The sequence below is a fragment of the Amia ocellicauda genome, chromosome 3 (genome assembly GCF_036373705.1).
Source record: "Amia ocellicauda isolate fAmiCal2 chromosome 3, fAmiCal2.hap1, whole genome shotgun sequence".
In the NCBI taxonomy this organism is placed as follows: domain Eukaryota; kingdom Metazoa; phylum Chordata; class Actinopteri; order Amiiformes; family Amiidae; genus Amia; species Amia ocellicauda.
In genome coordinates this window covers 23,012,137-23,154,254 of record NC_089852.1, presented here as the reverse complement: position 1 = coordinate 23,154,254, position 142,118 = coordinate 23,012,137, and the positions used below count along the sequence as shown (strand labels likewise).

General features: G+C 40.7%; 3 protein-coding genes across 4 annotated transcripts; all 3 read left to right on the top strand.

The window, feature by feature from the left end:
- Positions 1-15,596: 15,596 nt before the first annotated feature.
- On the top strand, positions 15,597-27,703 carry LOC136741774 (zinc finger protein 281). Its single transcript, XM_066698543.1, has 7 exons — positions 15,597-15,733; positions 19,676-20,077; positions 21,340-21,453; positions 21,782-21,905; positions 22,325-22,408; positions 22,773-22,891; positions 23,443-27,703. The coding sequence occupies exons 2-7, from the start codon at positions 19,721-19,723 to the stop codon at positions 25,081-25,083; spliced, it is 2,439 nt and encodes an 812-aa protein (XP_066554640.1). The 5' UTR covers positions 15,597-15,733; positions 19,676-19,720; the 3' UTR covers positions 25,084-27,703.
- Positions 27,704-48,462: 20,759 nt separating this feature from the next.
- LOC136741756 (mucin-13) lies at positions 48,463-74,987 on the top strand. 2 transcript variants are annotated; one of them, XM_066698542.1, is made up of 14 exons: positions 48,463-48,740; positions 65,401-65,793; positions 66,825-67,034; positions 67,664-67,846; positions 67,937-68,050; positions 68,553-68,662; positions 68,966-69,024; positions 69,603-69,745; positions 69,964-70,092; positions 71,224-71,266; positions 71,864-71,901; positions 72,684-72,771; positions 73,053-73,233; positions 73,778-74,987. In XM_066698542.1, exons 1-14 carry the CDS (start codon positions 48,662-48,664, stop codon positions 73,910-73,912), a joined length of 1,905 nt encoding a protein of 634 aa, XP_066554639.1. In that variant the 5' UTR covers positions 48,463-48,661; the 3' UTR covers positions 73,913-74,987. The 2 variants fall into 2 exon arrangements, with proteins under 2 accessions (XP_066554639.1, XP_066554638.1); XM_066698541.1 differs by having other exon boundaries at positions 48,464-48,740; positions 67,637-67,846.
- A 3,857-nt stretch (positions 74,988-78,844) lies between these two features.
- On the top strand, positions 78,845-137,414 carry lrp2b (low density lipoprotein receptor-related protein 2b). Its single transcript, XM_066698540.1, has 78 exons — positions 78,845-79,048; positions 81,137-81,247; positions 81,641-81,763; positions 84,757-84,873; positions 85,686-85,796; positions 85,915-86,028; positions 86,411-86,527; positions 86,669-86,812; positions 87,290-87,406; positions 88,038-88,166; positions 88,705-88,874; positions 89,037-89,260; positions 89,371-89,577; positions 90,099-90,301; positions 91,336-91,476; positions 92,097-92,300; positions 92,677-92,869; positions 93,370-93,495; positions 95,299-95,429; positions 95,715-95,852; positions 95,977-96,255; positions 96,506-96,745; positions 96,859-96,978; positions 97,294-97,410; positions 97,942-98,319; positions 99,995-100,243; positions 100,330-100,541; positions 101,536-101,720; positions 101,931-102,159; positions 102,355-102,532; positions 102,650-102,778; positions 102,886-103,052; positions 103,241-103,384; positions 103,818-103,927; positions 104,432-104,609; positions 104,869-105,082; positions 105,465-105,701; positions 105,908-106,099; positions 106,218-107,138; positions 107,435-107,600; positions 107,862-108,020; positions 108,195-108,484; positions 108,847-109,050; positions 109,354-109,596; positions 110,290-110,415; positions 110,854-110,973; positions 111,532-111,663; positions 112,221-112,422; positions 112,934-113,229; positions 113,740-114,256; positions 114,462-114,614; positions 114,786-114,956; positions 115,715-115,938; positions 116,527-116,704; positions 117,450-117,646; positions 118,281-118,526; positions 119,000-119,128; positions 119,262-119,381; positions 119,845-119,961; positions 121,036-121,152; positions 122,305-122,442; positions 122,956-123,078; positions 123,758-123,886; positions 124,312-124,443; positions 124,597-124,722; positions 125,250-125,393; positions 125,784-125,949; positions 126,178-126,306; positions 126,603-126,823; positions 127,317-127,496; positions 129,364-129,483; positions 131,142-131,229; positions 131,871-131,935; positions 132,561-132,684; positions 133,259-133,322; positions 135,681-135,797; positions 136,210-136,272; positions 137,014-137,414. The coding sequence occupies exons 1-78, from the start codon at positions 78,982-78,984 to the stop codon at positions 137,047-137,049; spliced, it is 13,638 nt and encodes a 4,545-aa protein (XP_066554637.1). The 5' UTR covers positions 78,845-78,981; the 3' UTR covers positions 137,050-137,414.
- Positions 137,415-142,118: the final 4,704 nt, after the last annotated feature.

Genomic DNA, 142,118 nt, shown 5'->3' with positions numbered 1-142,118 from the left:
CTGGCGAGGGTGTGTGATGTGAAGCAACCATCGCTAGGCGTGTTTTGGGGACTGGGGATTTATAATTTATTGTCTAGGAGTGAGTGTCCAGAATCGGGGTGGTCTGCTCCCAAAATGTCATACATTTCAATAATCCAGTTTCTAATGTCCCTCCAGCTTTGCAGTTATGTGTAAAATCATATTAATCTGAACCACATAAAGTGACAAAGTGGAAAGACAAATAGCAAACATAAAATAACTGTATAATACAACGGTGTTCTGTAAAATACAATATCAAATAATGTTAAATTAGGTGGACTAAGTGAGTAAATAAATAAATAAACAAACGATAAAGGGAGATTTGCTGCCATCTGCCGTCCGTAGGTGTAATTGAGGCATTAGGTTTATGCAAAACATCGGAATTGTATTTTGTTCATTCGATCCAGTGAAACATCATTGAAATGAGTGGTGATTGGGCTGTATGAAACTTGAATTCTGCGTAAATCTTATGTTGCACGAAGATGATATTTTCGAATTTCTTGAAAGACTATTATATAGTGTATTGTGTATATCAATCTGTTGTGTAGATGTGCCGAGGTAAGCATGAATAAAGCCAACGTTATTGACTGACGGCGCTGTAGAGATCAATTGTTTCGCAAGGCGTTGGAGCGCCAGAATTTCATTACCTTCAGCAGAACGACGTTGAGCTTCCACTGATGAACACGGAGCGGACTGGCCCGTAAAAAGTATTTACGATCAAGTTGATGGTCCAATTTATTTATTGAATCATGCATAGTTACATTGATGCAATTCAAATAAAATAACTGGAATGCAATTGCTTGGATCCCACACAGTGCATCTCTAATGCAATGTCTTTTTCCAAGGTACCAATTACTTACTGTTAAATAGATATTCCTTTGGGGTCTGTTCTCTTTCCATCAGCCTCTGCACTCAAGTTGTGAACTAATCAATACATATGGGGAAGGCAAGAGGATCAAAAAAGACCCACAGTATGGCACTTTACTACTACTACTCAACATAAAATAAGCACAAATGCATGAACTGTGCCTTAGGCTGTCATTATCATAACAGATCTTGATACTTTTCTCCCTTTGATTTTACATTAAATAAATACATAGGCCTATACACAATCTGATGCTGGGAAAGTGTTTGTCAATATAACATTTTGCACATTTTGCAGCAATTGTTCCTTCTAACTTGAACTTTGAGTAGTATCATAACTCCACTACAAATGGATTGGCTTCTTTTAATTCCTGTGGAATATACAGGCTATCATCACCTTCACCATCAGCCTATATCGATCCACTGCAGGATGAAGGCCTCCCCAAAATGTTTCCACTTGCTTCTCTTTTCCATGTTATGCCATGTGGTCTTTTTAATCTTTTGGTATCCATTCAATAGATTCCTTAGTCCATCTTTTTTGCTCATCTTTATCAAGGGTGACAATAATTTTGGAGGTGACTGTGTGTGTGTGTGTATATATACACTCACCTAAAGGATTATTAGGAACACCTGTTCAATTTCTCATTAATGCAATTATCTAACCAACCAATCACATGGCAGTTGCTTCAGTGCATTTAGGGGTGTGGTCCTGGTCAAGACAATCTCCTGAACTCCAAACTGAATGTCTGAATGGGAAAGAAAGGTGATTTAAGCAATTTTGAGCGTGGCATGGTTGTTGGTGCCAGACGGGCTGGTCTGAGTATTTCACAATCTGCTCAGTTACTGGGATTTTCACGCACAACCATTTCTAGGGTTTACAAAGAATGGTGTGAAAAGGGAAAAACATCCAGTATGCGGCAGTCCTGTGGGCGAAAATGCCTTGTTGATGCTAGAGGTCAGAGGAGAATGGGCTGACTGATTCAAGCTGATAGAAGAGCAACTTTGACTGAAATAACCACTCGTTACAACCGAGGTATGCAGCAAAGCATTTGTGAAGCCAGAACACGTACAACCTTGAGGCGGATGGGCTACAACAGCAGAAGACCCCACCGGGTAACACTCATCTCCACTACAAATAGGAAAAAGAGGCTACAATTTGCACAAGCTCACCAAAATTGGACAGTTGAAGACTGGAAAAATGTTGCCTGGTCTGATGAGTCTCGATTTCTGTTGAGACATTCAGATGGTAGAGTCAGAATTTGGCGTAAACAGAATGAGAACATGGATCCATCATGCCTTGTTACCACTGTGCAGGCTGGTGGTGGTGGTGTAATGGTGTGGGGGATGTTTTCTTGGCACACTTTAGGCCCCTTAGTGCCAATTGGGCATCGTTTAAATGCCACGGCCTACCTGAGCATTGTTTCTGACCATGTCCATCCCTTTATAACCACCATGTACCCATCCTCTGATGGCTACTTCCAGCAGGATAATGCACCATGTCACAAAGGTCGAATCATTTCAAATTGGTTTCTTGAACATGACAATGAGTTCACTGTACTAAACTGGCCCCCACAGTCACCAGATCTCAACCCAATAGAGCATCTTTGGGATGTGGTGGAACGGGAGCTTCGTGCCCTGGATGTGCATCCCACAAATCTCCATCAACTGCAAGATGCTATCCTATCAATATGGGCCAACATTTCTAAAGAATGCTTTCAGCACCTTGTTGAATCAATGCCACGTAGAATTAAGGCAGTTCTGAAGGCGAAAGGGGGTCAAACACAGTATTAGTATGGTGTTCCTAATAATCCTTTAGGTGAGTGTGTATATATATATATATATATATATAGTATAAGTTTACAAATGAGAGGAGGCCATTTGCCCCATCGTGCTCGTTTAGTGTCATTTAATAACTAAGTGATCCAAGGATACTATCCGGTCTATTTTTAAATGTTCCCAAATTTTCAGCTTCAACCACATCCGTGGGGAGTTTGTTCCAGATTATGATGACTCTCTGTGTGAAGAAGTGTCTCCTGTTTTCCATCATGAATGCCTTTGAAGCCCAATGTCCCCGGGTGCGTGTCCCCTTACTGATCTGGAAAAGCTCCTCTGGTTTAATGTGATCAATGCCTTTCATGATTTTGAAGACTTGGATCAAGTCCCCACGTAGTCTCCTCTGTTCCAGGGTGAAAAGGTTCAGTTCCTCAGTCTCTCAGTAGGACTTTCCCTTCAGACCTGGAATAAGTCTGGTTGCTCTCCTCTGAACTGCCTGTAGAGCAGAGATATCTTTCTTGAAGTGTGGAGCCCAGAACTGTCCACAGTATCCAGATGAGCTCTAACTAGCACATTGTACAGTCTGAACATTACTTCCCCTGTTTTAAATTCTACACTTTTGACAATATACCCTAGCATTTTGTTTGAAATTTATTATTGCTTCCCCACATTGTTTGGCTGGAGAAAGTGAAGAGTCCACATAGACTCCTAGATCTTTCTCATGTGTTACTCCTATTCCTCCCATAGTGTAATTATAGTGGACATTTTTGTTACCTGTATGTAATACCATGTAATTTGCCAGGTATCAGCCCACAACTGAATATTATCTAAGTCTCATTGAATAGTCTGTACTGCCAAGATTGTATCTGCTGAGTCACCTATTTTAGTATCATCTGCAAAGTTGACAAGTTTGCTAATAATCCCAGAGTCCAGATCATTAATATAGATTAGAAAAAGCAAAGGCCCTAATACTGATCCCTGTGGAACTCCACTAACAACCTCACTCCAGTTAGAAGCAACTCCTCTAATCAACACCCTCTGTTTCCTATACATCAACCAGTTCATAATCCATCTACTTACATTACCCTGAATGCCTACAGCTTCCCATTTGAGGATCAGTCTTTGGATCAGAATTTTGAAAATGTAAGTATATCATATCACATGCTTTCACGTGATCTACAGCTGCAGTTGCATGTTCAAAAAATTGTAATAAATTATTAAGACATGATCTGCTTCGTCTATACCCATGTTGACTATCTCCAAGAATATGGTTTTCATTAAGATGCTCCTATATTTTTTGTCTAATAATTTTTTCCAACATTTTACAGGTGAAGCAGGTGAGACTGATTGGTCTATAATTTCCTGGCTCAGTTTTGTCCCCTTTCTTGTGGATTGGTATGACATTTGCCATCTTCCAGTCAGTTGGCATCATCCCCTGTTCTAAGTGCCATTTGGAATATTTGAGCGGCCTATAAATAAATAAATAAATAAATAAAGTACTGTTGGAAATATTCCACCTGGCCCAGGTGAGTTTGTTTTGAATTCTGCTAATCCCTGTAGTACCTCTTCCTCATTTATCCTGATCTCTCTTAGGATTTGACTGAACCTGTGGCATGTTATCTGATTTTTCTTTTGTAAAAACCTTTGTGAAATACTCATTTAGAACATTTGCCACATGTTGTTAATTTTCTAAGATACTTCAATTTTTGCTCTTTATCTGTTTCACTTCCTCCTTTATTGACCTCTTTCTGTTGTAGTATTGAAAAAACTCTTTGCATTAGTTTTAGCTCCAAGAGCTATGTTTTTTGGATTTCCCTCTGTGCTTTCCTGATCCCTTTTTTAAGATCTCTTTGCAGTTCAACATATTCTTTGTATTTTGTTTAGTCTCTATCCCTTTTGAATGTGCTATACAACATTTTCTTTCTCTTAATATTTTCTCTTGGTACAAATTTCTCCTGAGCCTCAAGTAGTGTATTCTTAAAACATAACCATTCATTTTCAACTGAATCTGTATCCAGTGTGCTCCAGTCTAACTCTTCCAAGGGCCACTTCATATCTTCAAGGTTTGCTTTTCTAAAATTGTAGACCATTGTTTTAGACTTAGTCCTTGTTTTTTGAAAGTATGCCTCAAAACTAACCATATTGTGATCACAGTTTGCCATTGGTTCTCTAACTAGTGTCCCTCTGACTTGATCTTGGTCATTTGAAAAGATCAAGTCAATGCATGTGCTTTCCCTGGTTGGTTCCCTGACAAATTGAGTTAGAAAGCAGTCATTTACCATCTCAACCATTTCTATTTCTGCATCTGTAGTCCCAACTGGGCTTTTCCAGTCTATGTTTGGGAAATTGAACCCCCCCATTATAACAGCCACATCCTTGCTACATGCAGTCCTGCTTACACTGTACAAAGCAACATCTTTCTGAATATCTGTGCTTGTGGTCTGTAACACACTCCTACCATTAATCCTGCAGATCTTTTTTTCAAATATTTAACGCATAAAGATTCTGTTTCGTTCCTGGGATCTAATTTGAATTCTTCTGCCTCAATGTCATTTCTGACATACAATGCTACCCCACCTTTTCGATTTTGCCTGTGTCTCCTAAACTGTGTGTATCCTTTCAACTTGTATTCATCCCCATCATTTTCTGTAAGCCATGTTTCTGTCACTCCTACAACATCATAGTCACACGCCAGCACTGTGGCTTCTAGGTCTAACATCTTGTTCCTTATACTCCTGGCATTGAGGTACAAACATTTCAGGATTTTCCTCCTAGAAGTTTCCCTTGGATTTCTTTCCTTAGTGGAATGTGTCCCATTGTCAGAGCTCCCTGCCTCCCTGGTCCCTAGTTTAGAACATAGAAATATGGCAGAGGGAGCTTCCATTTAAATTGACGCTGAAACACTTTGATCTAATGGATAATGACTTCAGTGATCTGCAGGGAAAGGGTACGTTAAGTACATAAAGGATCAATTAGTTGAATTAAGTATTGGTATTACAAAGGTAGATCCTAGGCTGCTAATACATCAGTCATGTTTTATATATTGTAAGTCAATGGCTACACTGAAGCCAATAATAGGTTCAAATTCAGAATTAGTTAGAATGAAAATTGTGCATCTCTACAGGACAAGGATTGGAGACCCTTGCTAAATGTAATGTTACCTAACAGGGAAAATTGGTTATAATGACCAAAGGACAAAGTAATGTTATGTTAGAATTTTAAACAGTATCTACGTCTATTTCTAAATCAAAATCCAGATGAACCCCATTTATTATCTGCTTCACTGACCCTATTTATTTAATTTCTGTGGGAGTCTAAATGATCAGAGATGAGAAGCATTAGGCACTGCAGTAATTGTGCTTCGTGGCAAATCCGGACCTGTTATGCTAATTATCTGGACAGAATTGCTTTTGCCCACTTGCCAAACATAATGCAATTGTATGTGTATATACCCACGCGTACTTATTATATTTTTTTCTCACCCACTGTGATTATGGCATAAATTAAGTGCACATGGGAAAAAAAACTTTTAAAACAGGTTTAATTGCTTTTTGGTCAAATAATGATACATCTCTCTGTAAGCCTTTCAATCCAGAATGGCAATGTTTGGCACTAGAAACTTTTCTCAATCTGTTTATTGTTCACTAAGAAGGCATAAAATGTGTGACAAGCACTGAGTCTTCACATGGATCCTTTCTAGTGGTGGAGATTGTGAAGACTCAGTGCTTGTCACCTCTCCTTTGGAAAGGCTATAAAACAACAATTTTAAGATGATTTGAAAGTCTTAATTCAGCTGTCAGAGAAAAGACGACTGCACCCATATTATTCTATTAAGCAATCAACCATCCAGTCAAGGAGAGCAATCAATCAGCCCCAGTACAGACATAACCTCGCACACCTCAACATCTTTCATCCTGCAAACTACGCCACTCCCCTTTAAGTCAAGCTATGCTTTGACTTAGATCAGGAGGTTTTCTGAGGCTACAGAATTAAAGCACAAGCTTGCAGGCTTGCAGTAATCCATATTACAGCACTTAAGGTGATATCCTTTCCTGTGCCGACAAGACAAAGGTCAAAGATAAACTTTGTAATAGTTCCAGAGAATCCAATAAGAGAGCGGCAATAGCCGTTACTGTTTAAGAGACTATTGCGATTTCATGGTCTTGTGACTTTGCCAGTGTATTCATGGATTGTGTTTTCATGGATTGATTTATTCACTGGTATATATATGTATGTATGTATATATATTATATATATATATATATATGAGGTCTTGGGCAATCAAGCACACGTGTTGTCTGCAAGAGCTGTACAGGTCTCTTGTTTGTGTTCCTCTCCAAGGGTTTAGGGTTTAAAGGAAATAATTGATCTGAATGTTTGCTTTATTATTCCATTCAATGCATCAAGCTTCTGCCCATTTCATGGTATGTAAAGAGATCCAATGTAATGAGATCCAAAACAGGGGCTCCTAAAATCCTGACTTCATCATTTTTATAAAACGGCAGACACACACACACAAACACACACAACCCTTATATTTAATGTTTTGTTAAATCCATTCTGAGTGATTCTCTGTGTGGATGCAATACTTATTTGCCTCTACTACTACTTTACTACCACTACTACTCTGACCAATAATAATAATAATAATAATAATAATAATAATAATAATAATAATAATGGTATATAATCAAGCTTTTGCGACAGGTAGAATCTTTGGTCACGGTAGAATACAATTTTCATTCTCAACAAGAGCGTGATTGCTGAGAATATGTTTCAGTGTGCAGAACAACTTGTAAAAATTGGGCTTCACACAGTGCATTATCATATGCAATCTTGGAAGCTTCAGTCGGACCCAATGGCTTATTTAAAATAATGATCATCATAATGACAATCTACAGAGAGATTCCCATTTCCGTCACTAGCATCTGGGGAAGAGTTGAAATCTCCTGACTTTGCCCCATAATGACACAGCCTTCACGTCCATTAAGCGAGCCCATCTTAGCAGTTTGTAATGTAAGTAAGTAAGTTATCTGTTCATTTTGCTTCCAATAATAAACAATGTTTAAAATATTTAAAAATCCAATTTTGTATGAGCATTACTATTGGGAAGAGGACCACCTGTGCTGTGTGTTCTAATAAACACCATGGTGCTTAATTATTGAGGCAGAGGGCAGAGAGAGTTTTTTTTTTTATGTATATTAATAAAAATCCATCCAGAGTCCTGTGCCAGAGATGGAGTGCTTAAAATAATTTTATTAAGTGGGTGTTGTTGTTGTCATTGTTGTTTTTCAGTATCTGAAAACAAGAACATCTGCTGAGACTAGCTTTCCTGAATTCCTCTTTCTGACACGATTACGATTCATTAGACTTTCTAAATGATGCCACACTTCTCCCTGCATGATTTTAACCCATGTTTCTCAACTTGGATAACAACCATAGAAATATACATTTATATAGCCCTGTCACATTAAAAATGAGGCCCCAAAATAGAGGACTGCCACACCTACAGCATAATTATCAAGAGTAATTTTTAAAGTCTTAACTTTGCAGGGAAATGACTGCATTTATATTTGCTAAGATGCAGAAAGTGGACACATGATAACTTTATGCTAACCCATTGAAAGAAGTTCAGAAAGTCACCTGGGTTAGGTTTTAATTTAGATATTACTTGGAAAACAATTTATTTCACATTTACACTGCTAGTGCTTCCAAGCCTAGTAATACTAGACTTCTGTGAGACTGTCCTCATAATATTCATCTTACCCACACATTCAGTATAATATATCATCATCTAAAGAGCACTTTTTAATACATATGTTTAATTAAAGTATACTTATTTATATGGGGTGTCTTTGCTTAGTTATGGATTGGCAGTAAAAAGTGTCTTAACTCGGTTCAATCAACTGAAATCTTCACACTCTGAAAAGATGATCAATAGGTGTTTCAACACGAACTGCATCATGGAATTAAATTGAAGGGTATGAACATTTTCTACTTCAGCTGAATACAGTAAATTATGTAGTAAGGCAATCATGTTGGAACACAAATGGAGAAGCACTTTAACTTTCTAAATATATAGGCCTATTTTTTAACAAGTATCCGTTTCTGTTTGTAGTACTGTGTGTTGTTTTGCTCGTTCATGCTATACACATTTGTTGGAAAGGTAACCTGTAAGGTAAGGTAACCTGTATTTATTTTTTAAGATTGAAAAGGACTTCAGATATCTAGCCAAGAGCAAACTCAGGAGACACCACAACCTCATCTGTTCCCATGTGTTTGCTGACATCCACCCAAAGATAGCTATGTCAGTTTTCCATTTCACTCAAGTAATCAAGTTGTCATCACAATGAGTAGAAACTGAGCAGAATAAAACTGGAGGAGGCTTCTATCACATAAAATGGGCATTCATCTCTTGAAGTATACTTGAGTAACATTTCAGCTCTACTAACTACAATAAACATTTTTGTTTCTTGTTCCTGTGTGCATAAGTGGAAAAATGGACCGCAAATTTACCAAGACTGGACTTCACTTATAGTCACCCGAGATACTAATTAATATGAAAATATTGTAACATGCTGTTCCCCAAGAGGGGGTTGTATGGAAGCTGGGAATTCTTTGTGGTCTCTCTCTTGAGTTGTAATTGGAGAATGTGCCTGGTAGGCGGGGAAAAGAGGGTCAAGGGAGGAGGGGTTCGGAGACTGGAAGGGAGGGTTTGTAAATGGTACGTTGTTAGAACGGGCCAGTGAGTGTAATTAATAGGACAATAAAACAACATTTACGGAAATATTCTCTTTCGAGTCATTCCTCCCTACCAACCGGGGACTCGCAACACTGATGTTAGAAGTGGGATCAATGCGGGCGAGATTCCGCCCAGCCCACATATCGGAGAAGGTGCTTCCCCAGTGATCCGAGCGTGTCCCAGGCTGAGCACTTCGGGAGGCCAGAGCAGGGAGAGATGCAGCAGTCGGTCACCATTGTGCACCAGCCGCCGAAAATTCCCGAGTATAAGGGTGAGTGCCCCTGGGAGATTTTTGAGATTCAGTTTGAGATAATCACTGAAGCAAACGGTTGGACTAACGAGAAGAAAGTGGCCCAGCTAGAATCGGCATTAGCAGGAAAAACTCGTGAGGTCCTAGGCAGACTGACCCCTGCACAACGAAAAGATTATCCACAGCTGAAGGAAGCCTTAGCATTCCATTATGACAAATCACAAAAGAAAGAAATAGCGAAACTGCAGCTGGAAGGCAAAGTCCAATTTGAAGGAGAGTCTATTATTAAGCTAGCGGACGACATAGAGGAACTAGTTAAAATAGCTTATGCCGATTTCCCAATGAGCACGCAGGATGATTGCAAAGGATAAATTCATAAAAGCACTCAATGAAAATCAGCTCAGGATGCAAGTTAAATTGACCAATCCCAGACGTTGAAGCGAGCAGTAGAATGCGCAATTCGAGTGTATACACTCTTTCAGAGTGATGCGGAGAGAACAAAAATTAATGCCATATTCGGCGCCACAAGGAAACCGCATGAAAGGATGGCCTGTTCCAGAAGTGAGGTTGCGGCCACCACCTTTGAGAGTGGCAGTGCTCACATCACCGACCAGCTTCGATCACAGTCCGGCGCCATCTTTGAAAAGGGAAAACGGTAAAACAGCTGAATACACTGCAAAATTCAGTTACTGTGCCATTTAACCCCATAACTGCTGACAGCGCTGCAATGCAAGGTAACCAGCAGATGCCTTCATTCCGATTACTGCAGAATAATCCACAAACATGTGGGGAGAATCTTGTTTACCCTGGTGTAATAAATATTAACCCCCCCATATGTTGGCCACTAGGAAGTGCATAACACCCAGCAGATGGCTCCCCTTCCCTCATCACCCAGTGTGCAGAAGGATTTGTGGGGGAATACAATCACTGGTCCTAATGCCATGATTCCACAGTTCAGCCCTGCCGTGAGGGTCATGTCTAACACCAGTGGTCCTGATGTGGGAAGCTCCTCATGGAAGAGTCAGACCGTAGCCAACCTGGACAGTATTGCCGACGCATTGAGGAATGCGCAGCAGTCTCGTGCTTCCCAGCTCCGGGCCACACCTTCCTGTTGGACCTGTGGACGCCCAGGACATCTAACTCACAACTGCCGAAAAAAGTGTGCTGGACCCAAAGGTGCGCAGTGGAGAAACTGAAACGGGCCAGGTTGGAGGGGCAGCACCTAGCTCAGAAGAAACAACAAGCCCCAGGAACAGCAAACCAAGTCAGATGGCAGATGGAGGAGGCTAGGACAAAGACAGAGGTCAAGAGGGACAGCTTCAGGGTTACAGATGGCTGACCAGGAGCCTATTTTGGTTTGGCTAGCCGGACATGGCCATTTGCATGTGGGCTGCTTGGTAGAGGGCATCTACTGCACAGGGCTCATTGACACCAGTTCCTCAGTAACCATTGTCCACCCCGATATTCTGGACTGCACAGGCAGTCACTGGAGAAATAAATTAAACCCAGTACAAGATCAGCTGAGAACAGCCACCGGTGAGCCTGCCCCGGTTAAGGGAAAAGCAGTACTGCAGATCCAAGTAGGGAAAGTTACAACACAGCAGGACACATGGGTGGCCACGATACATGACGAGCTTATCCTGGGCCTTGATTTCCTTCGCGTTAACGATGGCATGTCCACAAACAAACTGACCCTAGGGAGTGCAGGACAGCAGTACTATGTAGGCTTAATGCACCTCAGCAAGAAGCACACAACAGAAAGGGAGGAGCTGCTGCAGGATGCTCTGAAGAGGAAAGGGGAAGTACCCATCTGACAGCCAACCAGTGTGGGGCACTGCAACAGCTCATCCGGCAGTATCGTGATTACCTGGATCAGAAAAATAATGGCCACACCAATCTAGTGCAACACTGCATTGATACAGGAGATGCCCGGCCAATTTGCCTGACACCACGCCGTCTGCCTATAGCTCGTCAGGAGGTGGCAGAGAGAGAGATCCAGGAAATGAGAGCAGCTGGAGTGATCGAGCCTTCTTATAGCCCATGGGCTTCACGGGCAGTGCTCGTGACATAGAAGGATGACTCCACTTGGTTTTGTGTGGGCTACAGGCAGCTCAATGTCACCTGCAAAGATTCATACCCACTTCCCCAGATTGATGATGCATTGGACACGCTGGCAGGGTACCAGTGGTTCTCATCCTTGGACCAGAAGAGTGGGTACTGGCAGGTTGAGCTGGCCCCTGAAGCTTGCCCCAAAACCGCTTTTTCCATAGGGCATGGTCTGTGGCAATTCACTGTAATGCTATTTGGCCTCTGCAATGCGCAAGTGACCTTTGAGAGGTTAATGGAGCGTGTGCTGGATGGCCTGCCACCATCTGCCTACCTGGTGTATCTGGATGATGTCCTAGTCCATGCACCTACTTTTGAGGAGGAAATAGCCATTCTGGGAGCAGTACTGGAGCGACTACGCAGGTCTAACCTAAAGCTAAATCCAGAGAAGTGCCAACTTTTTTAGCGCAGAACACCTTTCCTTGGCCACATAGTGAGTGCGGAGGGGATTTCTACAGGCCCCGAAAAAGTGAAAGCGTTCGAGGAGTGGCCTGTCCCTGAAAATGTTCGTCAGCTTCTCAGTTTTCTTGGCCTATTACAGCCAGGCTCCCAGCTCAGCTGAGCGCAACTATTGTGCAACTTGGCGGGAATTATTAGCAATTGTGAAGGCTGTGGCCCATTTTCACCCGTATCTCTTTGGGTAGCCTTTCCTTGTGCGGACAGACCATGCAGCCCTTCAGTGGTTGCTGAGCTTTAAGTATCCAGAGGGCCAGACTGCTCGCTGGTTGGAAAAGCTTAATCAGTATGATTTTCAGGTGCAGCACCGCCCAGGCCAAAATCATGGAAACGCTGATGCTCTTTTTCCTGTTGTCCCTGTCTGCAAGACAATTGCCAACACTGCCAACGGAGAAAGGAGAAAGAAAATGAAGTGTACGTAACAAGAGCTATTCGTGTGTGGGGAGTGGTCGGTGGAGCAGATTCAGAGCATGCAGGAAGCAGACTGCAACATTGCCCCTCTTCTGCGTTGGAAGGCTGGTCAGCGGCCATCATGGGAAGAAGTTGTGTCATATGGGGAGCAGGTGAAGGCATTGTGGGCTCAGTGGGACTGCTTTGAGCTGAGTGAGGGGTTTCTGTACCGCAGATGGAAGGTGCCTACAGGAGATCGAGATGTATTCCAATTAGTAGTCCCTGCTGGTATGATTGCGTCAGTCCTCCAGGCAGTTCACAACTTGCCCTCATCTGGTCATTTTGGAGTTACCAGAACACTGGCTCGCGTAAGTCAGCGCTTCTACTGGGTTCGGTGTTGAGAAGATGTGGACAGGTGGTGCCATTGCTGTGACGCCTGTACAGCACGAAAAGGGCCCCGGCAACAAGGATGCACAAAGATGCACCAATATATAACGCTGGCGTTCCTATGGAGAGGGTGGCTATTGATGTGTTAGGGCCCCTGCCAAAATCAGAGAGTGGTAACTGCTACATTTTAATCGCCATGGATTACTTCTCCAAGTGGTCGGAGGCATACGCCCTACCCAACCAGGAAGCGACTACGGTCGCTGCCCTGGTTAACAACTTCTTCTCATGGTTTGGTGTGCCTGGGGAATTGCATAGTGATCAGGGCCGAAATTCTGAGTCTGCGGTGTTTCTGGTAGTTTGTAAGCTGCTGCTCATCCAGAAGACACGGACCACCCCCCTGCACCCTCAGAGTAATAGAATGGTTGAGCGTTATAACAGGACTCTGGAAGTGCAGTTGTCCATCTTTGTGGCAGATCATCACAGAGACTGGGATGCCCACATGCCACTCCTTCTGATGGTGTACAGAACCAGCGTCCACCAGACAATGGGGTGCACGTTGGCTGCCATTATGTTTGGGAGAGAACTCCGGACACGTACTGAGCCGGGACCAGGGTATGTTTATCGTCTGCGGGATCGCTTGGACAGCATCCATTCATTTGCACGTCATCACATAAAGGGGTAGTCAGACAGGCAGAAGCGGCTATATGACGTCCGATCGCGGGAGACACACTATGAACCTGGGGACAAGGTCTGGGTTTATGCGCCCAGGCGGAAGCGGGGCAGGAGCCCCAAGGTATCTAGCGCATGGGAAGGCCCATATCTGGTACTGGAGAGGTTGTCGGATGTTGTTTACTGGGTGCGACGGGAAGGGCAGAGGAAGCGGATGATTCTCCATCAGGATCGCCTGGTACCATATCAACCAAAGGAGATCCGGGAAGATGGCCCACTGCAACCTCAGCCTTGGCAACCAGAGAGTGAGAGGAGCTCCTCTGTCCTTGACTTGCGTGATCTATTCGAACCCTCTGCTCAGCAAGCTTTAGGCAACGATGACTTGTCGGATGGAGACTTGCAACACCCACTTGTCAATCCCGAAACCACGGGGGAGGATGCCATGGAACCTCTGCAGCCCAGAAGGGGTGCCCCACGAAATTGTGGCCGTCCGAAACGCTGCCCCTGCTGTCAGGTGCTCAGGCCTGCTCAAATCTGTCACTGATGTAGATTTACTCATGTTTGTATATAGTTGCGTGAGACATGTTATAATTACAATGCTCAGGGGGTTACAGGGTGGTTTATGTTGGGGATCTGTATTCTTTAATAACATTGTTGTGAAACATTCGGGGATGAATGTATCTCAGAGGGGGGCAGTAACCCCCTGACAATAACCATTTTTGTTTCTTGTTCCTGTGTGCATAAGTGGAAAAACGGACCGCAAATTTACCAAGACTGGACTTCACTTATAGTCACCCGAGATACGAATTAATATGAAACTATTGTAACGTGCTGTTCCCCAAGAGGGGGTTGTATGGAAGCTGGGAATTCTTTGCGGTCTCACTCTTGAGCTGTAATTGGAGAATGTGCCTGGTAGGCGGGGGAAAAGAGGGTCGAGGGAGGAGGGATTCGGAGAGCGAGTGGAAGGGAGGGTTTGTAACTGGTACATTGTTAGAACAGGACAGTGAGTGTAATTAATAGGACAATAAAACAACATTTATTTTTACGTAAATGTTCTCTTTCGAGTCTTTCCTCCCTACCAACCGGGGACTCGCAACACTATTTCAGGCATTTTGTTGTTAATTTTGGCACAGTTATAGCAGAGCAAACTGAGACCTAAATGAATATTTACATAACACAAACGTGTCCTATTTATACATTAAAAGACTCCAAGGGAACAGTATACTGCTGCATCAAAGGAGAACAGATCATTGGTTGTTGAGTTGCTATAATGACAGGAAATTAGAGGTCATTTGAAAGGAATCTTGTTTCCTATAAACATCTAAATACATAACTAATGTATTGCCAAATGATAACTGTTTAAACTATATTGCTTTTGGATCACAAAAGTTAATTTTTTATGCATTGGAAATGCAAAGCTTCAAAAACGTGTATAGTTACCAAGCATATTAAAATATTAAAAACACTGAAATAAACTGGTACTGAGATGTATGTTCCTAAGATTCCAAAAGAAATAATAGATCAAGAACAATAGCCCATAAAATAGTAGGCTATGTCAATTCTCCCCAAAAGTATATAAATACAAACAAACAAATGTCTATAAATACAGATGAAATAGCACTAATGCAGAGAACGACAGATGAATAGATAAGTAGACCGCTGTAACGGATTGGACTAAACACTATTAACATCAAAAAGTCAAAAGGGCCCGCCCTCTTCATCATAAGTTTATTTAAAATTAATATCGCGCTATACAGTTGGTATAAGTAAACGAAAGTACAGTACTCCGAGCAGGAGCAGGGAACAGTAAAACACTACATTATTTTACTGCAACTGCTGGACCTGCTGTCCCTCCTGGGCTTTGCAGAGTTCATTCCCGTCCACTGGCCTATTGCCCCTCGGACTCCAGCCTCTTGTCTGTCTCCTCTCAGGACCCGTCCGCCAGACCCACAATCCCCCGCGCCGAGACAAGATGGAGGAGAGCAGCAGCTGCAGGAGAACAATGTTTGGGCTTTAAAGACTCAAAGGAACGAGTGAGAAAAAATACACCGTAGAGAGCCAGCGGCGGCCATGCACAGGTAAGAGGGCGAGGAAACCGAGCCGCGATCCCGGGGAAGCCGAAAGAGCCGGGCCGAGGCGGAGGAACGATAAACGGAGGGGTCTAGCTGACGGGAGGGATGCACACAGCCGAGCATCAATTGTTTCGGTTGTGTTGCATGGGCCATTTATTATGGGGTTACTGCTTCAGCGTACACCATTACGGTTATTTATCATCCCTCGGTTTTTTTCTTCTAATCCTGACTTTGAAAAACCATTATTTTTGTTGCCAAATAAGCATTGGCGTATTTTATGTTGTTCCTTTCCGATAACTGCGATATAAATCAAATTTAAAAAATATGTGCGCCTTTTTACGCCCGTGTTGTGGTTTATTTATGTAGGCCCTTTGTAATACAACAAGGCGATGTATTTCATATGAAGACCATAACGGTTTGTAGTGCACTAAACGCTTTATTAACAGATATTCTCCAGTTGTTTTTATCGAAGAGTATATATTATATTTTGTATCGATTTTATATTAATAAAACGATCATATACCCTGCATTTTAATTGGTAGCATACTCATTCTGTTGCAACCCCCCGACATCGTTATGGCACGATCAGAAAACAAAGGCCTCCATGTGTTTTAATATCGTCCATGTGTTTTAATATCTCCGAGGGATCAAATCCGTCAGATTTGTGTTTTTGTGTGTTAAATGCGTCCAAATATGCAGCACAAAAGCACATCCGCTTCCCTCGTTGAAATCACTACCGGACTCCAAACAAATGGTGGCCAGACAATAAACTTGTTTATGAGGTGAGATCGGTGCTTGTGGAGAACTGACGGGGTCACACCAGCTGTCCAGTTGTTTATGGGGAGAAAAATAATAATCCGACATATTGTATTTTTGTTGCATACAAGATGCATCTACCCATTTCCCAAGTTGATATCTCCCCATTTACATTGTTCGACCTTCAGTTTTTTTCAAATCGTGCTACCCCTTATCAATAGTACGTCTTCGTGTATTGATTTCTATGTATTTTCCAGTTTATTTTAATTTTTTTAAAGTTAAGATTGTATTCCCAACCTCGATGCCTTTTATCTAAGCCATATAGTACTAAAAGTAAAAATTATGACTTTTACCTTCATTTTTGACACTGAACAATGCATAAGATTTAATGGCAGTGGTTTTCATCGTGTAATCGTGTGTGATTGTGGACGCATGTTGAAACGCATGTTCATAGGTAGGTATAATTCCCTGAAGGCATTTAGGTAGACAGGAGAGTTCCAGTTATGGATTTTTTTTTCTTCGCACAATTTGTGTGTGTGTGTGTGTGTATATATATATCTATATATATCTATATATATATAATATAATATAGTGTGTGTATTAGTATGCACCTCAAATAAGAGTAAGAACGTCATTTTAAATACGAGTAAAATGTGGGTGAATTCTCCATTTTGATGTTATGCATCAGTTTCCTGCTGGTCGTGACATTGCTCTAGGAATGTACAATATATTCTGAAAACAATTAAAATAGGCATCATTTAGCCATTTGATTTGTAATGTCTGCTTGTGACAGCTTTTACCTTCGCATTTCACTTTGAAACATACCCACCGTGCCAAGTACAGCTGATACAGCACGTCCAGATGTAAGTTAGTCCACCTCGACATATTTTTGGATGAAGGTCTTCCCATTCAAAGATAAAGTTACTAATTAACACGTTTTGTTAACTGACAAAGCGAGAAGCAGCAGTGATCGTTTTGCATTTAACGGGGGGGGGGTTATTCATTCGAAAACAAATTGATACATAAGGATTTAAGATGATATCGGTTATTCCTGCATTTTTAATGAACTTTTATGTAACATAGCTATGCACTAGTGTTCGTAACCTTCACAAAAGTCACATGGCTGGTTCGTCTCAGATACCTCGTAGACTTATGTAAAACTCGTGGCTTTGGAAATTCTAAAGAAAGTCAATCTGCACCGTCCGAAAAAATGGCTTCCTGAGAAGTGCATAACACTCACAATTTCATAATTAACTTAAAAAGCTGGGGCTATTCAGCTGAACAAGCAAAGCATCAGTTGTTTAAAGAAAATGTTGAATCTTTATTTGCTTTCCACTATTGATTATCTTTTTAGTATGTCTTCTAAAAGTTGTCATCTCAGCTAATTTGTGTCCGGAAAAATTTTCCCCCACTAACACTTGTCCTGCCATTCTTCGGCTGCTGCTACTGCAGTCCAACAACTTTTTAAATATACAGAATATTTTAGTTTGTTTACTTACAAGCACATTTGGATGAACTTATACAAGAGGCCTGCCAGCTAAGAGCCTTATAGTCTAACTGGCTTAATTAGGCTTTGATCTTTGCAGGTGACCTAGTAAGATAAAACTGAAACAATGCCAGTTTAGTCCTATGATCTTTCTTGTGCACTATTGGCCTTTAAAATTTCTGCAATTCATTTCTGCTCTGTATCAGTTTCAATTTATTTTTGCAAAAATGATTGATTAATTGCATCCTAATTTTACAGGGTGAATGTCTAAAAGAAAGTATTTATTATAACCTATTGTTTTTAAGGTTTAGTTTTATGAGCCCTTACAGTTTTTTGTGTGCTATATAAATTCCACACATTACATCTATATTCCACTTAGTCTATGTTTCAAAGAAAATGCCTGAAGACACATAATGTTGTATTTATATAGACTTAATATTATAAAGCTCAATGTAAATACTCTTTGGTGACCTGTAAACCTTTATTTAATGCAGACTGATACATTTTAATGGACTGTTTTACAGATGTATATAGCTGTATAATGTCACTTGAATTAATGAACTAATCTGCAGCAGTGTTTCCAAATGTGACATGTTAAATGGTGACTGGCTTTACAAAGTCTTCCTCAGTGTTGTAATGACAACATATTGAGTCTGCTTTTGTGGTTGTGTTTGTGAGTGAGAGAGAACATCAAATCACTCATTCTTTTTGAATTTTGAATAAAATAAGCTTTCCAACATAAATAGCTTTTACTCATTTATGTGATTACAGCCAACAATAGCGAACACGTATATCTTACACATTTAATAAGTGAAGACTACAGTGCGAATCCGGAGTAGAAACTTCTGAACTCTACGAATGCCCTTTTTGGGAAATTAAGCATGAAGACAATGGGGGTTTAGCTTATCTGTGTTCAGAGGTTGAAATTACAATTGGAAGACACTGCTGTTAACAATGAGTTTTACACAAAGCCTTCCTGAGCAAAGCCCGTGTGGGATCTGGGAATGCTGACTGCAGCTTTGATTTCTCTCTCCTAGGTCTTTATGTTGCAGTTAAGTTGAGCTTAGTTTGGTGTCGTCTGGGTGACCAATCCCCAGTTTGGTCTGAAAAGCAGGCTGTGAATAATATTTTTCAGATTTTGTCGTGGGCTGGTAAACCAAAAGTGAATAGTGGGATTTGAGGATTTAATTTTTAAATGGTTCAAATTTCACATAGAAAAGTCTGTGTGCACAAATGTGCAAGTTCACCACATTGGAGTTTGTTTTCAATTCTTCAAAGATGGTTTGGTTTCTAAACCGAAGTTAAAAATAAAGTGGAACCAGCACACTGTCGTCTATGCTCCAGATTATTTCATACTATGTGTAATAGATTTATTTTTTGTATTAGTTGTTTATAGATGTACAAACAAAAATGTGACCGTCTTGTATAGGATATTACGTTAAACTGTCAAGCTTTTTGTGGTTAAATCCAAGTATGATAAATAAAAATGGAATCTCCTGTATCAGAAATAATACACAACAGCTGCATAATTCTATTTTTGTTGTGTGATAGCCGTGATACTACTATGGTTGTGCTAGTAGTTGTAAGATATAAATACACCAAGGCATATTGCAAGGATCTTCTCCGGCTTTGTAAGCAGGTACTGAATTCAAGATTGTGTGTGTGATATATGCTTCCCATTTAACCCTTTTTTGTTGTCATTTTAGGATATTTACTGTTGGTTCCAGTTAGTTTCTTGCCCCACAATCACCATGAGTATTATTCAAGACAAGCTTGGCAACGAGTTCCTGCGGAACGGCGGCATGGAGCCCAACTTCCCGCCGGGCATGATCATGTTCAGCCACCTCCCACCAGTGACCAGCTTCACCCGCATCGCAGCCCAGTCCGTCATGCAGGACATACCTCAGGAGATGATCCTCAAGAAAGAGCGGGACTCCCCGGACCGGACGGCGGACTTCATTCACACCATGGGCATTAAGCAGGAGAAGATGACCGAGCACGACTACAGACTGCCCCTCTATGGGAGCTCGGGGAAGAACGCCGACCTCCTTGAAGTGTCCCTGGGAAACCAAAACTTACTAGTGCACGACCTGAGCCTGAACAGAGATGTAAGTGGTCCTTTCACTACTTGGTCTTTTTTTTTTTGCAGCAGCAACAGCATCTTGTTTGTATGTATGATAAGTGTTGTCTTACGTTTAATTTGCTAGTATGATGGCAGAGGGAATGTTAATGTTTATGAGTTAGTACAGGAAACATCTGATGCTGAACTAGGCCCACATCCCCATCAACCAAATGTGATTGTGCTCTTGTTCATCAGATGTGCTCAGTTGGTGGTGTTGGATCTCTTTTGTTGACACCTTCAAAGATGATGTACATAGTTTAAAAATGAATAAAAATGGATAGATCGGATAGTTGGGCCTTTAATACTCTGAGCACTTGCTTAAACTTCTTTGCAACTGACTGCTCATAAACCAGCCTTTGTCTAACAATAGCCAGTTTACCATAAGTGGATCTTGGCAGGCATGTAAAGCATTTAATAAAGTTTATTCTCCTCCCACTGCCTTAAACTGTTTATGTTGGGAGACCTGCACATGGCCTTTGAAATAAGGTCTGTGTACGTGAATACTGTCCTGTTTAGTGTGGTACACCTTCTTGAGTTTTATTTTTTTAAACAAAACTTGCATCAGCTCTCTATATATGTATGTATGTATGTGTGTGTGTGATATATCCACACACTCAGACTAATTTTAGTAAATGCCTATGTTAGATGCCATTCTTTAACATTTGTAAGTGTAAAATGTGTAATCGGCAGTTCTTGCAGCAGGGCTTTTGTTCCCTGATTTACAGCTTGTCATGATGCTCTTTTGGCTCTCTATTTGAGCTGTACGTTGGAAATTGTGTATAGATCAGTTTGTGGTCCAGTAATGTATGCAATTTTATTAGAATGTTCTGCATTCAGTCAGTTTTAATCTAGAATCCTATTTTTGAAAAGCCACCAGAACTGCAGTAAGACATTTGGGAACCGATATGGAAGTCCTGTTTGTTTTGCATTGGGTAGTAATTTGACCTTTTTAAGATGGCATGTGATCAGTTGTAGTATCCAGCAAACTAAAGTTTCTGCATAATAAAGGCAATTGAAAAATTACTTTTTGTAGGAATATTTAAAATAGGTGAATTTTTATTGTTCTATTGATTTATTTCTGCTGTGCATTTCTGGTCAGGTTATGCAACCAAATTAAGTAAAATTTAGCAGGTGTGAACTGTACTGCAGTTTGCGTATTTAAGCTTAACTGACTCCATCTCTTTGTAGTTTAATTCGTGTATGTATTTAAATATATAAAATATGAAAATTGTTTCCATCTCCAAACAGCTATCGGGTAGATTAATGAAAGATTCAAAAGAGTCTTCGGGAAGAAAGGGGAGAAGATCTAACGGAGATGGTCAAGATGCAAAACCCAGGAGGAAACGTGGAGACTCTTCCAAGGTACAGCTTCACCTTCTGGCTTGGAGCATTTACCCCAAGAACTGTCTTAGCACTGGGTTAGGGACTTGAACCTTGTAGACAGAGTATGGCTTAGTCTACTGGAATAATCTTAAAGATCCTCTGATGAAGAAAACTTAGTGTAAGACCTATTCTAAACTCCCTTTTATTCCTTAAAAGGGAAATGTTTTTCATACATAAAAGAAGAGGTCACAGTGCATGAGAAGATATGGCGTGCAATTTAATCTTTACTGTATAAAAACCATACTGTACATGGCATTTTTTTTTGGTTAGTCTTCAGTCCCCATGATGGTTTATTTTGTTCTTGCAGTCTATGATGCTGGATGGAGATGGAGGCAGTCTCTCTCCCAACTCAAAGCCTCATATCTGTGAGCATTGCAATGCTGCGTTCAGAAGCTCCTACCACTTGCGAAGACATGTGCTTATCCATACAGGTAAGAGACATTTGTTTTTAATACTGCTCGTTTGTTACGGCATGTAAAGAGCTGTTTGTAGTCATGTGTATTTCTGCATACTTGTAATTATAACATGGATGCAACTAGAAAGAATGTTAAAAAAAGTGGCTTTTTTTCTCCTTTGTTTATGTTTTTGTCTAATGCACAATTTTACTGTATAACATAGGAGGGCTACTGATATTGGCCTGTCCATGCATTTAGCACAGGAGAACAATGTTTTTAACAGTTGTCTTGGCTGAAATCCTTTACTTTAAACAGATTTTAGTACGGATTTTAGTGTCATACAATAGTGTACATTTTGAATGTGTGGTAGAAGGGCAGGACTGGCCCATCACTGTGATTTATGCCACTGAGGACACTGTTTTTATTGGGCGGCTGTCCTCTCACATTTGGTTTAGGAGAGCGGCCTTTCAGATGCAGCCAGTGTAACATGAGCTTCATCCAGAAGTATCTTCTGCAGCGGCATGAAAAGATTCATAGCGGTAAGCATTTAATTATTTTCTTTCTTTTGAAGGTTGTGGAAAATATGAATCAATCCCCGTCTACCAATGATTACAATTCTCGCTTGTGTGTTGCGCATTTGTAACCACAGTCGACTTTTTAAAAACCATCGTATCTGTTGGGAAACAGAGTGACGATATAATGTGAAAAGCTTCTCTGCATAGTAAGCTTTATTGGTACATTTCCTGAAAATATGATTCATATTGTGTACTGGAATTATAAAACAAAAATACATATCTCAGGTCCCTCTGCTTTTCTAAAGTCTTTTTTGGGGGGGTGGGGGAAATACATAAAAACATGTCATTTTGTTTTGTCTATAATATGCAATGTTTCTCATCTTTCTAGGAGAGAAGCCCTTCAGTTGTGATCAGTGTAATATGAGGTTCATTCAGAAGTATCACATGGAGCGGCACAAGAGGACACACAGCGGGGAAAAGCCATATAAATGTGACACCTGTCAGCAGGTAATGGAGCAGACATTTATACTGGGCACAAGACCAGGGTTAGAACATCTTAGTTCTGTCACCCACATTCAAAAATGAAGTATGTTCTCAGACAGTGATTTTATATAATTGTTTATTTCACTTAAATGGTCCCTTTGTCCATCAGAACTCTGCTAAACTTATAATTTTCCTCTCTGAAGTCAATAGATGCAATATTGATGGCCTTTTCCAGCAGATACTTTTTACATTACAGCACCATTTGCTCCAAAGCTCTCTTAAATTAATAAATTTGTTATATTTTTGGAAGCAGTAGAATGAAACCACTGAAGAGAAGTTGAACCTTGGTATGATTAAGTACATTTTGTACAGCGCTGTTAACCATTATTGATTAGGCTGAGGAATATAAACATTGATTTCTACACTTGCAAAATTTACAACTATTAAGAGTGCAGTGCAGAAAGCCAACAATAGGCAGCCTTACTCTAGACAGTTATATTAATTTTTTGTTTGTTTATAGTGCACGTTGTGATTATGAAATACACCTGTACCACCCCTCCCCTCTGCATCCCCAGTACTTTTCCAGGACGGATCGATTACTAAAGCACAAAAGAACCTGTGGAGAAGCCATAAAGAAAGGAATGGAGCCTGGAACGTCTGACCAAGGGGGTGGAGAGCTGGGACAAGGCAGCTACGTACTCACTCAGGGAAACACAAGTGCTTCCGGACGCAAGAAGGGCAAATCCAAAAACTCTTCAGGCGAGGCCAGTGAGCGGAAGAAGAAGAAAGCGAGCGACACGCAGATGCCAAGTAACCTTAACCTGCAGGACTATGCGGTGGAAATTCCCATTGTGTCTTCGAGTAACAATCTGCCGGGCACCAGTATGCACAGCCAGCATACCCGAGCACCTAAGCTGGTCTTCAAGAAGGTGAACCGGAAAGGCCTGGATAAGAATGAGCTATCTATGGCAGATTCCTCGGCTGACCTGGTGAGTCAGAAGCTGCTGTCAGATAAAGCAGGGTCATTGGACCTGGCTGGCGGCTCGGCGATGGATGGCATGGGACTTCTGCAAGGCTCGGGCTCCAAGCAGGGCCCGAGCAACAGCAGCAACTATGACGACGCCATGCAGTTCTTGAAGAAACGGCGCTACTTGCAGGCGGCCAACAATGGCACAGAATACGGTGTGAGTGTTGGCCACATGTCCTCTCAGCAGACTGTGATTCAGGGCGTAGTGACTGGGGTCATGGACAGTGATGCCCCGCTCAACCTGCTCGACTCCTCTCCCATGAACGTGGACATCAAGCACGACAAGTCCGGCATCCCTGACGAGGTCCTGCAGAGCCTCCTGGACCACTACTCCCAAAAACCCGACGGCCCCCACCATGAGGTGCCCTTCGATATCACTGACCAGCATGTGGACATCCACCCTCCAGGGGACAACTCTGACATTGGCCCCGAGGACGCCGTCTGCTCGAACTCGCCTTCCTCCTCTGGGGACAAGGCTGTCATCATGCATGAGTACTCTAAGTTCCTCCTGCAAGCTCTGGAGAGGACCAGCCACAACAGCAGCTTCCCCCTAGGCCCCGGTGGCCCATTTGCCAGCCTCTCGTCCAGCACGCATCCCAGCAACACCCTGTTCTCCGACAAGCACGTCTACACTACGCCCACCCTGGAGTGCGGCTTCAGCCAGTCCGTTACCTCAGTGTTGCCTGCCACCTTGCCAAAGTCCCATTTCGGGATGTTGGTCGGCTCCTCGCAGCCCAGCTTCCACTTGAGCAGCCTGGAGGCCGCCCATCAGCAGCTCACCCCGTCTCAGGAGCTCACTGACCAGATCGAGCAGCAGCAGAAGAATCTCGAGCACTCCCCCACCTACCAGATCACACCTCAGGAGCTGGGCGGCCCAAAAGATCAGGCCAAAAACCCTCCATCCAGCTACCAGCTGACCCCCCAGGACCTGGCCTCTCAGATCGACCACTCCAAAGGGGTGGATCTCCGAGCGACATACCAGATCGAGAACTTCGCCCAGGCGTTCGGGTCTCAGTTTAAGTCAGGTAGCAGAGTGCCACTGGCTTTCAGCACTAACTCTAGTGGAGAAGTCGACCACAGAATAAGGACTCCGGTGTCAGAATTCTCAGGGTATACTAGTTTGTTGGCTGATGTTAATGAGCCAGTTAGTACAGGAGCAAAGACCCCAACAAGCCAAAGTTACAGGTAAGGTCTTGTGTGTGACTTAGTTGGAGGTTTGTGTTTTGTTTTGTTTTTTAGTTTTGTTTTTTTCTTCCTGTTTTTTTTCCAAGTAAGGTTATATTTTAATTACACTGCCATTAGAATGTTTATACAGGAGTGGTTCATGTGACATCCTTCCAATGCAATTTTTATTTTTATTTTTTTTAATTGTCTTCTGTCAGTTTTATTCATATTAGTGTAATAATGTTAGGTCAGATCGTATAAAGAATTTTAAGCAAAAATAGGGTAGCTAAGGACTGGCTTAATTATTTTTCCATGAACCTATGAGTTTTAGCAATCAACTTTACAATTGTTAAAAAAAAAAAAAAAAAAAAAAAAAAAAAAAATTAAAAATGATAATGGCAGGGAATAGCCCAGATTTGAAATAGCAAAAAAAAAAAAAAAAAAAATCAAAAAAAGATATCGTCTGTTACAAGGATTATTAAGTATTACTCAGGAAAAAAAACAAGTGTAATAAGGAGAATTTTATGATGAAATGCAGCATGCACTCTTTTAGAGTTGTACAATTTGCAACCACAGAGAAGCTTTGTTTTTTTATTTCTTTTGAAACGAGTGCAAGAATAATAAAACCTGCTGCCTATTTGGTTACACTGATAACACTTTCCAGTTAGCTATATAGAGATTACGGTACTTTTTTTTTTTTTTTTTTTCCTCAATGTGAAAAACCCAATTTCTTTCAATAAGGGCCATATATATTTATATATACATATATATAAATCAGATTAATTGTTTAGAGGCACTGCAAGGCGCAAGACAGAAATGGAGATGGACCCTAGTCTTTAGAAACAGGTCTTGTGAACTGTTGCGAATGGACTGTAGTGTACAATGGTTATTGGTGTGCTGTTACAAACTGCGCAGGGGTGTTTGGACAATGCAAAGTTACTCCCACACATTCTCCAGTTGCAGTTGAACCCCAAGGCCTGTGTAGTGTAGAAAGTGTCCTAGGATTACTGTAGCAGTAGTATAGGGGTGTGTGAGTCAGCTCGGAGCCGCTCACAAAACGCGTTCGATATCGGCATCGAAAGGTGGTCCTTAAGAAGAGTGGCATGCACTGATGGCCAGCTTTTTTTTCCTTCTCCTCCCTTTTTGTCTTTCTGTAGGAATCTGAGCACTTTTTACTTTTTCATAAAATAAAGAAACACACGAGTCAGATTTCCGATATATAAACAAACCAAGAATAACAAAAAAAACCTGACTTGCTTTAAAAGAGAGGCAGATTTTTTTTGTATTGACTGAACATCCTGTATTAAATAAGGTTGGAGTTAGGGTGGTGCGGGGTTGAGGGGGCAGCATTATGACATAGTTTGGGAAGGGCTATAGGAGGGCTGGAGGGTGGGGTTTAGTTTATCGCCATGAGAGATCTGGACTTTATCAAACTGCAGGAGAGTTGGAAAAAAGAAGGGGGGGGGGTAAGTTTATGAAACTGAAGACCTCTTTGTAAAGTATTTAAGACAAATAATGGAACAGGGAAAAGCATTTTGTGGCCATTTGCTCCAGGCTTATTTCAGTGGTATCCAATTTTTGTATTGCATTTTATTTCCTTTCTTTTAGTTTTTTGTTTAATCCTACCTCTGTAACACACACCACCATTCAAGAAACACATCCAGCTCCTGGAGTTTCCCACAGGTACAAAGAAGTTCACGTTCGATGATATCATTCAACACATCAAGGAGATGGCCTTCAGATGCAAAAATCACTGGACCTAAACCTGTGCTTACCAAAAAAAACAACAACGAAAGAAACCACCACAAAAAAACAAACAAAACTCTTGCCTGAAACAGAAGTGTTATTTCTACAACTGAATTTTTTGCAAAAATTGATTGCTTTGTCTTCCATTGCTATTTATTACCTGTCCTGGAATGGCAGAGGTTATTTTCTTTGTGGAACCCCTATCTGATCGAGCCCTTTAAACATAGCTGAAAGACTGCAAGGCTGAAATATCATAGGGAACAAAAACTGACCACTCGAATAAAGCGCTATGGTTTAAATTTAGAATTGACCTTTATATACCTCATATCACTGTTTTAACGTAACCAGGGACACATGTATTCATGTATGTAGCGGAGATGCTATAGTATTGTATTAACCATATTGTATAACCATATGACATCTTTTTATGTAAACAGTGTTTACAGATGTGGAAAGAAAGTGATACATTAAAAAAAAGATGTTTTTGTTTTGTATTGCTCTGTTAAGCATTAATGCCAAGCAGTGTGCAGTCTTTGTAAGTACCACATTGAGTTTGTTACCATGATTTTTTTTAATTTTATTTTCTTGCCATATTGTGTTTTAATACGATTTAGACAGGTATTGTTTACAAATATGTATAAAAACACTAAATGCATTTGTTTTTCTAATTATTATTATTCAGATCCGCATGACATGAAAGATTTTTTATACAGTTTTTTCCAGTTATCACCATACCAAATTTGTAGCAGATTTTTTTTTTTGCTTTTTTTTTTTTCACTGTCATCTCCTATTTTTTCTTTTTTTTTCTTTCAGAAGCTTGTGACATGATTTGCAGGGCTGTACCTGTTAAATGAATTTATAAATGATTAGAAAAAACAATAAAATTTCTGTTATCAACACCTTTCGTATACATTTGAATTGAAACGCTTCCTATTAGTTTGTGCTCCCCCCCCGCCACCACCCATAAAGTTCATAAATTAAATTGTTTTTCGTTTTCCTTGGTATATTTTCCAGTCTGTTTTTATTTTCTACCAAACCACCTATACTTTTTCAAATGTGTGTGAATACCAACTACAACCTAAGAAGTATTCATTAAGTTACTCACATTGTGTTGTGAAAATGGCTTTGAATGTGATTTAACCCTTTAAGCTGAAGATATGCAAGTTTCTATTGCTTAATCAGCACTTCGGTGGTAGTAGAGAGTTTTCTGCAGGTTTCGTTTGGTGATCCTAATCAAATGCAAAACTTTTTTTTATGATTTATTCAAATTTGTGATTGTATAATTGTACAAACCACTAATACGCAGGGTAGTCTATCCATAAGTGATCCCAAAATTAATTTGGAGCTTGAAATGATTGAATGTAGCTCCAGTTGCTCTGTTGTGCAATTCACAAGTGTATTGCACAAGGAAGCCTGTCTTGTTTTGTCCCAGCAGCTCTTGCCTTCATCACTGTCAGTCATGTTTTGTGAAGACTGCAAACACAGAGAAGAAACAGCTTTGGTGTGACCCAAATACTTGTATAACAACATTCTTCTCATGCAGGAATCTTAAGAGACAGGATGGAGATTTTTTCCTCCCTTGAAATGTTTTTTTTGTCTTTCACTTCAACTTGGAGGTCCTCAGTTATAGAATAGTATTTGTACAGAAGTTTATATGTATTTTGTTTCATGAAAAAATTGTCAGATCTTAATACTTTTTAAGGTTTATTTGTTGTCGATTAATGGCTTTATTAGGATGCACGTAAAGACATTAGAATATTCCTATACAACGTTTTTAGTGGGGTTTAAGAACGAGTTGAATCACAACAGGGAATCGTATAGAGAGTTTTGAGAGTTCTCCAGTTGTTTTGTTTCCTGCTAGTGGCCATTGTCACCTATTTCAGAAAAAAAACGCTTAAGTGTAACTTTATTTACAGCAACAGTGAGCAAGGGAACATCTTGCATCTTCCACTGAACTTTCACTGTGCCCTGCTGTATGGGAAGTAATGGTATCGCCTTCAATTGGTATGTAAATGTAGCGTAAGAACTTGTTAGTTTTCCATTATTGCTTCTCCAGAGAAGATATGAGACTACACATTCATTTTGAAAGGAGAGGCAGTTGGCGGGGGTGACATCAGCTCCTGACCTGGAATACAGGTTTACATAATTAAGTTCAATGGTAACCTGGTCTTTTAGATGATGCTCTAAGGGAAATTAGAGGTTTAATTGATCATACACTGTGGGGCCATCTTGTGGTGTGTTGTGGTCCTGCTGGGATATTTTCTTTTTCACATAGCACACTACATTTTCTCTTCACAGTTCTTCACACATGGAATTCATAGTCTGTTTTTTTTTTTTTTTTTTATCTCTGGCTACTAATTAATCTCTCTACTCTAAACTATTGAGATTGCACTCTGAAAGATTTACTTTTTGGAGATGGGAAACTTTCCTCACTTCAACAGTGAGTTTGAAAAGCACCACCTTCCTCCAATGGTAGAGCAAGTTTTACATTCTGTACAGGCTTGTTCATTTTTATACATTTATTTTTTAAAGATTATTATGGACAATAGTTGGGTGTACCAGGGTCCCACGGTTTTCTGCCAATTTTGAGCTGATGGCACTGCTGGACATCTTTTGATTGTGAAGGGAATAAGCATGATGTGTTTCATCTGCTGCAGTAAGTTTCCTTGGCCGACCACTGCGTCTATGGTCCTCAGCGTTGCCCGTTTCTTTGTGCTTCTTCAAAAGAGCTTGGACAGCACATCTGAAAACCCCTGTCTGCTTTGAAATGTCTGCCTGAGAGAGACCTTGCTGATGCAGTATAACTACCTTGTGTCTGGTTGCTGTGCTCAGTCTTGCTATGGTGTATAACTTTTGACAGTAAACTGTCTTCAGCAACCTCACCTTGTTAGCTGAGTTGGGCTGTTCCTCACCCAGTTTTATTCCTCCTACACAGCTGTTTCTGTTTCAGTTAATGATTGTGTTTCAACCTACATATTGAACTGATGATCATTAGCACCTGTTTGGTATAATTGTTTAATCAGACACCTGACTATATGTCTACAAAATTCCTGACTGTGTGCAAGTGTACCTAGAAGAATTGATGCTGTTTTGAAGGCAAAGGGTGGTCACACCAAATATGAATTTGATGTCGATTTTTCTTCTGTTCATTCAATTTGCATTTAGTTAATTGATTAATATAATTTATTAACATGACTATTTTTTAGAGCATTATTGCTTTACAGCATTATTTCACACCTGCCTAAAACCTTTGCACGGTACTGTATATCACAATTTAAAAGTAAAAGATAGTGCTAATATTGTGGGAACTTGTGAAGATCAACATTGTAAATTAATATTCTCGTGTGTTTAGAACTGCCCAGTTTTACTGCTAAGAGTAAAAGATCAATAAATGTCAAACTATCTTTGTCTTCTAATGCTTTTTAATATGGGAGTCGTGTGGCCCCATAACCTTGTGTGATATTTTAAATTAAAGTCTATTAAATTAAAGTCATATGTAATATCTCGGTCAAGGCTGCTCATGTTGTACTAATCTCTCTATTAATTTCTGCATATCCATTCTGAAATACAGATTATTATAATACATTTCTTGGACCAATGTACAGAAATTGTAGAAACTGCATTTTTGGCAAACATTTAGAAATTCTTGATCTGAAAAACGGTATTCTAGCAGTACAAAATTGTCATCCTTGCCTATGTACTTCCTTACCGATTTTTTTTTTTTTTTTTTTTTTTTTTTTTTCTCCACTTGAACCTCTAGGTGGTGCTGTTGGTTGTCCCTCTCCAAGCACAAGTCAGTGAAGTTTGCTGATCTGATTGACATTCCAGGTAAAATGGGTGCAATGAAATGTGCTAATTAGGCTGGATATTTAGGAATGTCAGAATGATCCCAATTACATAACCTGAAATACATGACTATACCGTATCGAGAGACCTATAATCCTGCCGTGGCTGTCGAGTCTAATTGTGAAGGAAGCAACTGGGATTATGTCACTTTGTGGTGGTTTGTGGTTGATCTATGACTGTAACGTCATGACCAGCAGGGGGCCCTGGTGGCAGACTAGATGTTAGGCCTCCACTGCAGAGTAAATCGGTGACCTACAGGTTAGAAAAAAATATATTCTTCAGACACTTAAAATGATTGTGAGACAGCTGTACACTTGGGTGTTTCCTACTCTTTACCCTTTTGCTGCACTAGAAACATGACAAGGACTGGTACCATTTTCCTAAAGGTGGTGTCCCTTCTTGGACTGCAGCTGGAATTTGTTACATTATAAATCACATTACATTATCAGGGGTTTTCTTATGTTGTCTGTTTTCTCCCAAACATTTATCACACAGTGTATGCCACAGTAATCTGTGTGTGTGTGTGTCTGAGGTACAGAAGCTCATGGAGAGAGAATCCTCTAGCTGCTTTCTCTGCCAGACACACCTCTTCCCTCTTGACTGAAGAAAAGAGTAATCTCCTGTTTACAGGCACGGTGTGCACCTGGGAGGCCTTCAGAGGGAGTGGCATTTACTCATAAATCAACATCAGGGTTTTGTGTGTGTGTGTACACGAGAGAGCTTTATTCTTGTTAAGGTTGTAAAAAGCTTCCAAAACAAGTTATGTAACAAAGTAAAATAAAGAGAAATAGGAGGCAATAAAAAATAGGTCAAGATGAGGTCACTTTTAATCAATCACACCTACACCCTGAAATCAGCTGTTAAAGGCACCAGAGTAAAAGCTAGTTAGGTGTCAAACGACACTTCAAGGTGAATAAAGGGCCCTCTGAATTTTTTATTTTCTTTTTTTCCACAGAATAATGTCAACATGGATCTAGCTTTCTTGATTTCTTTGGAAATGTTCATATTAATTTCTTCCTAATGAAGGCCTGTTACGAGGGGCTTGAACATTAGATTCAACTTTGCACTGCCACTTAATGGAAATCGGTACTCGAAACTTAAGATATGACCTGATCGAATTCTGTGCCCTCCCTCTTACAGTGTCTCTGTGTTTTAAGTACTTAAGTACCATTCTGTGTTGTCTACTTTCCACAAAGAAAGCCTTTGAGCAACTTTTGAAGTGTTATGCAGCATTTGAGCAATATTGAATATGGGAAAAGCTCATATAAGTATATCCCAATTAAGTATTAGCCTGTACTTAGGCAGTGTAGGCTTGAATAAAAACATAATATTTCTGGTAACATTTATCACCTACAGCTTGACATTCCCCGACCGTTAGACTTTGCTTTTACTTCAGTGTTTAATCTAATTTAAACACCCTATGTATTTAAGTGCTCATTCATGACAGGTAGCTTAAATGTGAGCAGTATTTCATGATAGATGAGTGTAACTTTTTATATGTATTTATTTTTAACTAAACTTTTTAGATTTATTTTACTATGCTTTTTTCTACAATAATTGAGCTTTATTTTTGGAGAAAAAAAAAAACATTTACGAAATAAATCGGCCACAGCTAAAATTTAATTAAAAATAACTCAATTAGATTTTTGTTCATTTGATAATCTAGTCTTAGGCAGTTTTAAAAGGTTTTAAATATGTCTCCTACTTTTGATCAATTAATTAATTAGCTGTTAAGCCCTAGAGAACCCAGGGTGGGACAAATATCAGGACCACGTAACGTCGGTGCATCAGAAGTGCATTGTTTTATGGTGTAAATGTGCTTAAAATGTCTGCAACAAGCACACTCTGAATTATACCTTTCAATATGGATTGGTTGCTGAAAAAATATCAACAGGAAGTTTGTGCATTTTAAACTTCTGTGTTTTAGACAAATGATCATGACGCATCATCTTTCGATCATGTTCTCTTCTGGTAGCTGACCTCTGAGCTGGTAGTGCTGTGAGTCAGACTCTAACATCAGGATTTGCTTGGGGGGGCTCTGGGGTTCACAGTATGAGGTCTCAATAACTCACTATAACTGAGCAGCTATAGCTGTCTAGCTACTGCATAAAATAGCCAGCAGCATGAATAATGAACAGGAATGCAATCCTGTAAAATAAACATTGCAAACACAAATATATTGTACAGTAACTGATCCTTTTGTTTTCAAGACAGCCATAGTGCAAGAATACATAGGTCAGCTACAGTGTTAATCTACAGTTTTTGAGTAGTTGTAGTCTTAGTCAGGTCGACTAAAATGTCTATGAGATATAGTCACAAATTAGTCATGCACTTTTCTATATTTTTAGTCTATTGAAAATTTACTAAAATCTTTGTAAACTTATTAAGCTAAAATTACATTAGTTTTTGTCACATTTGTCATGCTATTTCATTTTGTCATATTTACCTAAAACCATTTCATATATTTAATTTAGTTTTAGTATTTTTATATATTAAATAAATTACATACATTTTCCTTTTTTAACTTTAGAATTAAGAAAATTCTAATTTGTTGGCATTTAAATCCATACAATAATTGTGTGGCAACTTATAACTTACCAAAACAATTTAAGCAATGAACAAATTAAAGAACAGATAAGGAATCTTAACTAACTTACATTAAAAATAATTATTTTACCTTCAAAGCAAGGGTTCCCAAAGTGTGGCCCTTGAGGATGTTTCGTGCGGCACCCCAAAGCCAACCTTTAACCACCCCTTTTCTGAACCTTTACTATATTTTTACACTTTCTGAACATTTTCTGTTACAAATTGCACATGTAATTTAGGGGAAATAATAAAATAACAACTACAGTTTATAAATGTTTCCAAACATAAATGCATAGGAAATAAAAAGGTATGATTTGGGACATATTTAGTTTTCATCGGTGGTTCATTTTCTACTGCAACCCCCATCACATGCAACCTCTGGAAAATTGCCCTCCATCACCAGACATTGGGAACCCCTGCTCCAGAGCCTTCCGATGTTTGTCTAAGAAATAAATAAACAAAAAAAATCTTACAAATGGAATTTGATTTATTTCACTTTTCAGATGTTGCTTCAAATTCATTGTATTTTTTCCAGTCATATTGTTACCACATTTGGTTTCGTTTCCTGCGTTTTCCTCTTTGTTAACTAAAATGAAAAAGTTTGTGAAAGATGAAACACCTGTAACATAAGCCAATTTGTAGATTTACATTCCTTGATGACATTTAAATCTGCAGAGAGAGGTGTGAGAAAAATAATTACTTCTCTCTCCCCCAGATAGCAGTGTAGGTCTGAGCCACGCTGAACCAATACGTCTCACCTGTGTGCACTATGGTTCTCGCTATAAATACACTGCCTTATATAACCCAGGAAGGTCACCAGGAAGCAGTGGTTTCATGAGCAGGTTTTCAGCTGTGCCAGGCATTAATGGGCATAAGTTCACCTTTTTATGCCTTCGCTTTACCTTCAAACCTATGACTTCTAATGCATTTTATTTATTTACAGAGTCCACAGTCTCCCATCACTCTCCCCTCCTATGTTTGATTTGTGGAGGAACAAATTGTGATAAGAGACCACATGGCCAGAACAAGCTCAGGTACACCTATCGCTCCTGCTGTTCCCTCTGTTTGATATGGGAGATGTCACCTTGACCAAACAAGGCAAGGTGCCAGTCTCTCTCCTGATGATTAAATGGTTCGTTGTCCCAGCAATTCTCTGGATTCTGAGCAGAGTTTTTGTTAGTGTGTCACAAGAATGGCCATCAAAGAACCATTTCCATTGTTCGTGTTGTTGGTCAGACATCTTTGTTAATTTGCTAATAATTCATTTGTGTTAGTAGCCCTGTATTCTTAAAAAAAAATAATAATAATAATCTCAATACACATAATGCAATATGCCAGGAAAATGATGTAAACCTACGAAGTACAATACGACTGTAAAAACACAAAAGACTGGGATGTTTGTGGTTGGCAATTGAATATAGTTTAGTCCTTGGTTTTTTTTTCCTTTTACGTATTCTAATATCCCAGCTGAAAGAGATCTTCTATTATTTGTATTATATATACATTTCTTTTCTTGTAGAAGGCCCCTGCAGGTGCTCTGTTGGAAATATCAGGTCTTTAGACTTCCAAAGCCAATTTGGTAACTAATGTAGGAGTTCAGTACCAGCCTTTACAGAACAGGCTGTGGAGGTTGTGTCAACAAGTGCAATAGAGTCACTTGCAATAGGAGTTAACCTCCGTGAGTTCTAGTGCAATGCAATTAGTTAGGGACAGACCTGGAGAAGGAACTAGCAAGGACTTGGCAACAAAAAACCCTCCCTCTGTACTGTCCAATCTAGCAGCAGTAAACCTGGCTAATTATTTTATTCATGGGGATGGTATGTTTGAGATTTGTTCAGTGCATGATCTTTAACTGGTAGGCCACATTCCCCGAAAAACAGCTGAGTGAATAGAGTCTGTAGATTAACTTTCTATAACGAAAGCATCCACTCGTTCTCAATTACTGTTATGCTGACAGTAAACATTGTATTGTACTTCAAGATATCATCCAACATCACTGTGGCTACTAAAACATTCAAATAATGTCATCTTAATGCTCTTTCTATCCCACTTCCTGGTTCATGTTGTGCATTCTGTCTTTTTCATTTATAATTTCAAATAAGTCACTTCCACCTTTGCATGGTTTCCAATGGATACCTGGTTGGTTTCAATAAGCACATTGTGTTGAAAAGATTAGTATTGCTAGGGCTGGCGACTAGGGACACAAGTTTTTGTCTGGAGGGGCAGAAAAAAGACAGTCATGATGTTATGATCACATTTGGGTTTATAGCTGTTAAAATCCTGATCATTATAAACTGCCCACAAAGCACTTAAAGCTCAAATAGCAATCTATGTAGAAAGAGTTGACATCCTAGAAGAAAGAACACCAGGCAACAAGTACGAAGGGACAACTGCAAAATGTTTGTTGTGAACTTCTTTCATTTGAGATTGTTTAAGGGTAACTAAGCGTTGTTGAGTTCGCAATGTAATCGAGGCATTCAGACCAGCTTCCTACAAAAAAGATGGTCATTAACAGTTGTTTTTAGAGAAGCACAGAAGATGATATTTAATAAAAAAAGGTTATTTTATAAAGGAAATAGGTACAGTGAGGGAAAAAAGTATTTGATCCCCTGCTGATTTTGTACATTTGCCCACTGACAAAGAATTGATCAGTCTATAATTTTAATGGTAGGTGTATTTTAACAGTGAGAGACAGAATAACAACGAAAAAATCCAGAAAAACGCATTTCAAAAAAGTTATACATTGATTTGCATGATAATAAGGGAAATAAGTATTTGACCCCTTCGACTTAGTACTTGGTGGCAAAACCCTTGTTGGCAATCACAGAGGTCAGACGTTTCTTGTAGTTGGCCACCAGGTTTGCACACATCCCAGGAGGGATTTTGTCCCACTCCTTTTTGCAGATCCTCTCCAAGTCATTAAGGTTTCAAGGTTGACGTTTGGCAACTCAAACCTTCAGCTCCCTCCACAGATTTTCTATGGGATTAAGGTGTGGAGACTGGCTAGGCCACTCCAGGACGTTAATGTGCTTCTTCTTGACCCACTCCTTTGTTGCCTTGGCTGTGTGTTTTGGGTCATTGTCATGCTGGAATACCCATCCACGACCCATTTTCAATGCCCTGGCTGAGGGAAGGAGGTTCTCACCCAAGATTTGATGGTACATGGCCCCGTCCATCGTCCCTTTGATGCGGTGCAGTTGTCCTGTCCCCAAAGCATAATGTTTCCACCTCCATGTTTGACGGTGGGGATGGTGTTCTTGGGGTCATTCCTCCTCCTCCAAACACGGCGAGTTGAGTTGATGCCAAAGAGCTTGATTTTGGTCTCATCTGACCACAACACTTTCACCCAGTTCTCCTCCGAATCATTCAGATGTTCATTGGCAAACTTCAGACGGGCCTGTACATGTGCTTTCTTGAGCAGGGGGACCTTGCAGGCACTGCAGGATTTCAGTCCTTCACGGCGTAGTGTGTTACCAATTGTTTTCTTGGTGACTATGGTCCCAGCTGCCTTGAGATCATTAACAAGATCCTCCCGTGTAGTTCTGGGCTGTTTCCTCACCGTTCTCATGATCATTGAAACTCCACGAGGTGAGACCTTGCATGGAGCCCCAGACCGAGGGAGACTGACAGTTATTTTGTGTTTCTTCTGTTGTCACCTTCTCACCAAGCTGCTTGGCGATGGTCTTGTAGCCCATTCCAGCCTTGTGTAGGTCTACAATCTTGTCCCTGACATCCTTGGACAGCTCTTTGTTCTTGGCCATGGTGGAGAGTTTGGAATCTGATTGATTGATTGCTTCTGTGGACAGGTGTCTTTTATACAGGTAACGAGCTGAGATTAGGAGCACTCCCTTTAAGAGAGTGCTCCTAATCTCAGCTCGTTACCTGTATAAAAGACACCTGGGAGCCAGAAATCTTGCTGATTGATAGGGGATCAAATACTTATTTCACTCATTAACATGCAAATCAATTTATAACTTTTTTGAAATGCCTTTTTCTGGATTTTTTTGTTGTTATTCTGTCTCTCACTGTTAAAATACACCTACCATTAAAATTATAGACTGATCATTTATTTGTCTGTTGGCAAACATACAAAATCAGCAGGGGATCAAATACTTTTTTCCCTCACTGTAGGTCAATGTAATGTTGTGGAAAATATCAATTTCAGTTCTCCAAGAGGTCAGGGGTTTTTATTCTGTGTCAGATTGCATGTTTTGTTTTATGTGTGTGTTGAGGAGGAAGGCTGGTCTTCCTGGCAGGCCATTTCAGTGTTTGAAGAGTCCTACTTTTGTCAGTGGCTGTGTACAAATCCTGAGGCCATTTTGTATGTTTTGTTACATCCCAGTGATTTAAAAAAAATAATGAAATAAATCAATCAATCTAGACATCCTACTATTGGAAATGGGAATCTATATGTTAAAGCTAATCATCTACAAATATGCATAAGAAAAAGATGCAGGGAACAATGAGCTTTAACCCACACTGTGTATTAATAGTGTTTCCTCTTTGACTTTCAAATGTGGCTACTCTAGGACTATTCGGCTTCCTTATCTGTGTTTGCTGGACAAAGACGTATGTTACTTCTCTTTATATGTTTGCCTTTCTCATCATAGTCCACTGTCTTACTGCTGGGAAAATATTGTAAATCATCCTGGTGGTGTTGAGTACATGCAAAGTCTGCGATCACTGAATAACTTGATTCCAAGATCAGGTTTATGGCCCGAGTGAGTTGCATCACTTTGAGCTTCTGCCTTTTCTAACAGCTGTGAGGAGAACAGGAGTGGAGGGGCCCTGGTGCTGTGGGGGCCACACTCTCATCTGACTTTTGTTCCGATTGCCTGATTGAGCCATAGAAGCAGAACCAATTGAACTTTGTTGACAGGTCGTGAGTGGGATGGATTAAAGCCATGACTCTTGATGTGGTCCAAAAGTGATCTAATGGTATGCCCACACTTAATAACACAAAAACACTCTTATAATGATGACATGTAGAGTTCAACCTAAAACACCCCAGGCTTGCTCAACAGTGATGTGAGGAGTGTGACAATGGGGAAAGGGAGCCATAAGTAATGATCTGCAATCCATCAGAGCTTGAGGAAATTAAAGTCGCTGGATATAGTTCCCAGAGATGCAGATAGCATTTATTACATTTTAAAGCCATCACTGCCTTTCCTTGTCATTGTTTGCTGAACAAAGAGCACTGACTGGAACAAGAGCTGTTGTCCTGCGTTGCAGCTGGTCCACTGCAGGTAGGCAGGGTTAGAGCTCAAAGTAGGTGCGTTCTGTGTCAATCAATGCTCCCACTGCCAAACTCAAAACCCCAAAAAGGAAGAAAGAAGAAGAAAAAATAAGGAGTGGGGGGTGGCATTCTCTATGTTCATTCTCAAGTGTAACAACTAAGATGCAACGCCTTCATGATACAGAGACACACCTAATAATTGTACTTTCCCAATAATCTTGGAAACTGTCCAGTGTAAAGCATTGCCCAATTGTCTAGGGAGATGCCGTCACAGCCCTGTATTGAACCTTGTCAGTTACCTCTTCCTCATTAGCTATATAAACGTCATCGCATTTGTTTGCTCCTCCCTGGATCTCTCTCTCCTCTAAGGCTATTTTTAAGTCTCTGATGGAATGTTCTGCAGAAAACAGGGATTGTCTGTTGGAGTTTCGGTGGGATCTGTGGGACTGTTGCTCATTCCACAGAAATAAGTAAGCATCTGAAGCATTCTGTAGACAGCCTTAGCCGAGTCTGATTAGCAGTAGCTGTCGAACCAGTAATCTCCGAAAAGAGTCTCCCATAGTAATGGTTGTCAGCCTCCAACAGCTTTTGTTTGATCTTAACTGTCGGTTGACTTATGCCCATCTTTACCAAATGTATACAAATTCCAATCAGTGATCTATTGTATCCTTTACTTCTTCCCGGTTCCAGTACATTGACCCTGGCTGTATCACTAGAGCAAAAAAGAAACAGTCCAAGGTTTAAATTCTCAAAGCTTCCTCCTTCCTGTAATCATGGAAATCAGCCTCTGTTTACTTGAACAATTCAATCCATGAAAACCTATTCATGCTGACACCCATTCATTTCTACAGTTGTTTCAGCCTCCTCTTTTATTGGCGTATTCAAAATAAAAATAAAAACTGAAGCGCAATATCTGTGTTTACAAACGAGAGGAGGCCATCTCTATGTGAAGACATGTCTCCAGTTTTCCATCTTGAATGCCTTGATGCCCAATTTCCATTTGTGTCTCCGGGTGCGTGTGTCCCTGCAGATCTGGAAAAGCTCCTCTGGTTTGATGTGGTCGATGCCTTTCATGATTTTGAAGACTTGAATCAAGTCCCCACGTAGTCTCCTCTGTTCCTCTGTTAAATTCTACACTTTTGACAATATACCCTAGCATTTTGTTTGCATTTATTATTGCTTCCCCACATTGTTTGGATGGAGAAGATGAGGAGTCCACATAGACTCATTGGTCTTTCTCATGCTTTACTTCTTCTAGTCTTCGGGGATTGCTAAGCCTTTACTGCTCAGGCTAGCCTGCTTAATTCACATTGTAGGGCTCTTCTGACAGGACTGGGTAAGGGACTTTGCCTCAGGGCTGTGCTTTGACTGACACTTCAGTGTGTAAGAATACAGTAGGGAATATACACTCACCTAAAGGATTATTAGGAACACCATACTAATACTGTGTTTGACCCCCTTTCGCCTTCAGAACTGCCTTAATTCTACGTGGCATTGATTCAACAAGGTGCTGAAAGCATTCTTTAGAAATGTTGGCCCATATTGATAGGATAGCATCTTGCAGTTGATGGAGATTTGTGGGATGCACATCCAGGGCACGAAGCTCCCGTTCCACCACATCCCAAAGATGCTCTATTGGGTTGAGATCTGGTGACTGTGGGGGGCCAGTTTAGTACAGTGAACTCATTGTCATGTTCAAGAAACCAATTTGAAATGATTCGACCTTTGTGACATGGTGCATTATCCTGCTGGAAGTAGCCATCAGAGGATGGGTACATGGTGGTCATAAAGGGATGGACATGGTCAGAAACAATGCTCAGGTAGGCCGTGGCATTTAAACGATGCCCAATTGGCACTAAGGGGCCTAAAGTGTGCCAAGAAAACATCCCCCACACCATTACACCACCACCACCAGCCTGCACACCTGGTAACAAGGCATGATGGATCCGTGTTCTCATTCTGTTTACGCCAAATTCTGACTCTACCATCTGAATGTCTCAACAGAAATCGAGACTCATCAGACCAGGCAACATTTTTCCAGTCTTCAACTGTCCAATTTTGGTGAGCTTGTGCAAATTGTAGCCTCTTTTTCCTATTTGTAGTGGAGATGAGTGGTACCCGGTGGGGTCTTCTGCTGTTGTAGCCCATCTGCCTCAAGGTTGTACGTGTTGTGGCTTCACAAATGCTTTGCTGCATACCTCGTTTGTAACGAGTGGTTATTTCAGTCAAAGTTGCTCTTCTATCAGCTTGAATCAGTCGGCCCATTCTCCTCTGACCTCTAGCATCAACAAGGCATTTTCGCCCACAGGACTGCCGCATACTGGATGTTTTTCCCTTTTCACACCATTCTTTGTAAACCCTAGAAATGGTTGTGCGTGAAAATCCCAGTAACTGAGCAGATTGTGAAATACTCAGACCGGCCCGTCTGGCACCAACAACCATGCCACGCTCAAAATTGCTTAAATCACCTTTCTTTCCCATTCAGACATTCAGTTTGGAGTTCAGGAGATTGTCTTGACCAGGACCACACCCCTAAATGCACTGAAGCAACTGCCATGTGATTGGTTGGTTAGATAATTGCATTAATGAGAAATTTAACAGGTGTTCCTAATAATCCTGTGTAAGTGTATATTCATATGAGCTCAGAAAAATATAAGAATATGCAGGGAATATAAGTGGTTTGTGCTGTTTTTTCCCCCCAAAGCTTTGTTGAGTGATTGTTTTTAGTGATGCTATTTAAGACAGCCCCAAATGCATTTTCTTGAGCTTGGGTTGTGACTTATTTCAGGGCAATGTTGATTAATTATCATTTCAGACCAGAAATGATAGCCAGCTACGCAAATCAGCCCGTGTCAATCCTTAGCAATCCAGTGTGTGTGTGTGTATGTGTATGTGTGTATGTGTGCATGATCGTACATGTGTGCATGTGCTTATGAAGGTCAGATAGATTAACTTGTGACACCATTAGCATTGTACTTTGCCATGAGTCCTCTAGCCATTGCTTTTCCGAATCAAAGCACAACCCCACCCCCCCACCACCACCACACACACACACACACACACACACACACACACACACACATGGTATTTGTTTTAAGGCGTGAGGTACAAAAGTAATTCAGTGGTATCAAACAGTAGATGGTACTTAACATATGAGCTTAGAAAAATATTTCTTAACGACAGCATGTAAAATGTTTGTATCGATCTGCATGAGTTCTTCCACGGTATCTCTCATACTTATATCTAATTTATCTGACAGCAAAGTAAAGGATGTATAGGAACACAAAATCATAAAACAACATGTTCTCATCATTGTTTTGGTAGCCCTGGAAAGTGTCAAAAGCCATAGCTTTTACAGCACTAAAGACACCGTACTTTAAATATGTCATACTTTGACAGCAAATTGGCAATCAGGTGTAGCCCATGAAGAGCCTGGCTGGTATTCTAAACCTTTCAGATACTCTTTATTCTTCCCAGAGGGATGGTACAACACAAAACAGGTTTGTTGTGGAAATGTGTAGCTGGGGTGGGAAACAGGAACCAAGCAAGCTTCAGCTTCCCAAGGTTTTAGAACTGGAGACCAACATTTGAAAAGCAAATCACGATACAAAAGTGAGCCAAAATAAGACGCTTTTGCCTGGAACAATACAATTTCTTTCTATTCCATTGCTGGGGAAACATCCAGATCCAGGTTAAAAGTTTATGTGGTTTTTTTTTTAATTATTACTGTTATGAATACTGGTCTTTCCACTTTAACAGGTTACAGGTGTAACTGCTGTTTTATGACTTCATTCTACATGTCACATCATGCCCAAATGCTATCAGGCACCTTTACTGGTGTCATAAGTAACACTCTGCAGTTACAGGGAAAAGCTTTCAATATTTTTTTATCATGATTACAGCAGTTAGTTCAATTTCAAAATGGCTTATGGTCACATTGCAGGTAATTTCATAATCACCTTTGAAGATTGTTTAATGTTTTAAAAAAGCTTTTGAATACCTTAATGGAAAGCCTAAGACTGTGTTGCTCCATTATGACATACTTTGGTGCTGTACATTTCAATCTGTGCATAAGCTGTCTTTTTTATCCAAATTATATCAGTCAAATAAATAATATTTACATATGCATATCTTTGCAAAGAGTTAAAGTTTGAATATATATAAAACAAATAAAACTTCCTAAATCCTTGCGCAAATATGCGCCGGGTGTTGTTTATCCTATTTGTATTTTCACCCTGCCAAAAAGCACCTGTTGTAATAACTGATTTCCATATATGCACTGCTGCTGATGGCGTACAATACACTAACACAATTGCGTTATGCACTTTATGCCAGTATAGGTTTTAAAATAAAGTACTTGATACCCTTTGGATAAAACACACACACACATACACAAGAAACCCATGCGAAGAGCCTAGGATGGGTAGTGTAAACATTGTTTTTAGCCATTGTGAGTTGTAGATAAGATTAAGGATGTATTTTTTATTGTATTGTCCAATTAACAGATGATAAACTGTTATCATATAATACTACGACTTTGGCTATCTTGGAAGTGATGTTTGAGTCACATTGGTCTCCACTTTGATCTACAGCTTTTTCTTCTGTTGTATTGAGCTGAGCTAGTGGAGGTGATGTATAGATCACCTCCCATGCAGGTGAGAGGTTGTTAATGGGATTCTGTTGGAATATCTCATTGTCTTTTAACAACTAGGAGGCCCTCTTTGTATGAGCAGTTCAACCATTGCCCTGAAAGAAAGGCAATAAATATGTATTCTTATCTACCATAGCCCTCCATCCCCATAAAGTTTGCAATTCCAGGCCATAAATAAAATACCTCCTGTCAACTGCTTGTTACACATTTTTATGACTTGAAATTACATTCCAATCTGTGTTACCTTGAAGTTTCTGTGGTTAGTTATGCTTGTATTAGTGTATGTCCCCAAACCTATACTTGTTCCCCTGGTATGTGTAACTGTAAAAATGTCAATAAAAAAGGGCAATATGGATTAGCATTTAAACCAATCTGCATCAGCAGTTAATTTCATAGTATATACCCAAACTTTGACAATAGTGAGGTATTAGGCCTTGATTTTCCAGATTATGTATGATTAAGGTATGATTAGTTTCCCCTCCCCAGTTTTCTTCTATGTATAACTTTGATTAGATTTTGATTTGAGGCACTTTCATGGTTAAAATGTTAGAGAAGGCCACTAATTACATTATGGTGGTGTTTTACTTATACTATATAGTCAAACAGATCTTATGTAGGCTGTGTCACCTCTTCTTGCTTTAATAAATGTTGGATTGAGAGAGATAGCTGGCCTAATGATAGTTGATTACAGCTTCAAAGACAGATGGGCTGTCAAGAAAATAAACATCGAGTATATGACAGGATGAGGCAGTACAAACTTCTGACTGATGTATGGCTTTCATTTAACATTCTCTACCAGATGTGCAACTTCCATGTTCCTGTATGATGTAAATGCCCCACAACTCTAACTGCCTGAATGAATGACATGATAAGCTCACAGCCCAGGTCGCCATCCACCCTTGTAGGTGCACAGGTTCACTGAATTCGTTGAATACTGGATTTAAAACTAATTAATAAAAAACTTCAGATTGTCAATGTTTTCATACATTTATTTGATTTCATTATGATCTTTCATGATTTCCTTCCCTGTCCCCTCTTGTAAACAGTCACTTATGAACACTTATTAAACAAAAATTCCACTAAAATATATTCACAACAAAGGGAATGTAATGACTTCACTAAGTTTACAAGGAAGTCATACACTTCCTTGTTCGCCTGTGAAACATTAATTAGGGAACAGAAGGTGCACAATTCCACATCTCTTTAAATAGTTATATAGTCTCCATCTATGTATTTTTCAACTTGATACCACAGTTCTGATGTGTAAATGGAAACTGGTCAGCTGTGATTCATTTTTTTTTAATCAAAGATTAATGACAGCTCATGCATGGAAACTTGATCAAATTGTTGCAATAACAAGCGGAAAAATGACTGTATTGGGTGGAAAACCTAATTTGAGATATTGAAAATGAGCATAATGACATTGTTTTACTGTCACTAAGTTGGTGGATTTCTATAAACATTAAACCAAGAGGATAGACTTGTATTTTTCCACTTTGTAAAACTAAGAAACATTTAATACATTTAGAGGGCTTTGGCAGTTAATTAAAAGGATTTGTTATTTAAGCTGCTGGCTCAAATCCTACTTCTGCTATTGAGTGTAGCCCTGAGCAAGTGACCAAACCTCTGAATTGTAGATAAAATTCCTTAGTCAATGTCAAGTTGTCCTGGCATTCCAAATAATCATAATACCAATTTGGATGTTACCTAATTTCAAGCACAGAAGGGAGCATACACCAACACAGCAGTATGTGGCTGCTAGGTATGATACACCTCTGGCAGAAGCTGTAGAGTATTATTGTTTTGGCATTGGAAGAACTGTAATGCCTATGCCTAACTTTCTTTGTCAAATTAAAGTAATCTTCCATTACCCATATAAGCTGGTTAGTTTGCCACGGGAAACACCTTCAGATTCTTCTTTTGGTTTGTATTGATACAAAATGGTATTTGATATCTGTAACATATTATAGAATGGGGTGGGACAGGCATGCCTTTGAAACTTTTTGTCTCCCTATTTGTTTTTTTATTACGGTATAGATTTCCACAGTAAATAGAGAAACAAGGAAGAGAGAGAGTGTTAACAGTACATTGTGGTTTTACTACTGATAACTAACTTATCAATATATAAACCCAGACATCTAAGAAAGAAAAGGAAATGTATCAAATTAAAACAAAGCTGCGGTTTCCTCTTCAAAATGTAAATGACGGAAACTCTGAGAGTTTCTGAGAGTTCATTAAATGCAGCATGCAGACCCTCATTGTCAAGGTATTCATCAAGGTAGCTATACTGAGTGTATGTCTACACAGATTTTCATAGCATTTGATATGATTAAATATTATGTAAATTGGTAAACAATGTAATTCTATTGGTGCCGTGGTCACACTTTATAATAAGGTGTTGTGATTCCTCATTAATTAATATATGAATACCACAGGATAAACACATGAATATATTATGCACTTAATTCTGAGTTATGATGTTAATCACATGGATAACAGGGTTAGGGTTAGGTTTCTAACACTTTAGGGTTAGAGTTCATGTGCTCAACATCAGAACTCAGATGATGTTCATGAGGTCTTTAATCCTGTGCCATGCAAATAGTTAGGTCCATAAATATTTGGACAGTGACACAATGGCCATCATTTGGATTCTGTAAGCCACCACAATGGATTTCAAAGGAAACAAGATGTGCTTTAAGTGTAGACTTTCATCTTTAATTTGAGGGTAGTTAAATCCAAATTGGGTGTACAGTTTAGGAATTACACCCATTTGTATATGTGGTCCCCCCAATTATAGGGGCTCAGAAGTAATTAGACAAGCTAACATAATTATGAATTAAATTGTGAGTTTCAATACTTGGTTGCAAATCCTTTGCAGTCAATGACTGCCTGAAGTCTGGAACCCATAGACATCACCAGATGCTGGGTTTCTTCCCTGGTGATGCTCTGCCAGGCCTGTACTGCAGCTGTCTTTAGTTCCTGCTTGTTCTTGGGGCGTTTTGCCTTCAGATTTGCCTTCATCATGTGAAATGCATGCTCAATTGAATTCAGGTCAGGTGACTGACTTGGCCATTGCAGAACATTTGACTTAACCGTAAAAAATTATTGGGTTGCTTTCGCAGTATGCTTCTGGTCATTGTCCATCTGTACTGTGAAGCGCCGTCCAATGAGTTTTTAAGCATTTGGCTGAATCTGATCAGATAATATAGCCCTAAACACTTCAGAATTAATCCTGCTGCTTTTGTCAGCAGTCACATCATCAATAAATACAAGGGACATTCAGATGGTAGAGTCAGAATTTGGCGTAAACAGAATGAGAACATGGATCCATCATGCCTTGTTACCACTGTGCAGGCTGCTGGTGGTGGTGTAATGGTGTGGGGGATGTTTTCTTGGCACACTTTAGGCCCCTTAGTGCCAATTGGGCATCGTTTAAATGCCACGGCCTACCTGAGCATTGTTTCTGACCATGTCCATCCCTTTATGACCACCATGTACCCATCCTCTGATGGCTACTTCCAGCAGGATAATGCACCATGTCACAAAGGTCGAATCATTTCAAATTGGTTTCTTGAACATGACAATGAGTTCACTGTACTAAACTGGCCCCCACAGTCACCAGATCTCAACCCAATAGAGCATCTTTGGGATGTGGTGGAACGGGAGCTTCGTGCCCTGGATGTGCATCCCACAAATCTCCATCAACTGCAAGATGCTATCCTATCAATATGGGCCAACATTTCTAAAGAATGCTTTCAGCACCTTGTTGAATCAATGCCACGTAGAATTAAGGCAGTTCTGAAGGCGAAAGGGGGTCAAACACAGTATTAGTATGGTGTTCCTAATAATCCTTTAGGTGAGTGTATATGCTAAATTTTGGTGTCCTGTGGTAAAATATGGTATAGTGTAGTATTGTGTACCATAGTATGGTACAGTAAAGTTTAGTTTGGTGTACTGTGGTGGGAACTATTGTAACATATGATGTATGTGGTATTGGTGTATTTTGGTGTGTGTGGCAAAAACACAGTGACATGAAGCTTGTGGTAAATACAAGATAAAAATGCAATGCAGTGCACTGTGGTAAAAATACTCAAATTCCTTTACAACCCAATAACATTTCTAACTTGATGACCACTGGAATCCATGAATTCTCTACATTTTCTGTTGGTCTGCTTCCCTGAAAAAAAATAATGCTCCATCACTGCTGCCAACAGTAAATATACATGTATGCATCGCATCTCTTTCAAAGACGCATGCTGATAGAAGAAAAATATATAGTCGACATGTCTGGAGTATCTGATGTCAGGTGAACATTTCCACATAGTTAATTTTCCCTCTCCTATCATGTGCAGATGTTCATTCCACATTACAATCTGTTGAACTCAACAGACAGGAACTGTGATAAGATTGTATGGTAACCCCAAATGCAGTGTTCACATCATATGGTTTAGCTGGCACGGTTCAAGTCTTATCTGTCTATCAGTGTGTACAGGCCTACACCAAGTGGCCATTTAATCAAGCCTGACTGCATGCTTTGATGCACCACTCCAATTAAAAGCTTCGGAAATTATTATTGACGTTCCTATGTTGAGCGGGTAAACCATGCCATATTTGACTGGTTTGAAAGCTTTGAGATACACAAATTCATGCTGGTGAAATGTGGCCGTTCATGGCTGATTAAATTATCCCACATGCATTGAAGTTCAGTTCTTTCCGATAATAGTTTTAATGTTTAATATATTTATAGATAGTTTGCATTTGTGTTTTCATTGCAATATTCATTTTTATGTAATGGATGCTTATGTACATTTTTAAGGGAAATATGACCTTTTTTCAATCTCAGTTTTGTTCAAGTTTACTGGAAAATAATATAATTACCCAAGTGTTAATTGGCCCTAACTTCCTTCATGTTGAAGGTCCAGGCGTTGTTGTGGTATCAAATGTCAACTTTTTTAACCCCCTATTTGAATGTCAGCAGTCATTGGTGACATTTAAGAATCGTCACATACCACTGAATGTTCACATGTACGTAGATTCATATATGACAGCAAGCTAAAACCAACATAAATAACATCAGTCATAGCAGGACTCTGGAAATGTGCTGTTGATCATTCATTCAACGGTTAGTGCACAGAAGCACAGAAAGTGCAAAGTCATTCTAATGCCATCCTAACTCACGCTTGAAAGAGTTTAAATCGATGGGCTACTACTGCCTCTGTATACCGAAACAGCCGTGTCTCTTCCTTGGGATCCTCTAGTCGATGCGCTGTGTGAGCAAGCATGGCCGCAGAGCCCGCCCCGGCGAGGTGTGGCCACTCTTTAAAACGCCGCGGAGACGCACAAGCCGGGCACACAGCAGCACCTGGCCGCGGTGCCAGCCTCCGAGAAGTGCGCGATATCGCATGTGAAGCACCAGCGCTCTTCTAGAAACGCAGCGGAGATTTGGTTGGCATTGAATCCACTGCAGCGGCACTGGTCTCGTTTGCTTTCTCGTCTCATTCTATTTTAGTGTTCTATGTTTTGTATCGGGCTTTGAAGATGATCGTACTGAAATGTTCTTTCGTGTGCTGGCTAGCAATATCCACCTTTGCTGGAGTGGCATCTGGAAACAGTGCAGGTAAGGATGCATCGATCGGGTATTTGGTTTTGAACTAGAAAGCGCTAGAGCCACAGGTGAAAGTGTCATATGAAACGGACAGCTAAACAATGACTCCTCTGGACTGAGTCTACTAATATCACTTACAAGATGTATGCATCTGATTTATAACAGTGCTGCTTTCAGAACTGATTCTTCAATATGCACACAATTGGCATGCAAACGATGAAGCTATTGCCTGTGGGTAAACGACAACATGAAGTGAGACGTCTCTGTTGAGTAATAAGACGCAACAAAAGCTCATTAAACCAATTATAAGGTCTTACAATGCCGTGGGAACGAAATGTCCTTTTAGACGCGCAGTGCTCATCTTCGGGCTGTGCAGTAATGTGCGTCCCGTGTATTGATACAGTCACTGCAGTTTTCATAGCAACAGCAACACTTGTCACCGATTCATCTCAACACCAAAGAAAAGTTTGCTTTCTTTCTCTCTTTTATCCGCCAGGCTTTTCCTTTGCGCTTAAACGCACCGGGGGCATTTGGTCAGCGGTAGCCTCGTAAATTCACGGTGTTATTCGTGTGTTTGAGCTCGCTTTAAAGCAAAAGAAAAATGAAAAAAAGCTGGATCAGGCGGGCAAGGCTAACATTTCTCGGAAACTTGCCTGGGTCTGATGCATTGTACAGCGGCAAAAGTAGTGCCACCCACGATAACGTGGTTTTCCACTGAGCCTGCCGTTCACTACTGCCTCCATTGAAAGCAGGGACCGTTTTCTTTAAAAGCTAAACCCGTCTCAACCTACATCCTGGAATAGAAAGCGGCTCACAATCTAAGCTACAGCCGCGTAAGACGCTCTAGGCGTGGGGGCAGCATGGGCAAAGCGTTTGGTGATGTTGGTGTGTTGTAAATATTATAATCATAAAAACATACTAGCTTTAACACGTTACTCCGATTTAATTACATTACAACCTTAAAACCACACTGTTTGCATGCATTAGGTTAACTAGATCTGGGCGCATTGTCTGCGGTTTACATTTCCATACCGCACTATTCCAAAGGCAACGACGATGGGTTGATACAGTGTAACTAAGCAAGGCCAAGAGGTCAAATGGATGTGAATCATAGCGGAAACGAAAACGACTGTTAATGACTCGCAACAAAGGCTGCGGGCATGAGGAGATGAGGCATACAGAGTTAGCGAGTCATTGTGAGGGGCAGGCTGAAGGTGAAATATACATGTGTCGAAGTTGGGGCAGAACAGGATCTTACAACAAGACGAGAGCAGGAGAAAACATTAACGTGGACAAAGTTGCTAACAGTGTTTGTGTCTGCTCCGTTTTGAGCTTGGTGTTGTGTTGTGCATATATAAATATATACATGAAAGTGTTGCAATGTGTATCACCATGTCTGGGAAAGGTGTTAGTGTATGCTTATCACAATAGCCGCCCACTACGATCTCTACACACTACAGCTTGTAATGGATCCTGTTTGAAACCTTGCAGTTTTAGTTTGGAGTCGATCTTCTGTCAAGAAGTTCAAATGTTCACTTGTTGTAACTCGTCGAGAGAAATCATAAGGCTGGTATTTGTTTTCGGAAATATTTATTTGTATAGTTTCATTGGTTAGTATGCCATCCAATTAATAGGTGATATGAATGCAGTATTTATGGACGTGGTTAATGAGTACAGTCATCTTTTCTCCTGGGATTTGAGAGAAGCAAACAAATTATTAACTAGAGAGTTAGGCTGCATGAAATTTAGGCAGCAATTTGCAGTGGGCTCATGATTTGCCAAGAGAGCAGAAAACACGTTTCAAGAAATTCATGTTATGTAGCAAAAAAAAAAAAAATTATATTAGTAGTATTAAAGATTCATTATTAGTCATTCATTTCTGCTGTGTTTTATTTAATTTAAATACCTTCTCAGGCATTTTTAAAGATTCCAGCTGCTAATAAAGGTTTATGAAGGAAAACCTTTTGTGATGTTTCATTTTTATTTTATTTTTTATAAAGGAGAATTGGCCCTTTGACAGGTGGTATATAGAAACGGTACATCTGATTACTTGATAACAGTAAATGTGGTCTAATATCGCTTGCAATAGTTGACATTCAAGCTAAATCTATGTACACTACAGGAAATTGTATATTGCTTTGTATTTTTCCATTTCCCCCCTTCCCTTTGCAAGCGTCATGTGAAATGTAAAACGGGAAATTTCATATAAGGCCTTTGACATGATTGCTGTGCCTCGTAGGAATTGGCGCCTTTTGATTTCTGAAGGTAACATCATTTACCTGAAAACTGAAACATCCTTCAGGGCGTTATGATGCAGTACTAAATTATGCCCAAACACAAGTGAATAACAAGCAAACAAAAAATTACATCTGTTTTTAGATCCCTTTCACTGCGCTTGAATACAAATTTACTGTCTCTTTTCATTCTCTGTGGCAAAAAGCTTGGAAAAATCACACTCCTAGGAAATTTGATATTTGATACTAGACAGTGGACGGAAACACCACACCTAAGACTTGTTTTTTTTCTTGTGTGTTTTAGTCCATTGGGGAAAATACGAGTAGAGAGGGTGAAAAGGGATCAGAGCTGATACTGACCTTTTAAATGTATTAACCATTTTCCATTATGAAGACCTAATGCTGTTCTTTCCTTTGAAAATATCAATACCATTCTGTAATTTAAATTTAAAATCAGTGCTTCCTGGCTCTGATACAAAAGCTTGATACTATTAACAGTTGTTTTAGTGTGATTTAGAGTGGCACGCAACTGAAACTAAGACGTGTCTGGAGAGCCCTGGAAAGGAGTGTGAGAGACAGCCACACAATTCTCTGAATTGCAGGTAAAGTTTAAACCCCAGCTAGTTATGGTCATTTAGTGTGTGGAGCTGGGGATACACAGGCATGAGGGGGACCTCGGATAAGTTTTACTTCTGTGTTGTCTAAGTGCATGTTCTCATCCCTTCTCTTAACACTCGAAGCCTGTTGTTTGAATAACAGAAGCCCCGTGCTGAGCTAGCAGTCTTCTCCTGCACACAGCAGGATTAATATGGGCCTTAGGAGGGGTAATCTCAATACTGTAATTGGGAGCCATATGCTAGTGAATGGAAGGTTTAATAGGATATTACTCAGTCGGCCCCGGCATACTGTAGCTTTCAGCAGGTGCCATCTGTCACCTGACACTAAAGCCCTGTTTAAATAAACTCTGTGCCGAGATTAGTGGGGTTTTGGTTTGCTTGTATCAAAGTGAAACGGCCCCACATTCCAAAAAGTCCAAATGTGTTATCGCACTGGTACCCAACCCTAATCCTGTGGAGCCACAATCCTCTAGGTCTTATAGGTCAATCTGTCATCAATCACTAAAGACCTGAAACCCATCAGGCCTGGTAAGATTGAGTAGACATGAACAGAGTTCCCTGTGGAAACTTCCTTATCTCTGTCTGCGCAGTACAAACAGGCCAAGGATTTTTTTTGTAACTTTTATGTTGTTATTTGCGTCATGTGCAAATGTGGAATCCATTGTTGGCTCCTCAGAAAACTGCAGGGTGTGATTGGTTGTTTAAATGCATGTATCAGGACACACTGTAGATTTAGCTTGTCATGATGACGTCACAAAGTGTGTACAAATACTCCATATGGGAACTAAAGCTTCAGTATTTTTCGATGCTTGTGCTAAGTGTATTGGGAACAATGGTGGTGTGATATTCTTGTACTACACGTAGTATATGTCAAGAAGTAAATAAAACTTCAAAATGTAGGAACCTCTACAAGTTTCTTCCTCTTCTGCGTGACACTGCAGAAACAGCAGAGGAGAAGTCACCTCTGAGTTTCTATTTAAGCCTTCAACTGCACATAGCGAGCTGATTCAATAAAATGCATGCGATTGCCAGGAAGAAATGGTGCTGTTGAAAGGAGTGTGACACTTCACTTTATCCAAGTGACAAAGGAAGCCAGAGCAATTTAATTAAGTTTGCTTGTGGACTTGACATCAGCGGGTCTGCTTTGATGTCTCGGCTGTATCACTAAAAAGCTACCACCAGGTGTTCTTGGAAATAGAGGAAACCGAGCTGCTGCCTATCTACATCCTGATAAAGTGTTCATGAAGGCAGCCAAAATTAACATGGGCCTTTATTTAGCTAACAACGATTTATGATGGCCCATAAATATAATTTCTGACAAATTTGCTGATCCAGTATCCTCATAAAGACTGATAGTTGTAGTACAGTTTGGATGTTTGTATCCCACAAAGGGGGAATAAACACTCAAATATACCCTGGATTGAGAGATGTGCGATGCGTGTCCCGCATTTAAGCATGGAATTTGGAACGCAAAACAAAGACTGTCTGTTTTTCAAGCAGTTAGTGGCACAAGGACTAAATACTTCATTAGCACAAGGTGTAGGCGATTTTTAGTGAAGTTCCTATTAACAGGTTAATGTTTAACCAGGCAAAGAGGTGTAAATGGCCCTGTTTTCCTGTTTCTCCAAATTTTGTAGTTATTGCATTATAAGTCTCTATTCATGCTATTCTTTAAGCGTTCATCTCAACTTGTGTGCTATGCTCCGTTCCAATCCCATCCAAAGGACATTCATACAGTGTGATCAGATTGTTATTATTTTTACTTGTGTAGGACACAGAACTTCTTTAGTTACTTCATGTCTGACACCAATAGCTTAGTAATGATCTGCAACCTGCACCAAACTCTAGTCATGCAACAGGCTAGGTATTGAGTCTCTTTCACCTGCCATACCAGTGAGGAATTCTACTTTGTTTCTGTTCTTCCACCTCCACTAAATCAACCAAACCCTTGAATGCTATGAAGAATGAAAAAAGGAAGACCTGAAGGGGCCATTCAGTCAGTGGCGGCCAAAATATTGGGGTGTTCAAACCTCAGATGTTGGGGACGGGGGCAGGGGGGTTCTGTCAGGGTGGTGATTGAAAATAATTATCTAATATTTTTAAAAAACTGCAACAAATTACAGTAAAAAAGAGCTAATACGGATCAACCTGACTTCAACTTGCTTACAGCACATGTACAAAATGTTAAACGTGGATAAAATTCTCAAGATCAGGGGTGCCCAAACTTTTTTATCATGAGAGCTACTTTTTGTAATGATCCCCTCTGACAATCTCCGGTGCCATGAGGTGGAGATGACAGTCCTCAGTCCCGTGGGTGTTGACGCTAATTTGGGTTCGGTGGTGGGGGGTTGGGGGGTTGGGGGGGTGGGGTGCTGACGACACTTTAACCTCGATCCGGGGGACAGAGGCGGGTGGGCTTGACGGAACATTATTCTATTTCCAAAAATCGACGTGTTTGGCACCCCTGCCCAAGATATACCACATCAAAACAAAAAACAGTTTAGTTTTCATGTGCTGCAATACATGTTAATAAAGCTTGTTTACTTGTGGGCATCCTGAGGTTTTACACTGGGGGAAATTAACCTGTAAACTGTCCATAGAGTTTATATCTCTGTCAGCTGCTAATGGTGTGTGACAAACTATTCCAGGAATGTTCTCTAATCCTTCTGTGTAACCAGGGATGTTTCCTTGGCAACGCAAGACCCCTGCTCAGGCCTTTACCGAACCTGGAGCTCCTCAATTAAACTCTTCTCAAGGCCCTTTTCCTCACTATTACAGGCTAATTTGAGAAGGCTTGCTTTTGTTTCTGGTTTTTGTCTATGTCTGTAAGCTCCAAGAAAGCATGTTGCTAATAGATTTGCTCCCTTGTTTTAAAAATGTAATTTCAGTAATATGCATTTACTGACTTAAACTGATATAGCTTGTGCCATTGTTTGCGTTGTCATTATCAGTTTTCCGTTTTTGGAGAAGTATTCGAGAAATTTGAGTCTTTGAAAGAAATCGTTAAAACCACTGGGGTGTCCATTTAAACGGTTATTGTTTATTCCACTGTGCTTTAACGGAATGGCTACTCATTTGAGATTTCCTTAAATGCTCTTAACAGCTTTTTTGACCTTCCAGTCCTCCTTTGGGATGTAGCTTGTTTGAAGGACATTGGAGTGTGCAGAGGACGATTGATTTATTTTGTGATTGAATTGTACCAACTGTGCTGCTGCTTTGCTTCATTTATATATATATATATATATATATATATATATATATATATATATATATATATATATATGACGGCACCAACACACTCCCACGGTGACAACCTTGATGTCACCAGAGGAGAATGGAATACATTGTTCCCCTCTCTAGGTTTTGCCCACAAATTGCACTGCTCTCCGGACAATAAGTCTTCTTCGTAGCAGAATTCGGTTTCAGTGGTGGGGCGGGGTGATGGGATAAAGTGTGAGTCACCGGTATCTGTCTTGTCTTAAGCCCTGGCAGGCTGCTGTGGTAGTTTAGACCGGTTTAGCCTCAAGTGACCAGCAGTGTCCCCCAGTGCCTAAGCAGCATAGTAGAAAGCCCATAGAAAAACCAACGTGCACACCCTGAAACCATTTTTTCTAAGAATGTTGTAAGCATATGTGGCAGGAGATGAGAGATTTGTTTTTGACCCAGGTACAATACCCAGTTCCCCTATTTTATATATAATTTAATAAGATACGTTTTTGACCGCATTTAATTTTGATTTAAGTGCAATCCGAGTGGATGACCTGCCTCTCTCTCCTTGTCTATTTTGAAGAGCTTAACATTTAATATCCCAGTTCTACTGAGCATGCATAGGCTTGTTAAAGTTGATGCTATTTAATCAGCTGAGAACAATCTTTTCAAGAAGTTTAGAGATGAGGCATTGTAAATTAAAACCACACTGTATCCTCATAAAAGTACTGTTTTAGATTTACTGCACTTCCTCACAGATCTGTTATAGTCTATATTGTTTGTCTGGTGGCACTGAAAATAAATGGTTGCTGAGAGACATGTCATAATGCACTCTTTTGCTTGAGTGGGTATATATGATTTAAATTATAGTAATCAATCAGAAACTGCTGTACCATGTTTGAAATGCATTTTGTTTTTCCTCTTAAAAGGAGAAAACAGTGAAAACTGGCAGTGAAAATAATAAGGAAATCCTTTCTTTTTACCAAATAATAATGTAACTAAGTAACCTATGTCTTATCACAGGGCAGTGAAAATCAGCAGAATTGTGAAGTAAATCTTTAGAAAGTGCAAAAAGGTTATAAAAACCTAAGCAGGCCACAGTTCCTGTTCCGGACTGCGTTTCCAAGGTGGCTGATAACGATTTCCAACAAGAATTTGTTACAGACTTGTTTTTTCGATCTTAAAAATACAAAAACAAAATGGAGGGCTTTGTACTGTTCTAGTTTACCACTACTTTTGCGTACTGGACAAAACTGTGCACTGTACATTTGTTTTCATAAATGCATCCTTCTATATTATATGCTGAAGAAAAAAAACACAGCTATTTCTCCATTTAAATACCTGTTTGTGGTGTGGTTTTTAAAGTTTAATTTAAACCATAAGAAAGCAGAGGGATGTACTACTATAGTAATGTAATGACCTTCTCCTTCATCGCTTGCTGAGACACAGAGGGCAATAACACACGGTGATGTCTTTTTCTGGAATCCTACCACTTACCCTAATGCCTAAAGCTTGTCAGTTATGCAGAAGGAAAAAAAAAGGTTACATTATAATGCTTGCACGACGACTTAGAAATTGATCTTAACTTGAAGGTTTTATTGGTAATCTATGGCAGAAGGTAAACTAGGTTTTAACCTAACTGAGGTTTCTTAATACTGCAGGCTTTCTGGAGTCAGGAATCAGAAGTTCTTTTTTCACCAAATCCATTGGAGAGCCAGGGAGCACACATTGGCCTGTCCTCTAGTGTGGTTCTCTGCATTTGACTAAAGAAGATGGCTCATCAAAGCTTTTGTTTTCAGAATTTGGGCCAAGCAATGGAACAGCTCAGCCCAAATTGTTTATGTTGTACTGAAGATGACTGATCTATGGGGAGTACTTCCTAGCCTTGAGAGGAAGTCCGTTACTGCATAATGTTGGCTATAGTGGAACTGGCTGTGGTTCATTTCTCACATACACAAATGCAAACGCAAAATAATCATCATCAAATTCGTTTTTTGAGTTAGCATCTCAAGTCAAAGCTTGTGTAGGCATGTGCTTTACAGCCAAGGCACAGCAGATACATTGTAGGAGAGCATCCACTTGTCATTAATGGTTTGTGTGATTAACCCTGAGGGGTGAGGAGCTTTAAGAAGTGAACAACAACATCAACGAAAAACTAAAACAAAGACTCAGTAATAAATGGTTGCCTCCTGTTTACTGCTCCATTGAGTTGAAGCTGATTAAAGCTGTTTGCTAAGAGCAGGCTGGAGTGGATACTGTATCCGTGTGTGCAAGGGTCTGTGTACAAGAAGGGGAGGTTTTCTCCCCTAGTAACTGTTTCTAGGCATTATTTGGTATTCACTTTGTTTGGAAGGGGCTGCGTCACAATTCCAGTTCCAAGGCATATCTTTAGATTTGTTTTTGGAGTAGCTTTTCCTAGTTTTCTATATCCAAATACATTCCAGCTAATTACCCTAAAATACATATGGGGGAATGTATTTATCATTAATCCTTTTCCATGCATGCATTGTCTCTTGTTGGATTTCCACCTTTTAAATATTTACAACAGTCAACATAAAATAACAAGAGAGCGGTTAGATCTTAATATTTATGTCATATAATTAATTTGCACTTCTCTCGGTCACTGTGAATGCTTCCATATATAAAGCTTTTGTTTTCCTACAAGAAGTATCTGGTGTAATCTGAGAGGACTTCTTTTTAATCTTTGAAATGAAACGGAATGAGCAGAAAAGTAGCCATGGGAGCAAGGCCATTCTTTAATGGAGCACGAAATGATAGCTGTGGAGATTTTCAGCAGTAGGGACACAGTGTTCGTCTGTCTGTCCTGCGGGTTAATCCTCCTCTTTTGCTGTCCTCCCTCCTGTTTTACCTTCCCAATTATGTGTGCTTTGTTGAATTAAAGATACATCAAACTGGAACATGAAACACGTGGGGCTTCTGAACCAAATGAAGATGCCTAGTGCAAACCTGCGACGAATATTTGTTTTGTTTCATTTTCTTTGACTTGTTCTTTCCATTTTGTTGATCTTGAAGGTGACAGTTAAAGCTGAAGTTTTTTGTGTGAAACTCCTGAAGAAGAGAGAGTCCTCAGTTGTGGCCACAGTTGTGGGACACAGTATTGTGAGACATTTTATGCATTTGAAGTTTAGAAACAATCGAGTATTTGCAAGGCAAACATCACCTATGTCTTGGTCTTTGTCCATGGTACAGAAACAAGCGATCAGTATTAGTAAAGCTAGCATGTGCTGCAGAAATGTGATAGTGTGTTATTATCTGTACATTATTATGATGATGGTTATTATAATTATTGTAATTACTAGTAGTAGCAGTATGATTATTACATTTTATGTTTATGTAAAAAGAGAGTCCTGACACAGTGCATAACACCTTACAAACAGCCAGATGACCTGCTGTCTCTGTGGATATCACCCCCACACTGTTATCTCATCCATCCACCAGATAGCGTCTCCCCGTGGAATGTGGAATTTTGTTTTTGCCCTCAGCAGTGTCTGTTGACATTTTGATATCACATCATTCCCCCTCAAAAGAAGAGGGTCTTGCAGATGGTGACCTGTTGACCTGTGACAAATTTCAGGTAATCTCTTATAGTTGCTGGATGTCCTTTACAATCCACACATGGTTCCTGTATGTCTCCAGAGTCCTATCATGAACCTAAGCGTATTCTGAACCCCAAATTCTAGTGTAAATTTCGAATGAGCCTATAGGCAAATGTAAAACCCTTCCTATCTGTCTGGATTCCTAAATATAAACCACAACTCTGCATCTTTTCAATACCAAAATTGAACCGTATCAATTAAACTATCTGGTTTGTTGAAACCATTTAGACTAATTTCAGCCCAAACCCACCCATAATCCCTGCTGAGATCTGGCACATGAGCTGTGAAATCCATCGATGTTATAAGTCTAAAGAAAAGTAATTTGCAGTTACTGGGGGGGGGCAGAGATTGGAGATAGAGTTCAGTTTCTGGAATGCTAACCCGACTCCTGTCGAGGCCAGGGGTTTGCTGCCGTCTTTCTCCCTGCACACAATGGGACCATGGATCACAGCTCAGTGAGGGGAAAGAATCGCAGAGCGAAGGGGAGACTGGGTGAGGGTTTTTTCACCGTGATATGAGCTGCAGTGCTTTTGAATAGGGGTCTTTCAGGTAAGTCTGTGATCCAGCCCTGTCAACAACTAGGTATTTGTTATAGTGGAGTTTGAGTACATTTTCGGTGTTGACACTGTTTTGGTCAAATAAGGCTGCAAAAATGCCACCTATCTGAATACAAACAGGGAAACAGATGTATTGGAATTATTCTTTTTCTTTCTTTTCACAATGTATCCTTTTATTAAACTGTCTTTCCATGGGGATCAAGGGTAGGCTATTTTCCAAACAATGAGGAAAACAAGAAAAGAATGACCTCAACTGAGTCGCAGCTTGAGCCTTTAAGCTTTGAGATGGCTTGGCATTTCAAACCATGGGTGGCAATGCAATATATATCTATATGTATTTGTTTTGTGTGTGTTTTGGTCAACAAAACAAATATCAACAGCAAATGCTGGGTGTGTGTTTGCGTAGGATGCTTTGAAAGCTCAGGACTGGACCACAGACATTTGCTGTAGGGCTACAGCGGTAAATCAGCAGGCAGGAATAACAGTGAGTCACAGAGATTGTGTATTAGTGGGATTTTCAGATATCTGACTAAGTCTGTGCCTTATAATTCAAATTCTCCAGTAGGATTGAAATGCTTTTAATTGCCTTCATTTTGTAATGAAAGTGCAAATAAATAAATTATTAAATCAGTTGGGTAAATTCCATGCAGAGCTAGGCCACTGTTTTGAAATGTGTGGGTTTTGTTTTGCATTATATTATATATCAAATGAAGGCTCTTAAGTCAATAATAAAACATTCTTTCACCTCTTGAAGGTCATGGGCACATTTTATCTGCATTACAAATAGGAATTAAACTGTTACACTGAAGCATATTTATGTGCAGTCAGATTCCTCTAAAATAACAGACAAATGCTTTGCCCTAGAGTTCTGATTAAGCAAAATCTCCCAGGCAGCCTCTCCTGTCTCTTCTGATTCTTCTAAAAACAACAACGTGGTGGTCTCTCTCTGGGTTGTGACTCCCAAAGCTGATAAAATGGGAAAATATACCAATTAGTTCATGTTAGGAATGCAATTACACTAGTATGAGAGACATGAGGAAAGGGTTGGTATTTGCATGCAGTTCTCTTGCAGATGCCCTGTGATCTTCACATCCTAGGATGTGAAGATGTAGTCATTTTAAGATGATCCCCCTCAAACAAAGTGGAACTGTGTAACACCTGCTCTGTTTTGTGCTTGGTGTTCTGTTACACAGGCTGCTCATTGTCATGTGGCTAGTGTATGGATTCATTGGTCTCAGTCAAGTCAGTCTGTTTCCATGTACCCAATTCATTTTCACATTTGTTTTATATATAAGATAAAATAATTACATATATATTTGTTAACATCGTGGCTGAGAACTGTATTCAGGAACTGATGACGGCTGTAGAGAATGTAACAGGAACTGAACAAGCAGAATGCTTGTTGAAAGGTCAATATGTAAACTTCCTCTTAATTTTTTTTCATTGTACCCAAAAACTGATCTGATAAAGACCCATAAATTACAGATCAACTTCAGTAGTGCACTCCAGTCAAACCAGTCTCTAGCAACTGCAGCGTTGGCCAAAATCTAAATTTCCAAGACTGGTGTGTGTTGGTTTTCTTTTGGGGTCCTGGAAATCCGCCTTTCCCAACTCTTAACCTTAAACGACGGCCAAGCATTGCTGCTTGCCTTTCAACATCACGTTGGCCCTTTACCTAATGTGTTTTAATGTGCTCTGGGGGTTTAGAGGCCTCTATGGCTGGGGGGTATAACAGCTACTTTATGCGTCATTGGGGAGTGGATGAGAAAATGGGGAATGTACAATAAAAGGGGGCTGAGTCATCTTGAAGTTTAACACTTTGAGATGCCTTGAAATGAATGAAACTCCGCCCTTTAAACTCTGCTGTATGTTACAGAAAATAATTGCAGTTTCATATAATTGCAGTCAGACATTTGCAGATACTTTGGAAAGGGACAGATATAAGTTAGGTGCTCCTGGTCACAGTTTAGTTAGCTATTCTAGCAGGGGGGAATTAAAAGAAAAATCTTATTAAGGATAATTTTGTCGCAAAGCTGAATAGAGGGGATAAGCAAGATCCAAGCCTTGGCAGTTGTTTAAACTCTTTTGGCAGCTCTACTGTACTTTGCTCTTGATAAAAGCAAATCATGTTTTTTGTCTTTGGCACAAAAAAGCAACAACTGTTAAACACTGTGTAGCAGTAGCTGAATCCAATTGCATTTGCCTTGCACAAAGTGACTGTCTGGTACTAATACAAAGACACAAAAGTAATGCAGATTTGGGTTGGTTTGGTGGCCTTGGTTTGGATTGTCCTAAAAGACCCAAGTGCTGAGGCCTTTATTGAAAACTGTGGCGCTACGCTCTTTGAACGCTTGAGTGTTGGACCAGCCTCTTTGCAGATACCAGTTCCACATCATCTTCTCGTTGTTTCCATTAGGGGAGTGGAACGCTGTGGATAGTGTTCTTTGTCAGTTGGTTTAGGTTCTGATAACTGCTTTGTGTTTCGTTTAGGAGATAAACTAACCTCCACCACTCCCACTCCCCCCATCTGGCAAAAGGCCCAGCCCTCCCACAGCATGCCCCTGCTCTTTCATCTTCCTCCACTGCTAAATAACTAAACACTGTCAGGTCAGATACTGTACATGGCTGACCTCCTTTATCGTAGATAAAGACTGGCTACAGTACTTGTCTACAAAGCCATGGATAGATGTAAAATCAACAACTTGCTCGGGTTTGAGGTTCTGCTTGTTTGCCTACTCGCTTGCAATTTTAGTTTTTTTTCTTACCTCATACATCTCAAAGCTTGTACTCAGTGAGGTAAGAAAGGTCTGAGCTTTTTTTTGTAGCTGGGAGTCTTAAGGGAGAAACATTAAAATATTGTTTTTTCCTGAGAAGAAAAAGAAAACTTTTTTTTTTACAGCTCTCCTGACACACTTTGATAGTGATGGTGCTCTTGACGCTTGGGCTAGTGGAGAGCTCTCGACAACTGTGGCACAATAGCTCTGTAGGCACAACCTCTCATTTGCAGTGAATGAGTCTGCTGATATAATTGTATCTTGTAATATGTATGTGTAATCCGTTTCAATATGTAATGTTGCTTGTTACACTGACCCAGTTAACAAAAGGACAACACCCTCATATCCATCACAGATATGTATATATAGGCTATATTTCAAAATATGCCGTGATTTAAGGTATCAGTCTCTTCATATGTACATCTCATGAATTTAAAATCAATGTGTGTTGGACAAATATAGTGGATGCATTTGTTTGTTGTTCATATAGTTATTATTGATCGACTGTACGAAATTACCAGCTCTTTTTATAGATTTGATGCCCCCGTTTCTGTGGTGGGGCCTGTAGTCGGGGCCGATGTGAGGCCTGAAGGCATCCACTATATTTGTCAAATCTTGTGTATTTAAACTGCAATAATGTGTGCTGCTTGGGAAACAGACCGCTCGATTACAACGAAACTAGGATGTGTAGGAGTAGCCGTGGTTTTAATCGAGTAAGGTGCTGTTCATCTGACACCAAGTTATTATTCTTGGTAGACTATTTTAAGCATAAAGGCAGCTTTGTGTCTGTTTTACCTTGTTAGTGTAACATTTCCCTGTTTGCCACATCTCAAGGCTTATAGGCTGAGCATAATGTGAATAATGTGTTCAAACGTACATGCTTGCTCTTGTTGCGTCTGTTGTAATTTTGCTTGGATTCTAGGTAGCCAGCTCTGTCCAAAAATATTGGAAAAACACAGAACTCAAACATTTCCCAGGATGATGTTAATATATAAACCAACTGTCAATCCATTCCTTAATATTTAATTTATGTACAGACTATAAAACAGTTTTTTCTGTGATGGGTATTTTGTTAAATAATAGGTCATTCTCAGACTGTTTAAACAGTTAAAGGTTACTTTTAAACATCACATTTCTTCGTTTTTTTATCTACATAAATCAAGTTTAGTTCCGTTTAATCAATGACATTCTTAACTTAAATAAAAAAAATAATCTGAAATTGACTTTAAACCTTTTCAGCTGTTTCAACCGTGACATATCAAAAGTTAAAATGTATTTTATTTTGCCTTTTGTAATCTACGGAAAAAATTAAGCATGGCCAGAATCACTATTCGCTAACTGGATTTAACCTGCCATTGTTCAGTATGTATGTACCATAGAAACACATGCTTCTTTAAGTATACACGGAAAACATGATCTAAGATTTCCTGCCAGTATCAAACCTGTTTTCTGCCTAGAACACGCCCTGCTGAAAGCATTCTCTCTGTTGGTCCTCAATATAGGTAGCGGTGGGAAGGGATCAGAGCAGTGTTTGGCCATTGTTAGATCGAGTTACCCAATGATAAGACTGTGAAACCTACAGCACACCCCTTAGATTGCATTTGTGCTTTTGGCATTCACAATGTTCGGAGGCCCAGTTTGCATGTGAGTAAGAAGGATTGGAATCGGCTGGACTGTCTGGCTGCTGTATGTGTGTCAATGGTCTGTTCTGCAGTGAATCCAATGGTGATGGAAGAAGCAGTGACATGTGAAAAGCAGAGCGACGAATGAGAAACTGTTGCCTGCCATGTCACCCTTCTTGAATATCCCACAACTATTAAAGCCTTACGCAGAATTTTCTGTTTATTTCAGAGAGGTTGAAACACTCACCTGTTTAATACACATAAACCCAGGTTGATAACTTAACTTGATCTTTCGTGTGGGCATCTGTAAAACTAGGCCCAAAGAGAGAGAGAGAGAGAGAGAGTTCACTTTTTTTTTCTCCCAGCACTTAAGTTAATCTACACAACAAGGAAGGGGAATGCAGTAATAAACTAGATCTGAGATTAACCTTCAGCCAAGACCTTTACAGTTTGTAAGTTATTTCTTTACTTTTTTATAGACTATTTTTTTAAAATAGCAAAGACATACTTGTCCAGTTGTCTATCTGTGACTGTCCAGGGTGATTTAAAAAGAAAAAGTATTTAATGGGTGGGGGTTATCGTAATCTAATCTTGTTACTGGGAGAGAGAGAGAGGAGAGACACCCTTTGTTTTCTTTGTTAAAGTGTTGTGGGATCTGTAGCAGCTGTCTCGTTGATTAGAGATTCGTGGAGTAAAACCTATGAAAAGAGCTCTGTACTTTTGGAGTAGCCTGAAGGAGTGGGTATATGGAATACAACCAGATTTTTCCATTTTTGTATTTTATGGCCCCCAAAGCTGTTTTAGGAGCTTTAAAAGCGCTGATTTCAAACTGGATTTGGTTCCCAGGATTGGATTACATCACTACAGTTTTGTTAGATTAATACTAATTATCTTCTACCAAAGGGTCCTGATTAAAAATATTAAGATCTGAACAGAAAGCAGGATAAACAGTTGGTAACAAGCCCCTTTAAGACCTACACAAACTATTTTATTAAGTTAGTTTAGTTTATTTGTATCAATATTACTATTGTTTTTTTTTTTTTTTTTACTGATAATGTAGGTTTGGAAAGGGCTGGTAGATCAACAGATAAATTAGATTAGATAGATATCTATGAATGCTGATAGGCATAATTTTTACCTAGACTAATATTTATATAGTATATTATAATAATTCAATAATATAACTGAACAAACGTCCGATTGTTACTCTTTTTGAATTATTGTTTTGACTGAAGACACCACTGACTCTCGGGCAACAACCATGCCTTCAGCCACCACAGAGACTCTCACTTCTACACCTACTGCTCAACCCCAAACCAGCGCCAACCAGGCTGACATTACAACCATTACAGGGGCTGATCAGAGCACTGTTAAGCCTTCAGGCCTCACATCAGCCCTGACTACAGGCCCCACCACAGAAACGGGGGCATCAAATCAAGGAACATCAACAATTGTCCCAAACTTCTCTAGCACATCCAGTGAAACAGGGTATCTTACCGATCTTGTGACGACCGATGCTCACAGATCAGAGAGCGGCACAATGTCACCCACACCAGGTGCCAATGGGACCACAGCAGTCCCAGGAAACAGTGCAGGAACTGGAACCCCACTGACTACTGGGACTCGGATTCCCCCCTCAACCGCACACAGCACAGTCACATCTGTCCAGTCTACTGACCACACTGTGGAACCAGGCATTATCCACACCACTGTCCACCCCACACAGCCCCCCAGCACGTTTCTCCCAGGTACATCCCTGTCTGTCCTTTTCTTGCAAATCGTGCTAACTCTCAGATCTGCTGTTATGTGATGAGGTCAATTTTTTAATGTGATCTCTGCTTCCTTGCTCTGGTGGTGCACCTTGCTGTTAAAGAACTTTCCTTAGTTTGGTAATTAGGTGATTTTATTATTATTATTATTAGTAGTAGTAGTAGTAGTAGTAGTAGTAGTGGTAGTGGTAGAAGTAGTAATATAATCCTGATGATATTTCTATGACTGAGCAAACTCTGACTTGTTCTCTTTTTGAATGAAACCATGCCTTCAGCCACCACAGAGACTTTCACTTCTACACCTACTGCTCAACCCCAAACCAGCGCCAACCAGGCTGACGTTACAACCATTACAGGGGCCGATCAGAGCACTGTAAAGCCTTCAGGCCTCACATCGGCCATGACTACAGGCCCCACCACAGAAACGGTGGCATCGGATCAAGGAACATCAACACCAGGTGCCAATGGGATTTCTACAGCCACGAATAACAGTACAGGAACAGATAACACAGCCATTACCATGACCCAGACTTCCCACACAACCCCATCCAGCACAGTTACTCAATCTCTGAGCGCCTCCATTCCTGTCCTGCCTACCAACCAAACTGAGAGCCCAGACACTACCTACACCACTGTCCAGCCCACTTCCCACAGCTCGTCTCACCCAGGTACGTCCCTGTGTGTCCTTTTGTTGCAGGTTGTGCTAACTCTCAGATCTGCTGTTGTGTGTCAGTGTCAATTCTTATGTGGTTGCTGCTTTGCTTTGGTAGTGCACTTTGTTTTTTTAACACTTTCTTTAATTTGCCAATTGGGTTATTTTATTATCAGTATCATTATTATTATATATTTTTAAAAACTGAAGATACATTCTTATGAAGTTCACTTCAACCAACATGTCACGTTCTTGTGGTGTTTTGTAGGAGGGCCTAGAAATGACCCTTCTAAATTTTGAACCACCTTTATTCTTGGTTCCTCCCTTGAAATCCCTCTCAAGGGTTCAATTGTACTCCTGTACATTTTAATTTACACTGGCTCCCTGTTTCATCACGCACTGAGTTCAAGACTTAGGGAATTAGCTACCACCTGATGCCAACAATGACAAGCCTGTAACCGGTGGGCGCACTCTTTTTCTCGGCTCACACAAAATGCGTGCGTGCCAAGTAATGTGACATACATTTTAACATACAAAGCAGTATGTGGTACTACTTTAGCTTGACTTGTTGTACTCTGGGTATGAGAAGAGTGAGTTATAAATAAAATGTATTATTATTATTATTATTATTATTATTATTATTATTATTATTATTAATAATAATAATAATAATAATAATATTTGCCATTCCTTTGTTCACTGCACTGAAACATGTACGGCTTGAGATTTGAGCTTGTATGTTCTGTCTTTTGCCTTATGAGAACAGCTGGACCTTCCCACCAAAACCCACATACTTGTGTTTTTTATCAACGATATCATATTATTTTTGAGGGCTTTAATGCATGATCGGAATGACAGATTAATAGATCCAGGGCTATTTTTGTATTATTATTATTATTATTATTATTATTATTATTATTATTTTTGTAAAAAAAAATATTTTTTTTTGAGATCCTGGGCTATTCATAAAACATTCACGGCTATATCCCCGGACGCCCAGGCCTAATGACTCCACTATTGAGAGTAAAACAATGTTTCTCACATTAGGTACCACTGGGACTTCAGCAGCCCCGGATAACAGTACAGGAACAGATACCCTAACCACTAACGTGACCCAGACTTCCCCCACAACCCCATCCCGCACAGTTACTCAATCTGTGAGCGCCTCCACTCCTGTCCTGCCTACCAACAGCACTGAGGACCCAGGCACTACCTACACCACTGTCCACTCCACTGCCCCCAGCTCGTCTACCCCAGGTACGTCCCTGTCTGTGCTTTTGTTCTGCTTTCATGTGATATCATGTGATAGGGTCACTTTTTGATGTGATTGTTGCTTCTTTGCTTTGATAGTACACTTTGCTGTTAAAGCAATGTCTTTAGTTTGGCAACTGTGTTATTTTATTATTATTATTATTATTATTATTATTATTATTATTATTATTATTATTATTATTATTATTATTATTAATATTATTATTAATATATATTCTTAAAGAACAAAGATACGTTCTTATGAAATTCACACTCAACCAACATATCATGTTCTTGTGGTGTGTTGTAGGAGGGCCCAGAAAGCCCCTTCTAAATTTTAACCCACCTTGATTCTTTCTCCCTCTCTTGAAATCCCTCTCAAGGGTTCAACTGCCTTTTCCTTTGTTCAATGCACTGAAACCTGTACTGCTGTGGATTTGAGCTTGTGTGTTCTGTACTGGGGCTTATCAGAATGGCTTTACATTCCCCCGCAAAACCCACATGTGCATATTGTCTGCCTGTCTATCCATCTGTGTTAGTTCAATACCTGAGACTGCTCAAACCTAGTCGCAACATACTTGAGAGGAAAACAATGTTTCTCACATTAGGTACCAATTGGACTCCATCATCCCCAGATAGCACTATAAGAACTGATTCCACACCACCTAACGGGACCCAGACTTCCCACACATCCTCTCCCAGCACAGTCACCCACCCTATGAACGACTCCACTCCTGTCCGGCCTACCAACCAAACTGCGAGCACAGACGGTAACCAAACTACTGTCCAGTCCACTCCCCCCAGCACTTCTCCCCCAGGTATGTCCCTGTGTGTCCTTTTGTTACGGTCGTGTTTAATTTTAGGTCTCCTCCTTCAAGTGAAAAGTAATGGTCAACCTCTCCTTCTAGATTATTGCAGCAGTAACCCCTGCCCATTCAGCAGCACATGTGTGGGACTTTTTAAGAACTACACTTGCCAATGTGTTCCCGGATACTACTATACTTTACGTGGCTGTGTGGAAGGTATGTGTTCACCTCTTTGAGAAATTAAGTGCTGAAATTATAGCATAACTGTACTCTGATCTCTGGCAATCAACCAAATAATTATTAAACAAGAAATCAAAGCATTTCTTAATACAATATGGAGAGGGAGTGACCAGTAATGTGTTTTTAGTGTGTGTAAATGAGGATAAATTAAACTGCTTCAACTGACACTAATTCATCACTTGGTTAAAGTATCTTGAAAGACTTGGTAAAGATAGACATTCTACTCAAGTTGTTACATTAAATTCATAACAGACTGTGACCTGTGGGACACAAAACAGGCAGCTGTTTCTTCAGGGCTGAGACTAGGGAGAACCACTTAAGCCATGAATACTAGAAAGGCTAAATTCTTGAGGATCCATGAAACAGTGTCTTTGTTCACGATTGTTGAAAGGAAGACAGAGGGTTTTGCTTGCTTTCGTTCTTCCTGTGTTCTATATGATTTGAAAAATACCTTATTTTTTTCCTTCTCAAATTGCAGGAAAAGTTTTCCCCGGTGTTTTGCATTTGACTAAAATGACGTACAAGACAGATATGTCCAATATTTCATCTAAATTATTTAATGAGACCGCAACTACAATAACGGAAGTGGTAAGCATTTTTTTACTTCAATTGTACATACCATCTCTCTGTACAGACTGTTCAACACAAGTTGTAAAATACCTGAGAGAAAATAAAACCTTATTTTATTAATACCTCTTTTGTCTTCTGTCCTTCACATGAGATTTTAAATCATATTTCTCAAATTAACAGCTAAGGGGCATAAATATTGTTATAATGCATAATCCTTCGCCACTCTGTAAACTATATAGAAAAAACAGTGCAGTTCTGTTTTATGCAAAGGGTTAATATAGAGACAGTTAAGATGCTTAATCACCCTCTCTTCTTTTATAGTTAAGGGAAATACTAGAAAAGCAAGAGGGCTACGTGGAGTCTGTTGTCCAGAAATTAGAGTGAGTATCATAATCTGTCTGGTCCTAATTTCCTACACCGATGTACAGGGGGTTTGTGTTGTGATGTAAAAGACATGTATAATTAGTACACACAAAATGGGAAAGCGCTATTTAAAATAATCTCAATTGAATTAGTTAATTAGTTCCCATTATTCAGTCTTTATCACACCGATGTGTTCTAGAAATCTCATGTGTTTTTTGTTTGTTTTGAAGTAGTTGTTTTCTTTGCAAAAATGCAATTCACATGCCACTCAATAGGAAAAGCAACTGATGAGAACAAATAAACACTGGGGGGGAAGACAAGAAGCCTTAATGGATACCCGAAGACATTCTTAGACACTAATCGTTTGAATGTGGACCCTTTAAGAAATTGAATTCCAGGTTAGAAGGTTTAAATCTGCTATGAAAGTCATGGTAGACAGACAAAACTGAAATTAAACGGCAGACACTTTGACAACAATGAAATATCTGAAGCATTGTGGCAAAATCACACTCAGCCTGGATTATTGAAGAGTATTTAAGTGTCCTGTGCCAGTCTTTAAATCTGAAGGTTTCATTATTTGTTTGCTCCTCCCCAGGAGCGGTAGTGTTGTAGCAACTGTACAGAACATATACGATATCAGCTCTAACGTGAACGAGAAGACCGTCAATAGTGCAATTCTTAATAAAATCCAGTCCTGCAATGTGATCTGCGGCGTGTTTGATGGCGCAGAATACCAAGGTACTCTTTTTGTTCTTTAAATGTGAAAGTAAATTCAGTAAAGGAATCTGTTGTGAGATGCAATGTGTTACAGCGCTGTGTAGGGTTTTATATTTGTGTTCATGTTTGTAAATGGTACCTTGACTGCTGGTTTGTATTATGGTATTGTGGGCAGTGTTCAAATCCTCAGCAGTATATATGAGCGCCGCGTTTTTCATAATTCTCTTCTGTGTCCGCAGCCAAAAGCCTCTGTGACCTTAATGTTTGCGACCCTATATCGACTGACTGTCATTCTACTGATGGGACTGCAAACTGTAAATGTAAGCCTGGATATAGGGAATTAATCTACACTAACAAATCTTGCGGGGGTAAGTATTTATTAATTTATATATCTATTGGTTATTATGATTTGATAATGGTTTTCTGTTTCTTGTCATTGGTATAATTTATTTTCTGCTTCTATTGAGTCCCCAAAGAAACCCCAATAAGCCCTTTTCCTATGATGACGTTTAATATTTACGAAAATGTATATGCTGGATAATAAGATGGTCTACATATTGAGGATGGAGAGACCGAACTTGTACAATGCTTGGGCCCAGCTGTAATATTGGTGCAGGAATTTCAGGCTACAAGTGCTACAGTGGTCAAATTGATTTGTCAATTTGCTACACCCCACCACCGTGACAAAATAGGTTTCTCAAATGTTCCCAAAGGACAGAACTTCCCCAGCCATAAATACCTGTTGAATCAGGACTCAGGACTAATTATAGCTCTATTCTGTGCGTGATGTTGTCTTGGCAGGATTATTATCTCTTATCAGGTCTGCTTCTGTTAAAATGGCAGCTCTGGCTTGATTTTTCAGTCTTTGTCAATCTAATACAAACTGTATTTGCAAGAATTGTATTTGTTCTGAGGGAGAGAAGGAGAACACATACATGATTTTCAGATAGATAATGATTAATTTTGACAGTAAATAGAGGATGTGGTTTTAGTGTTTTTATAACAGTTCCTAAGATATAAAATTACAAGAAGAAAATAAAAAAAATGCATTGTCGTAAGCTGACTCTGTAAGTGCTTTAATGGCTGACAGGCATTGTGTGTCCTTGGTAGTCTGTGTATTTTTTATTTATTTATGTATTTGACGCCACAGTTGTTTCTATGGATACAAGCAAAGAATTAATGCTTCCTGCCAGTCTGTAGCCTGTTTTGTCTGTTTCATAGAGAACTGTTGTTTACAGCACAACAATACTCTTATTTCCTCCTTATTGTCTGTGTCTGTGCCAGACCAAACTCAGTGAAAGTTAAGGGAGAACCTGTTTTCTAGAACTTCACTTCTATCCTGTTATTTTGTTTTCCATGTGTGTGTGTGTGTGTGTGTGTGTGTGTGTGTGTGTAACTGAATATTTTTTTAAGCCTCTGGGTTATTAATGTACAGTTACTTCTAGTATTGTCCTATGTATATGCTATGCTAATGGTGTCTCAATCCAAATTCCCCACAGTGTGTCCCAGTGGCTACAAGGCGAGTGGAACCAACTGTGTTAAGTAAGTGTTTTTTTAAGCCATGTAAGTGTGCTTTCTCACTCTAAGTACAGCTTTGCCTGTGGATTATGCCAAATGGTAATAATAATGTTACTTTAACAAACCCAATGTTAATAGCCTGTGACTTGCCTATGCTCAGATAAAACTCCTTCATGATCCTTAAGCACTTTGTTTATGCTGCTGATTTCCAAGTCAGCCTTGTAACCTAGTAAGCTCCTTTACTCTTAGGGCAAGTTTCACAGACCCAGATCACCTCTAGTCTTAGTTAATGTTACTTTTTGTAGAGCTGTCCAACACTAGTGCTCATCAAGGTCTATGTACAGAAATTCAACCCTATTTAAAAGCTTCCTTTAGGATTAGAAGCAAAAACTATTGATCTATAACTTTGAATTACATCTTTCTTTGATAGGGCTTATAATATGGTAATAGTATTTCATATTTTCACTAGAAGCCTTTTCAGTTTTGATTAAGAAACTGCACGAACTATACAGGTTTAACAGGCAGATCAATGACTGATATCAATATAGAATCTATTAAAATATGACATCACCATGTTGTATGGTGAAGCTCATGTGCTTACTCTTTCATTGTCCTCAACAGGTGTCCATTTGGCTATTCCGGATTCAACTGTGATGAATGTAAGTATTTCTTGATTACTCTTAACTATTAAATGTTTTTTATATTTCTTCAGTTCTCCAGCTGATAAAAGTAAGCCTTAAGAGATTACTTAAAAATGTTGACACTTTCCAAGTTGAAAAAGACGGAGCGCTGAATGAGAGTTTTATCAGGACCCGAGCTCTGTAAATAAGTGCTGGAGTGAGTACAGTGGCACAGGCAGGGTTACTCCAGGACCAGGCCCAAAATATCCCTAGCGACTGAAAAGTTGGATTTCTCCTCATGTTTGAGTTGCTCATGCAGAGCTCCTGTGTGTCTGAAGGCAGACGGGCCTATTGTCCTTCACATCCTGCAAAGTGGCGTTCGAAGCCAAACGCTTTCTCTTCGGGCTCGATGATAAATAAAGGCAGCCCTCTTTCTCACCATGCCATGGAGGTTCTCCTGTGGGCGGCCTGGTTTCTTAATTTTATGGTCCTTCTGTGTTGGGACACGGGGCTCTGTGATGCTCTAGTTCTGTCAAGGAACACTTCCCTTTCCAGAACTGTTAAAGACGCAGAGAATAATGCTGAAAAAAAATGCAACCATGTGAAGTTTTTTTTCCCTTCTGTATTTTAATTGCTCACTCAACAAGATGAGAAATATACTATAACAGTCATTCAACACCAATGTAACAATATTACAGTTGCTGTCAGACAGCTTGTGATAGAATATAGAAACGTTCAAGCTGGGGTTCAGCCGGTCTGTGTATTCCCCGGCTGCAGTGCAGTGCTGCCATCACAGGCTCTTGTCTTTGTTTCTCCTCCAGCTTACCTGCTGGCCGTCGTGGTGATCTCCTGCGTCCTTGGAGGCCTGCTCGTGATTGTGACCCTGGCTTTCTGCTGTTTCTGCTGCAGGTAAGTTGGAAGCAGAGATGACTGGATATGAAAGCAGTACTTATATCCACACTATTTCCAAGCCGGGTTTTCATGCCCCTAGAGCTCTAAACAACCTGAACTCCCCTCATTGGTGGCTCAAGCCAAGTTTAAAAGTTATTTTGGTGTCTGAGGTTGGAAGAGGCCTTTGAAACTCTGAGTGGAGGTCTTTAGCCCTGAAATGCAGCCTCGGTATCGCGCCGTGCGGACACACGCTGAGAGAGTCTGTCCAGTTCAGGTATGCCTTGCACGTTGCTTTGCAGGTCTTCCAAGGACTCTTCCTACAGAAGTCCTTACCCTGCAGAGGACTCCCTGACGTGGCCCAAACAGGAAGTTCCCAGGATCCCTCGCGCCAGCACCAACTGGGACCACCCTCAGATGGAGATGTCAGAGAACGGCAGCACGCACGTCCTGGTCAACAAACCGCAGCAAGGAAATGGGGTGGTGAGTAGTGCCACTGCATTCACTGAGCACCTGTCGGCTATTTGCAAAATCCCAAGATATTATAATTACAGCTTGGAACATTCTGCCTAGTGTTAAACCGAAGAGGAATTAATTAATACCATCTGTTGGCAAACTGCAATCTTTTCACTCACAACATTAGCACTTTCATGTTTTAAAGGAATTGTAAATGTATTTGTTAGGAGACACACTGTGAATACGAATCATGGGCAGTGCGTAAAACAAATGACTCATTTTTATTGCAGCTAGTGTCTGCAAATGTTATGCAAACTTGATGGTTGTGAGCAACGCTATTGTCCTGCGTTTGTGATTAAAACCCAGGACTCGCCTACCTCACTTATGCTATGCTTTTAAAGATTGAGTGTGAGGCAAACCTATTGATGCCGATAAAATGTCTTGATTGTAGAAGCTTCCGCAAACGGCTACCTTAGCACAGTAAACAATGCCTTGTGAATTGCGATTCACACGATCACTTCATATTTTGTGTTGTAAAGGACATCAAAGATTTCTTTCTCTTGTATTTTAGGATGAATCTTATGATCTCGATATTGATGACATGAAGACATTCAAAGGCAAGAACCAATCACGCTACTCCTATCTCTGTCATGGGCAGGAAAATCCTTATTTTGTCGCCGATGATGATAAGAAGGCATCGAAATAGTACCGCAGAGGAAGAGGAAAAAATGAAAATCAAATCATAGGGTTTATTTTCTGTTTTTAAATTTGTATTTCAAAAAAACACCCACAAAAGACATTGTGTATTGCTGTCAGGAATGTTGTTGCTGTTGTTTTTTTTTGTTTGTTTTTTACTTTGATTCCACGATCAATTATTTCTATTTTGTTTCTTCTGTATATTTATAAGTTGAAATGAAATGTTTGGTCTGCCTACACTGGATAACCCTGACATAGAAACACTGAAGAAAACATCTTTGCAAATTCCTGGAAGAGAAAAGGGATGAGGAGTTACACATTTGATCCAGTAGATGTCGCTGTTTTCAACATTATGTATGCTTGAAATAATGACTGCAAGTTTAAGTAGTGGCCTTGAGTTTCTTTACATTATTGTTACTATAGTAGCTTGCTGATTAATAACTTTTCTCGTTTGTCATAGTTACTTCCACTGTCTATATAAACACAATGATTTGTATTGGACCACTCATTTCAGGATGTTTTTAAAGCTACAATTCAGAATGAAATGTATCCACAACTTGATTAGATTATTATAATTAGATTAATTTATGAGTTTGTGCATTGTACTGGGGTCTGAATAGCAAGAAATGTCAGATCTGAAAAAGGGCTGGAACCCACATTTAATCCTAATATTTAAAAAAAACAAAACATTAACCTATAAGTAGGGAGGAGTGATGATTTTAATCATTTTCAGGCAGCTATAATGAGATATAGCTCCTATCAATTGAACCCAGAGTGCCTGTTTAAACTTTTTCAACAAATCCAGAAGGAGTAAATAGGAACCTTTCCAAACCCCTTTTGATTAAAATGATATTACTGATGTGCCAATATCTATATTTTTTGAATTACATTGAATGTATGTAAATGTCCTTTTACCTGCCTGTAGTCATGTGTACATAAACATATATGTTTGATATGAAAGATGCAGCAGCGGTTTTAAATTGTAAATACTGTTTCACATGTTTTATATATTTGGAGGGTCATGCTTTAGAAGAAAAAGACCACCAGCCAAACAAAAATGAAAAATAAATTAATTTAAAACATGACTCATGACTGACAAGTCGACTAATTTTATACTGGCCTCCTCACAGTGATTTTCCTTCAGGTACACAGCTGCACTTCCTGCACTTCCTTTAGTCGATACTAAAATGATACGTAATACCAAGTAGAAACAGACACAAACAACGTACCCCTTTTTATCAGGGTTATATATTTATCAATATATTTGCACTTATGTTGTAAGTTGCCCTGGATAAGGGCGTCTGCCAAGAAATAAAAATAATAATAATCAACATATTTATGTTTTATGTCATAGCTGACTTTGTTTCTTAGTCTTTGTTTGCTCTAGTCTTTATTTGCTCATACACAGATAATGTGAAAACCTCACAAGCTAATAAATATTCCAAGCAATCTGCAATTAAAAACTGTTATGGTGCATATACATATACATACATACATATATTGCAATGTCTTTATATGTCTTTTTATTCACCACAGATTTGACCAAGATACTGTAAACATTCTTGACAGGGCAATCGAGGAAGTCTGCTTCTCATTTGCTACCAAGCATTGACAATGTGTGAATACTTCAAAGCATCTTATTGGTTTCTAGGTCATGTCTTACACTGAATCGAGTCTAGCCCTGGAAACCGTTAAGAGATATATGTATATATATATATATATATATGTGTGTATATATATATATATATATATATATATGTGTGTATATATATATATATATATATATATATATATGTATATATATATATATATATATACACTCACCTAAAGGATTATTAGGAACACCATACTAATACTGTGTTTGACCCCCTTTCGCCTTCAGAACTGCCTTAATTCTACGTGGCATTGATTCAACAAGGTGCTGAAAGCATTCTTTAGAAATGTTGGCCCATATTGATAGGATAGCATCTTGCAGTTGATGGAGATTTGTGGGATGCACATCCAGGGCACGAAGCTCCCGTTCCACCACATCCCAAAGATGCTCTATTGGGTTGAGATCTGGTGACTGTGGGGGCCAGTTTAGTACAGTGAACTCATTGTCATGTTCAAGAAACCAATTTGAAATGATTCGACCTTTGTGACATGGTGCATTATCCTGCTGGAAGTAGCCATCAGAGGATGGGTACATGGTGGTCATAAAGGGATGGACATGGTCAGAAAAAATGCTCAGGTAGGCCGTGGCATTTAAACGATGCCCAATTGGCACTAAGGGGCCTAAAGTGTGCCAAGAATACATCCCCCACACCATTACACCACCACCACCAGCCTGCACAGTGGTAACAAGGCATGATGGATCCATGTTCTCATTCTGTTTACGCCAAATTCTGACTCTACCATCTGAATGTCTCAACAGAAATCGAGACTCATCAGACCAGGCAACATTTTTCCAGTCTTCAGCTCTCCAATTTTGGTGAGCTTGTGCAAATTGTAGCCTCTTTTTCCTATTTGTAGTGGAGATGAGTGGTACCCGGTGGGGTCTTCTGTTGTTGTAGCCCATCCGCCTCAAGGTTGTACGTGTTGTGGCTTCACAAATGCTTTGCTGCATACCTCGGTTGTAACGAGTGGTTATTTCAGTCAAAGTTGCTCTTCTATCAGCTTGAATCAGTCGGCCCATTCTCCTCTGACCTCTAGCATCAACAAGGCATTTTCGCCCACAGGACTGCCGCATACTGGATGTTTTTCCCTTTTCACACCATTCTTTGTAAACCCTAGAAATGGTTGTGCGTGAAAATCCCAGTAACTGAGCAGATTGTGAAATACTCAGACCGGCCCGTCTGGCACCAACAACCATGCCACGCTCAAAATTGCTTAAATCACCTTTCCTTCCCATTCAGACATTCAGTTTGGAGTTCAGGAGATTGTCTTGACCAGGACCACACCCCTAAATGCATTGAAGCAACTGCCATGTGATTGGTTGATTAGATAATTGCATTAATGAGAAATTTAACAGGAGTTCCTAATCATCCTTTAGGTGAGTATATATATATATATATATATATATATAAGGGTTTCCAGGGCTAGGCTGATTTGCTATTTTCATTACAATAACATGGTAGTGAAATGCATTGGGATGTCTTGTTACAGAAACCTCATCTTGAAACAGAGGGAATTAGTAGTGCAGTAAGTGCAACAGGAAGTAATAGAAATCCATGAATTAATTTTAAAATAAAAAAAGGAGAGAAATATTTCCAGTGAACTATAAGCTATGAAACAAGTCCTGTGACAGTCTTGCTCAGTGAGCCATGAAGGCTAATTACATTTTTTATTTTTTATTTTCTTGTTCCAGGAGGAACAAAGTACAAGGGTTAGTTAAATCAAAATATGCAAGACATATGGAGGAGAATGAAATCCCAGGTCTCTGTTAAGTACCTCTGTGTAAATACATGCTTTATTATGCAGTAAATTCAAGGATGGCTCAAGGTTCTTACTAGCTGAATTTGCAAATTAATTTCCTGGTTTTCTCCGGCAATCAAGGCCTGAACTTTGAATTAAGAGCAAGGTGTATTTCTCAGATCTCCCTTGCCTTGTGCGACATTTAGAATTTGCCAGTTTAATGATATTGGGGTTATGAAAATATATAGTATCGACAAATATTAACTGTGAGAGATTGAAGTTTTGTTTCATCGGAAAAAAATTAAATGCATTTTACAGATTCAACCTTTATATTCCAAAGTTCAGTGGTCTAATCCATGTACTGTGTCAGCCTAGGAGGGATGAAGACCATATGAATGCATGCTCCAAAGCTGTCTTTTATTTAATTTTATTTCTTTTTTGGCTCCTGAAGCCCAGAGCACAAAGCAAGAGATGCTACTGTGTCATATATGACTGACTCAGCTCTCCTGTTTACACTGTGGACACTTAGTTGAAATTTTGGTACTTGAGCATCTGAAACTGGAAGCTAAAAATGTTAACACTTTCATGGGGAAACAAACCACAAAAAAAAGGCTTGTAAAAAGTTAAATGCATTGTAAAATGCAGACTTTGAACTGTATAAATTATAGCTACTTAAAATCACATCATGCAATAATTGACAGATTTTTCTTTAAGGAAACCTTCACATTAAGTACAACTAAAAATACACAAGCAATGTTAGTATTTTTAGCTTTGGAATATAAAGGTTGAATCTGTAAAGTGCTTTATACTTTTTCTATTAAACTTCATTCACTCACAGTTATTAATTGTAGATACTGTTTTTTTCATAAATGTATGTATGGACCATTAGTTCCCATCACTAAAGTTAAATGAGAATGTTATGGAAAGTTACAGGGTGGATCTGTCACATATATGTCACAATCGGTTTACTTTTCAATATGTTGTATTTAACTGCAATGACATTTCTTTTGATTGCAGCTTACTTGCTGTTAATTAAAATATTAGCACTAATTTGTTTGCCGAACTGTTGCAAACCACTTGAGAATAGTTGATCTTTAAACAATATTTGAATATGGCTAAATTGTAAAACTGTCATATTTTTGTGCTTGTGTTACTATAAATGATAATACAGTGAGACGTTCTGACAATTTTACATCCCACCATAAAGACAACATTAAAATGCCATTTACTGAAACTCATTCATGGTATAATGTTATGTTAAACATGTGGAGCATTTAGTTAAATATTTAGTGTAGTTTAATCCTATGATTTCAGTGGCCAAAATTAAAATTATTGCACATGTAACTGTACCTGTGCCATTAGAACCCTCCCACCCAATTCAGGATGAAAGTCTTGTTTTCTGGCACAGTAATGACAATGAACGAATCTTGCTGATGTGTTCAAAAACGGAACCTGACAAAGTTAATCTTATATCACAGTGTGAAAAGGAGGAGCCATAAACAGTTATATATGTTTGTTACCTTTCATCTTTAGATGTGCACAAGAGGAAGGCTACCTGAATTTCATGTGACGGAGCATGGCCGTGTAGACTAGCTTCGGGGATATGAGGAACACATTATCCACATGTGAACTGATTGTCCATCTTCTTTAAAATAAACATTTTGGAGACATTTTGACAGGTCCAGGATGCTCCCAGGATTTCTGCAGGTGTTGCCCATTCTACTGTTATGTCATGACTTTAGACTTACGAAAGGTATGTCTTCTATTGATGCATTATTGTTTTAAAATATAATTTAGAAATGTTAAACTTGTGGTCAGGTTTTGGAAGTTTGATTTAGAAGTGATCTGATTGAATAGAGGATCATGTCTATCTATCTGTCTATGTTTGTGTGTTTGATACACAGGCGGACAGATCCATCAGACCATCTTTGTTCAAAATACAAAGATGGACTGAAAACCTCTTAGCCTAATATAGGAAGCTAGAGTCCATTAGTGATTCAGCTACTTCTAGTCTATGTTGTTTTTCAAGCTGTCAAATCCCAATATTATCCCTGTGTTTGTTCTTCATATATTTACTTTATTGTAGGTAGACCCCATTGGATGGTCAAAAAAATCAATGAAAGGCCAGTGGTTTCTTGCTCTATCTATCTATCTATCTATCTATCTATCTATCTATCTATCTATCTATCTATCTATCTATCTGTCTGTCTGTCCACCTATGTTTGTTTACCTTTCTGTATTCCTTTCAATACAGCATTGAAACAACATTGACCTAAAGTTATGTTTTCCTTCTGCATCAGTTGCCTTTAACAGCATTGACAGTTTCCTCTCAGTTTTGTAGCTAAAATGTTTCTTTGACTTTAAAGGTGTGACACAAAGAACCTTAACACATTGAAGTCAATGCATTTAAAATGGGGGGGGAAACACTGTATTTAATACTTACTCAATATGCAAGGTATTTTGTGTAACTGGTCACCAAATCTTCGAAACTACTATATATATATATATATATATATATATATATATATACTCACCTAAAGGATTATTAGGAACACCTGTTCAATTTCTCATTAATGCAATTATCTAACCAACCAATCACATGGCAGTTGCTTCAATGCATTTAGGGGTGTGGTCCTGGTCAAGACAATCTCCTGAACTCCAAACTGAATGTCTGAATGGGAAGGAAAGGTGATTTAAGCAATTTTGAGCGTGGCATGGTTGTTGGTGCCAGACGGGCCGGTCTGAGTATTTCACAATCTGCTCAGTTACTGGGATTTTCACGCACAACCATTTCTAGGGTTTACAAAGAATGGTGTGAAAAGGGAAAAACATCCAGTATGCGGCAGTCCTGTGGGCGAAAATGCCTTGTTGATGCTAGAGGTCAGAGGAGAATGGGCCGACTGATTCAAGCTGATAGAAGAGCAACTTTGACTGAAATAACCACTCGTTACAACCGAGGTATGCAGCAAAGCATTTGTGAAGCCACAACACGTACAACCTTGAGGCGGATGGGCTACAACAGCAGAAGACCCCACCGGGTACCACTCATCTCCACTACAAATAGGAAAAAGAGGCTACAATTTGCACAAGCTCACCAAAATTGGACAGTTGAAGACTGGAAAAATGTTGCCTGGTCTGATGAGTCTCGATTTCTGTTGAGACATTCAGATGGTAGAGTCAGAATTTGGCGTAAACAGAATGAGAACATGGATCCATCATGCCTTGTTACCAGGTGTGCAGGCTGGTGGTGGTGGTGTAATGGTGTGGGGGATGTTTTCATGGCACACTTTAGGCCCCTTAGTGCCAATTGGGCATCGTTTAAATGCCACGGCCTACCTGAGCATTGTTTCTGACCATGTCCATCCCTTTATGACCACCATGTACCCATCCTCTGATGGCTACTTCCAGCAGGATAATGCACCATGTCACAAAGGTCGAATCATTTCAAATTGGTTTCTTGAACATGACAATGAGTTCACTGTACTAAACTGGCCCCGACAGTCACCAGATCTCAACCCAATAGAGCATCTTTGGGATGTGGTGGAACAGGAGCTTCGTGCCCTGGGTGTGCATCCCACAAATCTCCATCAACTGCAAGATGCTATCCTATCAATATGGGCCAACATTTCTAAAGAATGCTTTCAGCACCTTGTTGAATCAATGCCACGTAGAATTAAGACAGTTCTGAAGGCGAAAGGGGGTCAAACACAGTATTAGTATGGTGTTCCTAATAATCCTTTAGGTGAGTGTGTATATATATATATATATATATATATATATATATATATGTGTGTGTGTGTGTGTGTGTAACTGCAAGCAGTGCCCTTTTTTGCCATCACAGGCGCGTGTGACGTCGGCAAGTTTCAGTGCCATAACGGCCAGTGCATCGAGCAGAGCTGGAGGTGTGACGGCACCAAGGACTGCACGGATGACTCGGATGAGACCGACTGCCGTGAGTGGCCCCCACTATCTCACTAGACAGGGATGATCAAGCCACAGAAAACAGTGACTCTGTCCAACTCCAAGGCTGATATCCACTCATATAGCGTGCATGATTTGTACACGCAATTCATTGTACACATTTGAATTCGCATGACAAAACATACTCAGTTAGAGCAAGCTGTACTGTACTATCCTCTTTGCTTTCCTGGTCAGTTTTTATTAGTCTTTATATATGTGTTTGTGTGCTGCACTGGATAAGATCTGATTTTGTTTCTTTCAGTTTTTGTATTTCTGTGCTAATCAATGGGCAAATAAAAGCTTGTAGAGGTTTGACTGGACTCAATACACTACACTACGCAGAGGTGTCAGTCAGTGCTGTCAGATAATGCTCTATCTGTTTCAGAACCCCCCAGCTGCAGTTCAGACCAGTTTGCGTGTTTGACGGGGGGAGAGTGCATCCAAGGCCAGTATGTATGTGACGGGGAGGAAGACTGTGCTGACGGCTCCGATGAACAAAGAACCTGCAGTACGTGTCTCTTTACACCCCAAACCCAGGGTTCATCCATTCCGCTGTTAATTCAGTGCTGGTTTCTGTCTGTTGGCTAAGAGCACAAGTCCACATTTTCCATTCTTCCCATAGGCCATGACTTACTTACTTATACTGTATATGTATGTATGTACTTTAACCCAGCTGTTTAGGGTTTTTGACATGTTAATTTAACCTTAGCTCAACCAGGAAAAGTTTCAAAGAAATGTTGCTGCAAGAGCAAGTAGACTTTAACCCTCATTAAGGACATGCCCAAATGTATTACCTTGGTTACTTGATTTTAACACTACTGCTTATGTGAAAACAAACCATGGGTTCTTCAATGACAAGAGTTAATTTTAACACCATATCTGGGCCTGTGCAATTTTTGGAGCTCTGTACCTGTTGTTTCCTCACTAGGGCATGGTTTGGCTTTGGTTTGGTTGGGAATGTGTGGTCTTGAGCACAGTACCCCCTATCTGTCCTCTCTCAGCAGCACGCCCCGCCACAGCTCTCTGGATGCTACAATTTTCAGGTCACTGAATTTAAGCAGTAGCTTCCAGGTATCTAAATGGGATGATAATTGCAAGCACAGTCACTTGGAGAGGTGTGATTACAAGGCATTACCTCAGTAGTGTGGCATCGATTATCAGACTCCTGTGATAAGAGAAACAGCAGCACGTTACCAGGAGATAAAGTACATACTTTCCATTTCAGCTTGTAGGCATTATACTGATATCTTGATAAGTGATGATAATATGTACTTCCTGATACAAACATAGCCATTACTTGACAGGGAAAGATGCATATTGGGCCACTGGCATAATCACACTTAAATGCACCCAGTAATGGATAGCATTGGTATCTCTGCAATGCAAACAAGATGTGTCAAATGTTCTAAATGAGTATTTCACAGAGGTTTTTACAAAATAAAAAATATAAAAGATAACATGCTACAGGTTAACCATCAGTCCAGTCAAATCCTAAGAGAGATCAGGATAAATGAGGAAGAGGTACTAAAGGGACTAGCAGAATTCAAAACAAACTCACCTGGGCCAGGTGGAATATTTCCAACAGTACTTAAATAAATTAGGGAAATTATTTATAGGCCGCTAACTCAAATATTCCAAATGGCACTTAGAACAGGGGATGTTCCAACTGACTGGAAGACGGCAAATGTCATACCAATCCACAAGAAAGAGGACAAAACTGAGCCAGGAAATTACAGACCAATCAGTCTCACCTACATCACTTGTTGGAAATCAAAATGTTGGAAAAAATGATTAGACCGAAAATAGAGGAGCATCTTAATTAAAACCATATTCTTGGAGATAGTCAACATGGGTTTAGACGAGGCAGATCATGTCTTACTAATTTATTAGAATTGTTTGAACATGCAACTGCAGCTTTAGATCATGTGAAAGCATATGATATGATATACTTAGATTTTCAAAAAGCTTTTGATAAGGTTCCACACCAAAGACTGATCCTCAAATTGGAAGCTGTAGGCATTCAGGGTAATGTAAGTAGATGGATTATGAACTGGTTGATGTATAGGAAACAGAGGGTGTCGATTAGAGGAGTCGCTTCTAACTGGAGTGAGGTTGTTAGTGGAGTTCCACAGGGATCAATACTAGGGCCTGTGCTTTTTCTAATTTATATTAATGATCTGGACTCTGGGATAGTAGCAAACTTGTCAGATTTGCAGATGATACTAAAATAGGTGGCTCAGCAGATACAATCTCAGCAGCACAGTTTATTCAATGGGACTTAGATAATATTCTGATGGGTCAAAACCTAGCAGATGAAATTCAATGTGGACAAGTGCAAGGTATTACATGCAGGTAACAAAAATGTCCACTATAATTACACTATGGGAGGAATATAACTAGATGAAGTAACGCATGAGAAAGACCTAGGAGTCTACGTGTGCCCCCTTTTCCATCCAAACAATGTGGGGAAGCAATAAAAAAGGCAAACAGAATGTAAGGGTATATTGTCAAAAGTGCAGAATTTAAAACAAGGGCAGTAATGTTCAGACTGTACAATGCACTAGTTAGACCTCATCTGGATACTGTGTACAGTTCTGGGCTCCACACTTCAAGAAAGATATCGCTGCTCTAGAGGCAGTTCAGAGGAGAGCAACCAGACTTATTCCAGGTCTGAATGGAAAGTCCTACTGAGAGACTGAGGACCTGAACTTTTTCACCCTGGAACAGAGGAGACTACGTGGGGACTTGATTCAAGTCTTCAAAATCATGAAAGGCATTGACCACATCAAACCAGAGGAGCTTTTCCAGATCAGCAGGGACACACGCACCCAGGGACACAAATGGAAATTGGGCTTCAAGGCATTCAAGACACTAAACAGGAGACACTTCTTCACACAGAGAGTTTTCACAATCTGGAACAAACTCCCCAGCACTGGTTGAAGCTGAAAACTTGGGAACATTTAAAAATAGACTGGATAGTATACTTGGATTACTTACTTATTAATGGACACCAATCGAGCATGATGGGTCGAATGGCCTCCTCTCATTTGTAAACTTTCTTATGTTCTTAATTAGGAAAGGTGGATTAATGTTATTCCAGTAGAGAGCTCTCTTCCATAGATATGTTCAGCACACCCCTGGTTATCACAGCTGTTATTTTCTAGATTGATCTTTTGTTGCCTCTACTCTCTGGTTCTTCACTGTGTTGTTCTTCATGGAAAAATTGGCTCCAAAGCAAATTGTTCTCTTGGTTTACAAAAAACACACCTTTGCAGGAGATGACACAATACACGTCTGGGAAAGGATAAATCAAATGAGCTCGATCTTGATTAATCTGGAAGTGGTAGTTATTTAAAGCACACCCCTTACCATAGTACAAACACAAACAGAGTTGTGTTGTCTTTCCAATTCAAAGGGAACTTCATTGGCACTGCACCTAACTGAGTTTCATATCTCTTGTAGTGTATCTTCTCCAGTGTCATTGTCTTGCTTGATCCACAGATGGTCAGACTTGTGCTCCGGATCAATTTACTTGCCAGGAAGGTCAGTGTATCCCAGCAGGCTACCGCTGTGACAGAGTAAGGGACTGTGTGGACAGGTCAGATGAGAGTAACTGCCGTAAGTCTTTCATTACGCTTTGTATTCTATCTTGGAAAATGCATTACTTATACTACAACTAATTGCTTGTAAATGGGGCTAGCTACAAACTAGTCTCATATTCTATTGTATGCATCATTCCTATATCTCCAAGAAGGAAATGTGCAGTTTTGACTTTGAGCAATCTTTATAACAGCAATCTCTTCAATTTAAGACAGAAGGGGAAAAAATGCCCTTTTATAAACAGGTGATGACAGAGTCAGCAGTCCTTATTGTGGCTGTTATATTGTAAACTGCTCAAGTATTACTTACCGTGGAACACAACTTTAACCAGTTTTTATAGGGTTCTAGAAATTCTCCTTTTTTATTGTGGTAGAGTTCTAACTTATTAAGAACAGAGAGCATGATGTGCGCAAGTTAGAATGGTTTCACAGACCTCAGTTGCAACACGGTCCACTGCAGAGTCATGCTGATGACTGCTGTGCCATGTTTCTTTCTCAGTTTGCTTAACTGGGCTTCACAAAAGTTGCATGTTTGCAGGTGGAAAGACACAGGCATATTCATCACTGAATAATTTTGAGTTACTCTGCTGACTATTCTGTAAAGTGCACTGACAAGATTGCACTGACGTATTAAACAAAGCCATATTTTCATATTTTTTATTTATTTTATTATTACTAAATACATAATAATTTTGCAGATCACTTTATGTGAAATTACTGAAAGTTAACCATACACTTAGCAGCATATGCAATGGAATATTACATGCAAATTTAAACATGACTTGCTGGGTTAATTTCCTTGTCCTTAACTATCTGTGTGTTTTATACCAGACTACCCCAGCTGCTCCCAGCAGACTTGTGCCAACGGCGCCTGCTATGACCACACTCAGCACTGCAATGGAATCCTGGACTGCCGAGACGGCTCTGATGAAACCAACTGCAGTAAGTGCTCAGGGGCAAGAACTTGACCTAACAAACACTAAAATAAACCCAGTTATGTCCCTGGAATAAGAAATTATCGCAGATCAGTGTCTGAATACACTCTCTGTGTCTTCTGCAGGCCTTCGTTGCCCGATGCACAAGTTTGAGTGTCTCAATGGATATTGTGTGTCACTGTCCTTTGTGTGTGACCACTACAATGACTGTGGGGATAACAGCGATGAGCACAACTGTGGTGAGTTGAAGGCACAACGAAAAGTAGCAGACTCAAGACATTCAAATCTAACTGCAAAAATGGGAAAGAGCAAGAAGTATATTTTATTTTCCCTCCAACACACAGGAGCCCTGCACCCCTACCTCAACCATAAGAGGAGCCAGATACATGTTTTGTTTGCAGTGTGAAAACAATCGTTTCTTTAAGGCTGAATTGTAAAGAAGCAGGGATGGGATTCTACCATGCCTAAAGGACAAATAACTTACCAATAGTCTGTTTTCAGAATGCAAAACTGTGCTTAATGGATGAAGAGTAACTGTAGAGACTGAATACAGGTTGTACTTAGTGAGTGATGCATCTTGGTATGTTGCACCCTGCTGTATCTGCCCTGCCTTCTCCCCAGACTATCAGAGCTGCAGTGGGAACGAGTTCACCTGTACCAACGGCCGCTGCATCACCCACAGGTGGGTGTGTGATGGCTTCAATGACTGCGGGGACTACAGTGACGAGAAAGGATGTGGTGAGCAGAACAGTCGGCATTCACAAGCTTGATTCAGCTCTGTAGGTTTAATTCACACTCATGTTAAGACATGGAGATATGGAGGATGGACTGTTGATAGAAGCCGGTGTCATTCATGGTTCCCTTGTGTTGTGGTTTCAGAGAGCGGCTCTCGAGACTGCTACCCCGGGGAGTGGCCCTGCCCCGGCTCCCGCTTCTGTATCCCGGTGGGGAAAGTATGTGACGGACATGCAGACTGTTTGTACGGCACTGATGAGACCAACGCAACGGAAAATCTCATATGCGGTGAGCCCATGACGCCACCCCCCCGGGAAACAGGTTAACTTGTTCTAATCAACCTAACAATTGATCCAGATTCAACTCCAGAGCATTCAGATGTCTGGCTTATGAAAATGTAATCTAAATGGCGTGCAATATCAATTTTATGACTCAATTTGAAGTGACTGAACAATTGAATTATATATTTTATGAGTTTATTTCTTTACTATGTGGTAGATGGTATTTGCTAAGACATTCCAGCACTAACAATAAGCTGTAAGTCACTTTACTGCCTTGAAAGCTTAGTCCTTATCTCTCCATGTAGAACTGGTTCAGACTTGGCTTCCCAAAGTTGATCAATTCATTTCACAAAACCCATCTTTGAACAGAACATGCAGGGCCTCATACATATGAATAGGATCATACAGAAGGCTGATATTTACATGTTTGTAGTGAGTGAAGGTATCCAGGCAAAGAATATTGAACTCTTGTTGACTTTTCCAGGGTATGAACAATGTTCCACTCTGAGCTGTCAGCATCAGTGTCACTCCTCCCCACAAGGAGGGGTGTGCTACTGCCCTGATGGCTTCATAGTGGCTAATGACAGCCGCACCTGTGTAGGTAAGTTATTTAAACACCATTGGTAACCAGTAAGAGTAGTACAACCAGTAATTTGGCTTCATATTGGTTACAGTACGGGGCAGTCACAGACCTCTGAATGTTGAAGGGTTGCTGAAAACAGGTTCAATCTTAGTTTCATTGCCCTAGTTGTGTTCAGTTCTTTCCATTAGTTATTATTGCTTAATTGGTCATGCACAGCTAGAGATCCAGGTTAGTTTATTGTGTTCCAATAGTATTTGTAAACATTCAATGTTGAATATCTTAAAAAGCGCCAACAATGGAAAATAATACTTGAAATTATTTGAAATTAAAATAAATATTTTGTGGAATATAGTGGGAGTTTGCCCTGCAGCAAGAAGCTTTAAGAGAAGAGTTTGAAGCAACACCTAAAGCAAATCCATGTTTGCTTGTTGTATTATATATATATATATATTAAAAAAAAAATATATATATATATATATATATATACATATATATTTTTTTTTAATATATATATTTTTTGGCATAGTTATCTATAATTCTCACAAACCTCATATCCAAAGGAGAATAATCAAAGCTGCAACCTGTACTGTTGTGGTGTGGATATACTTACACAGTTGTATCTGACTTTGTTTTCCATTTGTACCAATAGATTACAATGACTGTAACATCTGGGGGATCTGTGATCATTTCTGTGAGGATCGTTCTGGGACGCATCGCTGCAGCTGTGCTCCCGGGTACTTTCTGGAACTGGGGAGCCACTGCAAGGCCAATATCTCAGGTAAGAAAACAACACAGAAACACAGGGTCAAAAAGGCTTTGTTGAAATGCTATACTATCGTTACTTTACTAGCAGGTGGACACACACTTACTTTTTATAACTTCAATCACCCCTCTGCTGAGCAATATACACAAATGTTTTAACTTCTGTATTCTTTGGTGGTATAAAGTCATAGAATATTTAAAAATGTGATCTGTGGTTGTGCAGTGTTCTACCCATAGAGAAAAACAAACAAAGAATTTTGCAAACTTCACCTTGATCTAGTAAAGAAATAAACACAAATGACTCATCTTCCATTGTTAATGAACAATCCCAAGCTTGGTTAGAGATTAAAATGTTCAGTATGCCAGTGACTCTAAGCAATGGCAGAGGACTGACAGCTCTGTGTATATTAATACACCTGGTCCTTTGTATGGTGAATTCATAAATTTGAATTGGTCTGCTCTGTGCTGGGAAGATGTTTTGCAACCTGCAGTCAGTTTTGCTGATATTTGGTCACAGGTGTCAATAATCAGTGATGTCTATCTCCCGTCTGCAGCCGGCCTCCCCAAACTACTCTTCTCCAATGGCCGAGATGTGATGATCGCAGACATCCATGGCAAAAATGTGAGGACTCTGGTGGAGTCGCAGAACAGGGGCCGGGCGGTGGGATTGGACTACAGCTGGGTCAGCCAGCGCCTATTCTGGACTGACACCATCAACAAAAAGGTAAGCTATCCCTCTGGACCTTTACGCCCACTGCCACTTGCGCATGCGAGGATCAGGTTGTGGGCCACCGGGAATTTGTTTTAAAGCACGGATGTTATGCCGTTTTACTTGGCTCTAGGAAATTATGGAGCACGCCATGATGAGAATCAATGGTCTCCCCAGGTTTACTCTGTGAGGTTCGACGGCTCAGATAAGACTGAGGTGCTGTCAGTGTCAGTAGACAGTCCAGAGAACATTGCCGTGGATTGGATCAACTTCAAACTGTACGTGGTGGAGAGTGCAGTGGATCGCATTGATCTCTGTGATTACAGTGGAGGAAATAGGATTACTTTGATAGCGGAGAACCTCAAGTCACCTCACGGGCTGGCGCTGGATCCCACAGTGGGGTAGGTCAATGTACTGTAGCCATGGGCAGTTTAAAAAAAAAAAAAATGAATTTGATTTCCCTACTCTTAGCTGCCTGAATGAAACTCAGTTCTCTTGTGGTGGTTTGCAGGTACATGTTCTTCACAGACATCATTGGTGTTGACAATAAGCCCAAGCTGGAGAGAGCCTACATGGATGGCAGTAGCAGGGTGGATCTGGTGAAGACCAAGCTGGGAGCCCCGGCAGGGATATCCCTGGATATCGTGACCAAGAGGGTGTACTGGGTTGACAGTCACTTTGACTACATTGAAACTGTCACCTACAATGGGCTGGACAGGTATAGTGGGAAGGATGAAAGAAAATGAGAAACATTACAAAACCTGGTTTGGTTGTTGGAACTTAACTGATCCTTTTGCTCTTTAACCTGAACCTAGTTCTTATGTGTGAGTAAATTAGTAACACTTCCAAATACATAACCATACAACAACACATAATTAGAGATGGTTCAGGACAGTCTTATTAGTTTGGTTTGGTAGTATCTAATAGGTTGGTAGAATTCCATTCAGTATCCCAGCAAGTCAATTTATTCATGAAGTAGTAGGGCCTATGTCTCATAAAATCATGGCTGTTTGTCAAATTAATTGCTTCCTATCATCAGTCCTGATGCACCAACTGTAATTTTCCTGCTAGTACCTTTGGTCCTTATTTCATTGCTGATCTGGGCTTGAATGAATCAATACTTTTCAGGATTTGAGCTGTAAATTAAGCTGTCTACCTAGACTAAAAATGTGCTCTTCTTCAAATCTGCCTGTGTACGATGCTCCTTTGAGAACAGGAATTGTTCTGTGTTCTTCTCAGGAAGTCTGTTCTGAGTGGGGGTGGAGACGTGGCACACCCCTTTGGCCTGGCGCTGTTCGAGAACCACATTTTCTTCACTGACTGGACCAAGATGGGAGTGATTCGGGCCAACAGGTTTAACGGGAGCAATCCCACCCTGCTTTATCGCACCACGGAGCAGCCCAATCACATCGTCATTGCCCACTCCGTGCTCCAACCCTTCGGTGAGAGGGCAGAAAATGATTGTTAGATTAAGTATATGTCCCAGTTTCTTAAAATCCATAATGGATTTATACTGAGAAATTTCCCCCAGGCAGTTATAGAACAAACTCCATTATCTGTGCTAATTGCAGGGGTGGTGGAGTGGAGGTGGAAAATGCCTTTATAGAGTGGTGTGTAATGCAATAGGTTTTGATACATGATGACAAGAAACTGGCTTTAAAACACAAATTTGTACATATTAATCAATGGGAGATGATTAATATACAGCTGCGTAACACTAAAAGAAAACATTTTCTAAGATGATCTAAAAATGAATTCATTGTTTGTGCCATCAGCAAGAGCTTATTTTACAGAGTGTATTTTAAATAAATGAATGCTAAAATCTGCATTATAACCACGGCAATACATGAATCAATTATAGCCTGGAACACAAACAAAACCAAAATAAATGTACAATCCATTGTACTTAGAACTTGAGATATATAATAGAGGACAGATTTATTGGCAAGAACAAGTATGAATTATACACTGCAGTTGAAATTATAAAGTAGGCTTTCACAGTTCTGTGCATTTAGTATTTGTTTAGACTTGGAGGCACAAATGTACTTGAAACAGACTCTACAAATACATAAATATGTCCACTGAAGTCCAAAGGATAAAGCTAAACATGACAGATTTGTTGTTCTCCAAATGACAGATGAAGACTAAGCATTAGATGTTCAGATTTCACAATTGCCTCCGTTTGGCACTAATGTATCAGAGTATATCAGAAACAGTACTGAAATGCACCTGTCTCTCTATCTGACTGAACAGAGTAATATAAGCCTGTATTAGTTATAATTTACTTAATTTAACTCAGAAAGAACAAAGTAACCAAGCAAGTTAATTGAATGTATTTACCTTAAATAACCCCCATTTCCCCAGCATTGGAAAACGCAAACCTTAAAGTACATGCAAAGTTGGGTTGAGGGTTTTCATAGATTATCATATGTTAATGTGTAAAGTACAGTAAAGATGCTAACCTTTCTTTCCTCAGCATTAAATCCCTGTGGGAAACACAATGGGGGCTGCCAGCACATCTGTGTGCTCAGTCATAAGTCAGACAATGAGGGCCTGGGTTACCAATGCAGGTGTAGACTGGGCTACGACTTGCAGGTGGACAGACACAGCTGTTATAGTAAGTCAGCTCGGTGCACGTTTATTCTCACATTTACAATGTCTCAAGCTGGTAGTTATTGCATTTTTCGCATACCAATTTTATCTGAACAGAAGTAGTAATTAAAACATGAGTCCTGCATTTCTGGGATATGAGATGGAATTGGTTGATGGCCTAAAAGTTTGAGGTCCTTCAGCTTAATCCATGTCTAAATCTAATTTTGCAAGATAACAGACACTAAACTGGTATTAATGTCTTGCCTATTTGTGGGCTGAGGTAAGGTGTTCCCTTCCCTTGATCCTTTTAAAGCCATCAACACATGTGGCATATTCATCATCTTCATAAAATATGACAAAAATACAACAATTTTACTTTTTTTATTTTGGAATCACCAATCATTTTCTCCCCCTAAGTTTTGGAATCACCATGGTCACTTCCCCTCCACTACATGTGGGGAGGGTGAGGAAGTACAACTGGGAACCCCTGAATCCAACAACCCACATGGAAAACTCATATATGTACAACATAAATAGTATATGTTCTTGTATATTTTGAATACAATACAATATAAATATATAAATGTCTATTATACATATGTGAGTTTTCTCAGGCTCTCCCTCCCCTTTCTGTCTGTCTGACAGAGCTAGAAGAGTTTCTCCTGGTCTTGTCCAGACCTGCACTCCGAGGTATCCCTCTCAACGTGTCTAAGCAAGAGGATGTGATTCTACCTCTGACCGCTAGCCCTTCCTTCTTCTCTGGAGTAGAATTCAATGCCAAAGAAGAAACCATCTACTTCAATGACAGAAACCAAAGACTTATATATAAGGCTAACAGCAGCGGCACAGGTAACATTGACAGCATGCTTTAGAGCTAAGGTCATTTTGGGTTTCTTGTTATTTCATATACCTGCCAGGAATCTCTCACCACCACCTATCTCAAAGGTGGATAAGAGGGGAAATTAATTGTTGCCAAGTTAGTAATCAGGGGCTTTATGTAGAAGCACGACAATAGCACATGGCTTTCGAGTTTAGCCAACTTCAGTTCATAGGACTCAAATGGATCAGCTCAACATAATTAAGTCTCCCTTGGACATCAGCCCATATCAGTACATATACAATCCATATACACTTGTTGTTGTTGTTGTTTTTACCACTACTTATGCTTTCTTGATAATTGATTGATTGATTGATAAAGAGAGTTGTGGCTTTGTTTTATCACCAGGAATGCAGATTCTGACTGGGGACAATGTAGGCTTCATTGAGTCCATGGCCTTTGACTGGACAGCCAACATCCTGTACTGGACCTCCAGTTCCCACCGGGTCATTACGGTCCACAAAGTGACGGACAGTTCCAGGCGCGATATTGTGCAAGATTTGCGAAATCCACGTGGCATCGCGGTGCATCCCCAAGCTGGGTAAGGACACAGCTACCCAGGGATGACTTCCTCTCACACGAGATGCCAGTCCAGCCCTCCCTCGAGAGCCTGAGGGTTTTATGGTTTGCACTGTATCTCAGTCCTTAAAAACTTCTATGGAATGATTACTTAGATTTAAACATGGCATTTTCGTTTTCAATCTGAAAGTCTTGTCAAGTGAGATACACTGTATAAAAAACAACATGGCTCTTGAGGATAAGAGCTGCCCACTCCTACCCCACACACTAAACACCAAACATAAATTTAGCACAGGAGTGTAAAGTTCTAGTCCTGAAGAGTTGGACTGTTTTACCAGGGTAGTCCATTCAGTCCTCAGAATTCAGAAACAATATGGAGTTCTCTATCTCCAGTACCTTAATATAACCTAGAGCTGAACTAATGTGTGCTTAAATAGACGTGTTGAATTGCTTTTCAACTCTTCTCAATTGGAGATTTCCATATACCTATGAAACGCCATGTGTCTGTATTGCTCTTCACAGGTTACTGTTTTGGTCTGACTGGAACCGGCCAGCAGCAATCATGAGGGCCTGGTGTAGTGGATCTCATGCACAGTCAATTGTCAACACCACCTTGGGTTGGCCTAATGGGATAGCCATTGACTACACGTATGACAATTACAGTGTTTGTCTATCTATCTAGCCATATATCTGTCCATATCTGTTTTGTCTGTTTCTGCTTGTCTCTCTCAAGTTATCATATTTCCTTTTGTTAACCATCTTGTGTGTGTCCTTCATTTTGTTTTATGTATGTGCACTTTATTACTTTTTCACATCTCCACAAACTAGTATCTTTAAGCCTTTGTACTTTTGTGTTTTCTCAATAACCAATGTTTAAATTAAGTGTTAAATTAATTAATTTGATTAGTTTTTGTACAACCCCAATTCAGAAAAAGTTTGGACAGTATGGAAAATGCTAATAGAAACAAAAGAGGAGTGATTTGTAAATGTACTTTGACTTGTATTTAAACAAAAAACGTATAAAGACAAGGTATTTGATGTTTTACCTAATCAACTGCATAGCTTTTAGAAGGTAAATGTTTATTTTGAAATTGATGCATGCAACACATTCCAAAAAAGTTGGGACAGGGGCAATTTAGGGCTAATAGTGATGTGACAAGTTGAAATAAGAAGGTGATGTGAAACAGGTAAGGCAATCATGTAATCATAGTATATAAGGAGCCTCCAAAAAAGGCCTAGTCCTTCAAGAGCAAGGATGGGTCAAGGCTCGCCAATCTGCCAACAGATGCGTCAGCGAATAATCCAACACTTTGAGAATGACATTCCCCAAAGACAAATCAATAGGATCTTGGGCAATCCACCTTCTACAGTGCACAATATAATTAAAAGATTCAAGGAATCCGGTCAAATCTCAGTGCGTAAAGGGCAAGGCCGAAACCACTTCTGAATGCGCATGATCTCCGATCCCTCAGACGTCACTGTCTTAAAAACCGTCATGAGTCTGTAATGAATATCCTGACATGGGCTCGGGAATACTTTGGTAAACCTTTGTCAGTCAACACCATTCGCTGCATCCACATATGCAAGTTAAGGCTATACTATGCAAAGCAGAAGCCATACATCAACTCTGTCCAGAAGCGCCACCGATTTCTCTGGGCTCGGTCTCATCTGAGATGGACAGTAGCACAGTGGAATCGTGTTTTGTGGTCCGACGAGTCAACATTTCAAATTGTTTTTGGAAAAAACAGCCATCGTGTTCTCCGGGCCAAAGAGGAAAAGGACCATCAAGACTGTTATCAGCGTCAGGTCCAAAAGCCATCATCTGGAACGGAATGGGGGTGTGTCGGTGTCCATGGCATGGGTAACTTGCACATCTGTGAGGGCACCATTAATTCAGAAAGATATGTACACTTTTTGGATGAATGGATGAATGGGGGAAATTCCGTTTGCTAAACTTAACTAACTGGTGTCTTCAGTGCCCAAATGCTTAACAAGTGTTATTAAAAGAAAAGGTGATGTTACACAGTGATAAACAGTCAACTGTCCCAACTTTTTTTAAGTCATCAGATTTTAAATGTATTTTCAAAAATAAATTAAATTCACGAAGTAAAACTTCAAGTAATGTGTTAAAAATGTGTTTTCAATATAGTACAGGGTGAGTTGAATTTTCAAATGACTCTTTTGGTTTGTTTTTTTGCATTTTCCATACTGTCCCAACTTTTTCGGAATTGGGGTTGTAAGATTCCCACTTGTGTGCTGCCTTTAGTTGTACAGCTTTATAGAAGTAACATAAAGAGCTAACAACAAGCATCACCATATGTTGCTTCCAATGTTTAAGTATCTTAAACACAGTTTTAAGCTTAGATATATACTTTAGAAATCCCACAAGGGTCTTTATAGAAATTGAATTGTGACTATTTGAAAATGATTTGTGGAAATTTGCATTGAAAGTTTTGACAGGATTTACTGGGTGGATGCTCTGCTGGATAAGATTGAGCACAGTGACCTTAGTGGTTCAGACAGACGCACGTTTTCAAACATCGGGCAGATCACTGATCCCTTCAGCCTGACTATACACTCAGGTGAGCCAACTGGATTCTTTACAGTGCATGTAAATCGAAAAATCTTAAAATGGGCAATCTTCTTGCTATGCATTTCGATCAACATACACCATTGTATAATAAGAAATCATTAGAAACTGTGATCAAGAACGCAGTGGTTTGAAAAAGTGAAGTTGGACATTAAAACAAATGAGGAAACTGAGATGTAAGTAGTGCTGTTCAGTTTTTTTGGTGATGTACCCTTGAGGGTCTCTGAAGGACAGTTTATTAATGGCTTCTGTGTAAAGCCTGTATCTGTGTTTACAGATAATCTCTATGTGTCTGACTGGAGGACTAACTCAGTGTATCGTATGCGGAAGAGGGATGGCGGCCAAATCACACTCATTCGCAGGGGGATCTTGGACATCATGGACGTGAAGGTGTACAGCACTCACATTCAACAGGGTAAGCCAGATAACACAGACTGAAAAGCCCATCCTTCCCAAGCAGGGGAATGTCCCCCCTCAACTCTGTATTTTGGCAAGTTGCATTCCACTGAAACAAGGCTTTATTCACAATCACATCACAGGCATCAACAGCTACTGTAACTCAGACCTCACGCCCAACGGCCGTTGCAGTCACTTCTGCTTCCCGGTGCCGATGGGTCATATGTGTGGCTGTCCTTACGGCATGAAGCTGCAGGACCAGTTCAACTGCGTCCCTGATGGCTCAGATAAACCCCCTAATCAGGGCTGTGGAGATTACTCCTTCTCCTGCGACAAGGGCCGCTGCATCCCCAAATCTTACCGGTGTGATGGGATTGTTGACTGCTTCGACAAGACAGATGAGGCCAACTGTACCGACACCGGTGAGCTCCCAGCATTCTCCTCTGTGCGATGAGGACAATGCTAAGGATTCCTCCTTGCTTTGTTTCTTTATTTTCAAAATAAATCTACAGGATTGCACACTCCTCTGAACCAAACTGACTGCAATGGGGAGATTTGTATTACTGCACTTTTGTAATGCTTGTGTAAGTCGCCCTGGATAAGGGCATCTGACATTAAATAAATACATAAATAAATAATAAGCTATGATTCTTAATTTCCTCTTCACGGCAGGCATGACATGCTCTCCGCAAGCGTTCACCTGTGGGAATCGTCATTGTATCCCCTTGAAATGGCACTGCGACGGCCACGACGACTGCGGGGATGGGACTGACGAAACCAACTGCCCCACCCGGGGGCCGGCAAACTGCAATGACGGCTACTTCACCTGCGACAACAAAAATTGCATTCCCAATGCCTGGCTCTGCGACACTCAGAATGACTGCACAGATGGATCGGACGAGCGCAACTGCAGTGAGTTTTCCCAAGGAGTGAGAAGAGCAAGAGAAGACACTGTAGGCTTTTAATGCAGCTGTTTTACCTGGTGCTGGTCCTGCTGATCCACTGCTGCTCTGCCCCTCTCTCAGATGTCTCAGGCACCTGTCAGCCTGGTCAGTTCCTGTGTCCAGATCATCGCTGTATCTCAGATGTGTATGTCTGTGATGGAGACCTGGACTGCGCTGATGGATCAGATGAGAAGGGCTGTGGTGAGAGACTCTTTCCTATATTCCACCAATTTGCTCTCTCCCTCCCTCCCTCCCTCCCTCTCTCTCCTTGGTTGCTTGATTGTGGTTATTAGTAGCATTAATTAAGTGCTTACGTAAGGAGGTTTTTCTAACATCTTTGTTGAGAGATGTCAGTCATATTCCTATCACTTCCGCAGTGCTGCTGTGGCATTGGGAGTCTGATGATGACCACTAAGTCATTATTAATTAGTAATTAGTGGATTGCTTTTCCATGTCCTGTTTTTGCCTCACCGCATAGTGGCCTATCTGTATGTTTTCTGCATTTTGTCCCAACAGTTTTCACCTGCACCTCAAATCAGTTTGCATGTGTAAGCGGAGTTCAGTGCATCTTAGACACCTACAGGTGTGATGGTGTATTTGACTGCCAGGATCACTCCGATGAAGCCGGATGTCGTAAGTACCAGAGCAGTAGTGGTTGAGAACAGCTAGAGGGCACTGTAATTACTTTTTATCACACCAGTGCCAACCACCAGGTGATGGACACATGGCGCACCCCCTAGTGTTTATTAACTTAGACAAATAACATAATAAGCAATACTGTATTTGGGGTTTCCAGAATTAATTCCTTTGAAGGCAGAAAACAGCATGCCTTCTAACATCTCCATTGCTTTGCAGTTTTCCGCAAACATATACACATGACTCCCAACAGTTTAATTTCCCTATTTGTTCAGTTTCAACTATTGTTAAATATACATTCATGTTATGAATCAAGTATTGTTGCAAACACTACACCCTCCTTGAAATGGGCACAAACTGGTCATTATTTCTTTTCCAGAATGTATCTGGTTTTGTTAGCATCAGCTATGTGTAACAATAATCAGCCATCTGTCATGAGATATGTGCCCTTAACTCTAATGGTACCAGCCTGTATTTGTGAACCTGTGAAGTGCAGTTGACTAACCACAGTGCCTGCTGTCGTTGAAGCCACTCGTCCCCCGGGCATGTGCCATGAACATGAGTTTCAGTGCCAGGGAGATGGCATGTGCCTGCCAGAGAGCTGGGAGTGCGACGGCCACCTGGACTGCCAGGACGGCTCCGATGAGCACAACGGGTGCCAGCCACGTACCTGCAAGCCCACCTTTTTCCATTGTGACAACGGCAAATGTATAAACCAGTGGTGGGTGTGCGACGGTAGTAACGACTGCCGTGACATGACCGATGAGAAAGACTGCCCCACCCCTCCCTTCACATGCCCAGCTGGCCAGTGGCTGTGCCCAACTGACCAGGTTTGCATCGCCCTGGACAAGCTCTGTGACGGCCAGAGAGACTGCCCCAATGGAGCCGACGAGTCACCCAACTGCAGTAAGCGTGTGCTGTATCCCAGGTTCCTATGTACATTGAGGGAAAAAAGTATTTGATCCCCTGCTGATTTTGTACGTTTGCCCACTGACAAAAAAATGATCAGTCTATAATTTTAATGGTAGGTGTATTTTAACAGTGAGAGACAGAATAACAACAAAAAAATACAGAAAAACGCATTTCAAAAAAGTTATACATTGATTTGCATGTTAATGAGTGAAATAAGTATTTGACCCCTTCGAGTTAGTACTTGGTGGCAAAACCCTTGTTGGCAATCACAGAGGTCAGACGTTCCTTGTAGATGGCCACCAGGTTCGCACACATCTCAGGATGGATTTTGTCCCACTCCTCTTTGCAGATCCTCTCCAAGTCATTAAGGTTTCGAGGCTGACGTTTGGCAACTCGAACTTTCAGCTCCCTCCACAGATTTTCTATGGGATTAAGGTCTGTAGACTGGCTGGCCACTCCAGGACCTTAATGTGCTTCTTCTTGAGCCACTCCTTTGTTGCCTTTGCTGTGTGTTTTGGGTCATTGTCATGCTGGAATACCCATCCACGACCCATTTTCAATGCCTTAGCTGAGGGAAGGAGGTTCTCACCCAAGATTTGACGGTACATGGCCCCGTCCCTCGTCCCTTTGATGCGGTGCAGTTGTCCTGTCCCCTTAGCAGAAAAACACCCCCAAAGCATAATGTTTCCACCTCCATGTTTGACGGTGGGGATGGTGTTCTTGGGGTCATTCCTCCTCCTCCAAACACAGCGAGTTGAGTTGATGCCAAAGAGCTCGATTTTGGTCTCATCTGACCACAACACTTTCACCCAGTTCTCCTCTGAATCATTCAGATGTTCATTGGCAAACTTCAGACGGGCCTGTACATGTGCTTTCTTGAGCAGGGGGACCGTGCGGGCGCTGCAGGATTTCAGTCCTTCATGGCGTAGTGTGTTACCAATTGTTTTCTTGGTGACTATGGTCCCAGCTGTCTTGAGATCATTAATAAGATTCTCCTGTGTAGTTCTGGGATGATTCCTCACCGTTCTCATGATCATTGTAACTCCACGAGGTGAGATCTTGCATGGAGCCCCAGACCGAGGGAGACTGACAGTTATTTAAGAGAGTGCTCCTAATCTCAGCTCCTTACCTGTATAAAAGACACCTGGGAGCCAGAAATCTTGCTGATTGATAGGGGATCAAATACTTATTTCACTCATTAACATGCAAATCAATTTATAACTTTTTTGAAATGCGTTTTTCTGGATTTTTTGTTGTTATTCTGTCTCTCATTGTTAAAATACACCTACCGTTAAAATTATAGACTGATAATTTATTTGTCAGTGGGCAAACGTACAAAATCAGCAGGGGATCAAATACTTTTTCCCCCACTGTATGAGCCTAGATAGTCACAGCCTTGGTTTTATATGGGAAGACCAAGGTTGAGTGAAAAGCATGCTATTCCAGTAGTCTTAAAATGTGGATAACTGGTAAAGTATATGTAAAATAATGTTTTATACTATTTCTTAAAAAACACATATTAATGTTTTAAGTCACCTAGAGACTAAATCCTGGAGAATTCTAATTTAAAGGTCCTGATGGGCACATTACAGTAAAGTAAAATAAATGTTCTACTGTAATCTCCCATTGGGGGGAATGTTTTATTAATCTAGCCATCTGTGTCTGTCAGATGAGGATGACTGTGCAGTTGAGAATGGAGGTTGCACTGATGGTTGTGTACAGGGTCCTTTCGGAGCCCAATGCACCTGCAGTCCTGGCTTCCAGCTCATGAATGACTCAAAGACATGTGAGGACATCAACGAGTGCCAGATTCCAGGCACCTGTAGCCAGATCTGCTTCAATGAGCGTGGCTCCTTCCGCTGCTACTGTGAGGATGGGTACACCTTGGAGCCCAATGGCAGAGTCTGCAAGGCCACAGGTACAGCTTCTGACCCTGGCATGTTTAAGTATATGGCATAATCCTACTGACCACACACTGGTTTTCTCAATAAACTTTCCTTCCAGATCCTAGGGATGCTTTTCTCTTGGTGACCAGACGGAGCCAGATAATTTCGGACAACATCAGTGCCCAGCCCAACATCATTGAGCCGGTCATCCGAAGTGGGGCAAACATTGTGGCAGTGGACTTCGACCGAGTGACCAACAGAATCTACTGGGCTGACTCGTCGCAGATGAAAATCTGGAGCGCTCTGCGGAACGGCACTGACATCAAAGAGGTAATTAATGCCAGCGATGTCTAGAACATAAACGCAGTCCAGAAGCTGAACTGCCACTCCAGCACAGGAAGTCATATTGGGCCATGTTAATAAAACATTTTACACCATGCTAAATGTACCCCATGTCATTTCAGAATGAAATGTGAAGTCACAAAAGCAAAATGAGATCAAATGTGATGGGCTGTCTGTATAATGTGCCACGGGGCACGGGTACAGGGGACCCAGTTGTGGTGCATGGTAGAGGTGATCAGACAGGTGTGGGTCGAATACTGGAAGGATAGGGCAAACAAGGGCAAGGCAAAGACGTGGTTGTGGTCAAGGGCAAGGTTTGGCGATCAGGCAAACAGACAATCAGGGGAAGATCAAAGTCATGGTGGGGAAGTCAAACAAGAGGTCAAGGATTCAAGGATCTAACTAGACACTGGGAGACTGTTTAGGATTGTAGTGAACACTGACAAAACTTCACAATGACTGAGACTGAGTGAGGGGTTTATATGTGGAGCAGAGGGAAGCAAGGAACCAAGTTGAGAGGTGCAGGGCGAATGGGAGCAGAGGGTGATAGAACAAGTGCACATGGTGTTCAGGAATGTTGATTGATTGAATGAAGGGAGCTGGGAGAAGTGACCGGTAAGGAAGGGTGATGTTGAACTGGGGATGTGTTGTGAAATGTCACTTTATAACTTTATTGTGCTTCTTTCTACTCAAGTAGTTTACAATCAATTAATTTAGTGACAATAGTGGAAATAAGGATCTGGTACTTACCAAGTCCTATGAATTAACTGATTAAGAGAATAGTAATCATATTAGTCAAGATTAGGATACCAGTACTTCTTCTCAAATTCTTCATTAATGGTTCACCACAGTCAGAACCACAGATCCATATATTTACAGAACTGAATGATGAACAGTTTCAGAGCTTTTCAGTTCCCCAGTGGCCTGTAGGTTTATACAGTAGCTCTAGTTTACCCAGTTGCTTTATTCCCCATCTTGCCAGACCTTTTCCAGTGGAGTCACAGCCCCAGAGAGCATTGCTGTTGACTGGGCAGGCAGGAATCTGTACTGGACAGACTCACTACTGGAGATGATTGAGGTGTCCACTCTAGATGGCCGATATCGCACTGTGCTGCTCAGTGAAAACATCACCAGCCCTCGCGGACTCGTACTGGATGCTAGAAACTTGTAAGTTGTCAAAATTGCTTCAGACAATGTCAGTTTCTGATTCATTGCATCAGGTCTTTTCCCTAGTTATTCAAATGACAGTTGTTAATACAAGTGTTTTGGAATCCTGTTTCCAACCTGTGGTGCTCTAATTTGGGCACCAAGATGATGTAATCTGAAGTAGGCTCAATTTAAACTATCATTTTCACCTTAACAATGTGTCTTTAACAGCACCAGTTATATGTTCTGGACTGACTGGGGCCAGAACCCAAGGATAGAGAGAGCCCATATGGATGGGAGAATGCGTAAAACTATCATCACAGATAAAGTGTACTGGCCAAATGGACTGGCTCTTGACTATGCCACCCAAAAGCTATACTTTGCAGATGCCTATCTGGACTACATTGATTATTGTGACTATGAGGGCAACAACCGGCAACAGGTCTTCGCAAGTGATCTGGTGAGATATTCCTCCTCTGTGCTGAGCTGTTTTCCTTTACTTTAACTAGGTACAAAGAACACAATCTACTTATACCTGAGTAGTCTTTACTTACTTTTTTAACCTTCTGGATGCAGAATATTGAAGGAGAATATTTTACCTTTCAGAGAAACATTAATTAAATAAGCTGTATTCTTCTGTCCTCACTGTGCACAGATCCTACAGCATCCTCACGGCATGACTATATTTGAAGACTATGTGTATTGGACTGAGAGGTACACCAACAAAGTCATCAGGGCTAACAAATGGCATGGGGGCAACCAGAAGGTCATGTTGTCTGATGTCTTGCAGCCTATGGGCATCGTCGTAGACCACCCTGTCAAACAGCCAGAAGGTGAGACTTAACAGTACTGTATCGTCATCAACCGAAGGAGGTTTTAGGAGGGGATGTAAGTAACTTGAATGAAGAGTTAATGACAATTTGCAAACCTTGTCCTTCTCTTCCATTCAGCATGGAACCCCTGTAAGAACAGTGTCTGCAGTCAGCTGTGCCTGCTGTCAGGTCTGAGGCCCAGGTATTACTCCTGTGCCTGCCAATCTGGCTGGCATCTCAGCAGCAATGGCCAGACCTGCGAGAAAGGTACAATATCTAGCGTTGTGTGAGTTAGTTACCAAACAATAACTGCACTCAATCTCCTCAGGTCCTCATTTGTGTATTTCAATGTCTACGTGATCTCACTGTTTCAGATGAAAACCCTTTTCTGATGGTGCTCAGAGACACTGCTATATTCGGAATTTCCCTTGATCCCAGCAACACAAATGACAATGCCATGATCCCTGTGATGGGAATCAGTCAGGGCAGAGACCTGGACTTCGACGATGAGGAACAGTTTGTGTATTGGGTGCAAAACCCTGTAAGTAAGGAGACTTTACATGTTTGCACCAACTACTCTCCTATTAGCACTGCTACTAACACCTATCTAACTGTCTGGGTTGGACAGTCCCAAAATGTCACTTTGCCACCACTGCAAAATTCCTCTGAACTAAGTGTCTTTTTCTTTAGTTATCTCATAATTGCAGGCTGTTTGTATTTGTTTAACAGGGGGCCATCTACAGAGTGATGACTGATGGCAACAATAGGACCCAGTTTGCTCCTGCAGCAGTGAAGGGCACACCTTCTGGTTTGACTTTTGATTGGATAAGTCGTATGATGTATTACACCAACCCTGAAAATAAGGCAATTGAGGTAAAAGAGCAAGATCTGCCTTTATATTTTCTCAGATCCCTTGCATAATGGCTGTTATCTTATTTAGATTATGAGTGATTGTATAGAAGCTGAACTGTGGACCTCTTTGTGATGATCTTTATACAGACTGTTGACTTTGTTACCAAAGTGGAATAAAGTTTTAATAATGTAACATCTGGAGAGTAACCATAAATTCTATAGGTGAATAAAAAATAACACCTAGATGGATCTTTTCTGTGAGGATTTATTCAAAAGGATCAGGAAGAAAAATCTCGTATTTTGAACTGGAATAAGAAATTACAGATTTTGGAAGAATGTGCATTTGGTCCATATACTGAAATGTTCAGTTTATTTCTAAATAGTGTCTCTCTTTCCTACCTAGCTGTAGTGCTAAGTACTTTGAAAGAATATGTTTTTGATATTTGCTCTCTAGGTGATTCGGGTGAATGGAGCTCAGAAATACAGGAGGACTATAGTCACCTACACAGGGAAGCCAGAAGGGGCTGGAGAGCCCATTGGAATCACTCTGGATCCAGCCAGAGGGTAGGGATCATCAAGACTCTGTTGAGTACCTGCTTGAAGGGAGCAACTCTGTCCTGCAGTCTTTGGCCAATGTTACAAAGTTTCCTTGATTTCAGGGTTAGGTTTCAGATTATTCAAGGTCATCCTAGAGAAATGCTGCAAATGAAAAAATAGTAAAATAAACCTTCAGGAGCTTGTGTGTATTGTGCTTTGTCTGGGATTCCCAAATTACAGAGCTGAAAGCATACAAACCAACATAGAATTGAGTAATGTCACAAAAGGTAAAAGTGTACTATACTGTTGCCCTTTCATTATTTCAGTACGTCCTGTCAGTCATGAGGTGATCACTGAAGACCCTGTGTCATATTCACGTTTTCCCTTTTTTTTTTTTGCTTCTAATAATTTAGTTTGATTTCTGTCACACTTGGAAGACATTTTTTTTGTTTTGTTGCAGCAATCCTGCTGTTTGCTTTGCAGCAGGTGGAGGAAATGAGGATTTTGAGGTTGTGGATAATGTTTCTTCAGGAAGCTGTTCTGGACGGACCGAGGGACGGGCAGCAGTGTCTCGGCTAAGGTGGCCAGTGCAGACATGGATGGCAGCAACCTGAAAAACCTGTACACTGACAACCTGGATAGCGTTGAGTTTATCACTGCCGATATCGCAGAGAGCAAACTGTACTGGGGGGTGGCCAGCTCAGGAGTGGTGAGCAGAGTCTTTTAAACCCAGATGACATGTCTTTCAATGAACCTCCAGATATGTTGCATATTTGAATCCAGCTGTAGAACCTGAACCAAGCAGTGTGATTGGTTGAGCATGGTTCCAATGGTCTGGATGTCAAACAGCTGTAGACCTTTTCACATTATAAAGAATGACAAACCCTGCTTCACAGACACACGGTCAAAGGTCCAATGGTACAGTTCAAGACTGATTCCATATAAGTAATTGCCCTCCTCCCCTGCAGATTGAGTGTGGGACCATGGATGGGACAAGCCGGACAACAGTGGTCAGTGGGCTGTCTCACCCCTGGGGGGTTGCAGTTCACAACAATTACCTGTATTACACTGATCTGGACTACGAGGTCATCGAGAGGGTGGACAAGGCCAATGGCGCCAACATGGTTGTGATGAGGAGCAACATGGCTGGAGTGAAGGCTCTCAAGGTCCATTACAGAGACAGTGAGTACAAAGAATGTGACTCACTTTCCATCCTAGCCAGGCTTTATGACACACAGGCCCTGGAGCACACTGCTTCTGATGAAGCAGAACATTTACTTCATATTTCATATGGAAATCCACACACTTGTCCATGTAAATGTCTGGAGAAGGTGACAGGTGTGAAGTATCCAAAACCTGCTGTACGCTTTTAAGAGCAGCTCATAAAATCTGAAATAGGTCAGAAGAAAAAAAAGCATGGTGAAGCAAGGTGAAGCTTGGAACAGAAAAAACATCCCTACTTTTGAGGCTTGCAGGCAATGACCAATTGATAATTCATCTGTACTCCTGGTTCATTAAATGTTTTCTCTGACTGATCTCTTTCTGGTGTTGTATTTCTTGTCAGAATCAGCTGGAACTAGCAACGCCTGCAGCACCAACAATGGAGGGTGCTCACACCTCTGCTTGCCCAAGCCCAACATGCAGAAGACATGTGCCTGTACCACCGGGTTTGTGCCTTCGCAAGATGGCACTAACTGTGTGCAGTACGAGTCCTTCGCTGTGGTGTCAACACTCACAGAAATCCAAGGCTTCCATATAAACAGCTCAGACCATTCTGAGGCCATGGCACCCATCGTAAGGTGTAAGGTTCAATCCTCAATTAAGTAATGGAGGCATTTACAGGGAAAGAAGTGATAAAATATAGTAGAACATATAGTTATCAGAGCATATTTCAATGGCCAGAAAGTAATTAATTTAGTTTCATGCAGAGAGAGGTATATTTGTGAATCACATGTATTTCTTGATATTGTCGATTTACACAGTAATTGCTCTCTTATCTTCTTACAGCTGCAAACTCTGCTGTTAACAAGACAGATGTGCACGTGCCAACTGGGTTTATCTACTGGGTAGACAACAGCATATATAGCTCTACCAAGGGAATTTACAGGATCAAAACAGATGGATCATGGTACTCACGCGTGGTTGGCGATGGCATTGGGAAAAATGGGATACTGGGAATTGCAGTCGACTGGGTTGCAGGTCAGGGAGAAACTTTATAGTATGTGCCTCACATTCTGAGATGCAACTTATTCAATCAGTATGGAAACCAGTTGATTCTGACTGGTTGATTCCATTGCTTTTTTCCATTCTTCTGCAGGAAACCTTTACTTCACCAATGCCTTTGAGAGTCAGAACTACATCGAGGTTCTCCGCCTGAACACCACATACCGCATGGTCCTGCTGAAGAGTAGTGTGGACAGGCCGCAGGATGTCGCTGTTAGCCCCCGTCAGCGATACATCTTCTGGGCGGATAGTGGCCAAATGCCCAAAATTGAACGGGCCTTGATGAATGGCAAGAACCGGACAGTCCTGGTTTCGCAAACCCTGTCCAAGCCCCGGGGACTGACTGTGGACTACACCAATGACTTCCTATACTGGACTGACTATGCCTTGGACATGATCTCCTGTGTGAAATATGACGGCACCCAGCATCAAATTGTGCGCTACGGCAGTCGCTATCCTGCTCCTTACAGCATTTCCATCTTTGGCAACTACATGATCTGGGTGGATCGCAACCTCAGAAAAGTTTTACAGGCCAACAAGAGTCCAGGCAACACTGATGCACCAGAAGTGATACGGGACAGCATCAGTGACTTGACGGACGTGACGGTGTTTGACGCCCATGTCCAGCCTCTCGCGGCTAATATGGTGGCCTTCAACCCTTGCTTGGAGGACAATGGGCGGTGCCAGCAGTTGTGTTTCGCCATGCCTGAGGCACAGCAGCCACAGTGTGGGTGTGCCCATGGCAGCCTCCTTAGTAATGGCGTCTCCTGTGGTTATGGCATGGATGAGTTCCTTGTCTACACCACCGAGTATTCCTTGAACAGTGCCCGTCTGGACACAAGCGACCACACTCTGCCCTTCAAACCTCTTTCCCTAGGCTACAACGTGAAGGTGGTGGAGTTTGACTTCCAGGACAAGCGGATCTACTTTGCACAGAGCATCAGGTTGCACTACAGCAGGATTGGCTATATCACCACCACATCTGCATCCAACAACCCCGTCTACATAGCTACAGGTAAGACCTTTTTTTTTTTTTGCTTTCACATTGCCCCTGCCCAAACTTACGCTTATGCCCAAAGTTCAATACTTTCGATAAGATTTAGGGCTTAACTTATTGTTATTTATCATTTAAAGTCCCTAAGAGCCCTAGAAAATAATGTTTAGTTTCAAACAATAAGCAAATGATTGGCCCAATTAAGTCATTCCGGGCTCATTTGGAATTAAAACCAGAAGACCCTGTGGCTCTACAGGTCCAGGAATTTAATATGTTAGAGGAATAGATGTAAAATCCTCTTCTCACTATTACCATAGACTTGGATGACCCAGAAGGGCTGGCATACGACTGGCTTCACAAGCGGCTGTACTTCAGCGACTACTACAACAAGAGTATCCAAGCCATGGGACTCGATGGCCAGAATCGCTCTTACATTGCCCATGTGCCTCAACCCCGTTCCCTCACGTTGGACCCATGTTATGGGTAGGCCCAACTTTAACCTTGCAAACCAGATGGTCTTTTCCACAGAGAGCCACCAGTTCAAGTAGATGACGTCTCAAGTGGTAGAAAGATATTTTACACCTTGTAGCTTATACATAGATGATGGTCATTGGTTTAGGAGCAAGACTATACTTTTCCTTGGCTCAACACTATAATAACTTTGAATCTGTATACTTAACTTCGTCAATTTACAGGTCATACTGATGCCTTTTCTTCTGCTGCTCTTAACTCTCAATTGTGTAGATACATGTACTGGACTGACTGGGAGTCTCCAGCCAAAATTGAGCGTGCCACTATGGCTGGGGGGTTCAGGGTGCCCATCATCAACAGCAGCTTGGTGCAGCCTACTGGACTCTCGCTGGATTATGAGGAAAGGCTGCTGTACTGGGTCGACGCTTACCTGTACGTATGGAACTCTGTAGAAAGATGGCGTGGAAAAGAAGGCAGTTAAAGGACAGCCTTATTTTGAAAGAGTGGCCAGTAAACAGTAATAACTGTTTAAAGAGAAAAAGTTAGATTTGTTTTAACAGCGCTGTTGCCCACACTTTCTCATGTGCAGTGCTCTGTGTTTTGTAGGGGAAAGATTGAACGGTCCTCTCTGACAGGGGACAACAGGGAAGTGATTGTGAGCAATTTGGAGAAACCCTACGCCATGTCGCTGTACCAGCAGCACATCTTCTGGACAGACTGGAACACCCGCAGCATCTACAGGGCCAACAAGGACGATGGGTCAGAGGTGACCGTGATGCACCAGGAGCTTCAGTACCAGCCCAACGATATCCGGGTGGTAACCCCTGCCAAACAGGAGAACTGCTCCAGTTCCTGTCAGCAGTTCAATGGTGGCTGCAGCCACATTTGTGTGCCAGGTAATTAGGGGGACAGTGGTTCATTGCTCTAAAGTACAAAAGGTCTTCATTTCAGTGTCCAGGTTGGGCCCCTGTAGTGTAGATCTGTGGTTCAAAAATTGGTCATTGACAGATTATCAGCACATTATTAAGCAAATGTCTCAAGGCTGGTGTTGGTGCAGACCTGGCCAAAGTTATTTTTGCTTGTTGTTCAAGTCCAACCAAGTGAATTAGTGGTTAACAATGGGTGAATCTCTACAGGCAATTATAAATATTTAAATCAATTTTGTAATATTTCCTTTTGTTTTTTAGAAAGGGCAGTACATTGACTATGCTTTAGGAATTTTGATGTCTAATGCCTGTCTTTGATCGCTTGCCCACAGGACCTTCAGGTCCTGAGTGCCAGTGCCCCTCGCAGGGCAGGTGGTATCTGACAAACAATGGCAAGGACTGCATCAAGGACCAGGGAAATCGGTGCAGCCAGAACCAGTTCACCTGTCTCAACGGGCAGTGCATCTCTGATCAGTGGAAGTGTGATGGGTTTAAAGACTGCACTGACAACTCTGAGGAGCTGGAGAGAGTTTGTGGTAAGATAAGAGGATCTGCAATTACTCAACTGGTGAAAAGATCGTTTGAGAGTTTGGTCCCTATAGTCCAAAGATCACAGATTTAAATAATTAGCAGTAACTGAATGAGACTGGAATTACCCCAGTGGCAATGTATGGTTAGCTCAGTTTCAATGAGTTTGAGGAACATTGTAGTCTTTGGAAGGTAATAAAGATATCTGCAAGTAGTCCACTGGCATAGCAAAATTGAATAGTTGAAATTGATATATGCAAAGTAGCTCAAAAGAAGGATTGGGCCAAAGACCTTCTGTCCTGCTTCTGCAGCTTTCCACAGCTGTTTGCCTACGGATTTCACCTGCAATAATGGCCGCTGTGTGCCCTTCTACTACGTGTGTGACTACACCAATGACTGCGGAGACAACAGCGACGAACACAACTGTCCATTCCCCACCTGCAACCCCGCCACGGAGTTCGCCTGCGACAACGGCCGCTGCATTGACTCTCACTTTGTCTGTGATGGATTCAATAACTGCCGCGACAACAACACTTCCGATGAAAAGAACTGCCGTAAGTGACTGCATCAAGAACACAGTTTAGCACAACTGGCTACAAGATAATCCAAGGTCATTTTAGTAGATCTTTGGTTTAACCAACTGATCCCAATTGTTCATTGTTTCTCAAAGGATATTAAATAATCACCTTCAGCATCATAGTTGGGTAGTTTGTACCAGACCCTCATAACTATTTGTGAAAATTGGTACCTCTTATTTTCAGCCTTAAACACTCCCAATCTTAATTTCCACTTGTGATCCCCAGTTGTTTCTTCATTAGTCCTTTGGCTTGAGTTTTTTTGATTGATTTAAACCTTAAAACCAGGCTTTAATCTCCTCTTTTGAATACTTTAGAGTGTCAACAGCTTTCTTGTAACCTATTTATGACCTTTCTTTGATAACAGGAGTTACTCTACTGCTTTGCTCATCTCCAAACTTTTTCCAAGGATACTGTGTCCCTTTTATGACATGGTGGGCAAATTGGAGCACAGTGGCCTGAGTGAGGTCTAATTGGTGCATTGCATTATTTTTAGCTGGGAAATTTAATTTATTTAAAGTGTGTGCAATTGTGGTTAGATCTGTGTTAAAATAAGAATACTGCCCTTCTTACAATCGTATGATACACTTTCCTGCCAGCATTCTCACAATGACATGTTGTGCCTACATCACCTGAGGAAGTCTGTGCTTGATTCTTCCTTTTTGTCTTCAGCGGACAGGACCTGCTCCCCAGGCACCTTCAAGTGTGAGACCACCAACATCTGTGTCTACTCCAGTAATCTGTGCGATGGTTTCAACAACTGTGGAGACAACAGTGACGAAAGCCCGATCTTTTGCAGTAAGTGCCACACTTCATAACACCACTCCACCAGGTTCATATATGCCATTAGTAAAAACAGAAGCCTTCTAAAACCCACAGTAACATGAAGGAAAGCAAAGTAAAAGCATCACAAAACATAGAGGGACATAGTAATCCATGATACAAACTATGGAAGAACGTGACAAAACATACATACATAGTAAATACATGGAAAAACTAAATTATTGTGCACATTTTCTGTGGCAAACATTGATAAGGGTACCATCCATGATACTACCTTGCATGTGTGCTTTTATCAGCTAAACAAGCTCTTTGATGCTGTTTGATGTGGCCCATTTCATGTTTACGAATGCTATCAGGAGAATGTGTAGCATTTTGCTTGTCTGAATCTCCTGTAATACAATAAAATGCAATTTAATAGTTTTACTTTACTGATTTGATTATTGAACTCTCCAGTGCACCGAACATGCGGGCCAAATGAGTTCAAGTGTGGGTCAGGGAACTGTATCCCATCATACTGGGTGTGTGATGACTCCATGGATTGCTCAGATGGATCCGATGAGCCTCCTTCGTGCGGTAAGCATAGGGCAGGAACAGCATGTGGGAATGGGATGGGAATGAGATTTGGCCTTCACATAGGTCCCCATTACCTCTTCATTCATCACATGCTTTGTGGCATAGCTCAGTCAACTAAAGTGAAACAGTAGCGTTCATTATTTTACTTTACTTTTACAGATTTTTGTAGCCATTGTGGTGTGTGTGTTTGTAGACAACCACTTAGGAAGATCTTGTTTGTTTTCTGAAATTGGTCATGGATGAAAGTATTTGCAATATGTTGTGCTTTTATATATATTTTAAATATCATGTTATTAAAATGTCAGGTGGCCCAAATAACTTGTTTTGCTGCCCTGATGTTTTCATTCAGTGGTGCTCAACAAGGGTCTTCCAGTGGAATATACTCTTGGGCTCAGCCACTACTCAGTAGCTACTACCTGGAGAATATATAGCTGACCAGCAGATATTATATCCTATGTGGCATGACAATGAAAGGCCTCCACTTGGAAAACAACTGCAAGTAAAACAATCCAACAAGCTTTTTAACAAAATCACCCTGTTGTATATGTCACCCTCAAGAGGATAATGTAAAGACGTGTAACTCGCAACAGTTCACCTGTGTGAACGGACGCTGCATCCCCACCTCTCTGGTCTGCGACGGCAATAACGATTGTGGGGATATGAGCGATGAGGCCCCTGAGCTCCAGTGTGGTAAGGGATATATATATATATATATATATATATATATATATATATATATATATATATATATATATATATATATATATGTATATATACGCAAATAGAATAATCTATTTAAATTTCTCATGTTGGGGAAGAACTGGTGGTGTTCTGTTTGAAATTACTGGTGCAGAAATTGAATGAGAGAATGAATGAGAACAGATTAGAGAGGATGTGTGTGTTAATATAATCTGAAGCATTTTTAAGCAATTCCCAAACAGGATCTATAAAAACAGGAAGAGAAGGCCTTTTAGACTCAATTCAGTGCAAAAACCTGCAGAGACTTCCCCTCCAAATATGAAATTTTGACATGCAGGCACAATTTTCAGTGATGTTATTATGACAACTAATTTGGAGTGATTGCTTTCATTTCATTGCTTAAAATCGGCATCGGCCATGACCCAAGCCAGTGTAAACTTGTATGACTGTATCCGTAAAGACTGAGCTAGAATTTATTTGTGGAGCAAAGTTCAACTCCTGGATTTTGGAAAGTGTGGCCTGTCAAAATGTCTTCATTGTGTCGCCAGATTCCAGGACATGTAGCCCTGATGACTTTGCCTGCCCCCCACCCTTGTACTCGGGCCCCCGGTGTATCCCCCAGGCCTGGGTGTGCGATGGGGACAAGGACTGTGCCAATGCGGCCGACGAGCTTCACAACTGCCCCAACCGCACCTGCCACATGAACGAGTTCACCTGTGCCAACGGACTGTGTATCCTGCTGGTCTTTCAGTATGTGGCCTCTTTTACAGCTGTGATTTACAATATACTTACCCACCATTACACATAGCCTTTGAAAGGGAATGACAAGTTTTAAAATATGTTGTGCTGCATATATCATATTCCCCGTTTGACTTCCAGTGTACAGAAGAGCTTCCCTGTTGATTGAATTTCTGTCATTTGTGAGGTCAGCCATGGCAATACTTAATATGGAGCTATTTCTGATAGTGAAGTGTTATTGAGCCTCCATTCGGTGTAGAACCTGAACACAGCTCACAGAATTATAACGTATCTGCTCATAACCAAGAAAAGCCAGTGATGTGAGCCACATGATTTTTGTTCAGTATTTTCTAGCTATCACTGTTCACAATGGCAATTACAGCTTAGGATGAATTCAGTATGAGGTGCAGTTGTACTGCAGTAAAGATATCACCAATTGGTAGGGAAAACTGCTCCTCTGCTCCTACACTTCCTTTACAATGGCCTGATTGACATAAGATCTGTGTGTGTGTTCTTGCTCCAGCTGTGACAGAGTGAATGACTGTGGAGACAGCAGCGATGAAAGAGGATGCTCCTACCCATCATGCACCAACCAGCAGTTCACCTGCCAGAACGGGGCCTGTATCCCCAACATGTATGTCTGTGATGGGGAAGCCGACTGCTTGGATCACTCTGATGAGCTGGACAGCCTGTGCCACACTACCCAGCCCACCTGTGCCCCAGGGCAGTTCCAGTGTAACTCCGGGGAGTGCATTAACATCCACATGGTTTGCAACAGGCAGAAAGACTGTCCTGATGGCAGTGATGAGAAAGCCTGTGGTAAGGAAAGAGAGAGAGGCTTGCAGTGTGTTTAAAAATACATCAGTTAATTAGTACAAATGTCTGCACTGCTGAACTAATTTCATACCAGCTCAAGTGTGTTAATCACTATTTGTAGGTGCTGAACGATTTCAGTTTGGGAGCAGCAGTCGGTGTTAAAAGAAACATCAGTCCAAGACTTTGTCTTATATGTAGCCCGGGATCACTAATATGACTGCAGTCTTGAACAAATAATCTTCTGTTCTTTAAAAATATACTGCTGAATATATCATGAGGAATTTAATGTTGCTGAATGTGTCCATAGCATCTTTATCAGGACCTGTATGATGCTAGAAGTCACAGATGTGTTTGTGTCTGCTTTATGTTGGCTTGGTGCTTTATTTTAGTTGGAAAATCTCTATGGTAGTACTGATCATTATAATATGCCAGGTCCCTCTATATATACAGACATACAGTATGTATAATGGATAATGCAGTAAACTAACCAGCTCCATGCTCTCTCCAACAAAGGGATTAATGAATGCCAGAACCCAGTGATCAGCCAGTGTGCCCAGAACTGCACTGACACCCTGACCGGCTACTACTGTTCCTGCATGCCTGGGTACCGACTGATGCCTGACGGCAAAGCCTGTGAGGACGTGGACGAGTGCACAGAGACCCCACAAGTGTGCAGCCAGATCTGCGAGAACAGCGTGGGCTCCTATTACTGCAAGTGTGCCAGCGGTTACATCCGCGAGCCAGACCAGCGCACCTGCAGGCAGAACAGCGGCATCCAGCCCTACCTACTCTACAGCAACCGCTACTACCTGCGCAACCTCACCACCGACGGGCACTCACTGACTGTGGTGCTGCAGGGTCTGTCAAACGTGGTGGCCCTGGACTTCGACCACTATGAACAGCGGCTATACTGGATTGACTATGACCGAGGCCTCATCGAGCGCATGTTCTTCAATGGCACGGGCAGGGAGACAGTGATGGAGCATGACGTGCCCAAAGGAGAGGGGCTGGCTATCGACTGGGTGGGCAGGTAAAGAAGGGAAACTGTTGTGCTTGTGGGCGAATTCCTTTTTGGAATTTGTGTTTCAGAAACGCAGAAATTACCACAATGAAGACGTCCTTTAAGGCACTGAAAGTACACACTTTTTGATTTTGTCACACTATCAATTTGTTTTGGTTCACATATGGAAAATGTCCTATTGAACCCAGTGCTCCCTGACCACTTATGTCTGCAGGAAAATGTACTGGTTGGATGCCAGCCTTGATGCCCTGCATGTATCTGAGCTCGATGGACGGTTCCGGAAGAGACTCTTGACTGGCTGTATAGCACCCAACAACACCTACTGCTTCGAGAACCCTCGAGCGGTGGCAGTAAACCCAAAGCTGGGGTGAGAGGATTGAATGAGGATGTTTTTATTTACATTGCACATTTTCTACTATGCATTCCTAATTCACAATCAAAATGTTTGTGTCTGATCTTGGAATTATTGGATTGCTTTATGTCAAAGGCACTGTTCTACTCTTCTAATTTTTTTCTCATTCCACTTTTCCCCCAATAGGTGGCTCTACTGGACAGATTGGGGTGTAAAGGCTTATATTGGCAGAGTGGGTATGAATGGCCAAAAAGCCTCTGCCATCATAACCACCAAGCTTGAGTGGCCGAATGCTCTGACCATAGACTACACCAGTGACAAGATCTTCTTTGCAGACGCCCATCTCAACTACCTGGAGTAAGTCAGCTTTTTTTACATTGATATAATTTCGAAAACATTTGCCTGAGTTTCTCTAAAGCAGGAAAAGTGGATCAAATCCTGCTCTTGAGAATAAAAGAAAAAGGAAAAATGCTTTGAAAGTCATCCTTTGAATCTGGATCTGAATTTATTCAGTAGATGCCTTTATTCAGTATACAGCTATTGAGCCCTCCTTTCAGATCTTAGGGATATCAAAGAAATTGGGAACTAAAGGGAAAAGGAATATTCAAATGAATACTCTTTTCTTAGTGCATGTGTTGGGGGGGTGGGGGGTTGTGTGTGTATGCATATTGCAGATTCATTTATTATACATCCATTTGGGAAACAATGTCATGCAACTACATGTAAACTACCAACTGTGTAAATGTGAAAAGTATGTAAAACATCTTCTGTAACAACCAAATTACATAATAAGAAAATTCAAAAATTATTTCCCCCCTCCTGTGAAATTCAATGTATATAATAACAGAAGGAAACTCTTCATAAGTTCACAGTGTCGTTCTGCTGTAAATATACAAGAAGCTTCCCAAGTTTGATCATCAACTGTAAAGTTTTAGATTTCCATCTGAAAATCAATTTAACAAATCCTGCACAAAAAGAAGAAAGGTGGCTGTGTTAACAGTTGCCGCTGTTGTCATTTTTGTAATTGCTTTGCAAGTGGAAGTCACATAATGTTTAGGCCTGATCCTGGCAAGACAATGGGATGTATTCTTTATGTTCCCTCTGTTCCCCCCAAGGTTTGCTGATAAGGATGGACAGAACCGGCATATGACCATTGCGGGCACTCTTCCCCACCCTTTCGCCATCTCACTGTTCGAGGATACCGTGTACTGGACTGACTGGAACACACACACAGTGGAGAAGGCCCATAAATTCACTGGGGAAGGGAGGGTAACCATGGTTAACAACACTCACCGGCCTCATGACATCCACGTCTACCACCCCTACAGGCAGCCACGCAGTACGTGTCCCTCTCTCCGGCTGGGGGCTGGATACTGTCCTCCAGGCCTTTCCTCCTTTCTGTTCTGTTCCATCACGAGTTTCTGTAAAGTTTTTAATTGGGCTCAAAGGGTTTTTGATCAAGATGAGACCTCACACCTGTACAAAATTTAAATCAGTCTAACTCTCCATTCCTGATCGTTTTTACCTTTGAAGGTAAAGGATGGGAAGGTACTGAAAGGATGGCGACTGCTTGGAATGAGCAGACTGGATTTTAATTGTTAGAGCTGTGATTGGAAGGTCCAACCTATGTAATGTCCCTGAATAGCATTACCAAATGTATTTGCACACTGAAGTCTGCTGCTGAAAACCTGATCTCATCAGATGTCAAAAGACTAGGCAGCACTTGAGAATATTATTAGCTTTACCATCCAGGCAATTATTTTGAAGTCCCATGTGTTCAGTGTTTCATAGCCACCTTTTGTTAAAGGTCATTATTATTATTTTAGCCCCAAATTGAGCTAAATGCCAAAGTTCTGTGTTTTCTTGCAATGCTGCCAACGTTTCTTCATTTACCTTGGTTTGTAATCATATCTCCTGTAATGTTTAGTGGATAACCCCTGCAAGAAAAGCCAGACGCAGTGCAGTCACCTGTGTTTGATAGCCCCTGAAGGCCAGACTTCCACCTGTGAATGTCCAGACCATTTTATTGGGATATTTATCGGGTTCAACATCCAGTGCGTTGCTGACTGCTCCAGCACACAGTTCCGCTGTGGAGACAATGAAAAGTAAGTGCAGCAATACTTTAAGAAATCCAGATGTTGAAATCCAAATCTGACTTTTCCTAAAGAGAGATATCCCCTGTGTCTGGTGCATGAGCAAATTAAATAACTGAAATCTGACACTTGATAGATTCATATTTGAGCAAAAATAATTCCTGGTCTGAAAAAAGATCAATCATTGTACATTTGGGAAAGGGCACATTTCTCTTCCAATGTGTCTGTCTCTCATCTGAATCAGTTTCAGCTGGAGATTGATAATAGCTCCACAGTACATTTATCCTGTATCCCAAGGGGTAAAATGGTTAATATACTGCCCTGTTTTGCTACATTGTTTAGAGGAAAAAAGGCATTGATCTAGAAACCACAAGATGGTAGTGTTGTCACAAACTAGGAAACCTAAGTTTTTATATAGGGGACATATAAATTCTTCATACCATAAATTTTACCTTATTTTAACCATATCTTATTTCAGAAAAATATACATCTATCTGTCTGTCTGTCTACCACTATCTATGACTTTGTTAATGAATGTTCATCAATTTACAAATGTATCCTTGATCCCCAACCCTTTCAAATCTCTCTCAAGTGTTCAAATACATTTCACAGCGATTGGCTCAGATCCCATAAGCACATTCATTGTTGGCTAATTAAGACAAAATAACAACACCCTAACACTCAACTTTTTAAAAGTGTTAGTCTAAAATCCTGTCCCTCTGTCCATGCCCTCCCACCTTCTCTGTCTCGTTTTCAGGTGTATTCCTGTATGGTGGAAGTGTGATGGCCAATCAGATTGCAGCGATGGCTCTGACGAACCCCGGAGCTGCCCACCTCGCCACTGCCCCCTGGGCCAATTTCAGTGTCAAGATGGCAACTGCACCATCGCCCACTTCCTGTGCGACAGCCACACAGACTGCCCTGATGGCTCTGATGAGGACCCCGCTCTCTGCAGTTTGTATCAAAACCCAGTTCCTATCCCTTTTGTCCAGGGCAGGGATCCAGACGTCAGACAGTACAGATCAAAGCACAATAGAGACGTCTAGGATAGGGTCTCTCAAATCTGTCCACGGTGACTGCCAACAGCATGACTTTGTCCAGTAGATAGATCTGAGCAGTTGTATTACTTACTTGTAGACCATCCAATATCGTTTACTTTAGACTCTCTGATCTAGACCCTTTAGTCCTTTTAATTAAAAAAAACATATTGCAACAATGACACAGCACTCTTCCACAATAGTGCAATGCTCTTACATTCAGCTGAATGTCAAAGCCCCATAGTACTGAATACATGTAAAGGTAAATTGCCAAGTACTTCTGCCAACTCAAAGAATAATCCAAATCACATCAGGACTCTTTGTCAAATGCTTCCAATGACTCAGCATCTGCAGCACAGTTTGACACTTTCTTCATAACTTCCAGACCCCCACAGCTCTTGAGTGGGCTCCTTTTATGGTTAATTTTCAGGAATACATGCTTTGGAGATTATCAGTCATGTTGTCACTGTGCGTGTCATTTGCTGTGGTGATATATATAAAAAAATATGAGCTATCTCCCAGGTGAAAGAGATTGAATTCTTACATTGCAGGTGACCACCGTTGTGAGGAGAACGAGTTCCAGTGTGCCAACAAGCAGTGTGTGTCCATCTCCTTTCACTGTGATGGCATAAAGGACTGCGCAGACGGCAGTGACGAAGACGCCAGTGGATGCGTTGAGAAGACCTGCCGGCCCGGGCAGTTCAAGTGTCTGAATGGAGCATGCATCCCCCAGGCCTATGTATGCGATTTCGAGAACGACTGCGGAGACCACAGCGATGAGCCATATGAGGAGTGCAGTGAGTGCCAGGGCTCTGTGGGGTTGGCGTTCCACTATATAGAAAATGCAAAGGATAAAAACTGGACAATCTCCAAGCTCTAAAGCACTCATTTTAAACCAGGGAGGAAATACTGTTCTCATCAAGCTGTGGTCCAGTTCAGTTCCTCCTTATACCTCTTAATCAAATCTGCCAACATTTTGTGACTCAGTTCTTATGAACATTTATCTAGCTGTCATTTCCCAAATTTGTTTAGGATATTGGATTTTTTCCACCCATTTATTTAAAACATAGCTTTCAAGTCACGCATTGAGGCTCCATCTCACGCTCTCACACATGCTAAAATCTCACGCATTTGACCAAAAAAATTCTGTGTGCAATCCTCTGCAAATGGTTTACAAACTTGGTATGAATTCACCATCGTTCATCTCAAGAGTATTTAATAACACCCATTCAATCACTTGCTCACTCCTTCTCACACTCCCTCTCTCCAGTGGGTCCGGAGTACAAATGTGATGAACACACGGAGTTCGACTGCAAAACCATCTACCGCTGTGTCCCTCAGTCGGCTGTCTGTGACGGGAGAAATGATTGCTTGGACAACAGTGATGAGCAAGGCTGTGGTATGTGCTGTCATGCCAGTAGTGGATGCCATATGGATTGGATGAGTGGTTTTATAATGTAACATCATTGCTGCCGAATGAAGCTCCACCACGGAAGAAAAGGTTACAATAAAGCTCTTTCTCCCACATTCAGCGGAATTGACCTGTGACCCTATCGGAGACTTCCGCTGTAACAACCACCGCTGTGTGCCCCTGCGCTGGCGTTGTGATGGCAACAATGACTGTGGAGACGGCTCGGATGAAAAAGACTGCGGTGAGCAGAGCCCGGGGCGCAATGCCCAGTAATGGCAAGATAGTAGCAATAGCCAACCTCTGTACCTCTAGGCAAACTAGACAAAGTTGCATGAATGTGAGAGACAGACTTAGATTTAGTCACTGGACCAACTTTAAGACCCATTTAGAATAGTTATTTCACCTGCCCTGATTTAGTGTGAGAAAAGATAACCTCTGAATTAAGGTAGGGAAATACCAGATTAAAAAATATTTTACAGGATGCTTGACATGTCTGTCTCATAATGAACGCTTAAAGCACAATTAGCAGGGTTCAGAAAATGTAGACAGTGTTGCTACAGCTGTTCACACATAATATGCCAGATGTTATTCCTTTACTTTTTCATACTGGGACATGTTTTACACATACAGTATATGTGTACCCCCCTCATATTGAAGTCAGGGCTGTTCCTCACCATGGCTGACCACCTGTGTTGTTCTGGCAGTGCCCCGGGACTGTACGGAAAGTGAGTTCCGCTGTGACTCTCAGGAATGCATCCCCGGAGCCTGGGTGTGTGACCACAACAACGACTGTGGGGACAACTCGGATGAACGCGACTGTGGTGAGGTCACCGCTGCCCATTCCAGCTCAAAATTCAGGGGCACGGTCCCTGTTCAGCTTTTTTTTTATTTTCCCATCAGGGTGTCTGCTTTGGTAGCTCCTATATAAATCTGCTACCGTGAAGGGATGGATATTTCAAACTAGCTACCTTGTTTTGAGCCTGAGGTGTGAAGTTAATATAATGTGACATATATCATTTAAAGTGGCTGAGGCCTATAAAACTTGAAATTAATCAATCTGCCAGTGTCATTAGTTTTCCCTGCATCTGCTTTGTTACCGACACTTATCTCGTGATGCAGAGTTATTTTTAGTAGCTTGTTCTCACCTATGGACCTGGTCCCATATGTCTCTGGAAGCCCACCTACTGTCTGAGACTCATTTGCCGCTAAAGGCTAAATCCATCATCCCTGTCTGTAGGAGAGTGGTTTGAAAAGGTCTAAGCCCAAAATAGAATAAAATTACAGCGATTATTGGTATTGCAGATGACCACGATCATGCTGCCTGTTGCCAGCCAAGTCCCCACATTCAAGGCTGTGTTGTTCTGTATGTCTGAGATTTGTCTTTTCAGTGCTTAAATATGATTTAAACAAATGATGCTTTACAATGATATGTCATTTGTTGACATCCGGCACGTCAATGTAAATTTCCTTTCATTGTAGAGTAATGACCCCTTTTCAGATTATTGCTTTCTTAGCATCAAGGACACAAACTGATGCCTGATTTTTTGATCGGTGGCATCCATTATAGTCTATTTGCTTAGACAAAACATGAACATAAAGAAAACTATTCCAGGGTATTGTGACTTGGTTGTTGAGTACAGGCAAATTATGTATTTCCTTCCTTTTCCCTTCCAGTATATACACTGTAAATAATGTCCTGATTCCAACATTGTTCAGTGTAATTGTGTTGATTACGAACTTGTGATTGGCCGACAGTATGTACGTTTGCTTTGTGAAGTCATACAATCCGAAGGAAATTTGTTTTGTTTGAAAAGGGCAGTGGAATTAGAAGCTAGTTGAGGTGGCATCCTCCCTTTCAACCCACCATTCCCTTGTCTCCCTCTCTCCCACCCCAGAGCTGAAGACTTGTCTCCCAGGCAACTTTCAGTGCGACTCTGGGCATTGCATCCCCTCCTCTTTAAAATGTGACGGCCGTCCTGACTGCCTGGACCTCACAGATGAGACCACATGCCGTGAGTAGACCACCTGACATGGGCTCCTTGTTTGATTTATGTTCCTATTAGCTGTTTATCGACCCTGGACATACAAAAAGGGGCTTTGCGTTTTGCTGACTTTGCTAAATTGGCCATGTACAGTATTTTCTCCACTGCAGGCACTATAGGATTCCATAATCTGACTTTTTTCTTTCTTTCTGATGATGAATCTTAATATTTTCTATTGTATTTTATACTGACACTTCAAGTATTCATTATACTGTTCTTTTCTTTTGTGACTTCTGTAAGTTGCCCAGGGGAAGGCCATCTGCTAATAAATAAATAATAGCAATGAATAATCAAAGACAAAAAGTTCAGCAGTATTAATCGTCTTTATACTGATGATCCACCCTACCAAAAGTACAACATTTTAATACATTACAGGAATCGATTCAGGATAACTCTCCAAAAGTAAGTAGTAGCTAGATAGGAAGTTAGAGAAAGGTGTCATAGTGGTGATTGTAAAGGTAATGGCTTTTAAGTCAGGAAGAAGTTCATATTTATGAGCAGAGAAAGTTTCTGTATTTAAATGTGCTTTGAAAATTGTGCTCGCAAATTGTAAATGTCAAACTAATTCATCATCCTTTTTTCTTTAAAGATATAGATCACGTGTTCAAATCAGTCATTTACAGCTTATTTGAAAAGACATGATCTCCCTACAGCCTTCCAGATCAAGAGTTAGCCGATCCTGTGCTCCGCACACAATAAGAACCATCATTACTTTGTGGAAACACACACGCATCAAACGCACTGTAAAACGATTTTACCCATGACTGAATTCCAACACCAATCCCCAGATGGCCATTTACATAAAAATCACGTATAAAACATCCTTTACATCAGTGAATCTTACTCTATAAAAATACAATACTTGAAAGAGAGAATAGAATATATTTTTAATGATTCTGTGGAGTAATTACATCTTTTTAGATGAAAAACAACAATCTGTTTATAATGGCAGATGGTATCATCTTTGATGTTTTTTTAAGGGTGTTTTTTAAATCTAGAAGAATTGTGGCTCCCCAGGACCAGAGTGGGCTGTTGTTGCTATAGTGTATTATCCACCGTTGCCATACCTCAGTGTACCTGTGATAAGCAGTGTGTTATCTTGTGCCATTCTTTCTCTCACAGCAACACGCTTTCCAGGAGGGCGGTGGTGCCCAGAGTTTGAGTTTGAGTGTCAGAACCACCTCTGTATCAACAAGAACTGGGTGTGTGATGGCGAGGACGACTGTGGGGACAGATCGGATGAGAAAATCAGCCTGTGCAGTAAGAGAGCTCTTTCAAAGACATATTAAACACTACTATGTACAGTAGAGGGTCTCCTATAATATGCATGAAAACACCACAGCTGTTAATTTAATGTTCATTGTCCATAACCCCTGTGTGATCTCTTTCAAGATGGCAGCTGATGTTCAGTGGGGGGGTGTGTCCCCAAGGCTGTGGTGTGTCTAATGTAATTTGTGACCCTGGGAGAATCAGCTTCCTCTAAAGCATTAGCATATGTTTCTCCAGCACAGTTAAAATGACTATAGTCTTGCACCCCATCTAAATTAACATCAGTCTCCTTCATTTGTCTTAATGCTGCAGAACCCACTTTTTGGACATCTTCATCTTGTCACCATTTTTTTCCTACCAGTGCTTCAGTGGTCATGATTCCCCCATCTTTTCTTTCCGTTATACACATTAAGAAAAGGCATTTGTCCAGTAACTGAATCTTCCCCAGTTCTGTCCAGTCTCTGCTCTGGCTGCCAGTGTTTATGCCCCTGTGTGTTTCTGCAGCGAACGTTAAATGTGAATTTCCTGAGAGGTTCCGCTGTGACAACGGCTACTGCATCTCCTGGAGGAAGCGGTGCAACCAAAATGATGATTGTGGAGATGGCAGCGATGAGAGTGAAGAAGTCTGTACGTAGTTCGGGATGCCTTTGATCAATTTTAGAAACAAAAACAGCCAACTGCTCTATATTATATTTCCATTGCTCCATCACTATCATTACTGCCACTTATTTAAATGGTTTAATCCATGTAAGGAAATTCAAAGTGCTTTTTAATATTAAAATATTCAACATTACAAACAAAGTTTAAAATATTTCATGTTTAACATTTAACATAGGGTAAGAATGCAGTAGATAAATCTAATACCATCTAATTTTATATGGATTTTTGTAACCTATTTCATATGAAAGAAATTCACTGATTCTGATACTAAAAATGAATGCAGAACTGTAGTGCTTACCACCTTCTATCTTGTTGACATCATCTGCTGAAGTGAGGCAGCAATTTGTCTAGTGCAGAAGCACACTCGAGTGCTAAATTGTCTCAGCACTTAAAGCCTAGAAGAGATGTAAATGTGATTGCCGAATTGCATAAGGAGATGGCCAGAGCTGAGAAGGCTTGGAGTGTGAAAGAAGAGGTATAACAGAACCTAAAAAAATAAGCTCACACAAAACAGAATCATCTGCAGTAAGATTCAGGGGTAACAGGTTGGAAAGATCTTGTTATTGTGTAGATGCCTGTCTTAGCCCAACACCACTGAAATTCTGCATGTGTGTGTGTGTCTGTGTCTGTGTTGGTTTCTTTCCAGGCCGGGAGCCCACCCTTGCCCCCTGCACAGAGCATGAGTTTAAGTGTAAGAATGGACACTGTGTGCCTCTGATGTATGTGTGCGACCACAACAACAACTGTGCAGATCTCTCTGATGAACTGGGATGCAGTGAGTACACCAATATCACAATCACTGTTCCCCAACTCTTACAAAATATAGTTAAAGCTTGGTAAATCAGTGAGAGGTGTGGTAACATCTGAAATAAACTGAGAGAAAGACCAAGCACAATATATGTATAATTTACGCATGGTTAAAAAAGAGCTGAATTTAGAGAGCATATTTCCTAACTTGTCTTATGTTAGCCAAGATTAATTTGTATGATTTTAGAATATGTGTGATACTCCTTTAACCCTAATACTGAATATTACTTGGCATACACATCATATATAATGTTGCCCATATGCTTATGTATACACTTTGGGGTATGTGAAAAAAAATATATGAGTTGTTTATATAACTGGTAAGGCTCTTCAGGGGTTAGGAAAATTAAGTTGTATCATTATACAAAGCTATGATATTTTTTGTTTACTTAGATTTCGGTCCAGACCGCAACTGCAATGAGAATAAGTGTCAGCACAACTGCATTAACCTGAACGGCACTGGCTTCATCTGTTCCTGTCGGCCAGGCTTCATGGTAGACCTCAACAACCCATACGACTGCAATGGTAATTCAGTGTGCAGAGCCAGACACAGATCGAGACATTTTCTTATTTTAACAAGGTTCTGCAGGCGTGTCGCACTCAATTGGCCAAACGCTACCAGGAGTTCCCGGTTCAGCGTTGGGAATTGAGAATAAAGCCTGCTTCTCTTCCCTTCAGATATTAACGAGTGTGAGATCTATGGGACTTGCCCCCAAGACTGCAAGAACCTGAAGGGCAGCTATGAGTGTCTCTGTGCCAAGGGCTACCGGAAGGCAGGAGAGGGGACTGAGTGTGAAGCAGAGGGTAACCCAAACATGATCCCCTTTCATACTTTTGACAATATTATACCAGTATTAGTGCTGGTTATCCCATCGCACCCATTATCTGAGCTCAGACTCCTTTGAATAAAATTCCTACTGTGAAAGATTTACAATTCCTTAAGGCCAACTGAATCAATAATTTCAAATTTAAGGAATTGAAAAGTGCAGTTAGTAATATTACAATACATTAATTTAAAAAAAAATGTTTTATGTATTTTGCTATAGGAAGAAACTGGGGCATGATCTAGTGATGCACTTGAATTAAAGTTGCTAAAAGATCCAACCTGTTAAAACTATTGGTGTTGTGTATCTCCGAATATCCAGTTTCCTGACAAAGTACTTATTGAAGTCCTGGAGTGAGCTCTAATAATTTCGAGGAGCCTTTCTTATTTTAGTATTCATTTGCACTACCACCTGACCTGTTGTCAGTAGTATTACCTTATGATGGTGATGTGGCATCCATGTACTTAATGGCTTCCTGTTGTCAACTTTCTGTGATTCCTTTCCCAGGACCCCCTCCTCTGCTATTGCTCCCAGAGAACTTGAAAATTAGGAGATTCAACCTGCAGACAGAAGAATATCACGATTTTATCCAGGACCATGAACATGTGGTGGCTGTAGATTATGACTGGGAACACAACAACACTGGTTACAGTAAGGACTCTTGTGTGTCTCCTGTACATTGCACTAGGATTGGATTTAATGGGGATTTTCCATATGCATTTACATGTGGTCTTAAAAACGTACACCACATTAGCACAAAGCACAAAGTCTGACCATTTGACGGAAAGTAGATCCCTTGCAAATGCAGCCATTTAGCAAGTATGAATCAGAAGGTACAGAAAGCGGCCACCTATCTCAATGCATTTTGCAAACCTTGCATGTAAATATGCAGTGTTTGTGTGACTGGTGTAGAGGCACTGATTAATCACGTTTCTGTATTGTGCTGATTCCTCACATTATTTCCCAAAAGCAGCAATCTCAAAATGTGTGTTTTTAAAGCAGGATTATAATTAATTTCTTCTTTTTGTTGCTTTGTTTAAGGCATGGTTTACTTCACAGTAGAGGGGAAAAGCCCCAACTTCGGAGCCATCAAAAGGGCCTACCTGCCCACTCTGGATGATCACAGTAATAACATGGTTGTGGCAGTGGACCTCAACTTGAAATACGTCGTCAAGCCTGATGGGATTGCGGTTGACTGGGTCGGAGGGTATGAGACCAAGAGAAGTTAACATTTCTCAAGATAGATGGGGTGAACAGTGCTTTTGTGCCCTGTCTAAGAAACACAAACTTTCACTAGGTTAAAGGGGATGGGGGTTTTAATGTCTTGGGGAAGACAGTAAATACCCCATTTGTTTTTTTCAACCTATCCTGTAACACTGGGCATTATTACAGACTGGTCTCTTATGTTTGACACCCTAGTCTTCTCTGGTTGTAGGCATATCTACTGGACAGATGCCGGCACCAAGCGGGTGGAGGTGGCATTGCTGGATGGGCGTTACAGGAAACATGTGGCCAACAAGGGTGTCCATCAACCGGCTGCTGTGGCTGTCAACCCAAGGACTGGGTGAGTGGCCAGGGCCTACTGCTTGCCTGCTTTTTCTTTACCTTGGCACGCTACTACTTAAAGTGCAATTATCTATTACACATACTGACCTCACAGTGAATAAACAACAATGTCAGTCTATTAAAGCTTAATCTCTTCCCCTTTATGGCTGATTTGAAATAAACCAATTTTGTCTCAAAGTGAACAAAGGATTATGTGGGCCATTTGGCAGTTTTACACGAATATGAAAGATGGTTGACTGATCAGGTCATTAAGATATGGATCAATCTCTTGGTTTGTTCATACCCCACCTGCAGAATGCTGTACTGGACAGACTGCGGAGACTCCCCAAGGATTGAGAGTGCCTGGATGGATGGGCAGGAGAGGAAGGTCCTTGTGGACAGTGGCCTAGGATGGCCTACAGGTCTCTCCATAGATTACGCCAACAAGGACCGCATCTATTGGTCAGACACCAAGGAGAACCTCATCGAGTCCATTCTGCCTTCTGGGGAAGACCGGCGCATCGCTCTTTATCTAGGTGAGTACTGTGCTGAGGGTTTTCTTCCACTTATTGCCATTTAGATGTGTAAATGTGACATTTTATGACAACCCTGCCAAAATGTACATACTGATTAAGGAGGCCATTGCATTCATCTTGCTAATCTGTTGGGTAGAAGGTAATTGATCCTATAATCTCCTAAAACTACTTGAAGGTTATCCCAGAGAATCATTTTAAATTATGTGTCTGGCAATCCAGACAGTTTTCTGTCCTTAAAATACCTGCACTGTTTTTCTACTTCTGTGCTTTGGATCTCATTTGATTGTTCATCTTGATGTAGTCCTTCAGGTTTACTTTTGTGGAATACATTGAATGAAACCCCCAGTTAAGGTCCTCTGTTCAAGACTAAAGCGAATGCCTTCTTTCAATTCTTGACTGTGTGCGAAGGACTAGTCTCATTGCAACTGGTACACAGCAGGCCTTCAGTATGGTAGACATCACTGGTTGATCACTTATCTGGTCCTGCTCTCAGACCTGAGGAGCCCCTTCAGCCTGAGTGTGTTTGAAGATCACCTGTACTGGAGTACCAAAGAGAAAGGGGAGGTGTTCAGACAGAAGAAGTTTGGGCAAGGTGCAAAGCTCAAGCTGCTGACTGCAGGCCCCTGGCTGACCCAAGTGAACATCTACCAGCAACACAAATATGCCAGAGCAAGTGAGTAAAGCCATCAGTATACCCTATGTCAGTCTAGGGTTCACATTACCTGTAAATGATTGGTTTTATTTCAGTGTTTTAACAAAACTAAGAAGATTTGGATTCACAAAAGATTTAGAAGTTTAGAAGTTACTTTACTATTTCAAAACGTATTTCTCAAATTCAAGACACAAAAGAAACTTTAAAAAAAGTTGGGGGAACTGCTAAATCTGAGAAACGTGTTTTTAAATTATAGTCACTTCTGCTTTTGGTTAGTATATTTTGCCTATGGGACACACAATGTAAGATGGTAATGCGCCAATTTTTTATAGATTTTTATCTCAAAGTTGATCATACCTGTTTCCTCAATAGACAGAGAAATGGTGCCTCATTTCTGATATGTATAGCCACAGATTATGCTCTTGATTACTGTAATACTTCATCATATATTATGTTAGCAAAGCTAAGCTAATTAATAAACTTGTAGCTACTTAATAAACTTGTTTTCAGAAACATTTCTGATCTGCAGAGAAACTAGGATATGTGTGTATATACACTCACCTAAAGGATTATTAGGAACACCTGTTCAATTTCTCATTAATGCAATTATCTAACCAACCAATCACATGGCAGGTGCTTCAATGCATTTAGGGGTGTGGTCCTGGTCAAGACAATCTCCTGAACTCCAAACTGAATGTCTGAATGGGAAAGAAAGGTGATTTAAGCAATTTTGAGCATGGCATGGTTGTTGGTGCCAGACGAGCTGGTCTGAGTATTTCACAATCTGCTCAGTTACTGGGATTTTCACGCACAACCATTTCTAGGGTTTACAAAGAATGGTGTGAAAAGGGAAAAACATCCAGTATGCGGCAGTCCTGTGGGCGAAAATGCCTTGTTGATGCTAGAGGTCAGAGGAGAATGGGCCGACTGATTCAAGCTGATAGAAGAGCAACGTTGACTGAAATAACCACTCGTTACAACAGAGGTATGCAGCAAAGCATTTGTGAAGCCACAACACGTACAACCTTGAGGCGGATGGGCTACAACAGCAGAAGACCCCACCGGGTACCAGTCATCTCCACTACAAATAGGAAAAAGAGGCTACAATTTGCACAAGCTCAACACAATTGGACAGTTGAAGACTGGAAACATGTTGCCTGGTCTGATGAGTCTCGATTTCTGTTGAGACATTCAGATGGTAGAGTCAGAATTTGGCGTAAACAGAATGAGAACATGGATCCATCATGCCTTGTTACCACTGTGCAGGCTGGTGGTGGTGGTGTAATGGTGTGGGGGATGTTTTCTTGGCACACTTTAGGCCCCTTAGTGCCAATTGGGCATCGTTTAAATGCCACGGCCTACCTGAGCATTGTTTCTGACCATGTCCATCCCTTTATAACCACCATGTACCCATCCTCTGATGGCTACTTCCAGCAGGATAATGCACCATGTCACAAAGGTCGAATAATTTCAAATTGGTTTCTTGAACATGACAATGAGTTCACTGTACTAAACTGGCCCCCACAGTCTCCAGATCTCAACGCATTAGAGCATCTTTGGGATGTGGTGGAACGGGAGCTTCGTGCCCTGGATGTGCATCCCACAAATCTCCATCAACTGCAAGATGCTATCCTATCAATATGGGCCAACATTTCTAAAGAATGCTTTCAGCACCTTGTTGAATCAATGCCACATAGAATTAAGGCAGTTCTGAAGGCGAAAGGGGGTCAAACACAGTATTAGTATGGTGTTCCTAATAATCCTTTAGGTGAGTGTATATATATGAATGTTGATAATTGAGACACAAGTAGGAACATTTTAAATGCTGTCAGCAGATTGTTTATATGAATGAGAAAATCAGAAGCTGCCTGTTTCTCCTCTGCTGTAGCAAATAATCCCTGCAAAGGAACCTGCAGCCACTTGTGTCTCCTGAGACCAGGCGGGTACACGTGTGCATGCCCAGAGGGACACGGCTTCATCACAGGCAGCAACTCTGAATGCGATGCAGGTAGGTGACATGCTGAGATGGGAATGGAGACTGAAAGGGATCAGTGTCATGAATATCAGCCTGGTCACACTTTAAAATAAGGTGGTGTGATAATATATAAATACCACAGGATTAACACATGGATATGTCATGCATTTCATCTGAGTTCTGATGTTAATCACATGTATAACAGGGTTAGGGTTCATCATTATAATTTAAATGATGTGCATGAGGTACTGACGTTTTAATCCTATTTAACCTATTCATATATTATTGAATGAAGAATCCCACAAACTAATAACATACAGGTCCCCAATTTCAAACAGTCAAAGATAACTTTTACAAGATCAATTTTTGTTTATTGTAGTAATCAGTTAGTAATATTTTTTTATACTGACAGTGGTGCTTTGCATAACCCACAGTGCCTAGTGTCTGTTTTTGTCAGCACACATTTAGGCTTTTGTATTTAAAAATCAAGCCCAATGTACATTTGAAATATCGCATAGTTTTGGTTTCCTTTCTTATTTTCAAGAGCAAATGGAATATTTTATTTTCCATGGGGGTTTTTCATTTTGGAAAGACTGTAAAGGAAACTGCCATCTGTCAAAAAAAAATATATATACACACAATTCAGTAGTTCAGACAACCCCCTATAGAAGTAAGTGGAAGAAGTAGTGATAGAAATAATGGAGTTATTTTGGCCTTAACCCACTTGGCTGAGGGAACGACAGCCTGGCCATGAGGACGAAGCCATTGGAACCCTCCCATATGGTGGGCGGAGCCAAGGACCAGCTGCAAAGGTGGAGGGATGTTGTACTGGTTGTGGCGCTTTGTCAAGTGAGCTACTGATGCAGTGGAAAGGAACTTGTTGTGTTGCATTTATGATAGTGTGTGTACATGAGGGTGCATCACATTAGTTGCCAGTTCTGCTCCACTCTCATGGAGCAGAGTGAGGTATGATTGGGGGTTGTCCTCCTCCAGAACGTTAGTTTTAATCTACATGTAGAATATTCTAACTGCCTTTGTGTTGTACTTTAAAAAGCTAAATGAAAATGCTTGTGTTGCACTCTTATCTGGTGAGATTAGAATAGCATCATTGCCATTTTTATCCATGCTGGCAGATTTGTCTGTTAATTTGGAGTGCAATACTGAAAGGTTCTTTATGCATCAGCCACTTCTGTTTCAGTTATTAACTCTAAACACCAGACTATAGCTGTTGCCTTTTCCATATATACTCCAGATTGAACAGACGCACAATTACACACTGGAACTCGTCCTCTGGCGCATCAGAGCTAAAATCTGTGCCAATACATAACCAAGCTGAAAGACTGTACCCAGTCTGCCGTGTGCCAGTTGGGTTAACCAATTCCAGCCATCATGATGATGCATATTGTTGTTTATTTTTTCTTGGCTTCTAGGACTCATATTGAAGAAACAGCTTTAAAAAGTTACACAGAGCAGAGGTTGTATATTGTAGGACTGGCAAGATGAAAACCTAGAATATAATTCGAAATTCAGGGAGTTACACAGTGCATACATTCAAATCACAGCACTGGCAGTCTTTGAATAAGGGGATTCTTTACTAGTTCTCCTTTTAGTGAATTCCCATATTGCCCATTGCAGTTGTACAGTACTGTCCTGTGTGTTAGTGCCTTAATTCTATTTCTGTAATCTGTCAGGTATTGATCCAGAGCCGGCCATGCCTGCCCCTTGCCAGTGTAAGAATGGAGCCACCTGCTACCTTGACGATGGGCAGACCCTCTGCAAGTAAGATGGCACAAGGAATACTCAGGCTGGTACAGGAAGGACAATGCTTAGTTTTTTGCATTGCCTTTGTAATATATTGGGATGTGGTTGCCTCCTCCTCCAAACCATGAGTTTTCCATTGCCTTTGGCAGCAACCACGCGCCTTTCATTATGCAATCTCAGCTGAACACGAGAGGACTACGATTTGCTAAGCAATTGGAGGAGAAAGAAAAAAAAAAAGCTTTGCACAGTGAATGACATGAGTACAGCCTCCTGGGTATTACTATTAATAAAGCGCATTATAAAACCAGCTTAATGTGGCTTGCGATGGGGGTTTTAATTGTATGGAAAAGGAAACAGAATTAAACATAGAGCTCTGGTTGGTTTGTTCAGTTTATTTGAACATGAGATTAAAAATGTAATTAACAGAATCAAAAAAAAATAAAGAAAGGAATGCTAAGAATTTATTCCATATGCCTACTGTGTTTTGCATTGCACGGCAGGTCCAGGGGCTTTAATTGCAGAGTGACTGTGCTAATTTAAATATGCTGAAATGACTGTGTCTTCATTAAAGGATACCCTTGGGCTCTTTGGACCCTGTTTTGTGCAATCCCAATCAGAGCTCCAGTCATGGCATCATTGGGATTTATTTTACATTGCAGGTGTGCTCCTAACTGGAGTGGGGATTTCTGTGAAATTAATCACCACCTTGAACTACAAGCAAAAGGTAAAGTATGTCTTATTTGTTTTCCTGTTCTTTCACACCTCCCTCCAGTCTGAAAACTTGCAATTGCTCATCAACATGATAAATAAATTCTCAAGGAAGCCAAGGAAAGCATGATTGACAACCAACTCTGGCAACGTTATACCAATAGCGGGCCTCCCCTCAATCACAGTTGGTTTCGATGACACCAGCACTGACTGCTAGAGGGCTCAGACTGTGGAGGCCTTGATCTGTTGAATTAGGGGACCCCAGTGATTAGTACCTCTAAACTACAACATGATCACTCGGCTACTGGGATGGTTTTCTGAGGGGGCCATAGAGCCATTCACCTGATTAATCAGTCTCCCTCATGTCTTCCCACTCGGTGCTGATTCATCAACACCAGTTCATTTGCCAAGCTGCTCTGGCATTTTAAGCACCAATCACCTTCAGTGTCATACCACCACCCTCCTGAAAACACCATCTGTACAGTCAAATGTTCACATAATACAACAATAGCCCTGATCCTAGGTTTGTAACCAACGCATCAAATTTTATAAGCAGGAGGGTTGGATTTATAAAGCTATGCTATGGTCACACTCCCTCAGGCGCTATGGGTGAGAGCTGATTGCGTTCTTTCTCCTTGTAGTTGGCATTGCTGTGGGAGTATCATTTGCAGTGCTTTTCCTACTGGTGTGTTTAGTCTACGCCGCCAAAACCAAATCCCGAGTCAGGACAGCCTTGAGTTATGTCAACATCATCAATTACATCAGGTGAGTGTGCACATTGAGCGGTGAGCTCTGATTTACATAACCAAGAAAACCTCCCTACCCATGCTGGTCTTGCTCTATAGCAGTGGTTCTCAATCCTGGTCCTGGAGAAACACCTACCCTGCTGGTTTTTATTCCAACCGAGCTCTCAATTACTTAATTGAACCCTTAATTGAAGTAATAATTTTCTAAAGCAGAACCTTTTCATTATTTTTAACAGTAGGGGATAAGTATAAAATTGTATAATTAAATTATTATCTTATTAAGAAACTAAATTTTTATTATTTACACAATTGAAAGAGTCAGATGTAATCAAATTACTTAATTTAAGGGTACGATTAAGTAAATGTTCTGTTTTTGTGAGTAATCTCAGAATAGTGTGGGTCCATGGAGAAGACTCATGCAGAAGGGCCTGTCTGTGTCTGTGGCAGTAAAACTAGAATGACTGATAATAGCACAGTAGGACATAGTTTTAATGCATTGGGGGGGGAGAGAAAACATTTGGAAAAGAGACTCAGTAATATACTCCCATCAATGTTTTTTTTAAGTTTTGTTTAAAATTCTGATTTATTTGTAGAAATCGACCTGCAGCGTACACTTTCCAGGAGCCCCAAAAGCCAGCAAGAGAAGACTTGGGTTCGGTCTGTATCCTCTTCCCACCTCGTGACATGTTTTTTCCATGGTCAGGTTGTGAGAGTGAAAACCTGCTTTCTAATGTAACATCCAGGCACTGCTTTCACAGATCAGAATTCACTTCACATGCTCCAATTCCAAATACATCCCAGCTACATTTTAGTTTATTTTGAATTTTTAAAATACAAAGGGTTTTCAATGTCCTCTTTGAGGTGGTATAGCATAATTGTTTTGAATATACCACTAGGAATGCTGTGCTTGATATTACAGAACTGGTATTGCATCCCCCCACACAGTAGGCTGGTAATTAATAAAAGGCTGGGATTTGTTTCTTGGAGAGAGAGCTCGCCCGACCACGACGGTGCAGTCTTGCGCTTTCAAGCCACACTGATAGAGGGTCATCAGATTTGCATTGTAAACCAGATGTATGGCTCCCTCATAGCCATTAAACTAGGCCAGACAACGGTGGGCGCCGAGCATTTTTGCATGCCCAATTTGAGCCGACTGATTGCAGTGGACGTTGCTGTGATAACTCGGTGCATTTTAAACAGCTGCAGATCCAAAAAGGATTTGGGATTGGTATTCTTCTGTTTGGCTGTAGATTTATTATGTTAGTGAGGATCTAGGTCTCTGTCAGGGAGTTTAGGTTGGTACTGTAAGGATATGAGGTGCACAACAGCATTGATGCACCATATGCAAATTCCACGTAATCCCAATAGTCACACCCTAATTTGAAAAGAGGATTTCAGCTCTGGCTTCTATACCAACAATCCACTGACCTCAGTATATCCTCAGTGCTGAACACATCTGATTGGATCAACTTGTTCTCTCCTATTATTCAAGTGGGGTGGCATGTTAAATATCTATGTCTCTCAGGAGGCTAACTACCACACCTATTGTATCCTGGCTAATTCCTCCAGGGCTTGAAATCCCACCATTCTGATGTGACTCATAACAGAACACATTTTCAAATGTCTAATTCTTACCTTCAGAGGCATATTGCCGAACCAATTACATCTCAGCAGCCACACCATCGAATGTAACATTTATCATGTAACAGTATCATTTATTTTTGTAACATGCCACCTGCTTCCACGTAGACTACACATCTGAGAGAGGAGCTGTTACACCTCATGTCTTTTTATGCCATAATATCTACCTACATCAAAATCTGTCTGTATGGTATACTTGTTCTGCATACGTGTTAGAACAGTATCCTGTGGATTCAGATAAGAATAAATGTGACTTGTAAGAGGGATTTGATGTATCCACTACTGTGTGATATTGTGGGCTACTAAGACATGGTGCCATGCACCATTAGGCAGCCCCATTGCTTTAAAGCAGTAATTATCTTTTTCGGGTCATTCAAGCTGTAGCTGTAATATACATAATACATGCAGTTACCAGCCACAGCTTTTCCCTTCCTCACATTAAGTGTTGCGGTGTTAAGCTCATTGTTGTGGAAAGTTAATCACTATGAAGAGAATAGACCAAGCAAGCTGCACCACTACAGAACACCAGGCTATGAGAGCGGAAGAAGACACGGAAAAAAACAAATCAGCGCCAGCTACCCTCTAGAGCACATTAACATTCATCCGCAGCTCTTCAGTCGAATCAAAATTGGTACAGTTCTTAAAGTGAGTTAGGCAAAGCTTTAGGTACATTGGCGCTTTGCCTGTATCTTTGCTAAGCAGACAACAGTGATCATACGTGAAATAATACTTGCAGTGTTGCAGTTAACCATTCATCTGGCCCTGTATGGCAAATGTACCTGTGAGTGGTGTTTGTGTTGCCTTCGATCTCTACGCCATGTCAGTTTAATACTGCGGTGAATTTGCACTGTGCGCATGAATAATAAATCAAACTCAAATGCAGTGGAGGTATACACAACCAGTTATGTTCTTGTACACCCCCACTTCAGACGGGGTGGGCCTGGCATTCATCTGAAAATGAGCACGAAGCTTAAAATGTTGTGTATCTAGTGTCCTGTAGAAAGCTGCTGTGTTTGTTTGCTTTTATTTGTTGTTGTTTCCTGACACTTGTTTTGGTGCTCCCGGGGGTGGGGGGGGGGTTATATTGATAGCTATTGTGGAAACCAGGTTGGCTGTCCCCCACTGGGTTGAGGGGGAGGTTTTTTTTTGTATAATATCAGGCTAGGAGCTTGCAGTGCTTGACTTGACTCCCTACAATTCCTGGTGCCAGTTCTGCAGGCGATGCTGCTGCTCGCTGTTCCCCTCTCTCTCTTTCAGTGCTGCCTGATTGTAATGCGCCACTGTAGCCTCTGTGAAGAGCACAGGGCCTGGCAGCGCTCGTGATAACATCCACTTTCCCCTGCAGCAGTCTCTTAACCGTCTGTCTCCCACCAGCTAGACACAGTGGATGTCAGAGAGGAAAGCCTGGAGAAGACCTTTTCCAATCCTTCTTACTCCAAAGAGATAATCAATGGAGAGAGGCCACCCAGCACAGCAGAAACATCTGATATGGTAACAGCATTTATAATATGAGCAATATTCACAATAATCAGTATTGGTTTACTTAAAACAACTCAGCAGGACTTCCGGAATACAGAATTGTGACTAATTGAGCTTAACTGAATCAATTAAGTGGTTTGGTTAGAACACAAACCAAAAGACAATGTAGCTCTACAAGACCATGGTCGGCCAGCCCACATATATGTATAACATGTTTAATGATGTATAGTGTATTATAAATATATGAGAAATGTAATACACATATTGTACATATATGATTCTTCCAAATGGGCTGTAACAGGCACAACTGTATGGATGAAAAACTTTGTTCTATACTTTACCATAGCAGGTTAAGCCTGTCGCACACTGTTACCTAGTTGCAGCACGGCTGTGAACTGAACAGTTTCGTTTTTCTGTTGTGCAGAAACACAGTAGTTTGTTCAAGGTGAATACTGCTGGGACAGCTTTTGGAAATCCACTTTATGAGGTAAGACAAGCAGAAGGAAATGTCTGCGTGCGTGTGTGTGTGTGGTGAGGGTGTGGGGGATGGGGGTGTGGGGAGCTTAAAATGGAGAAAGTTGAAAAAGCCCCCAAAAAAAACAAAAAATACATTGGTAGTGTGGAGAGTCCTTTGAGACTAGCTTGTAGCTCTGCGATACTGACAGCTAATGGCTGATAGCACAGAGCATCCCACTGGAAGTAAAAGACGAATTTCCATACCCCACTGCGCACTTTAACAATACGCCGACTTCTGATTCATGTTAGTAGTATTATCTCTTCAGACAGAATGATAGCGCTTCTGCTGCCTGAAAGAGAAATTATGAAATGCAGCAGTCAGTGATGAATAGCACAGTGGAGTATCTTTCATTAGCTACACAGCAGGTGGAAACAAATCTGAAGACTACACACCTCCCAGAGCCTATGCTTATATGTCCTCTACACCATGTGATTGTTCATAATTCTCCCTCAAGTTCTTAGATTAAAAAGTACAACTCAGACATTTACCCAGCAGTTTGACTCTCATCTGATGAATCACATGTATTACAATAACCATCTCATGTATACAGTAGTACACATATTTATTTGCCTGTCCGAGTGGTTGTTGCCAAAAGATTGTCAGTCAACTCCAGATGGATGTTTCCCACGTTGTCTATGAATCTTTGATGGGTAGATTTAACATGTTATGTTTTGTCATGTTAAAACTTCCTAAACTGTCTTCTCTTTCCAGGAGTCAGATGACAAATCTGGAGAGTCTGCACTTTAATCCAGTTGGAAAATCTATGATCTATTCAGAATACTTACTGCTACTTTCCTTAACATAAACTTGTTTTGTTTATTATGAATATTGCACTGCTATGATACAGATGTAAATCCAGGTGTTTTATTTTCAGAACATTCTTTTCTCTGTGTAATTATTGAATTCTCCTTTTGTATTTGTCTCACGTATAATGTTTAGATTGTGACAAGCAATTATCAAATACATATTTTGATTCCACGTAACCTGATTGCAAACTAATGGTAGTTGTTATTTTTGTACTTATTGAGCGCTCTCGACAATTGTATTCTCAGGTCTGTAGCCAATCTGTGCCATACATCAAATTAAAAAAAACACGTGGTGATATGCAACGAGTCCAGAGCTATATCTGTAAGTGTTTTGTTATAACATCATTAATTATTTAAGCTATTTTCTAGTCCCTGTAAACAAGTAGACAGATAACACTGACAGTCATGAAATGGATAGTATAATAAAGCTGCTTATCTGGAGAATAATATTGGACAGAGGTCAGAAACCTGGGACATGCCAATCATGTCAATCTGTCAAAGCTTCAAAACAACAACAACAAAATAAACCAGTAAAAAATATGTTTATCGTCTACATCACTGATTCGAGGTGGTTATTACTTGAATAACATTTCCTGTTTTACACTTTATCATGAGTATGCTTCAGTTAAGTGTTATTGGCTTGCATAATTGTTTTGCTTCCAGTGCAGCCAGGCAGTCACAAGGTGAACACAACTATTATTATTATTATTATTATTATTATTATTATTATTATTATTATTATTATTATTATTATTACTGATAGTAGCAATTATGTTTTGATGGTACCCTCTGCATCAGTTTGCACCAGACACCATAGGCATGTGAGATGTGTCTGATATCATCACATGTCTTCCACTATAACCTTTTGAGATGTTTGTCACTTAAAGTGTATTGTACTACTATTTTCTATTACTATTTATTTGTTAATTTATAAACTGGGGTTTATTAATATTGACATATCAGAGAACACGTCACTGACAAGTGGAAATACTTTGGATAGTACCTATCAGTACCTAAGACTAAGAGTGTTTGAGTCACATATATAATAACCAAGTGAATTACCCCTTTTATGAATTATGAATTTATGAATTTATGAAACCGGAAATAATTAAGGCAGTAAAGCAGAGATTGTTTTCACGTATATATATTTTAAACAAACTATTGTTTTTTATGAAATTAAGGCATGGCTACAGATCAGACAAAAGCAATATATACAAGTTGTTTCGAAAGCTCAATGATGAAACCATACAGGCAGAAATAGATTGTTTTCTATTATTTCACAAACAAAATGTCTTAACTTCAGAAACAGTAATATAACTGGCCTCTTCTACATTATGCTCCTGCAACTGAATGTTTGAGCTTTTTGTGATGGCTACAGAGAAATATATATGCAACAAGGAACTGGGTAAGGCCGAATACTATATTTCTTTTTAACATAAATGATAGTTTCATGTACATTTCGAAAGAATTATGTGAATTTACAATGGTAAGAAAAATACAATATAAGAAGTAGGAACGCCTACAGATAATGATTGTTTAATCAATAGGATTGAAGCACAGACCCCCTCCCTCCTGATTTTATAATGCAGATTCATCTAAATTGGAGACAAATCTGTGTAGACTGTATCTATTAGAGCTATGATGCTAACTAAAATGTATGTAACCAAAAAACATATATAAAAGGATTCTCTGAGGTGATAGCTGGAGTCTAGTCAGATTAAGCTATTGTAGTGTATCGTACTGTTACATCCCCTTATGTAGCCAGACACAAAGTCACTGCATTTTGAAATTGTAACTACAATAATGTCGGCCGCTATCGATGCAAGAGATGGGGTAGAAACTTATCCCAAGAAAGAATTCACCTGTGAGAACTTCGCCCTGAATTTCCTTGACCTGCCACCAGAGGTCGCCATTGGCTACGTTTGAATTGCTCACCTTCAACTTAATCGGTTCGATTCTCTCACATCATCATATAATTCAGCACACCTGTACCCGGTTAACCCCGCCTATCCATCACTATTTATATCCCTCCATTCCCAAACATCCTTGCAAAGTCTTGATAACTCTCCCGTGTAATTTATGAGCCTTTTCTATTTGTATTGCCCCAGTAGTGTTTTGACCCTTGCCTGTTTTTCCCATATAATGATTTCTGGATTCCCTACTATAGTTTGTTTGCCTGATCGCCTTACCTTCCCGCCAACTTTCTGACCACGACTCTTGTCTCATCTCCCTTGTTCCTGCTGCTGGCCCACGACCCTCTGTTTGCCTGACCAATCTGGCTTGATTTTACCTTCAAACTATCTGGTGACTGTTACTGTGGTTTTAAATGGAAGCCAGTTTGAACAGGTTATTGTCTTACAGGTATGTTTGGGTTGTCCGAGCAATGAAGAAATCTGGTGTTGCAGTTACATTGTTTTTTTTCAATATTTACTTGATAATTGTATAATCGAATATAACCTAATTATTTGCATGCATCGTTAGGTTTATCCATGGATATTAAATATGGCAGGCAAGCAGTGGTGATTCTAGAGTCTGTTGGTGCCCTAGGCAAAAATTCCCAGGTGGCCCCTCCAACCAGCGTTCATCACCATTAGGTTATGTTAAAAATAACCTCGGGGGCCCCCTAATGGCCTGGGGCCCCAGGCAGTTGCCTTCCTTGCCTGTTCACAAGCTGCGCGTCTGCAGGCAAGAGCACGAGGGATGTATTGTAGAGATTGTGATGGGAGTTTGTTTACTGGTACTTTCTGGAGCTGTGTGCGCAGTCATAACACGTGTGCATTGCCCGTGTGTGTCACCTGTGAATGTATGTGTGCGAGGTGGACTATCTGTATCTGTAATGTATTTGTATGTTGTTGAAGGTCCATGGCCAAAAGGCTCTCGTACGTCAATAAATGCAAATAAGCTCACTTTATTTTACAGTCTGTGCGGTGTATTGTCAAGTCAATCTCAAAACCAAGAGATCACTTACATCTCAGCACACACTCAGCTAGAGATGGAAAGGATGTGTTGCCCAATTAAAAACAGGAGATCATCCAAAGGCAATCTTCAGTGTAAGTAAGACAGAGTGTCCAGATGTGACTGCTGGGGAATATGAAGATATCAAGGCCTTAGACGAAGATCAAAGCAGTGAATCCTTTACTTATAGTTGCACTGGGGAGTTAATAAGAGCTAGTTTTTATTATTATTATTATTATTATAACATCTTTATGAGCTGTAGTCATTTTTCTTTGCGCTCTCTGGATATTAAACAGTGTGCAGATGGTATTTTGGCTTAAATTGCTTCTCCTTCTCCCCTGTGTCACATTTGTCGGCTATTGCCTGTGTGGATTAGTGGACAGCAGTGTTGTACAGAAATAGCTTACATTTTTAACAACAGATATCAGACTGTAAAATAAACAAAGCTAACATCCAGATGATGGCACAGCATATAAATGTGAAATTACAGGTGATGAGCCAAAAACTGATAATTGAGCAAGCTCTTCTAGGCCCTTTGGTTACTTTGAGCGCAATTGTGAAGACCACTTCTGTCATGCATAAATTCTAACAAAGCATCTGAAGGGGCCAAGCTGGTATTCCTACAAATAGCCTAAACCTTCAAAATAGTAAGTCTTTCTCACACACAGAAGAGATCCCAATCAAATATGTGAATGTTGTGGCTGCTCTCCCTGGTTGCAGAGCTTCCAGTTTCAAATGGGAGCTAAGATTTCTTTTGTGCAGTTTGCAATATGACTATGAATATAGATCTGTGTAGCTTTAGTGGATTGTGTTTAATGGCAAGCTTGATTGAAGATGTGAAAGTCCTTAAAAAAAATGTTTAAGCAGCTGTTTAAAAACCCAGAGACATAAAGTGAATATCCATCAGTGCCCTGCTGTTTATGTCACACGAAAATGACAGTTTACGCGACATAAAATGAAGAGGGTAATTCGCTTTCTAAGTACGTATACAAATAAATCATTATATCTCTCTCTGAATCTCATATATCTTGCCGAATAAGACAAAAAAAACATTCCATTTCCGGAACTCAAGGATTCGTGATTACGCTTCACTACAGAACACAAGAAAATCATCTTCTGCAGCGCTTACCACACAGCTGCCTTCAAAGGGAATATTCTCTCAAAACAAGTCTCATATAATCCCTGATAGTAGAGGATATTCTCAGCCTGTTGAAAGATAAAACATCTAACATAAAACAAAAATCCATTTATTTGAGAAGCCCTTGCCATAAGTTGTCTGTGAATCATGTCCTAGGAATGTGCCTCATCTCAGTGGCTGACTGCTTGATTAACTCAAATTGTATGTTTGCCGTTTGGATTTATACAACATAAAAAGAGGGGGAAGCGAGGCTGTGGGCTGGAGAGTGACAAGATTAGAGGGATGTGGTGGTAGAGAGTTGTGTGTCAGACTGCACACAGTGAAATCTGAAACTAGGCTGAACAAAAATGAAACAAAAATGAAACAATTTAATTGCTTTAGAATAATAAATCTAACTCAAAATAACCCAGACATTTAAAAGTTGCTGAAAGATAATTAACCCAATGCTATACTGGAGGTTGAGGGGTGGTGAACTTGTTACGTAGAGAACATGCATGTAATATGCTGACTATCAGAAGAATCTCTAGTCATGAGAGACAGGCGCATATTAGAGTTTCAGACTCCAGATCAATCTGAGAATCACCATGGTTGTGGCATCAGATGTGTATGGGTAGTCTCAGGATCAGGGCAAGTAAATGGTGTTGAATGGATTGTCTGTACAGGGTGGTTTGTACTTGTTGGCTGAAATTGGTGCTGAAGGATGTAATATGTGACTGGCTTGAAGAAGGCCAACCTTGGATAGATTGGTGAAGATGGAAGATGGTGATTGAGCCTTAAATCCCCTGAATGAGAAGAGCTGGAGAGACTCTTCCTGTATCCTTGGCTTGACATGCTTCTCAGACCTCATCATTTTGTGTGCCTAGAACAAGATGGACTGCAAGTCAGCCCAACCCTGGTTGTGGCAAAAAAAAAAAATC

Coding starts and splice junctions, on each gene's coding strand:
- LOC136741774 (XM_066698543.1), top strand. CDS start 19,721: ATGAGTATTATTCAAGACAAGCTTGGCAACGAGTTCCTGCGGAACGGC. Junction 20,078..21,339: donor ACCTGAGCCTGAACAGAGAT/GTAAGTGGTCCT, acceptor ATCTCCAAACAG/CTATCGGGTAGATTAATGAA. Junction 21,454..21,781: donor AACGTGGAGACTCTTCCAAG/GTACAGCTTCAC, acceptor TTGTTCTTGCAG/TCTATGATGCTGGATGGAGA.
- LOC136741756 (XM_066698541.1), top strand. CDS start 48,662: ATGATCGTACTGAAATGTTCTTTCGTGTGCTGGCTAGCAATATCCACC. Junction 48,741..65,400: donor GGCATCTGGAAACAGTGCAG/GTAAGGATGCAT, acceptor CCATGCCTTCAG/CCACCACAGAGACTTTCACT. Junction 71,902..72,683: donor CGGATTCAACTGTGATGAAT/GTAAGTATTTCT, acceptor TTTCTCCTCCAG/CTTACCTGCTGGCCGTCGTG.
- lrp2b (XM_066698540.1), top strand. CDS start 78,982: ATGCTCCCAGGATTTCTGCAGGTGTTGCCCATTCTACTGTTATGTCAT. Junction 109,597..110,289: donor TTCCGATGAAAAGAACTGCC/GTAAGTGACTGC, acceptor TTTTGTCTTCAG/CGGACAGGACCTGCTCCCCA. Junction 113,230..113,739: donor CAGTGATGAGAAAGCCTGTG/GTAAGGAAAGAG, acceptor TCTCCAACAAAG/GGATTAATGAATGCCAGAAC.